General features: G+C 37.9%; 2 protein-coding genes, 1 long non-coding RNA gene and 1 pseudogene across 8 annotated transcripts; 3 read left to right on the forward strand and 1 right to left on the reverse strand.

The window, feature by feature from the left end:
* The first annotated feature begins 21,625 nt into the window (after nt 1-21,625).
* LOC149790801 (uncharacterized) lies at nt 21,626-32,101 on the forward strand. Its single transcript, XM_089973267.1, has 3 exons — nt 21,626-23,677; nt 26,990-27,014; nt 27,848-32,101. Exons 1-3 carry the CDS (start codon nt 21,626-21,628, stop codon nt 29,824-29,826), a joined length of 4,056 nt encoding a protein of 1,351 aa, XP_089829393.1. The 3' UTR covers nt 29,827-32,101.
* Nucleotides 32,102-55,441: 23,340 nt separating this feature from the next.
* On the forward strand, nt 55,442-68,112 carry LOC149790802 (uncharacterized; annotated as a pseudogene).
* LOC149790803 (uncharacterized) lies at nt 68,113-117,199 on the reverse strand. Of its 6 annotated transcripts, none has more exons than XR_016423906.1 (6): nt 113,255-113,379; nt 103,645-103,759; nt 101,614-101,725; nt 91,241-94,384; nt 71,662-71,714; nt 68,113-69,055 (listed from the first exon to the last, which is right to left on the reverse strand). It is a non-coding gene; the product is annotated as an uncharacterized LOC149790803 (long non-coding RNA). The 6 variants fall into 6 exon arrangements; XR_016423908.1 differs by lacking the exon at nt 71,662-71,714 and adding an exon at nt 100,877-101,016; XR_016423907.1 differs by lacking the exons at nt 71,662-71,714; nt 113,255-113,379 and adding an exon at nt 116,860-117,199.
* A 682-nt stretch (nt 117,200-117,881) lies between these two features.
* On the forward strand, nt 117,882-120,054 carry LOC149790804 (uncharacterized). The gene has a single exon (XM_089973269.1). The coding sequence runs from the start codon at nt 117,882-117,884 to the stop codon at nt 119,952-119,954; it is 2,073 nt and encodes a 690-aa protein (XP_089829395.1). The 3' UTR covers nt 119,955-120,054.
* The last annotated feature ends 20,196 nt before the right edge of the window (nt 120,055-140,250 follow it).

Below are 140,250 nucleotides of genomic sequence, written 5' to 3' on the forward strand. Positions count from 1 at the left end.
CTGAACTAAATTTATTTGTATATTTTTTCCATCTTTGAAACTGTGCGTTTTTATGTTAAATAGATCCAATATTTGGATTATAAATACGCACACATCTTCATAATCCACTACTCATATAAATCGCCATATTAAACCATACATCTGTATCGTCAAAACGTGTTCTGTTGTTAATCCGAGATATCCCACCCGGTTATCTTGTTACAAGTTGTGTCAGTCGGTTTTAGTCCCACAGTGAACTTATTATATCATGTATTAGAATCCTTCGTAGTACTTAACAATTTGAATGTAGGAAATGTGTTCTGCAAAGAAGAAGAAAAAAATGATCCCAGACGATCCGTCTTCTGTGAATATTATTACTTCCTGTGCAATTCGTCCGCATTTCACATTTTAATAACTTACAAGATAGTGTCTTAAGAGTATGTGGTGATGCAATTTTTGAATAAATAGAAACAAGTAGAGAAAGAGAAAGGCTGATACAGTTTATGTTTCCGTCATAATCAATAGAATACGTGCTTCTAACATTTTGTGAACAACAGCAATACAAGAAGCCTCTAAGTAGTGAATAGGGATACTAGGGCGACAATGGGAATTAGCATTACAGACCCCCCCATGGAACATATAGCGACATTGGAAATTTAACATGGAGAAAAATCGTGGGAACATATAGCGACAAGGGAAATTAACATGGGAGAAAAATCGTGGGACTGTTGAGCGACAAGGGAAATGAAAATGAGAAAAATCGTGGGACTGTTGAGCGATAAGGAATTTAAACAGGGTGGGACTCGATAGCGTCAAGGGAAATTGAACATGGGGAATAGAGTTTGGGCTTGTCTAGGGACAAGGGGAATTGAACATGGGGAATAGAGTTTGGGCTTGTCTAGGGACAAGGGAATTGAACATGGGATTTTTTTTATTTTTACTTTTTTTTAAAAAAAATTTTAAAATAAAAATTTTTTTAAAAAAAAGGGGTAGGCAATTGAAAGTCATTCTCTTTTCGAGAAATGTGGGTGGCCCTGAAAAGGGCCTTTTGGTTTATGTTAATATTAATATTAACATAGATGGCATCTGTCACATCTTTTTCTTCTTCTTAAACTCCTTCTAACTGCAGGTCCATACACAAGTACCCTCTTGAGACATCCTTGTCTTTCTACGTAAACTCTTCTCATCCATAGAATAGTATCTGTCCTATCAACAACAGTCCATTTGGACCGGACATACATGAGCATGTCCGTCCTAAACATCATTGAAGACACAAGGGTGGACGATTCAACTGTGGTCCACATCGTGAAGCGACGAGAACAGGTGAATCAATGCAGTGAACTGCGCTTATTTATAGGTAGAGGAAGGATTGAAACGGATTGAGTTCATTCACCAATCCGAACACGCGTTACAAAATTCAGTCAGCCCGCATCCAATCCGAAGAGAGCAGTTTGTGACGTCACGTGGTCTATATAGATTCGCTAGCGCCTGTGTGCAGTCAATCTATGCGACAGTGATTCAACATGACGGAAACTCAGAAAACGATCCATTGGGGTGCACCAGCAGGGGAGACCGCCCAAGGGAACCCGGACTTACTTTCAGAAGAGGTAAATTGGGATTTTGTGGATTTTCTTACCTCGAAAGAATTTGTTCCGGAACCTTCGTTACCTTCTTCATTACCGCAAGTGGAGAATTTTAGACAGAGACAGAAAGAAGAATTGGAGAAATTTATACAACGACAAAAGGAAGCGGAACAAGCTTTTCTCCTACAGCAGCAGCAGCAAGAAGAAGAGGTAAGAAAAAAACAACAGCAACAACAGCAAGAAGAAGTAGCAGCAAAGAAACAAGAGAGTGAAAATCAAACGGTCACGGTACTGTTGGACATTTTAGCGGAGTTAAGGAGTCTGAAACAAATGTATCAGACTGCTTTATTACGACCGAAGAGAATACGACCTTCCCGAGCTAAACACGTCAACCCTGTGACTAAGCCTGTCGTACCACCCTTACTGATTTCAACCAAATCATCATCATCATCAACAGTACGCAGTCCAGAAGTAGGCCTTGGCCGTGGCAAAGGCTTAAGGCAGTTAAAGTTGATTGCTTAAACTCACCCCGACACCAAAAAGGGTCCTTTTCAGGGCCACCCACATTTCTCGAAAAGAGATAGCCTTTCAATTTGCCAATAACTCAAAAAAAAACCCCCCCCAAAAAAAACAACAACAACCCATTTTATCCCCATAGTACGTGTCTTTGTATGAGTGCGTGAGTGTACGTTCTTATTTTAAAATCAAAACTCAAAGACACTTACCTTATATAATTAATTTATTCTTTTATCCATAGTTACAATCCAATTCACAATTCACATCAGAACACTTTAAAAAAGTTCAATGACTTCTTCTTTCTCCTTGTTTAGTCTCTGTTTTTTAAATTTCTTCACCGTCACAGGCTTTTCCTCTTCTTCCTCCTCACTTTCTTCCCTTCTTCTTTTCTTCTCGTGTTTCTTTTTCTTCACCTGTCTGCTTTCTTCCTCTGCAGAATCCCTCTCTTCTTCCCAAGAATCCCTCTCTTCTTCTGAAGAATCCCTCTTTTCTTCTGACTCCTCTTGTTTCTTTTTTGGGCAATCTGGATACCAATGTCCTTTTTCTTGACAATAATAACAGGTATCTTGACTTCTGTCTTTTTTAGCCCCTTTTTTTCTTTTTTGACGGTCTGGACACTCTGAAGACCAATGCCCTTTCTTCTGACAGATATAGCAAGTATCTTGACTTTTATCTCGAAAGGAAGGAGAGTAGTCCGTCGGCTGGTCTGAAGAGAATTTTCTAATGACCCCTCGCAAAGCTCTGATGAAACGTTCGATTTGGCTAGTCTCTTCCATCGTTGTGCTCGGCTTGAGATTGAAATGAATAGTGAAAGGACAAGACACACACGCTTTTATATACGCTGGACTGTCATGACTATAAATTAGTCTATGGTGTTTAAACTTGAGTCATTTGACGTTTTGCACTCAAGATGAAACGATCCTATTCATTCGAGAAGAAAGAAGAAGAAGAAAGTAAGAGGCAGAAACGTGATCTATCGCCTCGTACCAGAGCTGAAGTCTTGGCACAAATTCATGCCAGTGATTTTGAAGAGGACATGAGTGAACCAGAATCCGAACCCTCTAAACCAAGTTCACCACCCTTAGTCAACCCTGAAAAATACTATTCCATTCGAGAGACGGAAAAGCGCTCCTCTAGAAAATTTAGAACCACGGCTTACAAATACACGGTGAAGTTTAAAGATTTCAAGGCTGAAGTGCCGTTAGAGAAAGCAGAAGTGTTCATCACTGGGGTGTGGGATTCTTTGCTCACCGCACTCAAGCGACAATGTCAACCCAAAGAAGACGATCGCTTGAGACTTTCCATACAACACGACGGTTTGAAATCCCCTGTTTGGATCGAGTTTAGCACCCCTGCAGAATTGACCGCTTCCAAGGTAATGGACAAAATTCAACACGTACAACAATCTAATGACCAGTTTGACATCAGCGATGGTAAAGCCACACTGGACATGACCCACGTCTCTCCTCCTCAAGGGACCGGACGCAAAAAGATGTTATTGGTGAACGAGCTTCGCAGCATTAAGCGTAGCCTCGTCCAAATTCACAACCCTCAAGACCAGATGTGTTTAGCCCGAGCCATCGTGGTGGGACGAACCTATGCCAACAAGAACGACACGACAGAATGGAAAAGAGCCTGGAAAACTATTCAACGATCCGATCGAGCCAAACAACGAAATGAAGCAGAACTCTTGTTACAACAAGCCGGACTGTCCAAAGACACACCCTGTGGCATTCATGAGATGCAAAATTTGCAAGATGCCCTAGCTCCACGATACGCTTTGAAAGTGCACCCTCAAGAAGTGCGCGGACCTCTGTTGTTTCGAGGCCAAGACTTTAAGGACGGAAAATACATTCATGTCTATTATCACGATGACCATTTCGATACCATTACCAGTATCACTGCATTCCTGGGATACGGTTATTACTGTGAGAAATGTGACCATGGGTATAATAATCGAGAGCAACACAAACATTACGGATTGAAATGCTCAGGATGTTTGGCCTCTCCACCCTGTCTGAGCGAAGGACCAGTGCCTTGTTGAACTTGTCTGTGCACGTTTGTCAGCCCTACCTGTTACCAACAACATCTGAAGACGCAAGGTTCACAGCAAAAATGTGCTTGTCAACTCCTGAGATTGTGCCCTACGTGTGGACAAGGCATATGTACCAATACTGCCAAGGCACACGTATGTCGAGGAAAGAAAAAATGTCACATTTGTCACCACATCGTGGACTTGGAACACCAATGCAACGTGCAAAAATACCAACCTCCACCAGAGAAAGAGGACGGTCACAAGAAGACAGGCAATTTCATCTTTTTCGATTTCGAATGCATGCAAGAGACCGGCATTCACATTCCTAATTTCTGCGTGGCTCATCGAGCGTGCGAGAAGTGCATTCAAGAACCTATCTTCAGTCATTGCCCTCACTGCAGCAAGATTCCTGGAGGGCGTGAAAAAATTTTTCGGGGACCGAACACGTTAGCCGATTTTGCCCAATGGGTCTTAGACCCCATCGACAAAACGTGGAGCCAAGAGGACATCGAACGTTACGGAGATTGTCATCGTCATGCCACGGTGATGTCTCACAATTTCTCCGGATACGATGGACAGTTTCTTCTCAGATACTATACGGAACATGGCACCGAGCGTCCTAAAGTGACTTTGAACGGAGCCAAAATCATTTTCATGCAAGTGGGACAAGTACAGTTTAAAGATTCGATGAGCTATTTGGCCATGCCTTTGAGCCGAATGCCTAAAACGTTTGGAATGACAGAAATGGCTAAAGGGTACTTTCCACACTTTTTCAATACGGAAGCCAATCAACACGCCGTTCTACCCCATTTACCTGAGGCTCACTATTACGACCCCGACAACATGCGTACCGAACAACGAGAAGCTTTCTACGCTTGGTACCAGGCTCACGCCTCCGGCCCTTTCGACTTTCAGGAAGAAATGCTAAAGTATTGTCGTTCCGACGTGGACATTTTACGACGTTGCTGTGGAAAATTTCGAGAACTGTTCATGGAACACGGAGGGGTGGATCCTTGGAAAGAATCTTGCACCATTGCCAAAGCGTGTTCCTTAGTGTATCGACAACGATTCATGCCTGAAAACACTGTGGCTGTCATCAGCCCTCAAACGACCAACTTTGTCAAACGTCAATACTCGGTCAAAGCCCTACGTTGGTTACATTACTTGTGCGACAAGGAAGACAAATGGATTCAGCATGCCTTCAACGGAGGGGGTGAAAAGACCATCGGAACGTATTCGGTCGATGGCTGGGACTTAGAAAACCCCAAGATCGTGTACGAGTTTAACGGCTGCTTATTTCACGGATGTCCCGTCTGTTACCCTGACCGTGGCACTAGAAATCAGTTTTTGCAACGAACCATGGAAGACTTGTACCAGGACACTTGTCAGCGGCGCCTAAAGTTAGAACAGCAAGGATACCAAGTGGTGGAAATGTGGGAACACGAGTACGATCACCGTATGAAAACCGATCCCGAGTTTAAACGCCTCGTGGAAAGTTACCAGTTCATGGACCCGCTGAACCCAAGGGGTAGTTTGTACGGAGGAAGGACCAATGCCACCTGTTTGCTGTACCAAGCCGACGAAGAGAAAGGAGAAGAAATCAAATACTTGGACGTGTGTTCGCTGTATCCCTACGTGTGCAAATATTGTCGCTTTCCTGTAGGGCACCCGCAATTGTTAACGGAACACATCGACCTGAAAAACATTCGACAATACGAAGGCTTGATAAAGTGTAAAGTTTTGCCGCCCACGGACTTGTACCATCCCGTCTTACCTCACCATTGTCAAGGCAAACTGATGTTTCCATTGTGCCGTACTTGTGCCGAAACGTGCAACCAAGACCAACCTTGTCAGCACACCCAGGAAGAACGTGCCTTGACGGGAACCTGGGTCAGCGTAGAATTGTTCAAAGCTCTGGACATGGGATACCAACTGTTAGAAGTGTACGAAATTTGCCACTTTCCCAAGACACAACAATACCACAAGGGTGATCCCAGTCAGAAAGGCATTTTCGCCGACTACGTGGATGCCTTTTTGAAACTGAAACAAGAAGCCAGCGGCTATCCTTCCTGGTGTCACACTCCCGAAGACCAAATACAATTCAAAGAGAAATACTATGAACAAGAAGGCATCTCTTTAGACCACATCGAGAAAAACGAAGGCAGGCGATCGTTTGCCAAAGTGATGTTAAATTGCTTGTGGGGTAAAATGGCACAACGACCGTGTTTACCCAAGACGGAATATTTGACAGAACCTTCCCGCTACTTTCAGATGATTCACGACAAAACCAAATACATGAAACACGTGGACGTCGTTCTTGAGGATTTGATCTTGGTCAATTACGAAGAAGATCTGGACTTTGTACAAGACGACCCTTTTGGAAATGTCATCATTGCGGCTTACGTGACAGCTCATGCTCGCTTACAATTGTACGAAGCTTTAGAACTGTTAGGGGAACGCGTCCTGTACTTTGACACGGACAGTTGCATTTACATCCATCACCCGAGTCAACAGCACCCTGACATCGAAGGAGACCGTTTAGGAGCCTGGACAGACGAGCATCCCGACGACAAGATTCTAAGTTTCGTCAGTGGTGGTCCCAGAAATTACGGCTACGAATACCGTGACCCACAAGGAGAAGTGCACACGACGTGCAAAGTGAAAGGACTGACTCTGAATTATCGTACCAGTCGTGTGGTCAACTTTGGGGTATTGAAAGAAGCCTTGCAATCGGGAGAGGATGAACACTTTAAAGTGACCACCTATCAACCCAACAACATTGTACGTTTACCCACTCATCACATCGTCAGTCGGCCCTTGGAAAAAGTCTATCAAATCGTGTACCAGAAGCGAGTGCGACTTCCCAATCATTTCACCTTACCGTATGGACACGTCGGTATTGGTCTGTATATAAAAAAGGAACCCTAGGCAAGATCGATAGTTCATTGTGACTACCAAGACCGAGCGAACAAGATGAATACTTTCAGAGAAACACAAAACAAGTTGTTTAGAAAGGCACAATTCAAGTGTGAGGCTTCGGAAGTGGAATGCGATTGTGAGCATTGCGATGGGTACGATGCTGTACGTTGTGACCTTAGCGATGCCGTAAAGCATCATGGGAACTTTAGTGTCACTACCCCTATCATGGAAAGGGATGCTGTGCATGTCAAACCTGAGGGAAGCGAAAGTGATGCCGCTCGTCCTCTTGGACATTTTACTGGGTTTCATTTTAAAGGGGAATGTTCACCTTCACGTCTACCCCCCTACGGATGTCATCCAGCCCTGAGCAAACTCCTGTTCATGTCACCCAATCCTCATCTAAACGAACCTGTGAAAGACGAATATTCGTTTCCTGTGCGTTTGTCGGAATACTGCGACTTTGAAAATCGTCTTCAATCGTTCAAAGGAAAATGGCCTAAGTATCCGGGAGGACCGACCCCCGAAGAATTAGCCAGAGCCGGATTTTTCTACTTGGGCGAAGGAGATAAAGTCAGGTGCTTCAGTTGCGGTGTGTCACTTCACCACTGGGAACCGCAAGATTGGGTCTACGTAGAACATGCTCGATGGTCACCGAATTGTCATTACTTACCCTTTTTGGGACCGAGACACTGAAGTAACTTACCATAATCTGTTCATGGATACTTTACACGAGAACATTTGTGCTTTGCTTGTGGAGTTGAGAGAACGCATTTACCGAGAGCTGGTCAAAATACAAGTCAAACGTAAAGAACAGTTGCATCCGTTACGTCACCAGATCTTTAACCACTGGTACCTGAATGGTATAAAAGATCTGATTCGTCAGAAATTGTTTCAGTGGTCAGACCTTGTTCAATACTTCCAAGCCCCCGATGATCCACGTGTTGATCATTTTGGTTACTTCGAGATTCACCTAGTACAACACATTGAGGAAGACAAGGTAAAGGATTACCGACATATTTTACGTGGAATCTACTTAGCGGAAGAGGAAACTTCTAAACGAAGTCTGACGTTTCGGTTACAGTATGCAACATTTAAATTCCCCACTGGAGAACGAAGATGTCTGGCTAGAAAGTACGTGTATTGTTTCCGAAACAAAGAGACTATAAAAACAGGTTGCCATGCCGCGACATTTATCGCATGTAATCCAACAGATTCCGTGGAAGGAACTCAATGACCATATTCAAACCGTGGATCATTACCATCGATTATTACAAGAACTGTATCCATTCAATTTGGGTCGACAAGTGGTGTGTGTCTTAGTGACTTGTTTTCTGGGATTTCGTTTACCAGCCGATTCTTTGTGGACTCTTTACGAACAGTACTTACCACACCCCCATGGACTTAAATGGTCACGAAAAACTGCATTTGCTCAAAGCCTTGCGTTTTCATCTGGATACTTCTCGACCTCTACGGGAGAAAAAGATTCGTCAACTTTTAGCTACCCAAGACGTGTATGACGATGTGTGTGTAGCTTGTGACTTACACCCCCATTGGACAGATGTCCGTGCCTGGAAAGAATGGGATTTTGAGGCTTGGACCCAAAAAGTGGCCCAGTATGCACGAGAGTTGTTCATGGAAAAAAGTTACTTTTCAACCCGTGTTAGTGACGGTGCCAGAAGAACCCGTCACCCGATACGGAACTGTCGTGGACAGGCCTGAAAGACCCTTTCGGGAGGACACTTGTGTGACCTTACCCCCTACTATAGAACTGGTTAGAACATTACCCAAAACATGTTGTTGTACAGACAATTGTGTTTATTCCACGTTAATGGTTATCATGTGCCTTTTATCCTTGTACTTAAGCCTTTGGCTTTTGTGTATTTTTGTCTTTCGTATTCATTTTTTAAAAACATTCAATAAACGTGTTCTAAAAAAGGTATATAAACTCTTGTCTTGTTTGTTTTCGTGTCACAAGTGACATTTCTCACACAATGGCTACCTCTGCTGTCTCTGCTCCCTCTTCCTCTACTGTCAAAGTCATCGACGAACATTTAGATCGTGCCAGTTGGGAGGCTTTGTATCTTCGCCATCCCTTTAACATGCTCATTGCTGGACCTAGCGGTTCAGGCAAAACCGAATTCGTCAAACGTTTGATCGAACATAAACATCATTTGATCGATCGACCACCTCAACGGATCGTGTGGTGTTACAAAGAGTGGCAATCGGCGTACAGCCTCTTGCGAGAAAGTCAAGGCGATTCCATCGTGTTTGTGGAAGGCATTCCTAAAGAAGACGACGGCATCGTCTCTGACTCCCGTCAAACCCATTTGGTCATTTTCGACGACATGTTAGGAGAAGACGAAGAAGAAATTAAACTGTGGTTCACGCGCAAAGGGCATCACAGTAATGCCAGTGTCGTTTACATCACCCAAAATTTGTTTCAACAAAGTAAAGCCCATCGCACCATCAGTCTCAATGCGCATTACGTGGTCTTGTTTAAAAGCCCTCGAGATAAATCGCAAGTGCAAGTCTTAGCCAAACAGTTAGGAACGCCTTGGCTGACTCAGGCGTACGACGATGCCACTCAAACGCCACACGCCTATTTACTCGTCGATTTGAAACCTACCACCCCCGAGGATTTGCGATTTCGTACCCACTTGTTTCACCACTGGTGCCAAGACGGAGGGCCTGTCCTGTACACGTCTCCGTCCTCGACTTAATTTCACTCCACATAAAAAAATCTATAAAAACCTCAGACCCTTTTCGTCTGTCTCACACAATGTGAACATGACGTCTCTTCAGTCGCATCTTCCCGTCAATTTGATTCGTGCTTGGTATGGCATCAGTCGAGAAAAAAATCCACAAATACGAGCTCGTGTCTTAGAAGCTAGTCTCAAAGAAGTCTTACGATGGTTCACGGTGACGGCACGTCAAATACTCCAAGGAATCATTCAGATTCCTCATCAAACCAAACGCTTTTTCGATCGAAACAAAGTCGCTTTGGTCCAACTGGCCGATCCCCGCATCGACACTCAAACCAAAAAACAAATCATTTTGAAACCTGGAGGGAGCGGTACTCTAGGAGGGGTCATCATTCGCTCTCTCTTAAGATGGGATCCTAATGCCCCCAAAGTTATCCCCAAGAAAAAAGTCCAACGAAGCCCCAAGAAGAAAAAGAAAAAGACCAGGTCCCCAAGAAGAAGAAGAACTTCTCCAGTGGCGGGACCCTCCTCTGACCAGACACCACCCCGGAAAAAAAAAGAAAAGAAGCCCCCAGAAAAAGAAACAGAGAAAAAGTCTCCAGAAAAAGAAAAGCCCACAGAAGAAAACTAGTCGCAAGAGAGGTACTTCTTCTTCGGCCAGGACGCAACCTTACACTCGCAAACCACGACCTGCCACGGCAGTGACTGTGTCTCCGGCAGCCTCACGTTCATCCACTTCTCCATTAATGACACCAAGAACTGAAAAGTATTTGGAGACGTTGATCACACCAAGAACTTCTCCGTTAATGACCCCAAAAAGAACTTCCCCAGTGGCAGGACCCTCCAATTTAGTGGCAGTGGCTGCTGCTCACAAAGTACCTTCTCCCAAAATCAAAGTCCAAGAAAGATCGGGCATGTTACAAAGTTTACTGGATTTGTCCAAGCAAGAACTGGCTCGATTTAGTCCGTTGCGTACCCCTCCTTTTTATCTTGCTCCCACCAGTCATGCCTGTCCTCAAACTGATACGACGTAAAGACAATCAGTGGCGACGCGTTCCAGTATAAAAAGGTGTGTGACCAAGTAGGGTATCAGTGTTTTTAGGTGCTCCTGAAGACTCAAAGATGTCACCCTCCAGAAAACCCCAAGGAAAGAAAAGGAAAGGACTACCACCACGTTTAGTCAAACATGGGGACATGTTATCTGTCCTGTCCAAAGCTTCTCCACCTCTACGAAAAAAACTCATTCAATCGGCCTCCAAAGATGTCATCGATACCGTGTGCGAATGTTGTTTGAACATCTTGAAAGGCACGATCCCTTTGTCCAAACACCAGAAACAATGCTTAAGCAAACATCGTCACGTTCTTCGCCAAATGGTTCAAAAGAAAATTCCCATTCGTCAAAAGAAGAAGATGTTGGTCTAACGTGGAGGCATTTTGCCTCTCTTGTTAGGCCCCATACTGAAAGGAGTCTTGGGAACCATGTTGGGAGGACTGGTGGGAGCAAGATAAAAAGGCCCTCTGAAGTCCCAACATCTCAGAATCGACCCCTGACAACCCCATGGAAGGACAAAAACTAGCTTTAGTGCCTTACAAACGATGGATGGAATACCATCGGTGGCAAGAACAACGCACCCCGCATTTACCTCCCAATCCCAATTTGAGCGAGATGTCCCAGTTACAACACGAATTGCAGTCCTTGATGGATCGCCAAGATTTGTCCGAAACAGCAAAATCGCAAAAGTACGGTAAACTCTTGCAACGACTGCAACTCTTTCACCAGAAAGCTTTAGACGAAACAGCTCTACCCACTCTGAAAGATTTTAAGACCTTGATGAAAAGTCCAGCACCATCATCATTACCACCACCACCACTATACCATCCCCAGGGGTCACCAGAGATGCTACCCCACGAAGGCCTGAGGAAGAAGAGATGCGAGAAGTGTTTCAAACACCGTCAGCACCTCCCATTTCGAGTAAGATTGCAGCATCCTTGTTGACCCCGTCCCCCACACCCCAACGAGAAGAAATGAAAGCTTGCGTTAAAAAGATGATATCCACTCCTCCTTCGATAGAAGTGAAAAAGAAAGAAGGGAAACCAGAAGTGAAAAAAGAAAAGAAAACCAAAGCCATTCCATTGCCACCTCCACCACTACCTTCCACTTCTACTCCCGTAGCCCATCGGACACGTAAATCCGTTTCTAAACCACCCTTTCGACCCACCCAAAGTAGCATCACCGAAGAGTGGGTGACTTATTAACACACCAACCAACACAAAAATGGAAAAAGTCTTAGCCAGCATTTACTACGATCCCTCGCATCCTGCAGGTTACGTAGGAGTTCAAAAATTGTATCGTGCTGCCAAAACGCGACTGAAAAGTCTCCGTTTACCTCAAGTGCAACGATGGTTACAAGAACAAGCTACCTACACTTTACACAAACCCATTCGACGCAAGTTTGCCAGAAGTCGCACCCGAGTGGAAGGCATCGATCATCAATGGCAAGCCGATTTAGCCGATGTCTCTCATTTGGCCAGCTACAATCGTGGCTACAAATATTTGTTTTGTGTCATCGACGTCTTTTCCAAATTTGCCTGGGTCGTGCCCTTGACTTCCAAATCGAGCAGCGAGTTAGTGCGAGCCCTGCAACGGGTGTTGAAACAAAGCGGTCGTCACCCTCTTCGATGGCAAACGGACAAAGGCACCGAATTTCTGAACCAAGCTTTCCAAAAAGAATTAAAGAAAGGTGACATTCATTTTTTTACCGCCGAAAATCCCGAAACCAAAGCCAGCATCGTGGAACGTTTTCAACGCACTTTGAAAGAACGCATGTGGAAATATTTTACGCATCACCACACTCTGAAGTACATCGACATCTTACCGCACCTGGTGCAAGCGTACAACCAATCTTACCATCGAAGCATCGGACGTGCCCCGCAAGACGTGACTCCCGAGAACGAAGTACTAGTGTTTGAGCGCCTGTTTGGTACGTCCCCGACGAGGGCTGTCCCCAAGAAAAGTGGAGAATTGGTCGTAGGAGATTGGGTGCGCATTGGCAAAACCAAATGCACTTTCGACAAAGGTTACATACCTAACTGGACGACCGAATTGTTTCGCGTCACTGGACGAGTGCATGGTCGTCATCCTGCCGTCTATAAATTGGAAGACATGAACGGAGAAATGCTCAAAGGAACGTTTTATTTGCCCGAGTTACAACGTGTCACCAAAAAAGAAGACGACGTGTACGACATCGAAAGCATTCTCGAACGCAGAACCCGTAAAGTGGGCAAACGACGTGTCAAAGAAGTCAAAGTACGTTGCAAAGGATATCCACCCAGTTTTGATTCTTGGATCGACGCTTCGCAAGTCATCGACTATAAAAAGAAGTGACCATCATGCCTTTTCACACAGACGCAGCTACGTCGACCACTGCTTCACCTAGTTCTTCTGTGCAAGATTTACAAAAACAACCCTTGTGGGTGTGGTGTGGAGAACGTGTGCCTAAAACGCAAATCGTCTTTTTCTGCCAAATCTTCGTGGTGTATTGTGTCATCGGAGCAGCCATTGCCAATTTGAGTTTGCAACAAGGAGACAAACAATTGTGGACCATTGTATTGAGTAGTTGCATCGGTTACCTGCTTCCCAATCCCTCCCTGAAATTCTCCTCGAACGGGAACCACGGGAACCTTGTGTCCAGTGCCAGTGTCAGTCACCACTCCAATAACAACAACCACAACCAGAACCCCATTTTGAGCGGAGACACGCCTGTGACGTCCAGTAACTCCTCGGACAGCCTCAAAACTCTGGAATTATGAGTCACCAAAACCAATTTTACTTAACCTTACCCAGTGACAGTTCCATGGAGGTGTTTCGCAACAACATGTTGTGCTGTTACTCGGCCAAATTACCTCAGGCCATCCAGTTAGATCACGAAGCCCATTGGGAAGTGGCTTTGGTAGAAATGATTCACCCTACACAAATCCAAAACATCACTGAAAAGCAAAACTTTTTTGAGGTCGAAATCCTGAACGAACAATTACAAAAGACCATGAATGACATCAACGAGTTTTCAGGGATTACAAAACCATCTACCAGCAATCCAGCCTTCAGTATCTACACCTTGAAAATTTCAGCAGGGTTTTATTTTAGTGGCCAACATTTGGTGGACACTGTTGTGGACAGGTTCGAGTTAGCCTTTGGCAGAGCCCTGAACAAAGTAAATAAACGTGTCACCCTGGCCTACCATAAAGTGGCTCGTCGCTTACTGATGAAATTTCAGGATACCCAAATATTGTCCTTCAGGTTCAATGGTAGTTTGTTTGAAATTTTGGGTGGACATGCAGAAATGGTCGCAAACAATTGGAGCCCCAAGATCAACAATAATATGGATTTTTACAGAGCTTTTGGAAAACCGAAGGACTGAATTTGATGTTTGTGTACTCCGATGTGGTGGAGTACAACGTGGTGGGACACACCTCCGTGCCATTACTGCGTGTCATTCCTTTCAAAGTGGATAGTACCACAACCAATGACGAGGAAGGTGGAAACACCTACCACGTCCACCGGGAATTTGTACATCCTCATTATTTGCCCGTCAGCAAGTCGTATTTGGACACGGTCAACAGTGCTATAAAAGGAGATTTGGGACAAAATATTCCATTCACCAAAGGAAAAGTCACGGTGAAACTCCATTTTCGAAAACGGTTCTCTCACGATTCGTAAGTCATGTATCCAGTGTACCGAGGGGTTGCACGACAGCGAGGACACGGGTTAGGAGATATGTTAAAATCGGCCTTTCGTTCGGTGGCCCCGGTGTTAAAACCGATGGTGACACGCGGATTGCACGCCTTGAAAGATGCGGCACTGACGCAAGGCAAAGAATTTCTCCAAAATGTCATCGTCGACAAACAAAACCCTAAAGAAGCCTTCATGAGGGCAGGAAAAAATATCTTACTGCAAACGGGCAAAGACCTTTTGGGCCCACGAGACACACCTATAAATGCCCTGCACGCTACCGAGTCAGGCATTCAGCAAGGACAAGGCAGAAAGAGACGACGAAGAAAACACCCTTTCACCTGACTTCAAGCGAGAAAGATCAAGAAAAGAAGAACCGTTCGAGACTTAGACGTTTTCGATTATTGAGAAAGAGAAAAAAAATGATGCATCGAGAGTCATGCGCTTGTTCCAAGACGGAACTGGATCTGTTTGCCATGCCACCTACCATGATGACCATGCAAGAATCCCAGTGGGTGGAATTTCATCCCGTTTCCTCTTTGACGGATTCCGCTCCCATCGAGTTTGAAATCAAGGGACAACCGGAAGATTACATCGATTTGAATAGCAGTTACTTGTATCTGAAAGTCAAAGTTCTAGATAAGGGAGGAGATACTGTAGTAGACGAGAAAGTAGCTCCCGTCAACAATTTCATGCATTCCTTGTTCAGCTCAGTGGACTTGTACTTGAACAACAAACTGGTCAGTAGCAGCATGGATACTTACCCTTATCGTGCCTACCTGGAAAATCTCTTGACCTACGGAATAGATGCCAAGAACACCCATCTCAATGCTTGTGTGCTATGGGAACCTGACGAAGTGGAGCAATTTGATGAAAAAGATATTGGTGATGACCCCAAATCAAAAACAATCAATGAGGGATTTGTAGAACGAAGAAAGAAAATATTAAATGGAAAGAGTTTAGAACTGATGGATCGTTTGCATTTGGACATGTGGTTGCAAGAAAAGTATTTGCTAAACGGAGTGGATGTCCGCCTGAGACTGAATCGTAGCAGTACCGCTTTCCATTTAATGGCTAATAGTGCTGACGTCAATCCCAAAGCAAAATCGAGTAGGCCAAGCTCTACGTACGACGCGTGGAAGTGTTACCTAAAGTGGGAAACGACATCAGTCAGACGTTGAGCAGAACGACCGCCAAGTATCCCATACGACGGGTGGAAGTGAAAACGTTCACCATTCCCAAGGGACAGCGATCCATGATCGAAGATCATCTGTTCCAAGGACAGTTACCCAAGCGTTTAATCCTTGGTATCGTCAAGAATTCAGCCTTCAACGGAAACTTCACTGAAAATCCTTTCAACTTTCATCACTTCAACGTGTCCAAGATCGAAGTCAGTCGCGATGGCAAGACCTTGTGTACCCGACCTTTGGAACCCGACTTTGAGAATAAGAATTACTTGAGGTCGTACTTGTCCCTGTACGAAGCCACCGGTCAGTTAGGAACCAACACCAGTCACGGCATTACATACGAGGATTATGCAGGAGGCTACGCTTTGTGGGCTTTTGATTTCACTCCAGACCAAGGCAGCGACGAGGGACATTTCCACTCTATAAAATCTGGCCAGATTCGTGTGGAAATTCAGTTTAAAGAGCGAAACCATGATGATAATGTAACGGTGAACGTCATCCTGTATGCAGAATTTGATAATACCATAGACATCAACAGTTTGAGAGAAGTCATTCTAGATTACTAGAAGCCATGGAAGACTGTTATCCCTCTTTACCTAGTGGAGAAAGTTTAGAGATGAAATGTAAGGAAACTGTGCAAGAAGAATCCCAAGACAAAGACGAAGAAGATATCATGATGAAGTCAAGATGGCCAGAACAAGAAGCCCATTTAGTCTGCTGTTTTGCCAAACACTTGGTCGAAAAAATGACTGAATTGATCAAGAAAAATTGCTATGGATGTCAAAACGATCATCCCAGTCAAATTCAACACGATAAATGCCTGATGTTGAGTCAAGAAGAAAAATTGGACGAGTATCTGGACGAAGCTTGGATTCTCATCTCGGACGAAGACGTGTTGCATCAGTGGTATAAAGACTTGCGTGAACATTCTTGTCCACCATTAACCACTCAAGAGATCCATCGTATCGAAGCTCTCCTGAATCAGAGTGAGGAGACGAAACGAAGAAATGGTTATTTGTCAGACATTTTCAAGCAAAAAGTCAGGATCGAACTGATGACTTATTATTACCTGTGAAGAAGAAGAAGAAAAAAGCACACAAAACATGGATACCTGGGAACTTTATTACCTTTTGAACCACAGTTCGTATACGGCTTCTTGGAATCCTGTTGTCTGTGCTAAAGATGAACTCCCTCATCGCAAACCTCAAGACCATCTAGCTTACGTGATCAACACGGACGACAGTCATCTCCCAGGAACCCACTGGGTAGCCGTTTACTTTCCTCAAGAAGGATGTGTGGAATATTTCGATTCGTATGGATTGCCCCCTTTGGAAGACGATATTATTGACTTTATGAGAAGAAATGCTCAGACCACCCGATTCAATAATGTGAAATTACAAGGCACAGATTCCTTGGTGTGTGGACAATATTGTGTGTATTTTCTGCATCATCGCAGTCTGGGCTATTCCTTAGAACATTTAGTGACTCATTTTGATCCTCGTCATTCTTCTAGAAACGATGTGAAAGTAGATCGATGGTTCTGTGACCATTATGCTTATCTTTTGTCTCAAGCTAGGAAACGTAGTGTCCATCAATGGCCTAATGACTTCCAACAGTGGAAATCACAATTTCATTCGCAACGTTGTCAGCCCTGTTTAAAGTAGAGTGTGAATTGAAAAAAATGTTTGTGATTTGAAGAAAAAATGTTTGATGTTATAATGTTGGATTATTGTTAAAAAATGTTAGAGTTGTTGTTGGTTAGTGTTAAGTGATTATTGAATAAAAAATGTTGTGTTTTGAAAAAAAAATGCCTTTGTCTTTTGTTTAGCTATAAGAATGTCTGATTGATGCTCTTTAATTTCTTACTATCCCTCTCATGTCACTCATTGAACGTTGCTGCTCGAAAACGGTGTGGGGGATGTTTTCCTTCACGTCCGCGCTTTGACTTTAAGAACCGGGTTGTTTCCAGTCTAACCATCCATTGTCGACTCATCCTCCTACGAAGATGTGCTCCAAACTAGCTAAGCTAAACGAAGCCTACGTGAATTTGCATAGGGTCAGACACAGTCTGATACCGAAGCCAGAAGAGATAGAGAACGTGAGAATGTTAAAAGTCACTGAAGACCTGATAGAAGAGCTCTTCAGAGAAGAAGTGAACAGGGAGAAAGAAGAATGGACAGAGAAGTACAGACTTCAGAGACAGCAGCAACAGCAGCAACAGCAGCAACAGCAACAACAACAACAACAGCAGCAGCAGCAGCAACCTGAACCTGACAGAGGCTTTGTCGATTGTCGTATCGACACCAAAGAGTTCTTCTTCTCTTTCCGAAGAAGCAGACCTATCGCCAGAAAGTCTATCCTCAGAGGACATCGCATTCTTAGAAACTAAAAGATTGCCATAGCAAACAAAAAAACAAAAAAAAAAATAAACAGCCCTTTTCAGGGCTACCCAATACTCTAGAAAAGAAATAACCATCCATTTGCCAATGTGTGTAGGTAGAGTAGTGTGAATATAAACACTGACTCTTTTTAGTGTGAGGGTATGTGTTTGTGTGTTTGTGTTTGTAAGAGCTAAGGTCTGTTTGTGTGAATAGTAGATTATGGGTTTGTTTATTGTTTCTTAGCGTATGTGGAGAGTATAGTTAGGGTTTTGTAAACACTCACGTACGATTGTGTGGATAGTAGATTATGGATTTTGTTTTAATGGTTTGCGTGTGTAAATAGTAGATTTGGGGTTTGTTTATTGTTGCTTCACTTATGTGGATAGTATATTATATGAAATGAGAAAAGTAGGGGATGTTTTCCTTCACGTCCGCGCGTTGTTTGGTCATGATCTAGGTAAGATCAATTTTATGTCTTAGGGGATGTTTTCCATCACGTCCGCGCTTTCACTATAAGAACCCACAGTATTTGTCGTTCAAACCATTCTACAAAGAATAAAAAAAAGAAGATGGAAGTGTCCCAACTGTTCAATGATTTAAGGCATGTTTATTTTTGGATGGTGGATGGTGAATATGGAGTTGAAATGATTGAAAGAGATTGGAGGTTAAGAACCAGTGTGCACTATGTGAACGAACTAAAATTAGCCAGGGAGATGATAGAAGGATTAATTGAAGAAGAAGTGAAGAGACTGAGAGGGCTAATAAATCCCCCTTATGTCAGAGTGGGAACATTAAAAGAGGCCCTGGAGAAGGTAGAAGAAGTAAGAACCTTTATGGAAGAGATAGAAAAAAGGCCAGAGTGGCCCTTTGTCAAAAGGACTGTTGAAAGATTGAAAAAAGGGGAAGAAAAGATGAGAAAGGTGATAGATGAAGAAGTGGAGAAAATAAAGGACAAGTGGGCAAAAGATAGAAAAGAACAAGAGAATAGAAAGAAAAAAGAAGAATATGAGAGACTGAACAATAACTGGATAAAAATCCAAGAGAAATTCCGAGCCATGGGTCACCCGGACTGGATGCCGGAAACAGAAAAGAAGAAGAAGAAAGGAATGATGGAAAAAATAAGAGGATGGTGGAAGAAGTTAAGGAGTTAGAAGAAGAAGAAGAAGAAGAAAAAAAAACCAAAGGCCCTTTTCAGAGCCACCCACATTTCTCGAAAAGAGAATGACTTTCAATTGCCTACCCCTTTTTAAAAAAAAATTTTATTTTAAAAATTTTTTTAAAAAAAATAAATTAAAAAAAATCCCATGTTCAATTCCCCTTGTCCCTAGACAAGCCCAAACTCTATTCCCCATGTTCAATTCCCCTTGTCCCTAGACAAGCCCAAACTCTATTCCCCATGTTCAATTTCCCTTGACGCTATACAGTCCCACCCTGTTTAAATTCCTTTGTCGCTCAACAGTCCCACGATTTTTCTCCATGTTCATTTCCCTTGTCGCTCAACAGTCCCACGATTTTTCTCCCATGTTAATTTCCCTTGTCGCTATATGTTCCCACGATTTTTCTCCATGTTAAATTTCCATTGTCGCTATATGTTCCGGGGGGGGGGGTCTGTAATGCTAATTCCCATTGTCGCCCTAGTATCCCTATTCACTACTCCGCTAACATGACCAATGCACACTCCCCCCCCCCTCCATGTCTGGAGGTGCGTCATATAAAACAATTGTATACAATATTATCAAAGTCTTTCTTCAGATTAATGACATCTTAGATGTTGCTAAATCTGAAGATTCACAGATAACAACATAGATAACAACACAAATAACAACATGGAAAAGAAAAACAAAACTTGACGGCTAGTTTTCTCATGTCACTATATAACTTTATATACCATGATTTAAATATGTTCATCATCAAACGCATCGGTGGTGTTTTAAAACCTTTCGGGAAATCTGTCTGATTTGGAACAAAATATGTGGATCCTAGAGTGTTTTAAAGCTGTTGGGATGCATAGCTAAATTCGTCAAGGGCCTTAACTCGGTAAAGTGAAGTCAAAAACTAGTATTCATTAAACGCATCGGAAATATTGCTGAGGAGAATTTTAGTAACAAACGTGGTTAAAATGGATAAAAAAAAATGTACACGCTGTTGAGCTCAGAAGTTTTTCAAATGGATACGTCTTTGAAATGGATACGTCTTTGAAATGGATACGTCATTCAAGGGGCATAACTATCGTAAATTATCATCAAATCTGGTCATCATAATAGAAGTCAACTGAGACCGTGTTAAAATTATCTTTCACGGCCAATTTGGTTCCAGGCAAATATAAACGTGGATGCCAGAGTGCTCAGGTCGATGTGGGGTACATATGCTATATCGTCAAAGGCTGATAATTCTGTGAGTAACACTCCAACTCTTGCCATCTTCACGCTCATACTGGGCCATGTTGATTTAAAGCTTCAATACAAATTTGGTTGAACTCAAACAAAAAGTGTAAACGCCGATGTGGTTAAACAACTATAAGGAGACTATTTTGACATGATCAAGGGCCATCACTCTGTAAGTAGTTGTCGAACTTTACTCCAGCATCAAACTCCTCTGAGATCGTGTTTAGGTGAAGCATTATAGCTAATATGATTGAAACCTAATAATAAAAAAGGAAGCAACCAGTTCAAAAGGTTTGGCATAGAAAATTATACGCAAAGATGATAAATTGAAATCACTTGAATATATGTAGGCAGAATGTGCTCATCGTCAAATTCTAAATAGTTCATATTGAGGTGAATCTTTACAGAAAATTTGTTAGCAGTCTAATTATAAATGTAGGGGCTAGAGTGTTAACAAGGCTGCGCTTTAACAGTGCCTATGCCATGTTAACCAAGGACAATAATTCAAGAATATTATGTAGAAGATAATCATCATGGAACTTATAAATATAAACTCTTGTTGAAATTAAGTTTTTTGGGCAAGATAAGAGAGGTGTAGGACTTGGTCAGGGCCGGTTTAACCCAACAGGAGAACTAGGCGGGCGCCAAAAGCGCCGAGAATTTTTTTGGGGGGTGGGTGGGTGGGTGGGTGGGGCGTGCACAAAACAAAGAACATTGTACGGTTATTCAAGTATTATCATTAAACGAACTGTAAATAATGAAATTAATAAATTATCAAGCCGAACGTATATCAATATTAATGAACAGTTTATAATAAGCGATGCTGGGGTGGGGGTGGGGGGTGGGCAAAGATGGAAGGTTCGGAAAGCGCGCCAAATACCCTTGCACCAGATCTGGATATGGTTTTCTAATGCACTATCTATAAGATTCTTAGATAGTAAGTGTCTTCATTCCCCTGTTTTTCAAATTGTTTTCCTATCAGAATATAGAACTTTATCGAATATTGATAAATTTGATTTCCACATACTTTATATATATGCACATTTCTTTATATTAAAAATGTCAATAAAATTTAATACCTACTGAACTTTACACGTGACAGATAAGTTATCTGCAAGTCATATCAGTAGAAGGACAATCACATGGTCGGCTAGATAAACGCTTATAAGTAGGGCAAATCAGTCGAGCCGTCTTTGTACATTCTACCATCATGGCTAGCGGAATAAAGTCCGTCTTCTCTGGCACTCAAAATTTACGTTGTCCGATTTGTCTTGATGTGTTCACAGCCCCAAAGAATTTACCATGTCTCCATACTTATTGTCAACATTGCCTACACAAATACATAGTTAAGAATGTACCCAAGGGTAAAAAAGGTTCTACTTTCAATTGCCCGGAGTGCAGAAAGGAAACATTTCCCCCACTTCCTGATACTCCTGTGGATGAATGGGCAAAACATTATCCATACAACACTGTGCTGTTGTCTGTGTTACCACCGGAGAAAAGGAAATTAGATAAAAGCTGTGATTCCTGTCTGTATGAAGGAAAGTTTCTGCAAGCTACAAATTATTGTACAGTATGTAAGGAAGCTCTTTGTCCTACATGTGAAAACGTGCATAAGAAAAACAAGGCAACCAGAAACCACACATTCGTAAATATACAGGATCTTTTCACAAATCCCGAAATAGCTATTAACTTGTCGGTGAGTGTCACTTGTCCCGAGCATGTTGGTAAAGAATTTGAGTTTTATTGCAAACCCCACAGTAGTATGTGCTGCTCGGAATGTTTTTACAAAAGCCACAGGAGTTGCAGGGAGGTTCTTCAAATAAAGGAACACTCCGAAAGACTACTGAAGGAAAAAGAATCAAACAAAGCCGTAGACCGATTGAAACAACTGAAGTCCCACCTGGATGCATTTAAGAATAAAAATCAAGGATCGTTTGACAAGATCGAAGCAGAAGTGAAGAACATGCCAGATGAAATCGAGGAGCTCAGGAAGAAAATAAACTCTTTACTCGATAATGTAAAAGCCAAGATCACAATGGATAAAAACGCTCTCCTGAAAGAGGAGTCAATGGTCCGACACGATGAAAATCAACAATGTGAATCCACGAGTTCCGCGATTACAAACTCCCTTCATCTTTTGGAAACAGTTTTGGCACATGGCAATCCTCTTCATGTCTTGACCACTCTGCATAAAATTGAAGAACATCTTGCCCATTATGAGTCTACTGTAAAGGAGAAATTTTGTGAAATTAGACACGTTGACGCCAGACTTTGTCTTCATGATAGTCTCTTCGCATTCGTCAAGAATAGCGAGACTAACATCGCTAAAATTGAAATAGCTGAAAAGAGGAACAGTTTAAGACCTTCATTTATGCCTCTTAATATAGAGAAAGCAACAGAGGTAAGACATGATGCATTTCAGACAACAAAGAAAACTGTAGAAGGGCAAAAAATGACAAACAAATCTATTAGCCCTAAGTCTATGAAAGACAGCAAACCTAGACAAGTCGGACAGATTAGTGCAGGCTACCTTGATGGCAAAACTCCTGGGTACTCTGGTATAACTTGTCTTCAAGATAATAAAATCATGCTTGTTGACTATGATAATTCAACGTGTAGACTGTATGACACATCACATCAGCACCTTGCTGACTATAAAATGACTTCAAGACCGAGTGGTGTGTGTGTAGTGGAGGGATCTCAAGTAGCAGTGACCCTTCCTGATGAGAAAAAGATCCAGTTTCTTACTGTAAATAGCTCCATACAACCGAGGAAAACCATCAACACGGGTCTGGGTTGTGATGCCATAGCCGCCATGTCTAGAGATCAGCTGGTTCTATTAGGCAAGAGGAACGGTATTCTATATTGCTGTATTATATCCACTGATGGATCGGAGAAATCCTCTTTTAAAGTTTGTCCTTCAAAATGGTCCTCTGATTTGGCAGTGAATAATCGAAAGTCACGTATTTATATTTCATATTACAATCCTGGTGCAATGTATGCATACGGTGCAGACGGTACACTCATATTCAAGTATACGCACGAGGCACTAGACGGTGCTCATGGGATAGCGGTGGACAAGGAAGACAATGTGTATGTTGTTGGTGAGGTGTCTTACAACATTCATCAGGTGTCTACAAGTGGAGCTCCTCTGCAGGTTTTCTCGGGAATTCCAATATATGCTCATGCTATGTGCTTCGTTTCCAATAGTAACGAATTTCACATAACAGACGGATTCGATATTGTACATTTCAATCTGGTTTAATATTCTTTGTGAGTATTTCCTCATTGTTTGTGAGTATGCACGATGAGCATTAGTGTTGTGCGGTTTTGTGAAGTGCACGTGCTCTCCGAGTAACTTGTGAATATTGCGACACTATGTTGAAATATACAATGAAAGTCCATGGTTGTAAGAGGCATGCTTTTGTTTAAAAGATATTCTAAAGACAATTGAGTTATGATGTGCCGATTCCAGGAAAGTGTGCGTGCGTGTGTGTGTGTGTGTGTGTGTGTGTGTGTGTGTGTGATATAAGGCTTAACACACTTAAAATAATTTTGTCCCTCAAACAAAAAGATATTTCTCTATCTATCTATCATATTTATCTATCTATTTTACTTATAAACAATGTCAAGTTTTATGAATGTCTAGAAAGGGGTTTAGTAGGTATGATAATTAATACTGACAGACAGATGCACGGACAGATGGGCAGATTAAGCTTATTACACTATTCTCGATTTAATAAGGAATGGGAATACTAATATGTAATTTTTATGCGAAGACGATAATATAAATGTGTTTCTCAAAACTTAAATTATTGTGGCTCTCAAACAAACCATGTTTGTTTCGAAAATAAATCTTTATAAATGGAATTAGTACTCAAGGAGTACTTATTTCTGTAATTCGAGCATCTGTTTGCCCTTCGTCCCGTCATAAGTGATTCTGTTTGCCCTTCGCCCTGTCATCTGAGGTAAGTGTACAGCAACGTTTGTGAATCTTATCAATCGTGTTAGTATAGGTCAGCATATATGTGTACGTGTGCTTAATCGTTACTAAACATTTACTGGATTCGTCCGGAGTGTAAGCAAGTTTTGAATTGTTTGTCCTGCAAAGTATCGATCAAGAAAATATAACACCCATTTACACATAACACCCATATACACATCCCCATATACATCGTCATCATATATATATATATATATATATATATATATATATATATATATATATATATGAACATGTTTGAAACTAAAAGCTTTTTGTCAATGGATTCTATTAAAGATAACTGTTTCGTTTTATGTTTTAAAACTTTTCAACCAAAAGCAAACTGAAAACTTCATAACTTTTGGTCGCCACTTAAAAATATACGTGTGTTTAAGTAAATACACTTAGAAAAGAGTAAAAATTGGTAGACATATATTTAGAAAACGGTAAACTCTGTCGCAATCCTTCAGTTCAAAGCAAGAGTGAACATTTCTAACGATCATCTTGCTAAGACAAATTGTTTAGAGACATGCAATTACAGCATTGTAACATAAACAACGTTGGTGTTACACTAATTTAGTTTGGAAAGGATGATCATTTATATTCATTTAGGAGAATAGTTGCAGAGTAGATTAAAATCTAGGGCTGTTTAAATTGTTTAAATTTATCTGTGCCACTATATATATATATATATATATATATATATATATATATATATATATATATATATATATATATATATATATATATATATATATATATATATTGTGTGTGTGTGTTTATTTGTCTACCTATTAATTATATTATAATTTTTTAAAATCCCATAAATTCCTGAATTTCTTCCAAGCTGTTTACGAGGAGATGTAGTTACATACAGATGGACTGACTGACAGATCATCCTATCAAAATATCTCTGAAACTTCATAAAAACGTGCGGATAATAATGGATCAGATACATTGAGACGATATTGCCATAAATATATTTTACTTAGTTCGAGTCATCTTCTAACATTATATATTGCGTGATAATACTTTTTAAAAATGAAATCAGTACTTGTAGATCACATCCATTTTTTTATTTGTGTATACGTTTGCCATCCTCCTCGTGTTATGAGATAAGAGTTGTCAGATGTACCTAAGGTAATCACGTGCATATAAGTCACCAACCATATATATATATATATATATATATATATATATATATATATATATATATATATATATATATATATATATATATATATATATATATATATATATATCACTGACCTTGATCAAATACTGTACATTTACCAGCGGGAATATTTGTCCTCTGTGTCGTCCGCAATAAATCGGTGTTTGAAGTCTTTATCCCAGAAGTATCATAGAAAAAACTTTCAAAATCAATATACACACGTGTGCGCGTCTTGTCCACACAGCTACGTCCAAAAAGTGTTTTTTTTTATTATTATGAATGGATTCTCTGATTAAGGTATTCGCTACTCTCTTAATCCGACCGAAAATGAAGACACACAATTTCCCATGACATTCTATTTTGGGAAACGATGATAACATGTACACTTTTAAAACCAATATTAGTAGATCAAGTAAGAGTGTTGGGGCATTTTAAAATTGATTGTACCACAGCGAAATGAACTATGTCTGTCTCTCTATCTGTCTATCTATGTCTATCTATTTATCTATCTCTTCTCTCTCTCTCTCTCTCTCTCTCTCTCTCTCTCTCTCTCTCTCTCTCTATATATATATATATATATATATATATATATATATATGTGTGTGTGTGTGTGTGTCTGTGTGTGTGTGTGTATGTTATATGTATTAGATGATCAAACAGTTCAATCTATAAGGAATAATCTGAGCGGTACAAAGCTTTTGCTTTTTTTTGCTGTTGTTTTAGGGTTGGACGCCATTTTTCAGCACACAATAGGCTAAACATAGCCAATTTGATTTCAACGATTCAAATTGTGACAGTCCATTACTAGGTGGAGATGCAAAAGCTTTGAGCCAATGTGGGTATGTGAGAAAGTTTGCCAGTAGCTTTTCGTGGGTCTGTGGTTCTTTCCGGGGTATTCCCGGGTTCTTCCTCCACCATTAATACTGGCCGCCATGTATAGCCTATCGTGTGCTGAAAAATGGCGTTAAACCCTAGAACAACAACAACTAGCCCCAGTGCTAGACATCACTATAAACTGCCACAATGCAGACATCGTAGCGATATGACATAACAATTGTTAAAGCTATGTTAAAAATCCAAAATCACATAACATACATCAGTCATGGACGGCGCGAGGTAATACGGCGCCCTGTGCGTAACAGACACTTGGCGCTACCCCTACACCCCACTCCTTGACCGGAAACCTCGTAAGAAATTGATCTAGGTTATGACAGCAAAAAAAGATTTTCATGTGAGGAAAAAAAGTTTTTGTTTCATTTTAGCTCCCTTTTCTGATTTCTTCACCACATTTCTTCTCCGATTTTGCGCTCTTCTTAAAATGGCGACCAGTGAAAGTGCACTGCTCGCACATAGCTTGCGCCCACAGGTGCTCGTATCCTTGTTTACAATTTACCTGTCAATAATGTACTATGTAGTTATTGTATAGTGCATGCATAACAGGTAAATTGTAAGCAAGGATACGAGTTCCTGTGCTTGCGCTGACGCTGATATTAATGACACGTTTATCTTTCAAGCTAAAGACACATACAAACAGACGGACAGAGACAGATATGCATATGAATATACATGCATATAAAGATAAATGCATTTTCACAAACATGCATATATACATACATTTACACATAGGTTGTCGAGAACTGAAAGAAGAATGCATTGTCCTTGACGATTTGTCTTAATTGATTATTCTCTGGGGTTAATTGTATTGATTCTGTTAAAGGTGTGTCTATCAGCGACTAGAGGGTCATAAAGGGGCAAGCTCTTCACCTGTTGCTGCTCGCGGTTATGTAGGCAGTCCTTTCGAAAATATGCAATTTAATGAATACTTATTTCATTTTCTTGTATTGTGATGATGCTTTATGTATCTACCATAATTATGAAGGAGTTTTGTATTTAATTATTAAATTGCTGTTCCTCGTGTGGCCCACGACATTAAGCATTGTGTATCTTTAGGCGCCCTGCCAACCAAGGTTGGACGCCCCTTGGTCTCTTTTGGTTCACTGCCAATCAAATTTGGACGCCCCTGAATATAAATAGAATCGATAAGCATGTATTAGCTGATATTACATAGGGAAAGCAGTGTTGATGTATACACGGTGTGCCTGAAAAGGAAATAAGTACTGTTTTTGCCGTTGGGTTTTGGTAAACTTGTACCCCCTAACTGACTGTATACACGTTACCAGTCACCTAACCGAAGAGGTAACAGCAAAGACCTAAATAACCCATTCTAACCGGGGCTAACAGGTGAGCATTTATAAGGAAAAACTAAGGTGAAGGCAATCTTGTACATTCTACTCTCATGGCTGACGGTGTAATACCCGTATCATCTGACTATCAAGGGTTACGTTGTCCGATATGTTTCAATGTGTATACAGTCCCAAAGACTTTGCCATGCCTACATAGCTACTGTCAACAGTGTCTACACGCATACATCATGGAAAACGTGCCCAAAGGAGAAATGGGTGTCGCTTTCAGTTGCCCTGAATGCAGAAAGGAAACATATCCCCATCTTCCTGATATGCCCGTGGATAAGTGGGCAGAACATTACCCATGCAATGTTGTGTTATTGTGTGCGCTACCACTAGAAAAAAGGAAAGTAGATACGAACTGTGATTCGTGTATATGTGAAGCAAACGTTGTTAGAGCTACAAGTTACTGTACGGTGTGCAGTAAAACTCTTTGCTTGATATGTGGGGAATTACATAGGAAAAATAAGACAACCACTGACCATGATGTTGTCACTATAGAGAACATCTTTACAGATCTCAAACTAGCAGTTAAGATGACAGTGAGTGTCACCTGTTCCGAGCATGATAAGGAATTTGAGTTTTACTGCAAACCTCACAGAAGCATGTGCTGCTCGGAATGTTTCAACAAGAGTCACAGGGACTGCTGGGAGGTTCTCGGCATACATGACCATATTGAAACACCATCGAAGGATAAAAACGAAAGTGTGATTATAGACCGATTGAAGCGACTCAAGTCCTACTTGGATAAATTTATGAACGTGAATGAAGGAACATACAAACAGGCCAAGGCTAAACTTAATAACATGCCTGATGACATAGAAAATATTAGGACGAAATTGAACACATTGCTTGACAATTTAAAAACCAAAATCACTGTGGAGAAAAATGAGCTCCTAAAAGGGAAGTCAATGGTCCGACAAGAGGAAAATAAACAAAGTCAGTCCATAAGTCTCGCTATTACAAACTCCCTTCATTTTCTGGAAACAGTTTTGGAACATGGTAATCCACTTCATGTCTCGACCGCTCTGCATAAAATTGAAGAACAACTTGGCTATTACGAATCTACTGTAAAAGATAAATATGCAGTCAGACGTATCGACGCAAAACTTTGTATCGATGATCGTCTTCTCTCTTTGACACAAAGTAGTGAGATCAACCTCGCTAAAATAGAAATGGTGGAAAAGAAGCACAGTTACACACCATCTAAACCACAGAAGGACTGCAAACTTGAAGGAATTGCAGAGTTTGATGCAGGCTACCCGGATGGCAAGGTACCCTGGTACGCTTGTATAACCTGTCTGCCAGACGGTAATATTATGCTTGGGGATCGTACAAACTGTATGTGTAGACTGTATGACTCATCCTATCAGCATCTTGCTGACCATAAACTGACTTCAGGTCCCTATGACGTGTGTGTAGTGGAGGGATCTCAGGTAGCAGTGACACTTTCGGATGAAAAGAAGATCCAACTTTTGACGGTGGATAGATCCATACAACTAGGGAGGAAAATAAACACGAGTATAATTTGTGGTGGGATAGCCGCCCTGTCTAGAAACCAGTTGTTTGTACTTTGCGGTAGACATAATAATGTTCTGTATTGGTGCATTATATCTATGGATGGATCGGAGAAGTCCAAGACTGAGGTTTGTCCTTCTGATTATCATAATGGTCATTTAGCAGTGAATAAAAGCAGGACACGTATTTACGTCTCATGTTACAGTCCTGTTGCAGTGTTCGCGTACAATATAGACGGCACGCTGCTATTCAGATATGCGTATCCGGCTCTGTTTGGGGCAGCTGGGATAGCGTTGGACAGGGCAGAAAATCTGTATGTTGTTGGAAACGCATCTCACAACATTCATCAGGTGTCTCCAGATGGGGTTCCAATAGTTGTGTTCTCGAATGAAATCCCGAAGTCCCCCTATGCTATCTGCTTTACTGGTAATGCATTTCTCTTGACAGGAGACACTACGAAATTAGTACAGAAATTTAAATTGAAATGCTGACGACGAAAGTAAACGTATAAGTATATCTATATTGTATGTATTACCTTTATTCTATGATTGTAGGTAATACTTTAAGCTAATTTTTCATTTGCACACAAATTATTTAGACAGCTAACTTCTGTCCGTTTTCGGATGTTATAAATACGTTTACTGATTTTTGAGTTCAAGTCTAGCTTTACTGACCAAAAATTAGAATGTTGTGACCCATTTTATTGTGTCATATTTTTATATAAGGTCCTAGTAAACAAAAGTATTCATTTCTACTGTACGTTCAGTCTGTGCAGTTATTTTTAGTTGTGTTCAGATCTAATTTGAGTGGAACCGTTTATTTAAATTATGCATTGGAATTAGAAAGTACTCATTGATTATTTGGACAAAAACACTATTTCAGGATTATTGTGAATTCATTCAAAGACGTTCTATTTTATATCATTGTCATATAGCAAATGTATTGGTACATCAGTTCATTAAAAACTTGGGACATCAGCACATTGAAGATTTGAATCCATTCGGAACACTCTATACTTTTGGACTTGTGATAAAACATTTAGGATTATTTGGGATTTAATTTACAATACTTTACTATTTTAAGTTCCGATTAAGTTTTCGCTTTCTATTCCAGGGATATAAATTATTTGTTGAATTTTACTCAATTTATTGGTTTTGCTTCTGTCTCGTATAGTTTAAGACCATAAAGTCGCATATATATATATATATATATATATATATATATATATATATATATATATATATATCGTGACGAGTTGCGAATATGGTGACAGAAATCAAAATTCACACACATACCCACGCAAATATGTGTGAGCGTGTGTGTGTGTTGGTTTCTCTGTCACCAAATTCGCAACTCTTCACTGTTCGCGAAATAATTTATGAATCTAGCGAAATTTCTGTGAGAACAAACATAAATTAATAACAGTTTAACATAGCAGGTTTTTCTGTCTATAAAAATGGTACAGCTGGGTCATTGCGGGTGTTTATATTTGACAGTAATCATATTGCGTTGTGTAGACTGCTTGGCCCAATTTTATAGTTACAAGTGTGGTTTACTAAGTATTTAATCAACACTTCTCTGTTATTGTTTTTTTAGAGGATCGCCTTAAATAGATAATGGGGTATGCAAATCTCGTAATAGAGAGAGAACGTGATCATTTTTCTAGATGCCCTGATGTCAACAAAACAAAATGGAGTTTCTACATGACAACGTAAAAGGATGTATAAAGCAACTTTGATACTTCGAATTATTTTGATTGTAATATTTCATTACTATTTCGTACTAGAGGGACAGCTGCAGCATGCTGCCACCTTAAAATAGAACCACGCTGATATACGTATTGTTTAATATTAGCCTTTCATCGTGAGTATCATTGCATATATATATTGGATATTACACAGAATTTATTTTAAAAAGTTTCCTTGTTCCTTGTAATTACAAAGTGCTCATTGACATTTTGGACGAAATCACTTTGATTGGATTATTGTGAATTAATTGAAAGAGATTTTGGATTATATCATTGCGATACGTCAAGACTGTTTGGAACATCAGCACATTCAGTATTCGAATTCATTCGGAACATTGTACTATTGGACGTGTGATAGAAATGTTAGCTTTATTTGAAATTCAATTCACAATACTGTAATTTCATCTTACATTTCTAAGTCGTAACTTAGATAAATATTTGTTGAATTTAAAAAAACTTGGGTTTGTTTCTTTCTGTTACTTAGTTTGAGACCACAGATTCGTAACACTGTATACCTTCAGATTAACTTAAGATGGTTGTGAAGTCTAAGCACTTAGAGTGGAACTCAATAAATTTACACTTGCAAATAGCTACTTAGATACAGAGTTCATTGGATGAAGCTAAGTCCGAGACATTAGCCCCCTCCCTGTTCTGTTATTTTTGATTGAAATCATCATCATGATTATCATTGAACTAAATCTGGTTGACGGATTAAACAGTTGGGAGTTTGACGCATCATTCATTCTTCGCCTCGTCATCATTTTCATCACCACCACAACCGTTATCATATTTTAAAGTCGTAAACGTCATAGGTATTTAGTAGCTATAATAATAGTAATATACCTGCTTCACATTGTATATGTGCATGCCCATGGTCTTTCAAATAACGGCAAATCCCGAGAGAGCATGCGAGCTTTCACTGGGGTCTTGGTGGGGGCAAACGTATCAACTAATCCGCAGGGCATTGATAATTTACCAGTAAAGAAAATTTATACAGTAGTGTTTTTTTTACATGGAAAACGTATAAATAACAAATACGATGTTAGCGAGTTTTAATTCTTGCTAAGGTATCTTGGATCAGAAATACATAATGTTATTGTGTCTACTGCTTGTTTTCAAAATTATTACTTTACTTGTGGTACTCTGCTCATATGAATGATCCCCCAAAACAGACACAACAGTCTTTTAATTTTTGGATTGATGGGTAGCCAGTCAGCTATGCTGAACGCTTATTGCATTTCTTTGCCCTTGATCAGCGAGAAGATAATATTAAAAACCGCTTTGTCTTTAATTATGGAAAAAAACGTTTGGTTAAATATATTAGCAACTATCATTGTAATTTAATTATTTATAGACCTTTAACCCTACCACTGGGATCACAGGCACGGGAGCCTATAATGACCACCCACTTGTAGATGGCTACCACAGGACAACACAGTTCCTCACAGTGTTTTAGAATATGTGGTAACAGACGGACGGACGGACGGACTTAACGTATCACAATATACCCAACGCTTTTGAAAATGCACGGGATAATAACACTTTTCTTCGTGAAGACGATGTTGATTAACTATTTTTATGTCTTATAAATATATTTTGCAGGTTTACACTTTCGTTATATGGAGTCAGTACAGGTAGAGATAATATTTCTTTAATACGGGCATATGTTTATACTTCGCATCGTTGTGTGATTTAAGTGTTATCAAATGTAAAGAAGGTAGCAGTATTTTCCTCGACGATCGTTTTAAATCAGCACTTCTGAGTCGCCGTGCTAAGAAGTTATAAAATATTTACCGGATGAACTATTTATCTTATATGTCGTCCAGAACAAAACATAAATGTGAAGTGTTTGTCCCACAAGATACCAAGAAAGAAAATGCAACACAAATATACACATACTCATCTACATGCAACACAGAGCTCTAAGAAAATCTTTGCAAATGGTTGGGTGTGTTTGTTATTGACTCAGAGGTGTCTACATAATATGACTGTTTCTTCCTGTTTTATTTTGTTTGGAAAGAGCACAGTGGAGAATAAGACATACAAACTTGTGCATGTCTCGACGCATCTAGTATTTGTCAATTATGCTTCATTGAAAACGCTGCATGTGAATGATGTTGTTGTAGGGTTTAACGCCATTTTTCAGCACAAGATAGGCCATATATGGCGGCCAGTATAACTGGTGGAGGAAGAACCCTGGAAAACCCAGGAAAGAACCACCGACCCACGAGAAGCTACTGGCAGGCTTTCCCACGTACCCACGCTAGCCGAGCCTTGGACTCGAACATACGCAGACAGAGGTGAGATGGCAGTGATCCGGAACGGTGAGCGCTTTAGACCACTCGGCCACTCGGGGCCCCTCTGCATGTGAATGACAAATCTGTTTTGTGAGTATTGAATACATATGTAGAAATCAAAGGTAAAGCATGTAGGAAAGAATAAATATTAGCAGACGAATATTTGCTGTAGCGTACTAACGGAGAGAGGGACGGGGTGGCTGCCGCGGGCGCCAAGGGTCCTCGGGCGTCAAAATAGCTGATAAAATTAAATTGCAGGAAAATCATTGGCGAGGCCATCATCGTCGAACCGGGCGCCATTTACCCTTAGTACGCCACTGGGCCACATGCAAGATTAACTTAAGCTTAAATACATGTTATTTATTTCTAGACATCTAGTACCGACTGTGTCAGCTATATGTGTTATTGTTTGAATATTTGATTACACCATGAAGTAATAAATGTCCCTGATTACACACACCATTAAGTCTCCATTATCCAGTTTATTTCGATGCTTGTTAACACTCCTTACAAGATCGCAATATAACCGCCATAGTATTTTCCGAAGCCACAAACAAATTAGGGTTGATCCAGTGTAACCTGATTAAATATCGCAAAACAATGTTACAATGAGAGCGCAAATTATTGGTTTTTTTCCACTCCATAACACTGATAACCGTTGAACTCCATGTTTGTATGTCTCGACTCTGTTAAATGCAGGGCTGTCGTTTTCGAAGTTCATAGCAAGTTGATATTTTTTTTAGTTGGTGGGGAGTAGCAATTGCTCTCTCTCCCCATGCAAAGTGGTCGTCGTTGGGGCTTGTTTCTTTGCCGCTGAACTTTTCGTAACATTTTACCTTCACCTTAGTGTAACGGGAGCAATTCTTCACAAAACTGGGATGGGGGTTGGGGTGTAGGCAACTGACAAAATTGGTTCTTTATAGCAAAGTAGGGGAGCCATTAACCTGTAGCGTATTAATGCCCGAGGGGTGGAGGCGTGAGCAGACCGGGCGGTTGGCCCGGGAGCCAGAGGTCTTGGGGCGCCAAAACATTCGGTCATCACTTTGCCATTCGCCTTTCCATCTCAGAAAAATATTATGAAATTTAACTTAAGGTGCAACGTTTAGTTAAACCCGCGTGCGCAGTTTAATCTAACTAATTTTGCTTTTGTTCATCGTTGTTTTTATTCATTTACTGGAAGGAATATGTATCATCGATATAGTCTACACTCAAATCAATATTTTTAAGTGTTGGTCATAGACGGATTCTATGTTTTGGTTGGCTTTGACGGAACGTTTAAGACATACTTGTTTATATCAGGCTGAAGAAATCGGAGTCTTTACCAATCATACACAGAGGCAGCTGACCTAGGCTATCTTGGGCCGGTATCGAACCCGCAACCATTTGATTACGAGTATGGCGCTCTACCAACTGAGTTACAGGTTTCAACGAAGAAAATATAACACCTATACAAATATACAGGCACCAGATCTATACGTACATATTGGAAAAAGGTGCCTTTTAATCAATCAAGTTTACATATATTAACTGTTTTGCCCGTTATTCTTGAAAAAAAAGCCCATTATTCTTTAAGGATCCGGCCGAAAATAAAGAAGCAAAGCTTTAAAACACTTGTCGTCACTTAAACTCGTGCGTGCATATTTACAATACACTCATTTCAAATGCTTGTGGGTGCTCCGTTTGGCCCGTTTACTATAAATTTCAAGGTAACTCACAAGTACATGTTCGTATATTCTTAGTTGGAAATCGGTCATAATGAAATCGTCGTCATCATATTGAATTTGATCAGCGGCATATTTTTTAAATCTGCAAAGAAAAGAACAGGACCAACCAGAAGAAGCAACCCTGTACAATTTAAGAAAAGAGATGTGATTTCAGCCGCTTGACGTATAAATGAGTTGTTCATTGTAACAACTATACCGACTGTAAACAATTCTACTATTGAATCCGAGAATAGGATCCATCACATTTTCAATGTAGTTCATAACTACATTCCTGCATTCTGAAAATGTATTTAGTTAAGCATTACTTGTAAGGTTCCCAGGTAGTTTCGGTGTATCTTCAACAGAGGGACTAGATAAGGTTTATGTGAGACAAGGTTCTAGGACAGTTACCGCCGGTCATTTACCTCCTGTTCATGCCATCTCAACTCTGTCTGCGTGGGTTCGAGTTTTGGATTCGGCTAGTGTGGGTACGTGAGAAAGCTTGCCAGTAGCTTATCGTGGGTCGGTGGTTCTTTCCGGGCTTTTCCCGGGTTCTTAATCCACCATTAATACTGGCCGCCATGTATAGCCTATCGTGTGCTGAAAAATGGCGTTAAACCCTTAAACAACAACAGCAACAATCCCCTGGTCAATATCCCCTCCCCTAAGTCAATCACCCCTTCGTCAGTTGTCTCCCTCCCCCCTTTTTTTTCTTCAGTTAGCCTCTGGACAACTACCACCCATACCATGATTATTCCCCAGTAAAATCAGAAGGATATACACTGAATAAATTAAATCCAGAAGCAAGAATGGTGCATGGGGCGGGCGTATGATATTAATAGCAAAAAGAAGCCTTCATGTGAAAAAGTGGATGAATTATAACGCTGATGTGAGTTGTTCGCCTGCTTGGTGTAATTTGTAAATATGATTAACATAGCAAGATTGATTACTTAAGTGGAGTTCCACACAACTTGCACGTTTACTACCCCGTCATAGTACATTTTTAATATTAGAATTTAAGTTGCACTTTGTCATAATTTCTAAACCAGTTTATACCACATTATAGAATGTCGGATTAATTTGTAATTCCTGTAACAGAACAATTCTGGATGGCAAGGAAACAAATTGTATTTTATGGTTAGGAATATGGAAGTTTGAAAGTAATAATACTTTTGGTTCTCGCTTCAAAATTGTTAATATACTTAATCAACTAAATATTGGTCATATTTGGTACACATCTTCATATATACAAGATGTGGACGAAATTCAGTTTTAAATGCAACTAATGTTTTCTAACAGCTACTGGGGACAGATTCATAAATGTATTTTATCAACAACTAGGCATCTTCTTGTTTATTAATATCGAACGGCTACCCTATGCATACTGTATAGGGGTACACGTTATGCATTGAGTAGGCGGATTAAAGACTTAAAACATCTGGACAATTCGAGACTTTTAGAATTTATCCACATTAAAAGTTAATTAAGGTGATACTACCTGTTGTTTACAGGTGATATATTGTATAGAAGCATATGTTTTTGTTTGATAAAAGCACCTTTCTCACATAAAGGCATCTTCTTGTTATTAATATTGTATGGCGGCCCCATGCCGCTCTTACTTCGAGCTTTACTTGTTTGTTAGGCGTATTGTTTTCCTTTTATACAGGGGAATATCAATGTCCAGGCGGGTAAGCGATTAGGGAGTGATTGACCCGAGCATAAATGACGTGGGGGGGGGGGGGGGTAATTGACGGAGTGATAATTGACCATGGGGTAAATGACATGGGGTACTTGTTCTGCCACCGTGAGACAATAAGACATTGCATGTATAACACATTTATGTTCTTGTTGTTGTTGTAGGGTTTAACGCCATTTTTCAGCACACGATAGGCTATACATGGCGGCCAGTATTAATGGTGGAGGAAGAACCCGGGGAAAACCCCGGAAAGAACAAGCGACCCACGAGAAGCTACTGGCAAGCTTTCTCACATACCCACATTAGCCGAATCCGAGACTCGAACCCACGCAGGCAGAGGTGAGATGGCAGTGATCCGTAACGGAGAGCGCTTTAGACCACTCGGCCACTCAGGGCCCCACACATTTATGCAGAGAACGATTATTTGAATCTTGTTTCTTACAATTTACTTGAAAATTATAAACATTTAAGGAAACTTGTGTTTACATCGTAAATAAGAGAGTTGTCACGTGACATGGTGACTAGAGATTGGAGATGAAGGAGCTATTATTCAAATGGACCAGTCCCTTCTTTAAAGAGTCCCTTCTTTAAAGAGTCCCATTAAGTTACTTTCACAGTTAATTTGCATAAAACTTATTAGGTTTTTCTTTTCAACACAATTGTTCTAAATAGAGTTTATTAAACAGCATATATTAAATTATTATATAATTTCCAATTTTCAGACCAAACTAAGTGCGTTCAGGAAGAAAAATCTGTAAAAGTAGAAACTGCTCATATCAAGAGATTCAAACAGTATATAAGAAATTTCTGAATGCAGAAATTGTAAAGATGATTCTGAGATATAAATTAAAACTAGAAGAAGAGAAACTTGAAGGTCAACTTTAAAATGTGGCGAGCGCAGTTACTAATGTTGGTAACTTGTTGGAAGTTCGAGTTGAAGTCACAAATGTGTACCAGTCAATGACCAATTAGATACACAGTTTGGCCTGTACGAGAAGAAATAGCTGACACTCAGATAAATGGATGTCTTTTAGTCTAAATTTAGTATAACCTGTTTTCATTAACAAGGAAATGTTTCTATTTACAGATCACAGTAGGAAATTAGTCCATGGTAGTAATGCATAAAATTTAACCGGAAATAACTGTGCTCATACTCTGTGTGTGTGTGTGTGTGTGTGTGTGTGTGTGCGATTTGGATATTTATCGTAGCTTTAAAAAAAAATCAGTCATATCACCGCTTATAGTGATGTCTAGCACTGGGGCTCAATGTCGCAGACATGTAGCATCATGTCCCACCCAGTCATATCATACTTACTCCAGGACGACAAACCTCTCAATGCTGAGCGCGCAGCGAGGCAGCTGTTAGTAACATTTTTATTTATCTTTGGTATGACTTGGCCGGGATTCAAACCCCCGACCTTCCGCATCAGAGGCGGACGCTCTAACCACTAAGCCACCGGTTTATTACTGAATCTTTTACTTTCATGGCATTGAGTTTCAAAATCACCCAAAATCCAATGTTCTTTCCAGTATAATTCTTGAGTTGTCTTTTCATTTTTTATTAACTTCCAACATAGTATACCAGTACAGTGGGTGTGCGAATGGGGAGAGTGGCAGTTCTGCCTAACGCCTATTTACCAGTTTGGTAAGTTAGACAGTGTAAACATAATAAAGGTCTTGTCAAAATCGTATCCTCGTTGTATTAAAATAAGCCTCGGTTCAGCCCCTGGCAAATTCTCTTTACGACAGCCTTTAATACTTGGAATGCAAGGTCCAACGTAATAGCTAAAGAAAACCGACCCCCATTACATGTCAGTTTAACAGTGGTAACTCAGTTTATAAAACATTTGACTCGTAACCCATGGGTCACGTGTTCGATACACACCAAGGCCAGCACGGGTTGGCTGCCTTGTTTTGACGCGGCAAAGGTCGTTATTACCCCATTCTTCGGTACGAGATAGCGAATAATGTGTAAAAATTGCCGCTGTAAGCATCCAAACAACCACTTCTGACTTTCACGTAAATAAACTGTGTGTTTTCCTTCTCTTTTTCCAAAATTGTTGAAAAAAAACGTTGTTTTATGTAACCTACATCTTGTTGTAAGTATATGTAGTTTAGAAATGGATTATAGTATCCATCATGTAGATGCGTAAGCATGTATGTATTTATAATTACCAGATGTTTTAAAGATATATGTAGATGCGTAAGCATGTATGTATTTATAATTACCAGATGTTTTAAAGATACATGTAGATGCGTAAGCATGTATGTATTTGTAATTACCAGATGTTTTAAAGATACATGTAGATGCGTAAGCATGTATGTATTTGTAATTACCAGATGTTTTAAAGATATATGTAGATGCGTAAGCATGTATGTATTTATAATTACCAGATGTTTTAAAGATATATGTAGATGCGTAAGCATGTATGTATTTATAATTACCAGATGTTTTAAAGATATATGTAGATGCGTAAGCGTGTATGTATTTATAATTACCAGATGTTTTAAAGATATATGTAGATGCGTAAGCGTGTATGTATTTGTAATTACCAGATGTTTAAAAGATACATGTAGATGCGTAAGCATGTATGTATTTATAATTACCAGATGTTTTAAAGATATATGTAGATGCGTAAACATGTATGTATTTGTAATTACCAGATGTTTAAAAGATACATGTAGATGCGTAAGCATGTATGTATTTGTAATTACCAGATGTGTTAAAGATATATGTAGATGCGTAAGCATGTATGTATTTATAATTACCAGATGTTTTAAAGATATATGTAGATGCGTAAACATGTATGTATTTGTAATTACCAGATGTTTAAAAGATACATGTAGATGCGTAAGCATGTATGTATTTGTAATTACCAGATGTGTTAAAGATATATGTAGATGCGTAAGCATGTATGTATTTATAATTACCAGATGTTTTAAAGATATATGTAGATGCGTAAGCATGTATGTATTTATAATTACCAGATGTTTTAAAGATATATGTAGATGCGTAAGCATGTATGTATTTGTAATTACCAGATGTTTAAAAGATGTATGCTATTTTTATTTGAAAATTTATCATAACCATGGTCAATATTGGAGGATTAAGTTAGAGGAAGCGCACAAAACATCCTCTTAATAGTTGTTGTTGTTCTTGTTATTATTACTATTATTATTATTTGTTCACGAACTCAGAAGAGAAAAAGTAAAAATAAGCCATATGTATTTAAGATAAATGTTTAAGTAGGTGTAAAAGAGCAGAAAAAAATATTAGTTAGCTACACAAAGAAGTATTAAAAAGCTATACAAAGAAGCATTAAATAGCTACACAAAGAAGTATTAAATAACTACACAAAGAACGCCTGTGTACTGAATGAAACAGGATTGTTTAAGGTAAATAAGAATTGAGGATATTCATTACACAATAAAAGTGTACAAAAGGTTGGAGTGGTCTGTAGTTTTAATATCCTAATCATGTTTTCCTTTCATGTGACTTAGATTAGTGAACCGGGCTCGCAGCCACAGCGGTCTACATTCAGACCCTGCCTAGTCCAGGCCAGGTCATTCATCAAGGTATGTCCTTTCGCAAGATACTTGAATTGGTGTGCTGATGTGCAAAAAATAGACAATATGTCCATCTATCGTGTGTGTGTATGGATGTGTTTGCGTTAGATTTTTAACGTAGCCTTTTATTTTCAATCATATCCTATGATGTCTGCAGTCTTGAAGTTTATAATGATGTCTAGCACTGGGAGATCATGCTGCAGACATGTGGCTTTATTTCCCACCCAGTGATATTATCATGACACCTAGGCCGACCAGTCCTAACACTAACCTCTTAATGCTGAGCGCCAGGCAAGGCAGCAGCTAGTGCCATTTTTATGTCTTTGGTATGACTTAGCCGGGGGTTCGATCCCTAACCTCCCGCATCCGAGGCGGACGCTCTAGCCACTCAGGCCACCGGAGCTGTCTTTCATCTCTCGTGTGCATTTGTTTCGTCTTGGGTTTTCGCAAATAAAATAATGACAAAGTTAAAAATTACTGGTGTAGTGTTCAGACGTTGCCTGCAAATAACGATACATGTAAAGTGACTTTCAGGGAACCATCATGCCACTAGCCCACAAACGATGACGTCAAGTCGTTCACTCAGCCATGTTACCAGTTGGATGATAGTATGGAACGTGGATAATGTGTATATGTCAATTCAAGTGTTTAGAAGAACACAATGACTCGCTATTCTAGTCCGTAGACTACTGTCCTACAAATAACCAGAAATAGATATGGCTGGATAGTCATACAACTTTGTAGGTGTGTTGGCCTCTAGGTAGTCATCTGCAAGAAGTGTGGAACCGTTCGTCGTTTTGCTTCCAGTTCTGAGATTGCACTGCGGTAGTGAAAGATCAGATGCATTCAAATTTCAATTGGAATGACATGTTCGGTTCATTTGTGACCAAAAGGATATGTGCAAACATATGCGGAAGAGGCAGCATATATGTGACGGATTGTTCATTATGATCCGTAGTTCAATATTGGTTGGGATAGATTACAGGTGCTATGGAGTGTACCGGATACTGGGGGTTATTGCAAATACTTGTAATTTGATATTGCTTAACAACACTCTTCTGGGACATGACAGAGAATTCAGAGACCTTTACGTTTTAAAAATGTATTTCCGAACAATTTCTTTCCCGTAATTTAGTAACGTTAGTAATATGATAGGCCCCCCCCATGTTATTATCGTAAAAAGATATTGCTAAATTTGGAAATCAACATATGGATATTGTATATCTTAAGATTCAATTAAATAATTGTCGATTTCAAAATCCAATGCACAACAAGGTCAACCACAACTTCTTTGTGCTAAAAGCTACAATCTTAACAAGTAGGAATATTTATTCCATGTTTTTTTTGGTTAAATGATAACCATCTTGGTGCAACTAATACCAACTCCGTATTACCGCCACAATGATGCCTATCAGGGTAAAATATAACAAACGTTCGTTGCTTTTCTTATTGCTGGATTTATCTTGTTCTTCAGCTCTGATAAAACGCACGAGAATAATAGCATTGTCCTTAAAAAAAACACAAAGGAAACGTTTCCGTTGGTGTTAATTTTTCTGTGGCATTTTTGAAGAATTTATCCGACCTATTTACTTAATTCTATTTTTATTTTTCTTTCTCGCTAAAACGAAGCATTAGCAATAAATAAATGCCTTTATTGGTGGTGCGTTAAAATCTTTCAGTGCATTAATGACATTTATCACACTTTAGTTTGCCGTGCGGTAACGGTTTAAGTGCTATGAATTGTAAATTAAAGTCCTAAATGTTAGCCAGTTATTAAACTACACTTTTCTACAGTTGTACATATAACAAATTTAGTTCCCCGCCGTGAAAGCGCTGTATCAAATAGTTTGTAGGCCCAACGTGAAAGTGTTATACAAGATAGTTTGTAGGTCCACCGTGAAAGTTATGTTGTATGCCCACGTATCGTGATAGTGTTATATCAGATAGTTTGTAGGTCCACCGTAAAAGTTATGTTGTAGGCCCACGTATCGTGATAGTGTTATATCAGATAGTTTGTAGGTCCACCGTAAAAGTTATGTTGTAGGCCCACGTATCGTGATAGTGTTATATCAGATAGTTTGTAGGTCCACCGTGAAAGTTATGTTGTAGGCCCACGTATCGTGATAGTGTTATATCAGATAGTTTCTAGGTCCACCGTGAAAGTTATGTTGTAGGCCCACGTATCGTGATAGTGTTATACAAGATAGTTTGTAGGTCCACCGTGAAAGCTATGTTGTAGGCCCACGTATCGTGATAGTGTTATATCAGATAGTTTGTAGGTCCACCGTAAAAGTTATGTTGTAGGCCCACGTATCGTGATAGTGTTATATCAGATGGTTTGTAGGTCCACCGTAAAAGTTATGTTGTAGGCCCACGTATCGTGATAGTGTTATACAAGATAGTTTGTAGGTCCACCGTGAAAGCTATGTTGTAGGCCCACGTATCGTGATAGTGTTATATCAGATAGTTTGTAGGTCCACCGTGAAAGTTATGTTGTAGGCCCACGTATCGTGATAGTGTTATATCAGATAGTTTGTAGGTCCACCGTGAAAGTTATGTTGTAGGCCCACGTATCGTGATAGTGTTATATCAGATAGTTTGTAGGTCCACCGTGAAAGTTATGTTGTAGGCCCACGTATCGTGATAGTGTTATACAAGACAGTTTGTAGGTCCACCGTGAAAGTTATGTTGTAGGCCCACGTATCGTGATAGTGTTATACAAGATAGTTTGTAGGTCCACCGTGAAAGTTATGTTGTAGGCCCACGTATCGTGATAGTGTTATACAAGATAGTTTGTAGGTCCACCGTGAAAGTTATGTTGTAGGCCCACGTATCGTGATAGTCTTATATCAGATAGTTTGTAGGTCTACCGTAAAAGCTATGTTGTAGGCCCACGTGTCGTGATAGTGTTATATCAGATAGTTTGTAGGTCCACCGTGAAAGTTATGTTGTAGGCCCACGTATCGTGATAGTGTTATATCAGATAGTTTGTAGGTCCACCGTGAAAGTTATGTTGTAGGCCCACGTATCGTGATAGTGTTATATCAGATAGTTTGTAGGTCCACCGTAAAAGTTATGTTGTAGGTCCACGTATCGTGATAGTGTTATACAAGATAGTTTGTAGGTCCACCTTGAAAGTTATGTTGTAGGCCCACGTATCGTGATAGTGTTATATCAGATAGTTTGTAGGACCACAGTAAAAGTTATGTTGTAAGCCCACGTATCGTGATAGTGTTATACAAGATAGTTTGTAGGTCCACCGTGAAAGTTATGTTGTAGGCCCACGTATCGTGATAGTGTTATATCAGATAGTTTGTAGGTCCACCGTGAAAGTTATGTTGTAGGCCCACGTATCGTGATAGTGTTATATCAGATAGTTTGTAGGTCCACCGTGAAAGTTATGTTGTAGGCCCACGTATCGTGATAGTGTTATACAAGACAGTTTGTAGGTCCACTGTGAAAGTTATGTTGTAGGCCCACGTATCGTGATAGTGTTATACAAGATAGTTTGTAGGTCCACCGTGAAAGTTATGTTGTAGGCCCACGTATCGTGATAGTCTTATATCAGATAGTTTGTAGGTCTACCGTAAAAGCTATGTTGTAGGCCCACGTGTCGTGATAGTGTTATATCAGATAGTTTGTAGGTCCACCGTGAAAGTTATGTTGTAGGCCCACGTATCGTGATAGTGTTATATCAGATAGTTTGTAGGTCCACCGTGAAAGTTATGTTGTAGGCCCACGTATCGTGATAGTGTTATATCAGATAGTTTGTAGGTCCACCGTAAAAGTTATGTTGTAGGTCCACGTATCGTGATAGTGTTATACAAGATAGTTTGTAGGTCCACCTTGAAAGTTATGTTGTAGGCCCACGTATCGTGATAGTGTTATATCAGATAGTTTGTAGGACCACAGTAAAAGTTATGTTGTAAGCCCACGTATCGTGATAGTGTTATACAAGATAGTTTGTAGGTCCACCGTGAAAGTTATGTTGTAGGCCCACGTATCGTGATAGTGTTATATCAGATAGTTTGTAGGTCCACCGTGAAAGTTATGTTGTAGGCCCACGTGTCGTGATAGTGTTATATCAGATAGTTTGTAGGTCCACCGTGAAAGTTATGTTGTAGGCCCACGTATCGTGATAGTGTTATATCAGATAGTTTGTAGGTCCACCGTAAAAGTTATGTTGTAGGCCCACGTATCGTGATAGTGTTATACAAGATAGTGTGTAGGTCCACCGTGAAAGTTATGTTGTAGGCCCACGTATCGTGATAGTGTTATACAAGATAGTTTGTAGGTCCACCGTGAAAGTTATGTTGTAGGCCCACGTATCGTGATAGTGTTATATCAGATAGTTTGTAGGTCCACCGTGAAAGTTATGTTGTAGGCCCACGTATCGTGATAGTGTTATACAAGATAGTTTGTAGGTCCATCGTGAAAGTTATGTTGTAGGCCCACGTATCGTGATAGTGTTATATCAGATAGTTTGTAGGTCCACCGTGAAAGTTATGTTGTAGGCCCACGTGTCGTGATAGTGTTATATCAGATAGTTTGTAGGTCCACCGTGAAAGTTATGTTGTAGGCCCACGTATCGTGATAGTGTTATATCAGATAGTTTGTAGGTCCACCGTGAAAGTTATGTTGTAGGCCCACGTATCGTGATAGTGTTATATCAGATAGTTTGTAGGTCCACCGTGAAAGTTATGTTGTAGGCCCACGTATCGTGATAGTGTTATATCAGATAGTTTGTAGGTCCACCGTGAAAGTTATGTTGTAGGCGTACGTATCGTGATAGTGTTATATCAGATAGTTTGTAGGTCCACCGTGAAAGTTATGTTGTAGGCGTACGTATCGTGATAGTGTTATACAAGATAGTTTGTAGGTCCACCGTGAAAGTTATGTTGTAGACCCACGTATCGTGATAGTGTTATATCAGATAGTTTGTAGGTCCACCGTAAAAGTTATGTTGTAGGCCCACGTATCGTGATAGTGTTATACAAGATAGTTTGTAGGTCCACCGTGAAAGTTATGTTGTAGGCCCACGTATCGTGATAGTGTTATATCAGATAGTTTGTAGGTCCACCGTGAAAGTTATGTTGTAGGCGTACGTATCGTGATAGTGTTATATCAGATAGTTTCTAGGTCCACCGTGAAAGTTATGTTGTAGGCCCACGTATCGTGATAGTGTTATACAAGATAGTTTGTAGGTCCACCGTGAAAGTTATGTTGTAGGCCCACGTATCGTGATAGTGTTATATCAGATAGTTTGTAGGTCCACCGTAAAAGTTATGTTGTAGGCCCACGTGTCGTGATAGTGTTATACAAGATAGTTTGTAGGTCCACCGTGAAAGTTACGTTGTAGGCCCACGTATCGTGATAGTGTTATATCAGATAGTTTGTAGGTCCACCGTGAAAGTTATGTTGTAGGCCCACGTATCGTGATAGTGTTATATCAGATAGTTTGTAGGTCCACCGTAAAAGTTATGTTGTAGGCCCACGTATCGTGATAGTGTTATACAAGATAGTTTGTAGGTCCACCGTGAAAGTTATGTTGTAGGCCCACGTATCGTGATAGTGTTATACAAGATAGTTTGTAGGTCCACCGTGAAAGTTATGTTGTAGGCCCACGTATCGTGATAGTGTTATATCAGATAGTTTGTAGGTCCACCGTGAAAGTTATGTTGTAGGCCCACGTATCGTGATAGTGTTATATCAGATAGTTTCTAGGTCCACCGAGAAAGTTATGTTGTAGGCCCACGTGTCGTGATAGTGTTATATCAGATAGTTTGTAGGTCCACCGTGAAAGTTATCTTGTAGGCCCACGTATCGTGATAGTGTTATATCAGATAGTTTGTAGGTCCACCGTGAAAGTGATGTTGTAGGCCCACGTATCGTGATAGTGTTATACAAGATAGTTTGTAGGTCCACCGTGAAAGTTATGTTGTAGGCCCACGTATCGTGATAGTGTTATATCAGATAGTTTGTAGGTCCACCGTAAAAGTTATGTTGTAGGCCCATGTATCGTGATAGTGTTATATCAGATAGTTTGTAGGTCCACCGTAAAAGTTATGTTGTAGGCCCACGTATCGTGATAGTGTTATACAAGATAGTTTGTAGGTCCACCGTGAAAGCTATGTTGTAGGCCCACGTATCGTGATAGTGTTATATCAGATAGTTTGTAGGTCCACCGTGAAAGTTATGCTGTAGGCCCACGTATCGTGATAGTGTTATACAAGATAGATTTGTAGGTCCACCGTGAAAGTTATGTTGTAGGCCCACGTATCGTGATAGTGTTATACAAGATAGTTTGTAGGTCCACCGTGAAAGTTATGTTGTAGGCCCACGTATCGTGATAGTGTTATATCAGATAGTTTGTAGGTCCACCGTGAAAGTTATGTTGTAGGCCCACGTATCGTGATAGTGTTATATCAGATAGTTTGTAGGTCCACCGTGAAAGTTATGTTGTAGGCCCACGTATCGTGATAGTGTTATACAAGATAGATTTGTAGGTCCACCGTGAAAGTTATGTTGTAGGCCCACGTATCGTGATAGTGTTATACAAGATAGTTTGTAGGTCCACCGTGAAAGTTATGTTGTAGGCCCACGTATCGTGATAGTGTTATACAAGATAGTTTGTAGGTCCACCGTGAAAGTTATGTTGTAGGCCCACGTATCGTGATAGTGTTATACAAGAGAGTTTGTAGGTCCACCGTGAAAGTTATGTTGTAGGCCCACGTATCGTGATAGTGTTATACAAGATAGTTTGTAGGTCCACCGTTAAAGTTATGTTGTAGGCCCACGTATCGTGATAGTGTTATATCAGATAGTTTGTAGGTCCACCGTTAAAGTTATGTTGTAGGCCCACGTATCGTGATAGTCTTATATCAGATAGTTTGTAGGTCCACCGTGAAAGTTATGTTGTAGGCCCACGTATCGTGATAGTGTTATACAAGATAGATTTGTAGGTCCACCGTGAAAGTTATGTTGTAGGCCCACGTATCGTGATAGTGTTATACAAGATAGTTTGTAGGTCCACCGTGAAAGTTATGTTGTAGGCCCACGTATCGTGATAGTGTTATACAAGATAGTTTGTAGGTCCACCGTGAAAGTTATGTTGTAGGCCCACGTATCGTGATAGTGTTATATCAGATAGTTTGTAGGTCCACCGTGAAAGTTATGTTGTAGGCCCACGTATCGTGATAGTGTTATATCAGATAGTTTGTAGGTCCACCGTGAAAGTTATGTTGTAGGCCCACGTATCGTGATAGTGTTATACAAGATAGATTTGTAGGTCCACCGTGAAAGTTATGTTGTAGGCCCACGTATCGTGATAGTGTTATACAAGATAGTTTGTAGGTCCACCGTGAAAGTTATGTTGTAGGCCCACGTATCGTGATAGTGTTATACAAGATAGTTTGTAGGTCCACCGTGAAAGTTATGTTGTAGGCCCACGTATCGTGATAGTGTTATACAAGATAGTTTGTAGGTCCACCGTGAAAGTTATGTTGTAGGCCCACGTATCGTGATAGTGTTATACAAGATAGTTTGTAGGTCCACCGTTAAAGTTATGTTGTAGGCCCACGTATCGTGATAGTGTTATATCAGATAGTTTGTAGGTCCACCGTAAAAGTTATGTTGTAGGCCCACGTATCGTGATAGTGTTATATCAGATAGTTTGTAGGTCCACCGTTAAAGTTATGTTGTAGGCCCACGTATCGTGATAGTCTTATATCAGATAGTTTGTAGGTCCACCGTGAAAGCTATGTTGTAGGCCCACGTATCGTGATAGTGTTATACAAGATAGTTTGTAGGTCCACCGTAAAAGTTATGTTGTAGGCCCACGTATCGTGATAGTGTTATACAAGATAGTTTGTAGGTCCACCGTGAAAGTTATGTTGTAGGCCCACGTATCGTGATAGTGTTATATCAGATAGTTTGTAGGTCCACCGTGAAAGTTATGTTGTAGGCCCACGTATCGTGATAGTGTTATATCAGATAGTTTGTAGGTCCACCGTAAAAGCGTTATATTAGATAGTACAAGTCTTTGTAGCACAAAACTACTAGAAGACCTGTTCAAAGCAAATGCGTCCCTGGAGAATTCATCACTGACCACCTGTACTTTAGGAGTTTGGCCTAAGGAATATTAATCCCTACAGAGTTCGTTCCCATTTCAGATTTTGAGAACTTACAACACAGCCTCTTAAGAACAGTTAGTGATGCATTTTTAAAAAATGATAGTAATAATTAGAGTTAAACAAAAGCTGATGTAATTTATGTTGTAATATATTATGTGTTAATAAAATTTACTTACTAACAACAATAAAAAAGCAACTATCATGTCTATTGTCCGCCACCTTACTAATGGCTGGAGGACTGAGAACTAGGTGGAGCATAATCATCATAGACAACAACTCAGTAAAATATGGTCAACATATTTCCTCAAAGTGACAACATCTATGGTCTTGCTAAATAGGAAGATAATAGCTAAACGAAAAACAAACGACTGTTAGTTTTCTCGAGACATTAAAATCAAATGTCACTCATCTGTGTTTTGAGTCTTTTCGGGAATTACGTTGAAAAATATGTCGATGCAAGAGTCTTTATAAGCGCTTGAAATGCATGGCAATTATATTCCTTATTATGTTTAAGATATAGTCATATCTAAACATTTGTGTTCTAAATTGGCAACCATGATCTAGAGAAATGTTACAGCAATGGGAGCTCTGCTTGTATATGTAGGTTAAACGAACAAGAGCACTTCTGAAAATGGTATCCACATGCATAACACAAGTTCTGGATTGGCCCCTGATCAGGTGTCTTTGCGTAGACGGTCCCTACCAAAGATGTAAATAAAACAAGAAAAAAGTTATACGTTAGCTTTGGTGACTCGATTTTGTAGATCATCGGACTAGTAATCCAATGGACGCGGGTTCGATATCTCTTAGACCTATCTACGTCGACTACCTCTCTGTGTACCAGAGAGACGCGCTTAGCTTCGATTTCCTCGACATGATATAGTGAATGAGGTGCTATCAACACCATCCAACCAAATACATGATATAGCGAATGAGGTGATACCAACACAATCGAACTTAATACATGATATAACGAATGAGGTGCTATCAACACCATCCAACCTAATACATGATATAGCGAATGAGGTGCTATCAACACCATCCAACCTAATACATGATATAGCGAATGAGGTGCTATCAACACCATCCAACCTAATACATGATATAGCGAATGAGGTGATATCAACACCATCCAACCTAATACATGATATAGCGAATGAGGTGCTATCAACACCATCCAACCAATACATGAGATTCTCTCATTAATAAAGTGTGATGATTTTCTTTGGTGTCGAGACCGTGCATTTGTAAGTATCCGATGTATGTTTTAAAGACATATTTTATCGGAAAATTATCCCTATCATCATCGTTCTACGTTGGCAAGGACATGTGTTTCTGTAAGAAAGTTGTAGATTTCAACTTGTGTTGCAGTAGTTGGAGAATTCTGTAATCAAAAACATTGTAGTATTCTAGACAGGAAGAGCTTTATCAGAAGCTCTCTTTGGCTGGCGTTTGTTAGTCCATCGTGAAAAGTGTTACAAGAGCCAATTTGTTAGTGATGACGTGTGTAAATTAAAAAAAAAAAAAACAGTTATTGGAAAGGTTGTGAACTATGAAGTTTAACGGAAGCTGAAAGTTCCCAAACATATCTGACACCAAAAGATATTATATTACCGTTCGTAAATTTTCGTAAAAGTCCGAAAAAGGGACCTTGAACTTTTCTTAACGATGAAGCATATGTTAAATTAATCATTGGAGGTGGTGACCTTTTCAGGGAGCGAGTTATGATTCTCAGCTTTATAGAATTACATTAGGCAAAGACTCAAGGCTTGCGGGAACAGTTTTCCATTGAACTACATGATGAATGGTTAGTCTTTTTGTTTACAGGTAAGAACAGAATTATGTAATGTATTATAAACATTGTCTTTAGGATAGCAATAAAGAGATTTATATTTTTGGAGACAGCTGGATTCAAGTCTCTTTCGACGCTTTGAAATATTTTTGTTGTGTATATTTCTTAATTATTCAACATGAGTATTTTTATATAGCATGTAAAGGATTGCTACAACTTTAGTAGTAATTTATTTGTGATTGTAATCATCGAATTGGCTATTATAGTTCACTACCAACGTCTTGCTGAATAATAATTAATTCAGAAAGGAAATATTAGTAATGTTACAGAGCATTATATTTTGGTAGCTCAGGTCAAACATTCAGTAAAATACTTTCCTACAAAATTATTGTTGTATTAGTCTGAAAAATTGAATTTTTAAACAATTTAACTATCGTTAATTTATTCGATATTTAATTTTTCAAATTATATTCTCAAAGACAAATTTCAGAATTGTATGAAATTTGTAAGTTTGAAGGAAAATTGTAATTTTATAAGTATTTTTATATCTAACATGTAACACTTATGTATATGTATTTGTATATCCGGAATGTTATATTCTATACCAAATATTCTATATTTAAAAAAAAAAAGAGTTTTCCTTTGGACTTCATTGTGAATAGTTCGCCTTTTCTTTACAGCTCGAACTCAGTACCTTTCGCACCCCAACCACGTAAAATAACATCCTCGTCACCAGGAGTTACACCCCAGTAAAGGAGGCTCGAACTATCTGTCATCTCTCTATCGGTCTGAGAGTGCCCGTCAAAAAATTGGGCACGATGATGAGAACTCTTACCGTCAATGACATCATAATATGCTGAAATTACCAGACAAAATCCTAAAATTTATGAGATAAATATTCTCATTACAATATTATTTATATTATACATTGTAACTATGAAAGCCTTTTGTTGGGAAGGCACCTGAGAGTTGGTTTTAGGACCTCACTGTCGTGCACTTCGGTAAAAAAGAAAAATATACGCCTTATTTGACATAGTCTTTGGAAAACCAAGCCTATAGGTATCCCTAGTGTTTGGACAACAAACCAAGCAATAAGAAAAATATACGCCTTATCTGACACAGTCTTTGGAAAACCAAGCCTATAGGTATCCCTAGTGTTTGGACAACAAACCAAGCAATAAGAAAAATACACGCCTTATTTGACATAGTCTTTGGAATACCAAGCCTATATTTATCCCTAGTGTTTGGACAACAAACCAAGCAATAAGAAAAATATACGTCTTATCTGACACAGTCTTTGGAAAACCAAGCCTATAGGTATCCCTAGTGTTTGGACAACAAACCAAGCAATAAGAAAAATATACGCCTTATCTGACACAGTCTTTGGAAAACCAAGCCTATAGGTATCCCTAGTGTTTGGACAACAAACCAAGCAATAAGAAAAATACACGCCTTATTTGACATAGTCTTTGGAATACCAAGCCTATATTTATCCCTAGTGTTTGGACAACAAACCAAGCAATAAGAAAAATATACGCCTTATCTGACACAGTCTTTGGAAAACCAAGCCTATAGGTATCCCTAGTGTTTGGACAACAAACCAAGCAATAAGAAAAATATACGCCTTATCTGACACAGTCTTTGGAAAACCAAGCCTATAGGTATCCCTAGTGTTTGGACAACAAACCAAGCAATAAAAGAAATATACGCCTTATCTGACACAGTCTTTGGAAAACCAAGCCTATATTTATCCCTAATGTTTGGACAACAAACCAAGCAATAAGAAAAATATACGCCTTATCTGACACAGCCTTTGGAAAACCAAGCCTATAGGTATCCCTAGTGTTTGGACAACAAACCAAGCAATAAGAAAAATATACGCCTTATTTGACACAGTCTTTGGAAAACCAAGCCTATAGTTATCCCAGGGGTTTGGACAATAAACCAAGCAATAAGAAAAATATTTAAAAATCTGAACTTTAGTAAGAGACCTGGAGATATTTTTCTTGACACTGGAGCCACATCGGTTCAGGCTGAAATCAGATGTCTAATAGTGCAGTTGTACTAAACTAATATGTTGGCCATATAATTCAAAACATGGTTTTCCTCGCTTGATGTTATTCATAAATCTCTGATCAATAAAGCAGGTTAAAAGTGAGAAATCACTTGAGCAAGAAACGTTGACGTCATTTAATGTAATATATTTTAAAATAGTCACTGCATGATTAAGATGGTTCTCAACTCCATTTTTCCTTTTGAACTATGGATTGTAGTTAGAAATTATAAATTTGTACCTGTAAAGATTCGACAAACCGTTAGAACCAGACAATTCATTTTGTCAAGAATAATATGTGATAGAAAATTATCTGAAATGAATGGAATATAAGCTTATTCAATTCAAAAACGTTTAAAAAGGTGTCACAACAGAGGATCCATAGTATACGAGAAATAAGCTGGAAGAGCAAAACCCGCCAGTAGTATGAATGATAATGTACTTTCTCGCCTTATTGATAATTTTGTTTGACAGTATTATCAGCAGCTTCCAGTGGTTTTAATGAGTCTGTCAGAGTTCATGATTCTGAAGTCACTGTCATTAGAAGATGAAAGTGTTTAGGTCTCATGAAATTTGCTATAAGAAGCAAACAATGAAGTCTTTGCGGGATCCTGCATTATGTATTTCATGGTTCAACTAGAAAAGTAACTGGACAGTTGAAAACCAATAGTCAATAATAATATTTACTGATGAAACTAAAGTTACTTTGAGCAAAGATTAAAAGTTTGGAGAAAACCCAATAAAGATTGCCAGCCAGAGCGTTGGGTCCGTAGAGTGCATAATTACAATTTAAGAACATTTCGGAGCTATACGAATGAATTAAGATATGATAAGGCAAGATCATAATTCTTTACACATACATTAAAATATAAGTATAAAATAAAAGTATTTTAATCATAAAAGAACACATGTATCTTATGTACAAATATACAGACACATTTAGAGCATCATTGTCCTGCAATGTTAGAATGAAATCATGTAAGACATTTAAAGAGTAATTTCTTCCAGCTATCTTTAATACAAGGATTTAAACAAATGTCATAGTTCCAGCTATTTTAAGATGCAATTCTTACTATTAAATATTCTTGACATTACATAGAAAACATATTTTCTCATTACTTCTTCAAAACTGAATTCGTTATAGTTAACAAACATTTTACATGCACTGTTCCATCTTAGAAGGTTTAATAAAAAACGAGGTCGATTTTTATAGTTTTCTTTTCTTTTCATACACTAACTAAAGTTTTTCCACAGAGGAGAGCAAAACATTGTGCAGCAATAATATTTGAGTAATCCAAGTTTGATGTTCAAAGAATAATGTCTAAATTTACGTAGAAGCATGCTTGCTCGAGTACACATAAATCTGTAATGTCTCATCATGTGACTGACCGGATTTTAAAATATGACCCAAATACGTATAACTGTTGACGTATATAAGAGTATGCCGTTAAGATGGCCTTTGAAAGAAGCTGAATGAAAGGCCATGCGTACCGATTTTTCATAATTATACATATCATTCTCAACTAGGTATTATTCACATATCTTTAATAATTTCCTTAAACCTGCGATATGACTTATCAATGATATATCATCACTAAGACTATATTTGTTTAGAAATGGTGTCAAATGTAATCCTTCGAGACACTGACCCAGTTTATGTATATATTAAATAATAAATGTGAACGAACTAGTGAAATAGTGATGTCTCTAATTCTATTACAGGCCTCTCTAATTCTATTATCGAGGTCTGCAATTTAATTACAGAGATCTACAAACAGACAAAATAGTTTGATCTATAACTGAATTAGAGAGATCGATAATTTATATAAAATTGTAAAGAAATAGAGAGGGGCTATACTGAAATGAATAGATGTACCTATCGAATTTCAAGGAAATAACTGGTTTCGACCTTGCATTGTGCTGGGTCACATTTTTCTCATACCAAAATGAAACACTGGATCTGGAATCCGGTCATAATTAGTACTTCCAGTTCAGTACGAATGTAGTTCTAGTCTATTTTTAGAACATTTTGTCCTCTCTCATTTTGGTGGTGATAGAAGAGTTATATTTATGCATTTTTGGTAGGGATTTAAAGGTAATTGTTTATTCTTGAGAATATGAGCTCACGGTGTGGTGTTCCATGTGTATTTCGGCGACAGTGCACAGTGAGTAATAAGGCTTTGATGATGATCCGGAAGTGAAATCTGTGTTCTGTTTACACGCTGCTCTGTTTAATTGACAGTCCAGCCTCTCAAAAAATGCAGGTCAACCTTTGACAAGAACTTCACTGTAAAATTATCTTTGAAGGTATTCTAGATTAACATATGATTTGTATTGATTGTCACACAGTGGAAAGGTCAGTATTGAGAAACAAATGAAGAGAACATAGTCCGACAATACAAACCCGCTTGTTTGTACCCCACCCCCACCCCAATTTAAATAATGGAAATCTTTAATATGATAAAAAGTGCAACGAGCTTAGTCAATTCATTCATTGATTTATAGTTTCTAAACTGATTGTAGGTAGAGTGGCTCTAACACCGTCATCTTATGCGCCTTTCATGCTTAACGGAAGTTTTCAGTGTAATAGACGGATATGCTCGGATCCATGTCCAGTTTCTGGACAAATCCATTTTCATTAAAGGGGTATATTAAGACTACAAATATTTACAATGTCGAATCAAGCAATGGAAAATAATGACAACTACAAATTTGCATTTCATGTGGATTTAACAAGCGGTTTAATTTCTATGTTCATATATGCAAAGGGATATAATTCCAACCTCTCAACGTTATGTAATTTACGGAATTATCCGGCAGCCGACGAACAGGATGAACTACGTCATTATGTTGTCTGATGGAAATAAACTAGCCTATAGTGTACGCAATATGGCGCCGTGTTAGTATGGAAAGTCCGTTAAAAATGAAATGGTGCAAAAAAATACCAGCATTAGTGCCTTTTGGTCACAATCAGGCTAGAAATTATAAATCAATGATTCAATTGACTTAGTTCTGTGACGTTTTATCACATTAAACATTCTTGTTTTTGAAATTGGTAGGCGGGTACAAACAAACGGGGATGTAGTGTCAGACTAAAATTAATTGTGTTCTATGTCCATCCTGCATAGCGGATATTACCTAGGTAAGGTGCTTTTTACATATTCACAAACACAGCGTCCTAGGTGGATATTTAACTATTGTTTCTAATATAGAAATTTGAGTGACAAATAATTTCTAATACACACGAATTATACATGCACTTTTCTTTGTATTAAAAAGTAAATAAAATTTAATATCGATTGAACTTGCCACGTGGCTATAATCTACCAGGAAGAAATATGTAAATATTAAAGAAGGCCACTCACAAGTGCAACTTGGTAAACATTTACAAAGACGGTAAAGCAAGCAAGCAATCTTGCGTATTGAACAATTATGGCTAGCAGTGCCAAGTCTGTATTTTCTGGCGCTCATGGGCTATGTTGTCCGATTTGTCTGGATGTGTTCACAGCCCCAAAGAATCTGCCATGTCTCCATACCTACTGTCAACATTGCCTCCACAAATACATAGTTAAGAATGTACCTATCGGGAAAGAAGGTGTCACTTTCAGATGTCCGGAATGCAGAAAAGAAACATTTCCTCCACTTCCTGATGTTCCTGTGGATAAGTGGGCAGAACAATATCCATTCAACACTGTGTTGTTGTCTGTGTTACCACCAGAAAAAAGGAAAGTAGAGAAGAGTTGTGATTCGTGTTTATATGAAGGAAATTCAATAAGTGCTAAAAGTTACTGTACAGTATGTAAGGAAGCTCTTTGTCCTGCATGTGAAAACGTGCATAAGAAAAACAAAGCAACCAGAGATCATGCAGTCATAAATATACAGGGCCTTTTCACAGATCCTGAAGTAGCTGTTAACTTGTCAGTGAGTGTAACTTGTCCCGAACATGTTGGTAAAGAGTTTGAGTTTTACTGCAAATCTCATAGTAACATGTGCTGCTCAGAATGTTTTTACAAGAGTCATAGGGGATGCACAGAAGTTCTTCAACTAAAGGACCATTCTGAAAGACTATTGAAAGAAAAAGAATCAAGTAGAGTTGTGGACCGATTGAAACAACTTAAGTCTCACTTAGATCAGTTGAAGAATGAAAATGAAGGATCATTTGAAAAGACCGAAGCTGAACTGAAGAAAATGTCAGATGAAATTGAGGCCTTCAGGAAAAAAATAAACACTTTACTTGACAATGTTAAAGCCAAAATCACCATGGAGACAAATGCTCTCCTGAAAGAGGAGTCAATAGTCCGACATGAAGAAAATCAGCAATGTGAATCCATCAGCTCCGCGATTTCAAACTCCCCTTCATCTTTTGGAAACAGTTTTGGCACATGGCAATCCTCTTCATGCCTTGACTACTCTGCATAAAATTGAGGAACAACTTGTCCATTATGAATCGGCTGTGAAAGAGAAATATTGTGAAGTCAGACATGTTGACGCCAAACTTTGTCTTGATGATCGCCTATTGTCTTTGATCAAAGTTAGTGAGACCAATATCGCGAAAGTTGATATTTCTGAAAAAAAGCATCGTCTTACACCTTCATTTATTCTTGTAGCTATAGAGAAACAAACAAACAGACCAGAGGAAAGAAAGGATACATTGCAAACAACAAAGAAAACTGTAGAAGGGCAAAATATGACAAAAAAAATTATTAGCCCTAAGTCTCTGAAAGACTGCAAACCTAGACAAGTCGGACAGATTAGTGCAGGCTACGTTGATGGCAAAACTCCTGGGTACTCGGGTATAACATGTCTTCCAGATAATAAAATCATGCTTGTTGATTATGATAATTCAACATGTAGACTGTATGACTCATCACATCAGCACCTTGCTGACTATAAAATGACATCAAGACCCAGCGGTGTGTGTGTAGTGGAGGGATCTCAAGTAGCAGTGACCCTTCCTGATGAGAATAAAATCCAGTTTCTGACTGTAAATAGCTCCATACAAAGAGGGAGGAAAATCGACACGAGTCTGCGTTGTGATGGAATAGCCGCCCTGTCTAGAGATCAGCTGGCTGTAATTGGCAAGATGAATGGTATTTTATATTTAGGCACATTATTCATTGATGGATCTGAGGAATACTCCACTGAAGTTTGTCCTTCAAGATCATGTTCAGATTTGGCAGTGAATAATAGAAGGACACGTATTTATGTCTCATATTACATTCCTGGGACAGTGTACGCATACAGTGCAGATGGCAGATTAATATTCCAGTATAAGCACAAGGCACTAGATGGTGCATATGGGGTAGCGGTGGACAGGGAAGACAATCTGTATGTTATAGGTGAGGTCTCTTACAACATACATCAGGTGTCTCCAAGTGGAGTTCCTCTGCAGGTGTTCTCAGGAATCCCAATATATGCTCATGCTATATGCTTCACTTTCAGTGGTGATGAATTTCACATTACAGATGGATTCGATATTGCAAAGTTTCATCTTTGCTAATGATTTTAACTAGCATTTCATTATAGATGTAAGTCATATCTTGGTCTGCAGCACACGTTTTTATTGATTGCTGCCATATCATGTATGTCCATGTGGTTTTGATCAATGTGGATATGTGAGAAAGTTCGCTAGTAGCTTCCCATGGACTGGTGGTTCTTACTAGGGTTTTCCCAGGTTCTTCCTCCACCAATTTTACTGGTTGCCATGTATAATCTATAATGTGCTTTGAAATATCATTAAACCCACAAAAACAATCACATGTACAAATAAACATATTATGGATAAATGTATCATGTATACATAATTTTTGTTTTTGTTAAACACTTGTACTCATTAAATTCCATGTAACTTTCCACTGTATGAAATAACCATCAATATTCAGTTTAAAGGGGCATGCTTTTATTTCAAATATATTTCAAATTATCTTTGTTAAGATATGATGAATTGATTGCAGGAAATTTGATATCTGTAATCCCTTAAAATGGCTTTAAAAAACCTCGTCTCTAAAATAACTACAAACTGTAAGCACAGACCAACATGACAGTGTGGCAATTGCAGTTACGGACGTTGGTCGTTCGTTAGAACTTGGAGTGGAACACCTTAAATATATAGTAGCTAATGGCTAGATACTGTGGCCAGAAGTGATGTGGGTTCCTCCTGATTAACTGTCAGGGAGATAAACAGATGTACTTGTATTTTGCTCATCTTATAACGTAGTTTCATAAGGAGTATTGCATAAAAACATTTTGGTTTACATTACAATGAGGGAAATTTAGTTTACATGGCATTGAGGGAAATTTGGTTTACATGACAATGAGGGAAATTTGGTTTACATGACAATGAGGGAAATTTGGTTTACATGACAATGAGGGACATTTGGTTTACATTATGATGAGGGAAATTTGGTTTACATGACAATGAGGGAAATTTGGTTCATGATTGTAATGCATGTAATTTAACCAGAATTATCTGTGCACACCACTTTATACTGATTATTGAATCTTTTTTCCATGCCAATGAGTTTTACAATCACAGAAATCCTATGTTCTTTGCAATAAATTTAGGAATGATCTTAGTTTATTTCATACTGTATTTGTTGTGTTTTTGTCAGCTTAGCGCACAAGATACTCTGTCTCGCTCCATAAACTGAACAAAAACAGAAAAACCTGGTATCTAAACTCATGTCATATAAACTGCCAACTAACGATTTCATACAAATATACAGCAGTAACATCTCTACTAATGGTTTGGATATGGGAGTGGGATTTGAACTGGCTAAGTCCCCTTTTCCAGAAAACACACCACCACTTGTTCCCTATCTCTCATTGAGATCCTGAAATTTGAATGGCTCTTGTTGGACATTTTTTTCCAGAAATTTTTTAATATAATAATGTTGAATGGGGATAGAAACAGTTGTGACAAAAAAATGAAACCTTTGATATAACTAATTGTTAAATGCACCAGTTGGAGATTTCTGTGGACTCAAGTCTTGATGCGGTAGTCAGCTACCTGGATGCATACTGACACATTTTCATGCAATGATCAATTGATTGCCCCCAGTTAGTGATCCAGGAATGTTATGTGGCTTTCAACAGATCAAAGAAAAGATTTACAGATATCTTTATTGAAGTGTCAGGTTTCACCACTACATTTGTCTAAGTCAGTTGATTCTTACTTGTTTGAGCAGGTTGCAAATTTGTCTTGAATTAATCATGACCTGTGAGTTTCGGATTAATAGGATTTATCAAATGTTACAATAATTTATAACTTTTTATTACAAATCTGCCTTTCATTTAATAATATAACCTGTGAGTTTTGGATTGAAAGAAATTATCAACTGTTACAATAATATATAACTTTTTATTACAAATTTGCTTTGGATTTAATAATGACATGTGAGTTTTGATTTAAAAGAAATTAAAAAATGTTAGAATAATTTATAACTTTTTATTACAAATTTGCCTTTGATTTAATATATATCTGTGTCTTGATTTAAAAGAAATTAAAAGATGTTAAAATAATTTATAACTTTTTGTTGAAAATTTAGGTCCAACATATAATCCTTCAATTTTTATTTTGTCAAAAACCGAACAGATTTTTAGAACACATTTCTTGCAATGTGGTGGGTAACTGTACATATGAACAGATTTTTAGAACACATTTCTTGCAATGTGGTGGGTAACTGTACATATGAACAGATTTTTAGAACACATTTCTTGCAATGTGGTGGGTAACTGTACATATGAACAGATTTTTAGAACACATTTCTTGCAATGTGGTGGATAACTGTACATATGAACAGATTTTTAGAACACATTTCTTGCAATGTGGTGGGTAACTGTACATATGAACAGATTTTTAGAACACATTTCTTGCAATGTGGTGGGTAACTGTACATATAACAGATTTTTAGAACACATTTCTTGCAATGTGGTGGGTAACTGTACATATGAACAGATTTTTAGAACACATTTCTTGCAGTGTGGTGGGTAACTGTACATATAACAGATTTTTAGAACACATTTCTTGCAATGTGGTGGATAACTGTACATATGAACAGATTTTAAGAACACATTTCTTGCAATGTGGTGGATAACTGTACATATGAACAGATTTTTAGAACACATTTCTTGCATTGTGGTGGGTAACTGTACATATGAACAGATTTTTAGAACACATTTCTTGCAATCTGGTAGGTAACTGTACATATGAACAGATTTTTAGAACATTTCTTGCATTGTGGTGTGTAACTGTATATATGAACAGATTTTTAGAACACATTTCTTGCAGTGTGGTGGGTAATTGTACATATGAACAGATTTTTAGAACATTTCTTGCATTGTGGTGGGTAACTGTACATATGAACAGATTTTTAGAACACATTTGCATTGTGGTGTGTAACTGTATATATGAACAGATTTTTAGAACACATTTCTTGCATAGTGGTGGGTAACTACGTATGAACAGATTTTTAGAACATTTCTTGCATTGTGGTGTGTAACTGTATATATGAACAGATTTTTAGAACACATTTCTTGCATTGTAGTGGGTAACTATATATGAACAGATTTTAGAACACATTTCTTGCATTGTGGGTAACTGTACATATGAACAGATTTTTAGACCACATTTCTTGCATTGTGGTGGGTAAGTACATATGAACAGATTTTTAGAACACATTTCTTGCATTGTGGTGGGTAAACTGTACATATGAACAGATTTTTAGAACATATTTCTTGCATTGTGGTGTGTAACTGTACATATTAACAGATTTTTAGAACACATTTCTTGCATTGTGGTGGGTAACTACATATGAAGTGATTTTTATAAAGACATTTCTTGCTTTGGGGGGTGTAATTACATTTGAACAGATTTTTTAAACACATTTCTTGCATTGGGGTGTGTAACTGTACATATGAACATATTTTTAGAACACATTTCTTGCAATGTAGTGGGTAACTGTACATATGAACAGATTTTTAGAACACATTTCTTGCATTGGGGTGTGTAACTGTATAAACAGATTTTTAGAACACATTTCTTGCATTGTGGTGGGTAACTGTACATATAAACAGATTTTTAGAACACATTTCTTGCATTGTGGTGGGTAACTGTACATATGAACAGATTTTTAGAACACATTTCTTGCATTGTGGTGTGTAACTGTATATGAACAGATTTTTAGAACACATTTCTTGCATAGTGGTGGGTAACTACATATGAACATATTTTTTAAACACATTTCTTGCATTGTAGTGGGCAACTATATATGAACAGATTTTTAGAACACATTTCTTGCATTGTGGGTAACTGTACATATGAACTGATTTTTAGAACACATTTCTTGCATTGTGGTGGGTAAGTACATAGAACAGATTTTAGAACACATTTCTTGCACTGTGGTGTGTAACTGTACATATTAACAGATTTTTAGAACACATTTCTTGCATTGTGGTGGGTAACTACATATGAACCAATTTTTATAAAGACATTTCTTGCTTGGGGAGGTGTAATTACATTTGAACAGATTTTTTAAACACATTTCTTGCATTGGGGTGTGTAACTGTACATATGAACATATTTTTAGAACACATTTCTTGCAGTGTAGTGGGTAACTGTGCATATGAACAGATTTTTAGAACACATTTCTTGCATTGGGGTGTGTAACTGTATAAACAGATTTTTTAAACACATTTCTTGCATTGTGGTGGGTAACTGTACATATTAACAGATTTTTAGAACACATTTCTTGCATTGTGGTGGGTAACTACATATGAACCGATTTTTATAAAGACATTTCTTGCTTGGGGAGGTGTAATTACATTTGAACAGATTTTTTAATCTCATTTCTTGCATTGGGGTGTGTAACCATATATGAACAAATTTTTTAAAACACATTTTTTGCATTGTAGTGGGTAACTGTACATATGAACAGATATTTTAAAGACATTTCTTGTATTGTCGGTAACTGTACAATCAGCCCAGCAGCTGCATCCAACAGACTTGAGAAAGTAATATCTTTAAATGAAATATTTTATCCATTGTGATTTTACTTATTAGGGTTTTGTTTTTTTATTTTATTTCCTGGATTCAAAACACGAATTCCATGGCAAGCTTGCTGTCTAGATCTTAACACATTCAACTGTCGCTTAATTTTGGTTTGTAATCTTCGTTCTCCAGTTTCCCTGTTGTGTTTAAAATTGGTTATGGATATCATGCAGGTAAAACTTCCATCATTAAACTGTTTTTGTATTATATTTAATTAATGGTTTCTCCAAAAAATCATTTCCCTATATGCATCTTTTTGTCAAAGAGTGTAACAGATACTGAATGGTTGACAATGAAGCATGTCAGGTAAGTTTGGTCACTGACAATTTGCATGTTTCTTGTTGAAAAGTATTTTTAAAAAGCCAATACCTGAAACATACATTCTGTAATTTAGAGTCAGTTATTGGCATTATTTTAATGGGACCACCTCACAGAGAGAAAAATTTATAGTGTTGACATATTGTTTAATTTGTTAATCCTGCGAGCTAGATAAAGGAAGGGTAAGAGAAAAAGAAGAAAAAAAATCAATAGAAAATGTATGTTTCAGTAATGAATATAAAATTATTTAGATGTTTCAGAATGGGAGAAAAAAATTTCCCATATAAATTCATTTGCTTCATGATGGGAAAAGTAAATGTATTATCACAGCAGAATTAGATGTCATATTTTATGTCAGTGTGTCAGGTATAGTTGGATATCTTCATATATATGCCAGTGAATTAAAGCTATCTTTGAAGAAAAATGTTCTTTGAGAAGAAATACGAGTTACCTCCCTTTTCATTAGGGTCAGAGTTCATTTAGTATTTAACATTTGTCTGTTGGTACATGGGTCACAAAGAATAACCATATATGGCCTTAGATTTGTATTCATTACAATATCAGTCTTCTCACATCAGCAGAATGTCTTCTGATCTCGGCAAGTTGAGCAACTGACTGATCCAGATGTTGTCTTTAAAGAAGCTAAGATCAGTGTATATTTAAGTCAGTGATGATTTAATTTATAAAATTTATTAAAATTAGCAGGATACATTAACTTTGTGTTGAACATCAATTTGGGAGAGAAGAACACGTACATGTCATTTTTGATTTGGTTGTATAGTTCACATAAAACAACCCTGATAATGTAATAGTAATAACAATAATGACAATAGTAATAACGATGACGATAGTACAGTGTGACCCCACTATAGCACACTCCATTATAACACATATTCAGATATAACATGGTCGTGGTGTGGTTCCCAAAATTTTATATGCATGTATTTTAACTGTACATGAAAAAAAAATCTTTCATAAAAGTACGAAAAAAAACTTAAAAAGTTTTATTGTCATTTTGGGATCGAGATCGTGTATGAATAATACAAGATAATCGTGGCAGGGTTCCTGGAATTTTATATGTATTTTTTTTTGTACATGAAAAAATAGTTTTTTTTTCTACTTAAAAGTACGGAATATAATTTGTAAAAAGTTTATTCTGGGATTGAGTAGGGCTTCAACAATGTTGCCAACTGCGATTGTATTTCCTTATTGGCAGCAAAATATAGCATCTGGCTTTTTTTATTATTATTGGTGACATTTTTGGATGTTTAAACTTGTATATAGAACTAGTGGTTTGGAGTGGAGAAATTCAGATGTCCCATGAAAGGAAGCTGCAAACTTGATATAAAATGCACTGAAATTTACCTATTGTTACATAAACAAATTCTTTGTCTATACTGACAAACCATCTTAACAGTGCATTGTTATATTACAATCCGCTTATGTCAACATCTAGCATGAGTATTTTATATTGTGAGATTCAGCTTTTTTTGTTGTTGACATATCTGTTAGCAGAGATCAACCGGACGAGGCATTATCTCGTAATCTGTCTTTTGTCGGATTTTCGGCCACGCATTAGCAATTAATATATTTACATAGACTGACAATTGTATGTGGATGGTAAGTACAATTCCTCTTCTTTTCACTCAGAATTAAATCCTTTAGAAAACTCACATCTTCTGTAGTAATCCCCGTCATCAGACCCGAACAAGACATTTCGTTTGTTGACCCATTGTTAAATTTCTGATGCATGCATGGAAGGCAGCATCACTCCGCTACCACAAATGTAAACAAAAAAAACAAAACATCTTATTTGTTGGTCTATTCAATAGGCAGAGAGGAACAATAACTAGATTTGACCAAACGATGGCCAATTCCATTTTTTTAAAAAATGTACCCAGATGAAATAGTTTGCTGATATTTCAAAGAAAACTGATTACTTTTGAAGCACCAATTGTTATGAAAATGTACTTAGCAGATGAAAAACGAATCAGTCTCAATCATGCAGTACAGTTATTTGATGTTGCCACCACAATAAGAAACTGGCATTATTTTGGTTCTCCAAAGATGTCCTCTAGTGGTGACTTCAATAACGCATGCACCCTTCATCAAAGAAAGCCAATTACAATCTTCAATAAAAACGTTTTTTCAAAGGAAATCAGTACCAAACTTGAATAAAAGCAATGGAATCATTTTTTCAACGTGACTGGCACATGTTTTCTGTGCCATGAAAGTTTCCTTTTTTCATGGAAAAAGTTTATGTTACGAACACTACCAACGGCAACTTAAAATGCAAACTAACCTTTACCGACCTGGGACATACTGAGAAGTAAATGTGCTACATCATTCGTTATGTGATTGTGTGTATCTTCTCCAATGAATTAAGACCTATATGACATGTGACAAAATTATTGAATATTTTAACCCTTTACCTCATAGAGCATAATTACAAAGTGCAGCGTGCTATAAACAGAACACCTGTTACCTATACGACCCCATACGCATAGGCCTGCCTGTGAACTGTTAAGCAATGTAATGTATGTTACGTTTAACAGCAATTTTAACCATTTTACATTTTTGGTACACAGCTATCATACGTGGAAAAATTTAAGAGTAAAGTCCGATTGTTATAGCTGTGTAATTATTTTTCACGGAAGAATTTTTTATGTGCTTTAAAATTTTTAGAGAACTCGTTCACTGTCATGTCAGTGAGGCCACATGACCAACCGTAGCTGCCATTTCCCATACTCGAAATTTACAAGTTTTTTGTCTGCGTCTACATCACTAAGTCATCTGAATTTGATAATTTATAAAAACTAATTGCTGCCTACATCAATATCAGAGCCTTTACCTAAGTTATTGAATCTTTCATGGTTGTGATTCTAATCGTGAAAACTTCGTACATACTTAATGAAATCCACAACCGCCATTTTGGAGAGTTGAGATTACGACCCAGTTACTTTAAATAGCAGATATTGACTAGTGCATAAACAGCGACCACGTGATCTGACATAATTGTCATTCACTGAAATGAAGGAAAGCATCTAATAAGGGGGATTTCCCCGAAGGTGGTGCTACTAAAACCAGCTAAAAATGGCTGATGTTTACAGCAGGCGTCAAAAGGCGCTTTCATGTGAATGGAGTAGAGGTGTCCAAAGACGCTTGCATGAGTTAAAGTGTTAAATGTGTGTGTGTGTGTGTGCATATTTTTGATGGAATTACTTGTATTGTGGATTCAATGTATGTGAAGAGATTCATGGGTGAGTACACAGTGTTGATACTCTTTTCATGGTAAACATTAGACATGTAAACATAAACAGATACATGTATATGTACCAATTCGTGGTTCTCTAAATAGAGTATAATATTATATATGCCTTCTCTGTTTTCACTACAGGTGTATTTCTCATTTAATATGCATCGATTTAAGATGGTAACTGTGCCAATGAAGCACGTATTTTACTGCCCGCATTTATTACATACCCCCCTGTACATTTTTTGGGGTACATGCATCATTTTCTTCAGCTAACTGACCTGCTTATAACAGAGTTCGGTCTAAACATGGTTGGGTTCTGTGGCTCCCAACTACCGTGTTATAGCAGGGTTACACTGAAATGATGATGATAGTAGTAATGGTAATGATATTCTGTGCATGGTATTTGTTCAAATATCAATTTCAATTAACCAGAGTTTCAAGATAGATGTCATGATGGTCATATTTGACATCAGATTAGCACGTTTCCATTTATTATCAACTAGTCATTGTATGGGCTGTTCCATTTAAAAATACATGGGACCCAGGGAAGGCACTTTTAAAGTGGGGTACTCACCCAAAGATGCAATTTAAATTTTTTTAATATTTTAATGCGAACTGCATGAAATCAAAGTACCCTGGCATAAATTTTGAAAAAATTGCCTTCCCTGGGTGCCACGTATGTTTAAATGGAACATTCCTAAGAAAAGGCTTTGAAAAACCCACAATGTCAACACAACCAGCCATCTATGAGAGGCAGAGTTTTTAAATGGCCATTGTGTCAGCCATAACTGAAGTCAGAGCAACAACTTTTTCATTTTTGACCAACTAGACTTCCGAAGAAGTCCTTTAGTAAAATCCCTCATGGTGATATCAATCATTCATGAAAAGAAATAGTGATATCAAAAATATTAAAGTTGGCCACTGTTATATGGAATGTCCAAATGGTATCATTTCATTTATGAGCAACCAAACATCACAAGTCTTCAAGTAAAATCCCCATCTTGATACAATTATCCATTCAGAAGGAGAAGAGATAACAAGATTTTTAAGATGGCCACTGTGGCAGCCAGGCTGGGAATAATGGTACCAAGATTTTTAAGATGGCCACTGTGGCAGCCAAGCTGGGCATAGTGGTAACAAGATTTCTATGATGGCCACTGTGTCAGCCAAGCTGGGCATAGTGGTAACAAGATTTTTTAAGATGGCCACTGTGGCAGCCAAGTTGGGCATAACGGTAACAAGATTTGTAAGATGGCCACTGTGTCAGCCAAGCTGGGCATAGTGGTAACAAGAATTTTAAGATGGCCACTGTGGCAGCCAAGCTGGGCATAGTGGTAAGAAGATTTTTAAGATGGCCACTGTGGCAACCAAGCTAGGCATAGTGGTAACAAGATTTGTAAGATGTCCACTGTGGCAGCCAAGTTGGGCATAGTGGTAACAAGAATTGTAAGATGGCCACTGTGGCAGCCAAGCTAGGCATAGTGGTAAGATGTCCACTGTGGCAGCCAAGCTGGGCATAGTGGTAACAAGAATTGTAAGAATGTCAAAATGATTATGTGTTTTCAACAAAATACATTTTATGATGCCTAGCTGGTACTTAATGGCAACGATTTAGAAAATAGAATTTTTGTTACTTCTTAACAAGATGCACAGCTTATTGTGACTTGTTCAAAATGGAAAGTCATATGAACATTGGCTTTACACCAAAAGACTTCTTATGTGTTATTGGTCCTAAATATAAATGGCTTGAATCTGTACACCCAACATGTCCATTTTAGCAGCTAAATTGAAAATCTTGTATTTGCTGAAGAATATTTTTGGTTTCAACTTGGCAGTTAAAAGGAAGAAATAGTCTTATTGTGAATTCCTGGAAATTCCTTTTGACTCATAGAGCATCTGTCCCTTTGAGGGAACCTGCTTTCACAAGTGTTTTACAATTCATAAACACTGGTTATATAATCGTACACTCTGGAACTTGTTACAAAATAGAATGTTATATGCATTTTTTTATAGAATATTGGAGAATATTTTGATTACCTAAATTTACTGGTATTTATAAGAGTTTAAATGAAACTTACACCATGTATATGATATATCAAATAGTCATTGTATAGTATAGTCTCGAAAGTTATTATTCAAAAGTGGAAATAAATATTCAACAACTGAAATGCAGAATGGAATTTTTATTTGACAATAACATTTAAAATTTGATTTTTATTTCCTAATAAAATTTAAAATTTCATTTTTTTAAATAAGTTTATGTCATTACAATTTCTATGAATGTATGTTCATTAAAATTCCTAACTTTTTTGCTGCATGCTTAATTTGAATTTGAAAAATACATACAGTTGGTGACAGGTTAAAATTGTATCATGTGATGCAGAAAACGAGAAGTTATGAGTTGACAACACCAGAAAGGTAGTACTTAGGTACATATGCACCCTTCTTCTATGAGTTGACTATATTTATAACAAATGTTAAATAATATTTATGTAATTATAAGAATTGAACATAATTTTACACAAATAATAAAGTCATGAAAAATATGTTCTACCGATAGAATCACACAAAACATGTAATCCTCATTATCTATAAGTAAATCATCGACTGTAATTAGGTCCCCATGATAATCCTAAAATCATCGACTGTAACTGGGTCCCTGTGATAATCCTAAAATCGACTGTAATTAGGTCCCCGTGATAATCCTAAAATCGACTGTAATTAGGTCCCCGTGATAATCCTAAAATCGACTGTAATTAGGTCCCCATGATAATCCTAAAATCATCGATTGTAATTAGGTCCCCATGATAATCCTATATTATGAAGGGCTCCACATGCTGATGTGTACTAGGAAAATGTGAGAAATGCCTCTCTAGAATTCCTGATGTTTGTTCTAATCAAATTGTTGTTCTATATATGGTATCACTGTAGTCACCCAGCAGAATTCTCTAGAATTCCTGATGTTTGTTCTAATCAAATTGTTGTTCTATATATGGTATCACTGTAGTCACCCAGCAGAATTCTCTAGAATTCCTGATGTTTGTTCTAATAAAATTGTTGTTCTATATATGGTATTATGGTAGTCAACCAGCAGAAATCCATCATATTCATCTGAAATAATAAACAATTATTTGTAATACCTACTGGAACATTACTTTTCAACAAAATATCAATATGAAATGGATGAAATATTCTTCTCTTATTAAAGGGATAGACACCCCAATCACTAACATATGACCCAGACTTCATACACCAATAACTCTTTGATGAACATTATTAAATATTACATTATGAAGTATACATTTGAACTTTGACCCCAAAATAAACAACCCCATCCCAGGAACCCCCAAAACAATAGCCCTGTCACAGATGGACACTATATCAATAACCAATTTACCAATTTTCTGAATTTCAACCAAGTCTTTTAGAATGATTTACAACTACAAAGAGGTGGACAGACTGGAAGGACAAGCATATGGACAGACTTAAAGGGTAAACAGATGGAACGACTAATGGACAAAAAAATGGACAGACTTGAAGGACAAACAGATGGATAGACATGAAGGACAAATAGATGGACTGACATAAACAGATGGACAGACCTGATGGATGTATAAATGGGCAGACTAAATGACAAACAGATGGAAAGACATGAAGAACAAACAGATGGACAGAACTCAAGAACAAAACAGATGGACAGACTGAAGGACAAACAGATGGACAGAGTGCAGGACAAAGAGATGTATACCTTTTCAAATGCAGCTGGTTAGATCAGCAACATTTTCATTCAGGAGCACTACACATCATTAAAAAACCTCTGGCGGTGAAAACTTGGTCTTGTAAATATCATCCATTTGGAAGAAGTAGCAAGAACAACATTATCAAAATGGCAGTTGTGTAGCCATATTGGATGTCCATGCAGAACCTTCATTTAGGTCAAAGTAGACCTAATAAAAGTCTTGGTGTAAACCGCACCCTCTGTATCACTTTTCATTATTAGGTAGTGATAACAAGATTTTCAATGTGGTTGGCATGGTAACCATACTGAAGGTCTTTTGGTGTAAACCCCACCCTCTGTATCACTTTTCATTATTAGGTAGTGATAACAAGATTTTCAATGTGGTTGGCATGGTAACCATACTAAAGGTCTTCTGGTGTAAACCCCACTCTCTGTATCACTTTTCATTATTAGGTAGTGATAACAAGATTTTCAATGTGGTTGGCATGGTAACCATACTGAAGGTCTTCTGGTGTAAACCCCACTCTCTGTATCACTTTTCATTATTAGGTAGTGATAACAAGATTTTCAATGTGGTTGGCATGGTAACCATACTGAAGGTCTTTTGGTGTAAACCCCACCCTCTGTATCACTTTTCATTATTAGGTAGTGATAACAAGATTTTCAATGTGGTTGGCATGGTAACCATACTGAAGGTCTTTTGGTGTAAACCCCACCCTCTGTATCACTTTTCATTATTAAGTAGTGATAACAAGATTTTCAATGTGGTTGGCATGGTAACCATACTGAAGGTCTTTTGGTGTAAACTCCACCCTCTGTATCACTTTTCATTATTAGGTAGTGATAACAAGATTTTCAATGTGGCTGGCACAGTAACCATACTGAATGCAAGATCAATAACAATTTCATTTTGAACCAATTAGATCTATTCAGGTGAAGTAGTGATAATATGATTTTGCAAGATAGTAGCTGTAGTGGCCATATTGTATGTCTGAGAAGAATGTTTTCATTTAAGATCAACTACGCATCACATGAGGTCATCTAGTGAAAGACCCATGTTAATATGACTTTTGATTTAGGACGAAAAGCAGTGAGAAGATTTTCAAGATGGCTTCCATGCCAGCCATACTGAACATCTGATGCCCACCATTTTCACTTTGGACAAAAAGACATTACAAGAAGCCTTTTAGGGAAAACTCCAACTTGATGTAACCATGCATTCAGGAGGAGTAGCAATAACAAGATTATAAGGATGACTACTGTGGGGGCCATTTTGCATTACTATGCAGCATGATTTTCATTTAGGATGAATGTGTTTGTAAAGTTTCATTGCTATAGTCTAAGTAGTTTAGCAAGGTGGCAATTTTCATTTAAGACAAACTAGGCCTTGGGATGAATGTGTTTGTAAAGTTTTTTGGCAATCTCCAAGTAGTTTTGGAGAAGTTGTCATAACAAACATGTGCTAATGGATGGATATCAGATTCCAGACAACAGCCCATCCCTTAAGCCCTTTTGGTCTATGACCCACAGAGGTAAAAATAAAGTTTAAAAAAATGATATTGACTTTTTAAAATCTGTTATCCTGGAATTCAGTTTAATGCTACAATTGATCCAAACGCTGTAGAACTATTTAACAAGATTTTTAAAAAAATATCACACTGAAACTCAGTTTTAGATACAAACCATTTAACAGTTTGATAAATATGCTTAAAAGTTCAACAAGAATGACTTTATCATGAGATACAATGATCAGCATGATAGTAAATGTTCTGTAATCAATTAAGCTAGGCAGGCTGAAAGGAAGGTAATTGTTGTGTAATTTCCCTTTTGCATCTTCTAGACAAAGCCTTTCTATAAAGTTACAGAGATGCTGCCAGAATTGTATCTAAAGGGGGGGAGCTCCCACTTGTCACTAAAATAACTGGGGAGTAGAAAGAAAATGATGGGGAGGAGGAAACAGCCATGGTTCAATATTTACCTAACATGTCAATATGCGTCTCTCTTTAACTCCTGCTCCACTCCATTAGAGCTCTATTGAAAACAAACTCATTTAAAGATGTTGCCTCTAGTGATATTAATATGTTGATTGTTTCTGAGCTTAATCTATGCCTTAGCTGTGTATGAATATTGTAGAGTTCTGAGATCTTCCCTCCACAGCCTGCTGTCTGATGGGGCATATACATAGCTAACTTGAACAAGTTGGGAAACTGTTCTTTATGGGTGTTATTTACAATTTTCCACAGCCCATAGGTATTGTCTTTTGGATACTTCTGCTCCAAAATAAGATTTTCACTAATACAATCAATGCCAATGTTTCTCTTTTTTAAATCAATGCTTTGCTAACTACTAAGCCAGCTTCTTATCTGCTCCCTAATGCTATATTAGTGTTTTAAATTCATCTATGCTAAAGTGTCCTTTTTAAGAAAGAGATTCTGATTTATTGAATTTATTGTGGACCCTAAAGGGCTATTTAGTTTCCTACCACAAGATCCTGCTGGGCTAAGCTGTTTGAGAAAATAAATGAAAACTGCACTGCACTTTTAAATTGTCTGCATTTTAGTTAGGTCTTGTATTCTGCCATTTCTACATTGCATTTCAAAATACTGCTGAATGAGGAGTTGACCTGCATGCCATATGTATTTGTCGATCCAGCATGTACATCAAATTCGTATTGGCATCATTTTGGAGTTCAAAATCACTCACTGTTATCTTTACTGCCATTGTCACTGTCATCAGCCATTATTTGCAAAACAAAATCATCTGAATTTGAACTCCTTTGGAAATCATCCGTTTTGGTGTTCTAAGGTAGCCTGAAATTTTAACATAAAACTTTCTTGATGCAAGTTTCAAACTATGACAGAATGCTTGTTCCGGGGTCCAACATGCCAATTAAATTTAGTTTCATAACCATTCATGTCAAGCTGAAGAACCCAAAATGTGTAAACAGTTGCCTACCTAAAAAGAGATTGATGTCACAACAAATACGATGCTACCTTGACCAGTATCACAGTTCCAATTGTTTTTCAAAAGATTGAAATGCTAACATTTGGTGATATAAATACACTTGATATCCAACTTTAGCATGCGAGGGACCCTGAGAGGCAGGGAGGTCTAAAGCGTTCACCATTACGGATTACTGCTATCTCACCTCTGTGTGCATGGGTTTGAGTATCAGGCTCGGCCAATGTGGGTACATGAGAAAGCTTGCCAGTAGCTTCTCGTGGGTCAGTGGTTCTTTCCAGGGTTTTCCCATGGCCTTCCTCTGCCATTTATACTGGCCGCCATGTATAGCCTATCCATGGTTTTAAAAAAAACATAAATGTCCAGGTCTTTTCCAGTTTTTTTCTAAGATTAAATTAATTTTTTTTATGGTTAACATAAGACCATTACTGAATGGAATTAAAGAACATTTTGGATTATAAAACATGCATTTTCCAAATCTGAAGATATTTCTCTTTCAAGACTCCAAAACATATATGTCAGAAAAGATGATCATCTACATAACCACATGAAACAAATCTGACTATATTCCTATAAATTGGTATTTAATGTCACTTTACTTTGCTGACCTGCACTATGTTGCTTCGAGGAAACAACATACATAATAAGCATAAATTAGTTTGTTTCCTTTCAAACCTTTAATTCTGAAGAATTCTAGAGCTACATGTGCATGTTGTACAAAGTGAACATTTCCTATCACAGTATGGAAAAAACCCAATAAATGCAAAGTATTAGAATCTTGTAACGAAAAAAGTTTAACCCTGAATTTTATGTTTTCAAATAAAATCTAAAACAAGATTTTTCAACCAACCTACATTCCTTAGAATGATTTGGTTAAAAATTCCATCATTTAAAGACATTTTCAAAAGGGTTGATTGACATTTTGACAAAAGATCTTCGAAATTATATATTGTTGAATAAACAAGATTTTTCTGTAAAATCAACTTGTCTTCTTGTAGTTCAATAACCAGTCCAAAACCTGTATTGATACATGGGCTCTTATCATTTCTTAATATATAATAAAAGGGATGACAATTTCCCATTTCACCTGTATTCTATTTAAGATCTAAAACCAATGTTTCAAGCTACATGTCACCGTGTAATAGTACTGCAGCAAAGTTCAGCTCAGAGATTCAAAATGTTTCTAATCCGGGTTTCCTCCGAATATTCCAACCCAATTTTTCACATCTTGACATTTAGGATGGAGTGTGGGTTCAGAGCAATTACATATAAAAAAATTCGAATCTGCCGCCACCATAAGATAGCTTACCAGTGGGCCTAGCAAATTTAAACTATGTTATGTCGACTTATAGCTGCATGAAATTGATAGGATAATTATTTATTTTATCAAAAATGGTAAGCGTTATAATCATTATGTCTTTAATCCGCTGACAGATTAGACAAAATGTGGCATATATGAAACCTGAACTGGTTCTTGCCATTTGTTTTAATAGTCACATGACTTCACAAATCTCAAACATCAGATGTTCAACAGTCACGTGATATCAACAAAAAACTCCTTTTTAAAGTTGTGCAAAATTTCAATTATGTTACATGAATTATATTATTATTTAATTATGTTAAATGAAAGAACATATAATTCTCAACATATTTATTTCGAGAACAACTACAAGTAACTTGACCTGATTCATCAAGCAGATTAGTTTGGTTCACTGCTTCGTATGCTCCCTGTGTGAGGTAGCACATGATAGAACAAAACTCCGGAAGTTGGTCTCAGAATAAATATCGAGAATTTTGTGCTCTTTCATTTTTGTATTTTTATTACAGTGTACGCCTTTCATTTAATATTTTTTTTCTGCAATATTTTGAAAATGATGGTTGTGAGATTCTGTGTGCTCATGCCACTGGCAATCAAAATCGCTAGTACCAGCTCAAATTTCATCAACTCATTAGTTTTATCGTCTTTCAGCAGATTAAAGACATAACAATTTTAACACTCACAATTTCTGAGAAATTAAATAATTTTCATATCGATTTCATGCAAGTATAACTCGATTTTAACAACGTTTAAGTTTGTTAGCCCATCCTCTAAGCGGATATGCTTTAACGCCACTATGTTGGCCTCCTGTGATGCTAGACTGGTTTTCATACCTTCCATAAAAAAGATACGGATATCGAGCTGTCTGTGAAACAAACAGTCTACTAGACGAATCGAATGCACTGAGCGTTTGGATTGTCTCAACAAATATATTTATGGCAAGCACCCAATTGATCCATACTGTAACCTCGTAATATTATGGTTAGAACTCGATAAATTTAACTCACAATAAGTTCAATTACGACTCAATTACGTAATTGTTTTGGGTATCAAGTTGGAGAGGAAAATTCCTGGGGATTTCCTGACTTTCATCAATATTTGTAAAATTAAAGGACTTTTCACGGTCAGCAAAAATTATCATTTCTCCTGATTTTTTCCCCGATTTCCCGGTATCGTGTGAACCCTGCCTTTCTTGTGCTGAAAAACGCAGTTAAACCCTATAACAACAACAACATCAGCGTGCGTGTCACACAGTGTCACAGAGAACAATATTATATTGTCAAGGAGAGATCCAGCTACTCCAATGCATTTAAAAGAGATAACTCTGTGGAACTAAACAGGGGTAAGAGTTATCCAGTTAAAACATGCATTTTCAATGTGTATGACATTTTTAAAAAATCTTAAAGAATACAACAAATGATCCAGATATGAATGAACATAATTTTACATGTTGCCTTGGGACTCAACTGTTTTTTTTAAATCTAACAGAAGCTACAACTCTCACATAATGCACTAATGTCTGATAATTTTGTTGTTTGTTTTGTTGTTTGTTTCTAGCTGCAATGTTCCCTACACTCCCTGTGGCCACCCCACCCCCAGTTGTTCAGTTCATACAGTTTTGTCTATATCCAACTTTATTTTTTTCAACAATCTGAAATGTAGCTAGTAACAAGTGTACTTAGTCTCGCTTGTCAAAAACAATTGTATGAGGTACCAATCTATGTCTTATATGTCATTGTATTCTTTCACCTGCTATTTTCATATTTGTGCTTTACTAACAAACTAATGAATTGTTTTAATTATGAATCGTGTTTTATTCATATTAGCACTTTATGAACTTCACATGGGTGATATGGGATAAATCACAATATATCCTATTATGTAATAATCAGGTCAAAGGTCAATGTACTGATTAGTATGTACCTCTCCTACGTAAAGGAGGATTCATCTAAAAATAAAGGACTTCATACTTTTTCAGTAGACACAGAACTGTTTCATAGACAGATGGACATGACCCAATCTTATTATAAAGTATAAGCTTTCAACACTTTATACTGACCGCAGATATATGAGGTGACCAAGCAGCAGAGGGGGCGAATCCGACATTTTGTCCAATCGTCATTTGGCTTAATTAATACTTTCTGCAACTCAACGATCTAGTGTCGTCAGCGCCTGGTAAAAAAAAAAACGACGTCGTCGTCGGGGGATCGTCCAATCGTCATTTGGTTTAATTAACACCTTCTGCGCGCCGATCCCCAGCGTCGTCAGCGTCCGGTAAACACATCGACGACCGCGTCGATGTCATCGCCCCCTCTGCTGCTATGATCTTACAAACAGAGTGATCACCAACTCCTCCTCTTGTAGATCAATTAGGTTATTTGACTGATCGGTAAGTCTAAAATTAATTCTTGTTAAAAACCGATTATGGCATCGCATATAGACCGGATTAATTGGACTTTGAACGATTAAAAATCCCGGGGGGGCTGTTGGTGAAAATGAATAAAGGATATACCCCTGCTGAGCCTGATTTGATTGCTTGGTATCCACCTGGTAACTCCCTTCGATAGCATCACACACTAGATTGATCGCTATCACCGATGCGATATTTACGTTGTATGGAGCAATATGCCTACCATCATCTCCGTTATCGTGTCTGAGGATATAAGTTGATGGACTAAGAAAGTCTCTTAATGATTTTCTTAGTTCTGGCGCGTTGTATCCTGGAAGCCTGAAATCGGGTAAATTGGCTTCTGCGATATTATACTCGGTTAGGAATTCTTGTTTATTATCAGCTCCGCTAACGGATATTATCTCGACGATTCGTTTGTTGATATATTCCATGTCTGATATAAGTTGATTTAACACCTCAACGTGTTTTCGTGCTTTTGCTTTCCGTAGCTGTTCTAGTTGCAATCGGTAATTACGATTAATCTCGGCAAACGCATCAATGATATCATTTAAATTAAATATGGACTCGATGAACGATTCAGGAGTTTCCCTATGCGTAAAATGCCATTCAATGGTATTTCTGTCTTGAAATAAAAACCTGCCGTATGGGAGCGCTTTTTTCATAATAGACAAACTATCTCGATAACTGGGATTAATCTCATGATACAATTGCTCATTCGTGTGCAAGTCTGCGGCGATTCCATGAGGTGGATTCTCAGGCCATCCTAGTATGGTTCTTATTGAACTGTTATAGATATCAACCATATACCCCGGTGTGCTTATTTCAATCGTCGACGATAACGTCGGTTCATGAACCTTAATAGCGATTTTTGATTCCTTTCCTGTGATCGATTTTATCCTGCGTTGAAATTCTTTATTGATTTGTTCTATTTGGTATGACCCAGTTGGTATTGTAACCTCCTCCCAGTCTGGGGTCCCATTGGGTTTATTTGTCCGTGCAAAAACCAGCGAGTTATTAGGTTGTTGTCCGTTAAATGCGTCCGCTCGAATATTAGGCCAACTGTGATATATTCGCAATTTTGCCAGCGCTATTTCCTTCACTGGAACCGGCGATGGGAAGTTCACACTGAATTCGGGTTTCGTTGACGTTATCGATATCATATTTGTTTGTACCGGAGTGGTATTCTCCGCGATCCGCTGAAGCAACTGAAACCCTTCGGGGTTCAGCGACATTATTATTATTCGTTGTCTTTAGTGTCTAATTTCAACAACCAGAGCCCATTGAAGTGGTTCCGGCTTCCAGTTGAAAATCCTCGATTTTTGACATCGCGGAGCTGTACAACTGGACCATCGTGGAGAATTCAACATCGGATACGAACAAATTATCAATCGACAACGAGATCAACCCGGATAATTTCGAGTACGCGTCGGATACTATTTGATGTTTTACTGTATACTCGTTGAGTTTTTTCTGAAAACACGATGATATCTTCCTAGTGATTGCGTTGGCGACTCCAGCAACTGTTGTCATTGCGGAGATAGCGATTGGAACAGCGATCGGGGATGTCGTGGTCACCGTGGATAAAATAACACCGGTACCGGCTACTATACCCGACACCGAGTACACGACCGCGTCGATGGCGGTTATTTTTCGGCGGTATTTTTTTATTTTTGCACGGTATTGTTCGGAAAGCGTTTTCAAGTTCGCGGAAAAATTCTTTTGCGGTATCGAATCGATATTGATGTGACGTCGGTGATACCTCCGATTCGATTACCCCGGTGGTCATTTTTATTTTAAAAGAGCTAGTGTTTTTAATTACTTAGATTCGCTACAAATTCCACATACCATGTAATGTTTGCCCCGGCTAGATTTCTATCAACGGCATAAATTGTAAACAGTTCAGTTGCGTTCTTGTCTATAATTGTTGATATTGTATTGTTAAACCCGGATGAACTCGACGATAATATATTAAACTGCATCATTGAAACCAGTGTCAATCGATAAATACCCTTAACAGTTGCGGTAATATTTACTGTATTCTGTGTAGGAGTCCAATCGAATGATCCATGCCGAATTGTGTATACTGCGTTGATGATGTTCTCATGAGGGGTTTTTATTTTTTCGAATTGCTCTGCTACTCTCGGTAGTCCGTCTTTAATCGCTTCAACATCAGTTCTGATTATTTCTATTCTCCGCAAATTCGCGTCTATATTATTCTTGTTCGCTGCAACATTAGTTTTGATTGTTTCTATTTCCCGTGTATTCTCGGTCATACTTTTTTTGTTCGCTGCAACATCAAGTTTGATTGTTCCTATTTCATATGTATGCACGTCTATACCTTTTTTGTTCGCTGCAACATCAGTTTTGATTAATCCTATTCCCCGCCAATACGCGTCTACATTTTTTTTGTTCGCTTCAATATCGGTTTTGATTGTTCCTATTTCCTGTGTATGCGCGTCCACACCCTTTTTGTTCGCTTCAATATCAGTTTTGATTGTTCCTATTTCCTGTGTATGCGCGTCCATATTATTTATGATCGTTGTAACATCAGTTTTGATTGTTTCTATTTTCCGTCCATGCGAGTCTACATTATTTATGATCGTTGCAACATTAGCGCCGATTATTTCTATTTCCCGTTCATGCGCGTCTACACTCCTTTTGTTCGTTGCAACATCAGTTTTGATTGTTTTTATTTCCTGTCCATACGCAGTGATATCATTTATAGTTATTGTGATTTCATCCGGTTTGGCATTTTTGTTACCAAGGAATTTATCAAAGTTGTCATCGATCCTGTTAACATTTTTTCGTAACGAGGTAAATTGGCCCGACAGCGTCGTAAACTCCAAAATAGTATTTTTTATTGTTGCAAGATTCGGTTCGGTCACCGTCGGGGTCCCAAAAAAACTAGCGGTAGTGAGTTGTATATCGGTGACAGATTTTTTCACCTCGGTGGCAGATTTATTCACCCGCGCGTCAAGTTCGGTCACTGATCTATCTAACCTTATAAAACCGTCTTTGACTAATGTTATCGTCGATAGATGTTCACCCGGTTTGAGTCGTCCGTCGCCGGTATACAACGCGATAGCGCCCTCGGCGGCGTCACGCTGTCGTATTAAAACGTCATTCAGCGACACATTACCGGATTTCAATTTACCCTGGCGGTCTTGAAATACAACTATTTCGCCCGGGTCAACACTTGTTAAATTCAACGTATCAGCGATTTCATCCTCGATTAGTTTTTTTATGTCGGCGGCGGCCGTTTCCGTGGATTCTTTCGGCGCCGAAATAGGTCGTCCCCAAATATCAATCATCGTTATTGTAAAAAAAACAGCGTTTCTAATTAACCCGCCGGGCCTCTACGACCCCACTAGTGTATTCGTTTACAACCACATGAGATGGTTTTCGCGATGATGAAATCGCCGCGAGTACGTTCAATACCTCACGACCACATATCGGTGGGTCGCTTAATTGCTGTGTTGGCAGAGTGGAATAAAAAACCCGGGCTGAACACGCCCGGGTTGAACACGCCCGGATACATCGCATGAACTCGTTCGGCGGGGCTAACCCGTATGAATCAAAATAGACGATTGCACGCGGATCAATCGCGTACGCAACCCAATGAGTTCCCGCTCCGGAGGACCCATCGAGGTTAATTATGCCGGTTTCAATATTCCTTGGTGCCGCCGGTAATTGATCCCTCATAAAAACACCTCTGAAGTTTTTTATCGCTAACGCGTTTGCGGCGTCTATTAAATCAAAATTAGACATTGGAGTCATAGACTCTTGAGTTAATAAACGGTTCCCGGTAGTCTTAGACCCTTTCCCGAGTACCATGAATACGGGGTCCCCGGTAGTCTTAGACCCTTTCCGGCTACGGGTCGTTTTTTTTTGTAGCCTTTCCCGGTTGCCTTCTTTAATGCCATCTCCGCTGCGGTACCAACGGCCCCCAACGCCGCCGCCTTAGCCACTGCTGGTGCGGCCGCGGCAATCAACGCTGGAATCGCAGCTAACAGCGGAAATATCCCACCGGTCTTTTCCATGTTTTTAATCGCTGCGGCTGAAAAATCTATTTGAACACCCTTTTTATTCCTCATCGCATCATTGAAATGTTTTATTTGACGCGCCGTCAACGATATTTTATGATTACCACCCGCCATCTGTGACGGCTTCAGCGTTATTGTGGTCCCGCATTGTTTAGCCGACTTTGATCGTAATTTCTTGACCTGACCATCAGTTAACTCTACACTGACGACACTATACGACATTTATTGTAAACGCGTTTGTGCTTTCAATTACATGTTTTCCACTGGCGCATCAACGATTCTCATTCGTCCACCAACGCCTTCTAGCAGCATTGATTTATCGCTGAGAATGACAGCAACCGCTCTGTAATTAACACCACCCGGGGCTATACGAGCTCGGCAGTGTATATCAACGACGGATTGTCTCGTTAAATCAAGATGTTCCAACGAAAAGTAATAAATCGGATACAGGTTTTTAAAATCAAGTTGTGATATTTGCAAACCAGTGTCGACGTTTTGATCACGACCCATGTATGACAGCAATCGATGATACACACGTGCGATATGGTTGTCGCCGTAATTAAGCTGTATATCCTCGGATGGTTCCTGTTGTCCGTTTATTCTCAGCGAAACATCCCTGACTCCTAATTGATCAAATATCATATGGCTGCGTTCTTGACTGCCCAATCGTTTCCTATTCTGTAGCGCTATGAATATATGATGCGGGGCTGAAACACCCTGTTTTGATGCCAGGTGCCATGTAAACGTATCCGCGACGTTATCCTCTTTAGCATCAGTTGTTACCGCTAGCCAACTCAACAACGATTTCCCTCCCTGTTCCATAAATGCTAACAATCGTGCTTCCGTGGTAACTGATGGAGTCAGCGCCGGCATCCACAATGCCATTTTAGTTAAAATGACTTTACCGGCAGCGACGCCAGCAGCACGCCATATTGCATTGTTATCATCGCCCCTTCGCGTCAGCGCGATTGTATGCTTAGCCCCATAGATAACTTTTCTGACATTTCTGCAGAATCCAAATATGTGATGGAGTGGAATCGCGCATGAAAACTGTCGGCGTGGTCTTTGCAACATTATTACTCGTGCTGCGAATCCCATATTGTAATCATTGTTGATACTCTTTATAATATTGAAATTAGCGCCTGGTCTTACTCTGCGGTCTGGGTTATTTGCTTCAGCCTGTGGGTCAACTGCGGTATCTCTTTCCGCCAGCACGTTGATGTACTGAAGATGATCAGCGTTATTAGTGGTGTCCTTTGCAAACATCATAGATGGGCCCGCCGATTTTGTATAATCATCCGAGTATCTCGCTAACCCAATTATCGTCGTTGCAACATCAACCTCGCGTTCTATTGATTCAATTTCTCGCCCGTCAATAAGATATCTGGCGCTCTCAAATAACGCCATGATACCGTTGTTGACGAAGCCAACTCGAACACGATCGTCATCTGCGTACGGTGCATTATCGGCAGCATTTGTCACGAGTTCTCCCTCAATTTCGATAAACGCTTCACACGGCAAAAAATATTTACTGGTATCTTGGACTTGAAGTTCAATTCGCGATCGTAGGTCAGGTTGCGCTGCATAATAAGAATAATATTGATAATCGCGGACAGAATCGTCCCTGCGCACTGGGGCATCCATATCAAACGCGGGATCACCGGTACGCGCAAACATTTTATTATTTATCATGTTGATGTTTTCAATTGCGATTTTTTCGTCGTAGACCACTTCCCGCTATCGCGTTAATGATCGCGTTGGTTGACATATCGGCGGATGACTGAGCCGCCAACGACTCTAATTTTTCTTCCACGGCGTTATTTATTACTTTACTGACATTCGCAGGCATCACTGTCGTTGATGGCATCACCGGTGGTTTTTGTTTTTTTCTCCTCACCAACGACATTAGTTTGTCCCGCGCGGCTGAAAGCGCCTTTCCGGCAACATCTCCAATGGCACTAATACCCTTATCACGAATAACATCAATAGCCTTCATTCCTAATTGTTTGGCTAACGGCGCTACTTTTGGAGCCATTCTTGTAAATAACCCCGCAATGGTGCTACCGAGACCATCTCCATAGTACGCGCGGTAAACAGGCAATCGCGAGTTTACCACGTAGACGAGTACTAGTTTATCATGGTTGTAGTGTATGATCATCCTTATTAAAAACACCAGTTTTCCAATTAATCATCCACTAACTCGTCTATGAGCGTTCGATATGCATTAATGTCCATGATACCGCCTGCAAATAAACGCTTGCAAATATCAGCGGCCTCATTGATTATTTCCGGAGAGTTATTTCCGGCTCGTTTTCCTCCGATTAGTACTTCCAGCCGTGATATATCACTGAAAACACTATTAGGACAGGTAACGCCGTAGGATTCTTTACCAACAGAGTATCCTTTTCCTTTTTTTGGTGTTCTAATCTTAACTTTCTCGAGGAATTTGTCGTAATCGGGATCACCACGATGTGGTAATGCATCTTTATGTTTACTCGCTAAATACACTATTCTTGTCCAGTTCTCCGTCGAGGTTATTTTTTTCTTGTAACCTTCATTGATATACTCATCTCGAAGGCTCTTAGGTGATGTTGTAACAACAAAATCAACTAATTCTTCATCGTCGTCGATGTCTCTAATTTGATCTATTGCGGACTTTTTAAGAACATTACGGGGTATATTCCCCTCTTTCTTTTTTTCTTCCGGTGCTTCTTCTTTTGGTATTTCTTCCGGTATTTCTTCTTCTGGTTCTCTTGCGGTGGCGCCTAGTTCTTCCTCGTCGGCCATTGTAACATAAGGTTCTTGTGGTTCGGTTATAGCGAGTGGTGGTGGCCTCCGTGTTGTAGCAGCCGCTATTTTTGCAGGGAGTGTTTCTAAAGACCTTATTGTTTGTTTTGTCTCTGCCGCTATCTTTTCAAGCGCACCAAGAACGGGTACAGTTGCCGCCGTAACATCCTTAGTCGCTTTGGTTACCGGGGCAAATAACTGTTCACTTCCAACAGCAAAATCAGTTTGCATTTGTTGTCGCGTTTGAAGTTTCTCTCTCACTCTGTCTCGTAACGGTATGAACTTTTTAAGCGCCGCTAGCCGCTCTCTGGCTAGCCGAGTAGTAAGTGATTCGCCTACCATTATTGCAATTGCTCCGCAATTTCTAATTTCTCGCCGAGTGTGCCATCGGAGGCTCCGTCTATAATCCTTCTAATGTTTTTGATCTTACTAGAAATCTCCCGGCGTCGTTCATAAACACGTCCAAGTTTTTTTCGTATTATTTCAACGGCAGTAAATAGTCCAATGAATGCATTTGCGTCATTGTGGTACAGGTTCTCATTAATCGTATGTTGTAATCGTTTTATAAAAAAATACTCGCGGGCCAGGGTAAAACGCCCCCGTTTCGATTGTTCGTTAATAATCTCATAATCGGATAATATTTTTTCGCTGTCGAGACCATCAGATAATTCAATTCCTTGATTTTTTAATTTTGAAATCTCGGCTAATATATTATTGATGTCTTCGATATTCATTATTCTTACAGAACATCTTGTTTTTAAATAAAAAAAAAATTATTTTACAAAATGAACCCCCGTGTATCAACCCCGAGGTGTGTTAACCGTAGAATAATTCATTTTCTTCCGGAACAGACGCGTTCACACTGTCATGGCGACTTCGTCAGCGCCATGGGCGCCGGTGGCCTTGTCACGGTGACTTCGTCACTCGCTAATTTCTGTTATATATGAAAATCGAATTCTGTGCCCAGTCTTTTTTGAGATCGCTGAATTCTGTATTCCTTCTGCAACAAATCGTACTGCGGGCATACAAATATCAAAATATCTACTGGCTTCATTCATCGACTGAAATATTTTTTCTTCGTGCGTTGTTGTATCAAATGACTTTACGGGTTTTGCTTTCTTTGGGTATTTACCAGTTTGGCCTTTTTTGACATTCTGACTTTGCGAGATAGCTTGTAGGTTTATAAGAGAATTATCAGTCTTATTATTATTAATATGATCAATCACAAGCCCATTCTCGATTAATCCGTTAAATGTTTTCAAATACCATCCTATGAACATAATAATTCTTCTTTCCGGCACTAAACATCAAATACCCCTGATTATTTACGGTACCAACCGGCCTCTTCAGTCTGCGGTTTCTAACAATGCCGTCGCGAGATGCCTCGTAACTGACGAGCACAGGATGCGGCTGAAATTCTTGGTCCATTTATATAATAATACTACTTGTCTAATTTATTATTTGGTTTAATTATAAATCTTTCAACATAGTCTTGGGGGGTTTTGATGACAAAGTCAGCGGTGGGGTCAATGACGGCGTTTTTAATTCGTTTGTCATAATAGCGTTTTAGTTCCCTGTATCGCTTTCCGCCACAATTAATACACAACTGCGATTTTCCTCTTACACCAACGTGGCAAACCAAGCACGGGAGGGGGCCAAGAGAACCATTACGAACGCTTTGTAAATGATACCCGCAGAATTCACCTCTACATGATTTATTGCACGGGGTTGTCGACCCAATCATCAACCATTTGCATTTATTCATTATACTATATTCTTTTATTTAAATACTTGTTTTAATTATATGGATGAGTTTGAGAGATTAGCAGCAATTAAACCCTGGAAAAATATTAGGTTTAATCTCGATAGAGTCCTCAAGGACGTACCAAAAGCGTTAATAAACGATAAAACCCTGTTGAGTAAAATACGCGATTGTATCGATGAATTCAAGCGTGATGGTGCATCTCATGGTTGGTCAACATTTAGAATTGATGGCGTTGTTGATGCTACCATGAACGACAACCGCGCAGCAACGATAATATCACAACTTGACGGTAAAAGGTATTTCTTCAGAGTAAAATTTATTGTCCGGGTGGAATCAGGTAATTGGATCATACGTGATAAATTTGAACCAGTTCTCAGCGACAAGAAAACAGTCACTGTTAGCCGCGACTCCAAGCCGGGGTTGTTAACCGGAATTGACAAGCCATACTATGAACGAGCGTATCCTGAAACAGCAGTTGTTTATGGAATATATCCGTTAAATAAGAAACCTGATATCCGAAAACTGAAACCAATGAAACAGTCAACGGGGATAAATTGTGTAGCAGAACGAATAATAGAGCATTTTACAAATGCATGTCGAGGAAACAAATTGACTGATTTACGACGTAGCAAAATCAACCAGTGGGAACTAACCGTAAAAGAGCGTGGAGCAACCATCAGCGACATAGCGAGATTAGAAACATCGCTGAGATTTCCAATAACCGTTACAACGATAACCGTGAAGTATTATACGAATCGAAGTATAAATCAAATGGGGCCCCAATCAAAATTATTGATCATAACGAACACGCATGGACGCCCGCGATCACAATATTTCCACGGGATAGAACAGTAAAGTATATACCCGAAGAATTCTCCAAGGATGGTTTTCTCGCGGAGAGGAAACTATTTGATGCTATTGCCTACTTGTGTAAAAACGACCTTGTATCAGTGTGGTTACTTCGCAGCGCTGAAAACGATGCGGATACCTTTGATCAGTTTGTAAGACCAAACGGTGAATTATATCGCACTGAAGCATTTCACAACAGGATGAAAAAAACCGCCATAGAATTTGAGGAGCATGATGAACAACTGCTAACAAACTGTTTTACGATTCCATCGGTTGTAGCTCATGTTGCAGCAAGGAAAAATGCGTGGAGACCAACGCGCAGGGAATTTCTGCCGGATGTACAATCCAGTTGTTTGGAATACTATCACGGTGGACTATGGAACACTGAATACAACCGCGACGCTATGATCTCGGTTGATATGGTTGCCTGTTATCCAGCGAGTTTTCTCGGGTATGGATCCACCGCTGAGTATTTCAAACGATTTGGACACCCCAGACATGAAATGACTCGTGTTGCTATTAATGGACCACTGCCTAATTTTGATTTAACCGGATTCGCTCGCATAGTATCATTTGAATTCGCGGCAGGACTTCATCGCTGTTGCTATATTTGGATCGGTAGACACATGGCTGAAAAGAAGTGGCTGCCAGTAGCGCTGCTACGGTATATGATTGATTGTAAAATGCTAGTTTCGTTGATTGTCAGTGACGCGATTATATCATACCGGGCGCAGACTGAAGTCTGGTTACCAGAGCCGGAGCGTCTAGATAGCATAATTGACGAATCCAGAAAACACATCGATGCCGACGAGGAATATATCATCGAATGGTCCAGGAGGATATTCAACCAACGAAACCGCGAGGCAAAAGATCTCGGTAGAAGAATAATCGGCAAGTTCACACAAGGTGGAAAAAACCACGACTACAAACGATATTGCTCACGGCTGATTATAGATGACGCAGAATATGATTTCGTAATCAAGGACGCAGTGGCGAAAAATAGATACGTGAACTGCAAAACAGCTTTCTTGTCCAATGGAACAAGGTTGGGTACAGTTGTTACCTACAGCGACGGAGACAGCCCAGCATACCCGCATTTGAGGGCATCTATGCTGGGTTATGCCGCTATCAATTTATTCTCGATGATAAATAGATTTCCCGACACCGCGGTTAGAGTAGCCGTTGATTCATTTTATATTAACGTAAAGTATAAGGAAAACGTAGCCGAGTTTACTAGTCCGGACGAGAGTTGGGGTACATGGAGAATTAAAAATGAAATACGACGCGATTATTCCCCGTCAGCAGATGTCACCGTTGAAAACAATTACCTACGCCGTGATAAATTGTCAGAATGGTCTGATGCACCACCGTGTTCTGATCCAATTTGCAGGCACAAGACGGTTTATTTAAGCGGCTGTGGCAGGTCAGGAAAGACGACTCGGGCAATTGAATTATTTCGAACGCGGGCAAGTATAATCGTGCTTACACCGACCCATAGACTAGCGCGAGAGATAAAACAACGAAATGTTGACGCCGTTACTTATCACAGCTTTTTTCGATACAGCGGCGGTGAGTGGACTTCTGATCGAATGGGGGAAAAATTTATTCCTGAGGTTATCATCTGGGATGAGATATGTACTGTTTCGTTAGATGTTTTACAAATGTTTCTTGAGTGGTTGCTGCGCGCGAATACAGCGGTGATCATGTGTGGCGACCATGGCCAACCACCACCATTTGTCGGCGAGGGTCCACATGATTGGTTGAGCGGGTTCGTGGACTATTATGAAGAAACCGATACTGATTACCGGGCACTTGATGAACAACTGCGCGAGATTAAAAAATTAATCAGATTACAGCCGGATAGAATTCAGTGTGAAATAATCCGCGAGGTGATTCCGGAAACGCCGTTAAATGAATTCTGGGAAACATGGAAACCAAACGATTTAATTGTAGCGAGCAGAAAGATAGTCAGAGACACACTTCAGCGGAGGTTGTTTACGTTGCATAAGGAAAAGTTTCCAACGCGTCCAGTGCCGTTATGTTATAGACCCGCGGATACACGGCGGCAGAACATTGAAGTTGAAATCCCGGCCCCGACAGCGTCAGGGACAAAAAAACAAATTCTCGTGCTGAATGATATCGTGCTCGTTGATATCAGCGTCGTTGAGGACGCGCTACGTGCTGATAAATCCCCGTGGACGCTAGGATACGCAACGACAATACATTCCTCGCAGGGACTAACCATCACGGACACAATTGTTTGGATGGTTGATAATCGCATCGAATGGTCGAATCTAGTCTATCTTGCAGTGTCCCGAGTACGGAGAATAAATCAGCTTCGAAGAATTGTTGTTGACGAAGTCAGTGACGGAGTCACCAACGACAACGACATCATCGATGCAAGCGTCATTGATAGAAAACTCTCGGGTTACCGCCAGCAGGATAAAAAAAACAGCGGCGTTTTGATATTGATGCCGAATTAATAATTGCGTTACGACAACAACAGAATAATCACTGCGCGAGTTGCAATTGTATAATGAGTTGGCGTTATTCGGATAAAGACGCTCGCCAATTTACCGTGGACAGGATCGATAACAGTCTCGGTCATGTCAAAAACAATGTGAGGTTGACTTGTCTTGAGTGCAATAGACGCAACGGCGCTAGTTAAGACCACGCGGGGGTAATTGAGTATTGTCAGGTATCACTTGTAGTTGCTCGCGTGTAAACCCGCGCTGAGGAGCAGTTGAATCCAGTCTATAGATCGGTGGTCTATTAGTTGATCGTGTTATCGTTGATATGTTATGTGTGGTAACACTCCAAATAGGATCAGTAGCTCTTTTTTTACCGCCTTCAAGCTCTCCTGGTTCATATAGATATCTAACAGTGACATCGCCGAGAATCGGCTTGGAAACGCTATTTATTTTTGATTTTCCGGGTATATACTCGTATTTAATCGCGTCGCTGGGCTTCATGTTGATTGCTCGGGTAATCTCGTTATTTAACGCTGCAATTACGCCTGGCAACCTTTTGACCCATTCACGAGATCGTTTTTCTTGGATAAATTCCTTCGCGTACTGATATCCAAATAACCGTTCAGCAAGAGTCCGATTGAATCGTTCAACAATTGCCTGATCACGATGTAGCGCAGTATGACCTCGTCGTATCGCGACGCTATGATGTTTCAGCGTTGACAAAACAGCGCCGCGAAATTCACTACCGGGATCAACTTGTAGTAGATTTGGCCAGCGCAGAGGACCTCTTCGATAAATTCTTTCAAACGCAGCGGCTACTTCAGTCGCTGACTTTGTTTTTAACGGTTCCGCTTGTTTGTATCGACTCGCAACATCAACTACGGTTAGCGCGTATTTGTAACCGTTGTCATGCGGCAAAAATAGTATATCAGCCTGATGAACTTCATTAGGTACGCTGACATCAAAGCGCGAGAAGTTGATTTGTTTAGGCGGTGGTAGATAGATTTGCCATATAGCCTGTTTGGATAACCAATTAGCCGCAGTGGCCTTTGTTACCTTTGCAGCGCTTGCAAGCTTACCAATTGCGGCCTTCCCCTTCCAGTACCCTCTCGGAGAATAATAGATGGATTCCATATTGTTATTAATTACCAGCGCCCATCATTAATTTACCTTTCATAGCCGATTTTACCAACCATGAGGCCAATTTTTCTTTGACGGATTTATCAGGAATAGCATTTAACGCGTGAATTAATTTTACGTCCGCGATATGACGCTGTTGCAGATCGCTACTTTTGTAAGCAACATCATGAGCATGACACGCCTTATCGATAGCATTTATTGGATACTCACCGGGTTTGGGCTGATTTTGATCATCGAGTCTGATATCTAATCGTGTTCCGGGGCCACAGTAGCTATATCCTGGGAGGTGCTTTTCTCCTGGATACTTTGCCCACGGGGTTCCGGGGAGTTTTGATAACCTGGCTGCAATATCACCTCCTCGCTTTTTTTTAAAACATCTCCGGGTCTAATAGAAATAAATCTAAATTTCTTTGTACCGCATTGTACACACTTGCCAGTAAGCGCCGATCTGTTATTTCTTGTTGTAGCGGTTGTCATATCATTTGTGCCAGTACGCACTCTACACTTTACACAATATAGATCCATAATTTATGTATAGAGATATGAATATAATTGATTTTTCGGCGACTAAAACAAGAGAACCAGTTAAGCATGTTGCAGCGTTACCAAACTCGATCCGGATGATTATCATCGGACCATCTGGATCGGGCAAGACGCAATTGTTACTCAATTTAATAATGAGATGGATGAAGTGGGATAAGTTGTATTTGGTTGCTCCTAGCGTAGATGATCAACGATGCTACGAGGTGTTGAAAGATTTCAACGAGAATGCATCAGCGATCGCTGAGAAAAATGTTATTGAGTTTATTACAGATATCAATGATGCACCAGGTATCGATGATATTGATGGCGACGTTAACAATCTAGTCGTGTATGATGATGTTATGTTAGACAATCAAAAAAACCCAGCTAGGATATTTTCCAGAGGCAGGCATAAAAACACTGACGTGATATATGTCACTCAACGATACACTCAGATTCCAAAAGTAATCAGAGACAACTGTAATATTCTTGCTGTATTCAACGGCGTTGATACACACACGCTACGAAATATTTGGCAGACATGGTGCGGCGGTGACATGGACTTTAATGTTTTTAAAAACTTTTTTAGTCATGCTCAGTCGACCCCACATGGATTCGTAACGATAAATTTACATGATCCTCGGACACGATATCGTATCGGACTTGACCAAATATTCGGTTAGTTGTAAATAACCACTTAGCAGCAGAGGGGGCGATGACATCGACGCTGTCGTCGATGTGTTTACCGGACGCTGACGACGCTGGGGATCGGCGCGCAGAAGGTGTTAATTAAACCAAATGACGATTGGACGATCCCCCAACGACGACGTCGTTTTTTTTTACCAGGCGCTGACGACACTAGATCGTTGAGTGCAGAAAGTATTAATTAAGCCAAATGACGATTGGACAAAATGTCGGATTCGCCCCCTCTGCTGCTGACCAACCAACAGTCCTTGCACAAAGATCAGCCAACCCATTCTTTTGTAAAACAAATGGAAAGCTTTCCTACTTTGTATTGGGAATAAAATCCATGCAATAAGCCAATATGTCACTAAATATAGTAGATCACAGCTGCTAAGAGGTTATGTTGGATCTGGGGTGAAATTTGTAGAATAAGATGCAGAAAAATGCTAAGGATAAACAGTAAGTATAGCAAGTCAAATGGCGTTAAAAACAAGAGGAAAGTCACATTAAGTGTGCATTTGAAAAGAAGATGTAGCTTGTACTAAAGTAATCAAACGAGACAAAAACAACATTGAAAAAATGAAAAGAGGAAGTCTGATAAACTTACCTTAGAAACGTATGTATAGGCAGTGCCCCGTAGGTCCAGGGACCTGTACTACAACATCCCTTACAAGCACCAAAACATCAGATGAAGTAGTGTGCATTTCCATCTGAAATAAATGGGTGAATAATTTAGACTTTATAGAATTTAGAATAAATAATTTATATTTCTCCTACACATGAAATTAACAATAATGGGTTTTACGTTAAGTGTAAACTTACCTAAACAAAAACACTACCTGTGAGAAATTATTATATCAACTGTACTTACATTTGACATTTGCATCAGTATTGAGTACTAATATAATATCCCCCCCCCCCATCTCCTTATTTTCAAAGACAAGCACTGAAAAAGTGAATTATGTTGATTTCTTGAAATGGCATATATGGTGTAAGGGAGATAACTGCATGATATACATGAGGTGTATTTGTATTTCTTCCAATATGTTATCCTTGTAATATAAATTAGTTTGTGAAAACATATATTAACTTGTATGTATCTAAATTATTCAAACATAAATTATTGATAATGTGAACACCTAAAAAATTTATGTAGACCTAAGAAGTGATTTAATTTTGTTCTGAAATAATGAGACTGCATCATGCTCTATATATGCTGGCATGTGCAGTGCAGCTTTCCACAAACATGCCAATATGATCCCATGTTATTTTGGATTTTTGCGATGGGACGCACAGTTTGTAGAAAAGTGTGGACTTGAAGGAAGCAATGGGCAATATATGACTAATGGGGTTACCACTCAGAAATGTTTGGCATAATCCAAAGAAATGCCCAAAGAAACATTTGGACAGAAATAAATAGAATTGAAAATCAATAGTGGGATATAAATGATGTTGAACATGAATCTATCGGACTTAAAGAAACTGCTCTTGCCCATTGGCATTCCTGCTACTTTTATGAAGGAGAACGCAAAAGAACTTATCAAAATAAACTGCATGAATAAGTTCAAGGCAAGTGTACGAAAAGCAGCATTTATTGGAAGACAATAAAAAGGAAAATGGGAAGAAATACCATATCTTTAATAAATTACATAAAGTTGCTCCTACCAGAATATCCTATAATAAAGAAATTGATCTACAACAACTAAATCACATTCCTTGAGTCCTGCAGTGTTCCTGGTCTATGGCATGTCTTACATTTGCTTTTTCATACATGATTTCATCTTTCGCAGGTAAAATAATTCATATTTGGCCAATATCATTAATACTGTGCTTATATAATTTAAGGTTATTGCATTTGTATGGGAAAATATGAACAAGTTTTTTCAGATTTATACTTTACTTCCAAAGATTCTCCAGTATTTATCCAAGAAAACGAGTTCATATTTTTCCATACAAACACAGTAACCTTGGTACTATATACTCATTTTTATCTCTACCTAAGGCCTAATTATAAAAATACACAACAAGAAACAAAGTAATTTGGTTTATGCTGTATTAAAAAATAAATAGACAAATGAAGATTCATCAATACACAATAGCAATATTAATACACACATAGCACCACCCATTGACCTTTGAACTTTGTTGCATGCTTGACAGTAGTTTTTAAAAAATGTGAAATTTAGAGTCATATTGTGAATGAATATGCATTGAAACTGGATGGTTTTAGTTTTTTTGTTGAGCCAACTCAATTCTGTTTTTCTGATTATGATGGACTTGATTATTCTGTTAATTTAGTGCAGCAAGGAGAATGGATTTCAGCTGGAAATCTACCCGAAATTCCAGTAAAGTTTTAGTGTGTATCAGATTTTACATGACATGTCATTTGGATTTGCAGAACTAACCATTCTGAGGAAATTCAAGATGCATAAGGTAAATATATTTAGTACCATTCTTACTACCAGCTAAAGAAGACATGTTTATACCCTGTCTATTGCATCTTGCTGTTGGAGGGATCCCCAGCTATGACATGTATCATACAGTGCATATCTTCTGTTGCTAGCCTAACACTGTATCAAAATAGTTACATGGGGAAAATTGCAAAGCAGCTATTGTGCAACACTCCATTTTAGCCAGCAGAAATAATAATTTCTTGTTGTCTTGGTATATTTTTTACCAAAACCTTCAGCTGCATTTTTTTCTCGAATCTAGTATTTTGGTGGACTTGTAAAATGGTACGTCTTTGATAGATACGCGATAGCCCCTGGCCTCAATATGCTTTTCTATGCTATATTTTTATAGACTCTAGAGAGCATTGTCGTAGTTTGAACCATCCTATTTGCAAAATGTTATGAGTATTTCTCCTAAATAACTGTTTCAATGATCAGAACAGTGTTTTTATTACTGCGTCTCACGTTTTGTTGTTGAAACTGGAAGTATCACATGTATTCATGTGCTTGTTTGAAAGTTTCCTTTCTGCTTCAGTCAACTTGTTAACTTTATCATCTATACTTTCAAATGGACAAAACACCTTGTTTAGTTCATTAACAAACAAATCTAATTAAACAAAACCTAAAGCGTCTACTACTATTTAAAAAGTAGTTCCTAATACACTTTATTATATGTTAATTTTTGTCTCCATTAACTTTACACTGTCAGAATCTTGCAGTATTTTACGATAATGAAAACCTTGATATTGGACACATGTGCACGACACATGAGCCTATAAATAGTATAGCTTATTAGAAACTGTTATTATTATTATTATTATTATTATTATTAGTATTAAAGGATGAGCTTGCAACATACTGAAAATAGAAAAAAAAATAGAAAAAAAAAGGAAAAACAGTATTATGTCAGAGAAAAATATAACACTTTTTACCACACTTCTCTTTAATTATAATAAAGAGTATTTTTAGTGTCACTATTATAAAGCAGTATCACTTATGGATTTAAATAAACTTATAATAATAAAATACAATTAATTAACTGAATCATTCAAAATTCCATATAATAATAATGATAAAAAAGTTTCAATATTACAAGATAAAGGGAGATAAATTCTAAAAATGTAAATACTTTCTCTTTTTATTTTCCAAATGTGAGAAAGCAAGTCAACATACAGTTTTAAAAGTACCCTTTCCATCCAAAAGTAAAAATTAAAGCTAGAGATATTGATGAAATTGTTTATCATAATACTTATCTGACATTGTGATGGATGGAATTGCAACATCTTTTCTTCATTCTGTACCTACCATCAATAAGCAATGATTGTAGTTGATTTTACATCAATGAAAAGCTGCACAGATTTCACATAATGTTACTGAATAATACAAACAACATTATGTATGCAGAAAAATATATTTCTTATACAGATACAGATGGTAATTATACAGTACCCAGTAAGTAATTATACAGTACGCAGTAAGTAATTATACAGTACCCAGTAAGTAATTATACAGTACCCAGTAAGTAATTACACAGTACCCAATAAGTAATTATACAGTACCCAGTAAGTAATTATACAGTACACAGTAAGTAATTATACAGTACCCAATAAGTAATTATACAGTACCCAGTAAGCAATTATACAGTACCCAGTAAGTAATTATACAGTACCCAGTAAGTAATAAGTAATTATACAGTACCCAGTAAGTAATTATACAGTACCCAGTAAGTAATTATATTAAGTACCCAGTAAGTAATTATACAGTACCCAGTAAGTACTTATACAGTACCCATCTCTTGTGTAAGAAAGGCCAACATCTAAATACATCATATTTTACAGTATATTACATATGTGATCAATAAATGCAACACTGTGTTGCAGCTTAAAAGCAAATGCAGGTTATCCAGCTCAAAACATCCAGAAAGAACTGGAAATTTGAACTTTAAGTTTTATCATCTGTTCCTGCTATTTCTATTGGAATATTATTAGGTTATATTAAAATTAAATAATTTATCTGGTCTTTAAATACAGTAAGAAGAAAGTAAAAAACCATAATATAAAATCATGTGAACAAGTAGTCACATAGCATGGTTTGTAAGTGATAAGGTGGTAGTGGATCAGAAGGTAAATTACAGGGCATTCCCAAACCACACAATTATATTACCAGACCAATGACCGACCTAATGAATCTCTTCACACAATATTTTCCTAAGATATTCAAATCAAAATGTTACTGATGAGAAGGGAAATTACTCTGCATTACTAAATTATCAGAATAATGTGCCTTTGTACACAATATTTTCACAAGAAATTAAAGTCTAGATGAGGCTGTAAAATCTTTTACAATTTCAGAAATAATGTCCTTGCAAACAAGCAAATTTTCTATTTTTGATACTCAGCATATCTTAGTTGCAAATAAGTAAATTTACTCATTTTGATACTCACCATGACCTAGTTTGATAATTCATTTAAAATCTCTTTCATGAAAATGAGGCAATAAAAAATATATCTTACTAACTGGTAAGTAAAATTACATTTTACCTGACATTTTAGCAGACAATGAGAATACAAATTCAGTCTAAAAATCCTAAAACTAAATTAAAATGAGTATTTCGTGGGGTTTTAGGTGAACATTTAAGGACTTCATCAAACTGGAGGAATTCTGTAAATTTTTAAAATGAAAAAGATTCATGAAATGCACACATTCACAATAATACTAATGATGATGATGATGATGATGATGATGATAATGATGATGATAATCATCCTCTTTACTACTGAATAAAACCTATGAATTGGAAAACATAATAAGCAGGTACAGAGGGGACACAAGATGCTACTCCTATTCCTGGTTCTACTTTTTACTTGAACTTTATTCTGTGTATAGGATTATTGTCCTTTTCCATGAATGTTTTTATTGTCCTATGCCATTCTCAAAGAATTGTATGCATTCTGTTCCCTTCTTTGGCAATAAGCTTCCCTGCAATGTCCTGATCCAATGTGGGACAATGAAGATATTTCAGAATCTCAATCTGAGGATAAAATTGAGAAATTTAGTGCTCACTGGGACTAGATATCTCATACATAATGTCTCCATGTGACACCCAATGACTAATAAAGCTCACTGGGACTAGATATCACATGCATAATGTCTCCATGTGACACCCAATGACTAATAAAGCTCACTGGGACTAGATATCTCATACATAATGTCTCCATGTGACACCCAATGACTAATAAAGCTCACTGGGACTAGATATCTCATACATAATGTTTCCATGTGACACCCAATGACTAATAAAGCTCACAGGGACTAGATATCTCATACATAATGTCTCCATGTGACACCCAAAGACTAATAAAGCTCACTGGGACTAGATATCTCATACATAATGTCTCCATGTGACACCCAATGACTAATAAAGCTCACAGGGACTAGATATCTCATACATAATGTCTCAATGTGACACCCAATGACTAATAAAGCTCACAGGGACTAGATATCTCATACATAATGTCTCCATGTGACACCCAATGACTAATAAAGCTCACTGGGACTAGATATCTCATACATAATGTCTCCATGTGACACCCAAAGACTAATAAAGCTCACTGGGACTAGATATCTCATACATAATGTCTCCATGTGACACCCAATGACTAATAAAGCTCACAGGGACTAGATATCTCATACATAATGTCTCAATGTGACACCCAATGACTAATAAAAACACAAAAAATTGTCAGTGTTGAACTAAAAGCTTAATGGATTATTGTATTCTGCTGCAAAAGAAATGCCAATGCATGTATTACTTTTTAATGTAAATACAATATTTATTCAAGTTTTTTATTTATTATTGTTTCAGATTAAACTTAACTAAATTTATGCTGATGCAAATGCTGATCAGAATACCACACTAAAAGTTTGGGAAAAAAGCAGCATTCTGAATGACTTGTGAATGGAACCAATTAATATGCAAACTTATTAAAAACTAATTCTATTTAAAGAGCTTTTCAAGATGCATTAAGTTCAGTTATATTCATACCTGTCAATTAAGCTCTCATTTAATAGTAAGGAATACTCTCTGGTCATTCAAACCTGTCAATTAAGCTCTCATTTAAAAGTAAGGAATACTCTCTGGCCATTTATACATGTCAATTAAGCTCTAATTTAAAAGTAAGGAATACTCTCTGGCCATTCAAACCGGTCAATTAAACTCTCATTTAAAAGTAAGGAATACTCTCTGGCCATTCAAACCTGTCATTTAAGCTCTCATTTAAAAGTAAGGAATACTCTCTGGCCGTTTATACATGTCAATTAAGCTCTCATTTAAAAGTAAGGAATACTCTCTGGCCATTCAAACCTGTCAATTACGCTCTCATTTAAAAGTAAGGAATACTCTCTGGCCATTTATACATGTCAATTAAGCTCTCATTTAAAAGTAAGGAATACTCTCTGGCCATTCAAACCTGTCATTTAAGCTCTCATTTAAAAGTAAGGAATACTCTCTGGCCGTTTATACATGTCAATTAAGCTCTCATTTAAAAGTAAGGAATACTCTCTGGCCATTCAAACCTGTCATTTAAGCTCTCATTTAAAAGTAAAGAATACTCTCTGGCCATTTATACATGTCAATTAAGCTCTCATTTAAAAGTAAGGAATACTCTCTGGCCATTCAAACCTGTCAATTAAGCTCTCATTTAAAAGTAAGGAATACTCTCTGGCCATTCAAACCGGTCAATTAAACTCTCATTTAAAAGTAAGGAATACTCTCTGGCCATTCAAACCTGTCATTTAAGCTCTAATTTAAAAGTAAGGAATACTCTCTGGCCATTCAAACCGGTCAATTAAACTCTCATTTAAAAGTAAGGAATACTCTCTGGCCATTCAAACCTGTCAATTAAGCTCTCATTTAAAAGTAAGGAATACTCTCTGGCCATTCAAACCGGTCAATTAAACTCTCATTTAAAAGTAAGGAATACTCTCTGGCCATTCAAACCTGTCATTTAAGCTCTCATTTAAAAGTAAGGAATACTCTCTGACCGTTTATACATGTCAATTAAGCTCTCATTTAAAAGTAAGGAATAATCTCTGGCCATTCAAACCTGTCAATTACGCTCTCATTTAAAAGTAAGGAATACTCTCTGGCCATTTATACATGTCAATTAAGCTCTCATTTAAAAGTAAGGAATACTCTCTGGCCATTCCTACCTGTCAATTAAGCTTTCATTTAAAAGTAAGGAATACTCTCTGACCGTTTATACATGTCAATTAAGCTCTCATTTAAAAGTAAGGAATACTCTCTGGCCATTCCTACCTGTCAATTAAGCTCTCATTTAAAAGTAAGGAATACTCTCTGGCCATTTATACATGTCAATTAAGCTCTCATTTAAAAGTAAGGAATACTCTCTGGCCATTCAAACCTGTCATTTAAGCTCTCATTTAAAAGTAAGGAATACTCTCTGGCCATTTATACATGTCAATTAAGCTCTCATTTAAAAGTAAAGATTACTCTCTGGCTATTCAAACCTGTCAATTAAGCTCTCATTTAAAAGTAAGGAATACTCTCTGGCCATTTATGCATGTCAATTAAGCTCTCATTTAAAAGTAAGGAATACTCTCTGGCCATTCCTACCTGTCAATTAAGCTCTCATTTAAAAGTAAGGAATACTCTCTGGCCATTCCTACCTGTCAATTAAGCTCTCATTTAAAAGTAAGGAATACTCTCTGGCCATTCCTACCTGTCAATTAAGCTCTCATTTAAAAGTAAGGAATACTCTCTGGCCATTCCTACCTGTCAATTAAGCTCTCATTTAAAAGTAAGGAATACTCTCTGGCCATTTATACATGTCAATTAAGCTCTCATTTAAAAGTAAGGAATACTCTCTGGCCATTCATACCTGTCAATTAACCTCTCATGTGTCAATTAAGCTCTAATTTAAAAGTAAGGAATACTCTCTGGCCATTCATACCTGTCAATTAAGCTCTCATTTAAAAGTAAGGAATACTCTCTGGCCATTCAAACCTGTCATTTAAGCTCTCATTTAAAAGTAAGGAATACTCTCTGGCCATTTATACATGTCAATTAAGCTCTCATTTAAAAGTAAGGATTACTCTCTGGCTATTCAAACCTGTCAATTAAGCTCTCATTTAAAAGTAAGGAATACTCTCTGGCCATTCCTACCTGTCAATTAAGCTCTCATTTAAAAGTAAGGAATACTCTCTGGCCATTTATACATGTCAATTAAGCTCTCATTTAAAAGTAAGGAATACTCTCTGGCCATTCATACCTGTCAATTAACCTCTCATTTGTCAATTAAGCTCTAATTTAAAAGTAAGGAATACTCTCTGGCCATTCATACCTGTCAATTAAGCTCTCATTTAAAAGTAAGGAATACTCTCTGGCCATTCATACCTGTCAATTAAGCTCTCATTTAAAAGTAAGGAATACTCTCTGGCCATTCAAACCTGTCAATTAAGCTCTCATTTAAAAGTAAGGAATACTCTCTGGCCATTCATACCTGTCAATTAAGCTCTCATTTAAAACAGAAGTAGAAAAGTCCATTTTGGAAGGTTGCCCAGGAAAATTAAAAAATTTGACAGGCGATCAGGTGATTCAAAGTCCTAAATAAAGTGATTAAAGTTGTTACATTAAGTGATTCAAAGTCCTAAATAAAGTGATTAAAGTTGTTACATTAAGCGATTCAAAGTCCAGGTCAAAAACAAGCAATTTTGACGTTATAGTACTGGTCCATAGTTTCTGGTGTCCATGAAGCCAAATAACTAGAAATGCAACTTTAGCAACTGTGTGGGAATGGGTCAGTGGGTAGGGCAAATTCCACTTAAGCATATAAAATTGTATAGTCTATATATCTAAATTAAATACATGTGTATTTTAAACATGAAAGATTATATGTGTTTTATATACCATTACAGACACACATAGAGAAATGTACATTGCATCTGTCTTTGTCAGGTAGAAATTTATGTAAGACATTTCAAGAGTAATTTGTTCCATCTATGTATAACCCAAGAAATTAAACAAATGTAGTTCTACAGATATTTCAAGATACATGTACAGTTCTTATCACTGACAACCCATACTTTCTTAATAACTGTTTATCAATAAGTACCGAGGAGGCAGACAGTAACGTGAATGAAGTGGACTTAAAATCCATGCATACCAATCTGTGTGTATTATACATGATATCATTCTCAAATATGCAGCGCCAACATATCTTTAATAATTTCCTTAAACCTGTGGTAGAAGGACATATCAATGTTAAATTATCAACAAAACTAAAGTAGTTTTTTAAAAAAAGCATTTGGTGTTAAATATAGCTGCATGAGTCACTCACCCAACTTATGATTAAAATCATCTACAGAATAACTTACAAATGTAAATGAACAAATATTATGTGACACCTAAATGCAATGCGTCTCTAATTTATTTAAATTTATTGAAATATTTCATGCAAAGTCATCTAAATTTAATGGTAATTAATTGTTTTTCTCTTCAACAATTATTAACACTACTAAAAATTGCATGAGTACTGGGAAATGTCTTTGGTTTTTTATTTTGAATGTAGCTTTAAAGAATTTGAGTTATATTGCTACAATGGCTGTAGTGTACTGAGCAATGAGAAAAGCCTATAAGAATGTTGTTGTCATTGTTGTTATGGGGTTTAATGCCATTTTTCTGCACAAGATAGGCTATACATGGCGGCCAGTATAAATGGTGGAGGAAGAACCCAGGAAAACCCGGAAAGAACCACAGACTCACGAGAAGCTACCTGCAAGCTTTCTCATGTACCCACATTGGCTGAGCCCAAGACTTGAACCCACGCAGGCAGAGGTGAGATGGCAGTGATTAGTAATGGTGAACACTTTAGACCACTCAGCCACTCGTGGCCCCACTTTAAGAATGCAAAACCTGTTTTAATAAAAAGTAAAAATAACATTTAATAATTTTCTTTATCAATAAATGATGTAAGCTAACATAATAAATACATGTATATGAAATGATTCAAGTATATCCCACAATATTATATCATACAGAGAAACGAAGAAAAACAAGAAGCCCAAGTGGGCCTGCTGTTGCCTTCTTGACTTATGTTACCATTTTAATAAGCAGTCTTATGTAGTAATGTAACAACACATCTTGTGTAAAGGATCTCCCAAATTTGGCATCATGTTGATTTTACCTATTTTACCTCATAAAAGTTCTTGCCAAAGATGAAGGCATAATTAGCAATATGTAACCATGGATAATCTAGCTGTGTTTGCTTCTCGTCCTTCAATGGCCAGGGGTGGTCAACTAATTCAGTGTGAAAATGAAAGATTTAAAATCTGTGGTATTTGCCCCACAGGACTGGCTGAATATTTTGTGATGCATAATCTGCCCATTCCTAAAAAAACCCAAAAACAAACAATAGCAACAAACCAACTCTGATAAAAAATGCCTCTTTTGCACCCCTTCCCCCACTCTCTCAGTCCTGGAACACTGGAACAATATTTAACTATCGATAACCTGGTTGTGCTCACTTCCTCTTGTCATTCAATGGTAGTTCCTGGGGTATTCTTTTCTGTCTTGAGGATGCCACCCCCATGACCTTGAATCTTGTACATGTATTCATGGCATCCTTGAAAAGAAAATCAAGTTATCTGCCACAGCCATGATAACATAAATATTATTGATATTATAACATTTACATATTCAGTCAAAATTGGTGATTATGATTCCCTTTCTCTCTGTGACTTACTGAGTGAATCACTGTCATGTGAACATTTATTTTTTCCTAAGTGATGAACACCTGTAATGAATATGAGCACTGCCAAATTCAACAGCATTAATTTTTGTCCTACATCAAAAGTATCTTATTAAAAACTTAAAACTTTTTATTTATATTTAATTTTTTTGTAAAAAAAAAAAATTCATGAGATTAAAATGAATCTCCTTATCGTCAAGAACATAAAGCATTTCTGGCATCATGCTATCACTGTTAGATCTTCTATTATCACTACTTCACTGTTTTATTCTCCAATCAATCCATGTCAGCCTTAATGTGCTTTTCACAATGTTACTTTCCTCTTATGCCGGTAGCTTCTCGTGGGTCGGTGGTTCTTTCCGGGTTTTTCCGGGTTCTTCCTCCACCATTAATACTGGCTGCCATGTATAGCCTATCATGTGCTGAAAAATGGCGTTAAACCCTACAACAACAACAACAACAACTTTCCTCTTAAAATGAAATAATTTAGCCCTCAAGTTCTCCAGTCTCAATTTAAAATGAAATAATTTAGGTCAGAGTTTTACCCAAATCATACATTTTACTGATAGAACTATATTTCCAACAAAAGTATTTACAAAATTAAAACTTATGCATTAAAAAAAGAATTAACTATTTGGGAAAATGGATATATAAATGGTACAATAAAAACTTCATTTTATGTAGTCTAATTTAAAACAAAAAATTAATAATTATATAATTCATTTTGTGTTATACTGAATTCATTTTGTGTTATCAATTATTGTTTACGATACTGCATGGTTCATCCTAGACTGTGTCTCTGCACTAATGATCCTTATTTTCATCTTTTGCGTAAGGGAGTTCTGTCCATGATGCCAGTATTATACATAAAATCTGCACTAATGATCCTTATTTTCATCTTTTGCGTAAGGGAGTTCTGTCCATGATGCCAGTATTATACATAAAATCTGCACTAATGATCTTTATTTTCATCTTTTGCGTAAGGGAGTTCTGTCAATGATGCCAGTATTATACATAAAATCTGCACTAATGATCCTTATTTTCATCTTTTGCGTAAGGGAGTTCTGTCCATGATGCCAGTATTATACATAAAAAGGACACAAAATAAAAGTAAGAGCATTACATTTGTCTTTAAACCAAATTTAACACATCATAGGCATAGTGCATTGACTCTGCTCATTGCCAATAAATCCAAAGATGATTGCTACATTGATGATTCGTACATTGATGATTGGTACATTGATGATTGCTACACTGATGATTGCTACATTGATGATTGGTACATTGATTTCCAGGTGGTATACAGAGAGGAAAGAATGATGAATGAAATGTCCAGAAAAAGATCCTAGAGAGGAATGGTTACTCAAGAATCCAGATCCTAATATGGAAGTTGCACGTGTTAGGTCAAAGTTTTATTAATTTTATGCAAAAAAAACCCCCACCATTTCCTAGAATTTACAGATATCACTGTTAAGTCCGACTATATCAAAGTTTGCTACAGGTTCTTCGTCAACTGATATATCCATGTCCTGAACAGTGGACGGTTATTTTAACAGGAAAATCAAGTTGTAGCATAGGATACTGTAGTCCAACTATACAACAACATATTCAATAAATCTTTGATGCAAGTGCCTGTGATAATGGTATGTATTTGACATTTTTGGATAAACAGGATACATATATGGGAATTTCAGACACCTGCTTTTTTATTTTAAAAAATGAACCATTTATTGGCATAGTAGGGGCTACCGTGTCCCACCTTTTCCACTTCAGAAATGAACACAATGTCTTACTCTGTGAACATATTCCTAACAGCAATGTGAAAGTCGCTGGTCTGTTCCACTGCATAAATACTGGCCATTCTGAACTACCCTCAAGTCCATGGTTGACAGCAGAATGTCATAATAACTGCAAGAAATCATAAATTACTAGATGATGTTTCAACATTAACTGCGATCACACTAATGAAACTGAATAATTTCAATTTTTTTAAACTACAAAACTGCATTAAATATGAAAAACACAGGCATTTCATTAACTGTTTGAAGCGTGTTCTTGCTTTATTATCAGCAACTGTATACGACTGTCCCTCTCATCTAGTCTGATACTTATAGTCATCTGTCCATAAACTTACCACTTTAGGAAGTATACTCACTATCATTATTCGACTTGTATCGAAAAAAGATGTCACCTGACCCCCACCCCACTCACACTTCCCCTCAGGGTACATCTTACATTGTAAACTTATTTTAGTTGGAAAAACTACCCCAAAGTAACATCGATGAAACAGTGCAGCTTTGTTTATTACTGCTGGCTGCATAGCCACATAGAAAAAAGATTTATAGTTACAAAACTTGTTAATGTAATTCATTATTTATGTCCGATGTCTGTATCTACTACCAAACCCACTTCTAACTGTTGCTTAAGACAAGGAATGGTTGAAATGCGATGAGGTGGTGCATAATGTTATGCCCCTAGTACCATACAATCAGCTGATTTTCGTCTCACCACACTGTATGTAGGCATCACGGTACCAATTGTTTTTCCATATATATTGTTATGGGGTTTAACGCCATTTTTCAGCACACGATAGGCTATATATGACGGCCAGTATTAATGGTGGAGGAAGAACCCGGGAAACCCCGGAAAGAACCACCGACCCACAAGAAGCTACTGGCATGCTTTCTCACATATCTACATTGGCTGAATCTGAGACTCGAACCGGTGCAGACAGAGGTGAGATGGCAGTGATCCGTAACGGCGAACGCTTTAGACCACTCGGCCACTCGGGGCCCCCGTTCAGGAAAAGTAAATAAATAAAAAATATTTGAGTTAATTCAACTTTGCAAAATAATCTTCCAATTTTATATATACAACTACAATTTTGTAGGCTAAAATGTTCGCAGACGATCATTAACTCTAATTATTGCTTTAAATATTTAGACAGAAAAGCAAAAAATTATTCCATTAAATTTATCCACAATATTAAATGTTTATAGACAGACTGATTCAGTGCATAATTAAGCAGAAATCCCCCCAAAAAACCATATTCCAAAACGTGGGGAACAATTTTGATATTTCTGCGTTTAACTAGCAATTTTGAAAGGGAATATTTCTCATCAAACTAATTATTTCATACCCAGAATGTGTACCTATGGGTTCTTAGTGGTTTCCACGTTATAATCTCCAAAGTCGAGCGTAAGATCCAGCAAACACAGAAATATAGTATCATACAAGTTTCACAATGTTCATTTCTTCAGAGGAATATGTAACTATTGCTTTCGCCACAATGGCTCTCCTTGCAGCCTTTCCACCTCTCCTTGTCTCTACCCACCATGAAATTTTAACTCCCATGAAAGCGTTGTCTGTTGTTTTCGCTTAATTTTTACCTCTAATGCGTATGCACACCTGTGACGCGAGCGTTCCAATCATAGTGGGTAGAGTATTGTCCAGATGGAAATGCCCACAAAGAGGTCCCCACTGGGGACAAGAACACAGCCTTTCATACTACTTACTTCAGTCTTAAGTGATTGTAGAAACGACAAAAATATCCCGCAGAGTGTACTCAGACAGGCAAGCCTATGGTAGCGATTTATATATACACAATGCATTAAGATTGTTTTATTATTTGACTTTTCTGTTTGTAAATCTGCGCTGTTATTTTTTATTTGTGCTCGTAACTGTCAGTGCTTTTACAATTTCGCCAGCAGTCTAAAACTCTGCCGAACTGATTACTTTAGTATCGATTGCTAGAGTATAATTTTCTGATCGCATTGAGACTGTCCTGTGTGGACGCAAGCAATTCGGAATAGACACACATAAGTTAATGCAGTCGCATCTACAGTGGTAGATGTTTTCGTAATTCCAGTTACTCCAGGACAAAAAGTTACTGCAGCAGCATGACAGCAAATAACATTTGCAACCAAACACACGCTTTTGTATTTTACGATCAAGGCGGTTCTTTGGCAATTTCATCTGCAACTTTTGTTCGACTTGATTATTTTTTCACCTCTTAATAATGTAATCGCTTATTTTAATTTTTTGTACACGCAATTCTAACCAGTTATTCTTTTTTACTGGCACTATCGTTACAGAATCATAAGAAACGTCTGCCTAGAGAATACTTAAATCTCGACTATTGTGTGTTCTGCTGCTATGGCACCCCTTTCTAATACAACATTACCAGCAGCACCTCCCGTACAAAAAAAACTGCATCCTTGGAGTAGTTTTCACGAAGCAAAATAACTGTGTGTTTGGCTCCAAATGTCACCTTGCGAACATCTCTGCGAAACCCAAAGATATGACTGAGGCGAATTAGGCATGAAAACCTCAGCAAATCATCGATGAGCTGCGATAGACGCTGTGCAAATCCTAGGTTTAAAGTCTGGTTGGGGCTTTCAACACGGCGGTGTGATCAGCGGCCTGCAGCGCAAAAGAATCATGAGTTGTGTACTATGATCTGCATTGTTAGTTACATGTTTTAAGAAACATAATTGTCGGGCCAGCTGTTCTCGTATAGTCATTGCTGTATCTGGCGAGTCCGAGAATCGTTATGGCTCAATCAATGTTGTCCAAAATTGATTTGAATTTCCTTCCCATCGATGGAATAGCGTGCGCGGTTGAACAACGCCATTATACCGTTAACAACTCCCAATTGGGCATTGTCGGGGTAGTTGGCATCGTCAACCTGTACCACTCTTCCTTAAACTTCAAAACTGCCTCACACGGAAGGAAAAACCTAAAGTGTCTTGTACATGCAATTCTGTTTCTAATTTATTGGGGCCTCCCGGCCTCTGGCCGGATATTAATAATACTGGAAATCTATATTTTTTTTTGCTCCACTAACACAGGCATTCCCATGTCAAATGATGGTTCAAATACATCTTTGAACTGTGCCATTGTAAAAACTATACATTATTGATTTTCTTTAATACCACTGCGTGACCGTTTTACTACTAACGTCCAAATCCACTTCCCATTGCCAGGCATGCAATTGGCGAATCTGACTATCGTTGCAGAGCGGCTTCATGAATGATTTTACTAACTGTTGACCACATTGATTCCGTCGATGGTAATGTAACTGGGATTGTCTTTGATGATAGTGCTCGTATTACTACTAATCGTCGTATTCGATCTCGAAGCGACTGAATTGCTGGCGAACCCTGTTGTTTTAGTCGATCCTCCGTAGTACTTTCAACACCATCCACAACTTGCATTGTAATTTGTGAAGCAATGGATGCAGCGGTGATAAGACTTTGAGTGTTTTTCGTGTGCTAGCAAATAATCCACAAAGAACATCACCTAGCCCATTCCGTAATATGTCATGTACACAGTTTTTTTTCCAGATTAGCTACGCGAATGGGTTTCACACGTCCATTTTTGATTGTCTTTGTTATTTTTAAATGTCAGGTCGATTTCTAATGTGTAGTATTGTCAACGTTTCAAACCGCAGATTAACTACGAACCCACCTTGATCTACAAGAGAAAAATGAACATGGATCAGTCGATTCTTATGGCACGGAAGATACACATGGGGCAGAATATCAATATCAAATCACATGTTTCGACGGTCAGAGAAAACCGAGACAGTATTTAACACTGAACAACTACGCCTGTCGTTTCAGACCTGCTTTCATAACTACCGCTGATGGCGTCACAGGTTACATTGACTTGCGTTGGTAATTCTCACATTGTCAGGCGCGGTACGATATCCCACATGCAAAAATGGTTTATCATCTGGAATGTGGTAAGGCCAACCTAAAACTGATCTTTCTGACGACCGTGCAATATCAAACGCATACATCTGAGATTCCTATGGCGATGACAGAACTGAGCATGGGTTCATGGGGCACATATATAAATTTTAGAGTCCTTACCAATCAGCGCTGAACTTTGTCAAATTTCTTCATTAATCGAATCTATGTCGTGCTCGCCAAAGGGAAGCTCATTAATATGCCAGTTCGTGCCAGTGTCTGCTGAAAAGACAAATGGGTTATTTGCGGAAAGTCCACCAAACGGTTGTTATCGGATATTGGGCCAACTGTAATACACTCACAGAGATGCTAGTGCGATCTCAAGTGTGTGTGATTCCTCAGCAGCCACAGGTGCAGAAAGAGTTTAACCATATTCTGGTTTTGTAGATGAAATGGTAATCATCGTGGTCACGCTCTGGGCTGTATTTACAACCGCCTGTTGCAATGAAGCATAGATTGCATGCAAAACATGAAGCGTTTCACCAGTAGATTGTCCCCACGCAAGGACCGATATAACTTCATTAATGACCTCGGGTTCACTGTTGCCCACACTAACTGATTCCACAGGTATTTCCAATCGACCCGCAAGGTCATTAATGTCACACAGTCCACCACCAAGGCCATTTACTTGTTTTGCTGATATTCGTCATTCATTTTTAGTTGTTTGATTAGAAAGTTGTCGTATTTGTTTATTCTTTTTTCCATCGGAACAGATATCATTCTATCAGAGTGGTGTTCTACTTCCATGTTTGCATTTTTGCTTCCATATATATTTGGTTAGACTGTTTACCTTTATGGGTTTCTGCTGACCAAGGCATTTATATTTGTCGCCACTCTTCTAGTTGTTTGCTTATCCACTCTTTTTCTTTTTCTTCTGAGCGAAATTGAGGTATATTTTGTTTCATTAGCCAATCGCTGAATAGATTTTGTGCAGGTGCTGATGCTTGTTCAAGTTCGTCTTCTGTATGTTTAGAAAATAGTTGCGGTATTCATGATGTAATACTTTGCCATACTTCATTCCATCACGATTCGCCTTCTTCAGTTATTTCACTCACAAATGCGTTAAACCTTTGCACAAATTGAGCCCACCTAGTACCAGTACATTTTGCCTTACAGTAACTCCCTGAATACCATTTTAGGCCGTTCCGTATTCATGTGTGCAGAATTTGTCTTTGATGGCTTTCTTAACATGTGCTGTTTCCAGACTGGAGGCATGTTAAGAGCAATACGCAAAGGTATTTTCAGAGAACGTTTGACGAAAAATTTCTTAAAATAATTTTGAGGCCATGTTAGCAGCCCTGACTTGTAGTCAGGTGGCACGTCTGCAATTTTAGAAAGTGCTTTTCTAATGTCTTTGTTAAGTGCCTGGGTACCTTTTACGAGTATACCCTGGGCTTCTCCAAATTCTTCAACGCCTTCGTTGACTTCCTCAATCGCATGGCATATGCTTGATAGTCTCCGCAGTTGCTTTCTTTGCTTTTTAAAAATCTTTGGTACGTATAGCTATCTTACGAATTAGACCAGGTAGTTTTTCTGTAACCGTGAACACTGTCACATCTTGTGAGGTTGCATTTGTTGCTCTTATAATATCTTCGGCAAGTACTACAATTTCTTTAGTGGGTTTAATCAGCGACGCAGATGTTTGCTCAAACCCCTTCGTCAGATATTCTTATGCAGTCTCTCGCGACTGTAATATATGTTTGTAGCCTTCTATCACATTTTGAATTAATGCTTGCTCTACCAAATGGAAAGATTATACAGGAATCATTGAAAATACATGTTCCTATTTTGAACTACTCAGCGATGAAACCATCTCAGATACGTTCAGATTACCTGATATGACCATTGATCCTGGAGGAGAGGCAATAACAGGGTTTGAAGATGGCTACAGAAGCAACCATATTAGCTGTAATATTCCCATCATTGCCAATTAGGACTAACTAGATATTGTAAGACGTCTTTTGGTGAAAACCCCATGTCAATATGAGCACCCATTTAGGACTAACTAGATATTGTAAGACGTATTTTGGTGAAAACCCCATGTCAATATGAGCACCCATTTAGGACTAATTAGAGATTGTAAGACGTATTTTGGTGAAAACCCCATGCCAATATGATCACCCGTTTAGGAGTAACAACAGTAACACGCTTTTCAAGGACACCATGTTGATCATGTTAGATGTCAGATTGGAACCATTTTCATTTTGGTACTTTGCGGAAACCATGAGGAGTAGTCAGGTGAAAACTATGATAAAAGTACTTTCTGCTTAAAAGAAGTAGTGTTACTAGATTTAAAAGATGGCTGTCATGATAGTCATATAGGATCACATTGTGGTATCCTTTTTGTTCTGGAACAACTAGACATCATAATAAGTCTTTTAGTGGAAACCCCGTATTGATATGACTATCAATTCAGGATGAAAAATGACGAGATTTTATCGATGTGTGATGTCGCTGCTATGTATTATTTCTTCAGATGGATGGATGGAGAGATAGAGAGAAAGGCCCAAATTAATGCCCTACATTGATACATAGGGGTGCGCTATACGTATTATGTACTTCTGAGTTAGTGACAAGTGTAAAGTGAAGTTCTTTGCATTTACAAAATGTGCCAGATTTGAGAGTAAATTGATGTGTATTGAATGCTGTCTAGACAGGTCAGGATCAACCGACGCGGTAGCGCACCTTAGTTTTAACAGTAGTCGCGATGTTCCCCAAGGTGCTGAATACTACCATAGGATCAGACCGATTCGGCCACTATGGCGTGCTAATGGGGGGGGGGGACTTAACTCCAATTGTCTTAATAATATATGACTGCTTTATTCAGTAATTTAGGCCACCGGCCATATTACAAAATGCAAGTAAATACAGTGTTAGTCATGGTGTACAGAAATTATATGTGGTGTTTAACATTCGTATATCAATGTATGATATTATTCAGGTGCTACTATCATTCAGGATTCAGACGAAAAGCCGAATTCATATGTAAGAAAGAATTTTCATTCACAATTATTCACATTTTTTTCCAGATGGATCCTGATAATAAACTTCATTAAAGAATTTCTTACGTAACTGCTAGCATGCTGGACAAACAAAAACGAAATGGTAGTCATTTTCTACTTAATACACATTATTTTTCCGGCACAAGTCACAGTGCCTATTATTTGTCTGAATCCGATTTTGCCTACCTGTCTCTAGTTTCAACATGTGCGTGGAGCACCAGAATTTAGCAAGTTCCTAAATATATATGAGTCCACATAATGGGTATTGCTCGGGTTATATTTCAGTTTTATACATACTATAAGTATTATTCACACATTGACAAGAATTGCCTTGGCGCTAAATAACCTGGTTGTGTTAATGTGTCGTCAAACACCAATCAAATCAAGTGTATCGTGTATTCATGTGCAGTGAAACAAACTAGATTTCTACATTTATGTATATTTATTTTCTGCTTCTACTTATAGAATAATGTCAAAATTAAAAGTCATAATGTTTAGGGTTTGCCTGCCAATAGCCATAGCTAATAACGGGATAGTGTGACCTTTAGGGTTTGCCTGCCAATAGCCATAGCTAATAACGGGATAGTGTGACCTTTAGGGTTTGCCTGCCAATAGCCATAGCTAATAACGGGATAGTGTGATCTTTAGGGTTTGCCTGCCAATAGCCATAGCTAATAACGGGATAGTGTGACCTTTAGGGTTTGCCTGCCAATAGCCATAGCTAATAACGGGATAGTGTGACCTTTAGGGTTTGCCTGCCAATAGCCATAGCTAATAACGGGATAGTGTGACCTTTAGGGTTTGCCTGTCAATAGCCATAGCTAATAACGGGATAGTGTGACCTTTAGGGTTTGCCTGCCAATAGCCATAGCTAATAACGGGATACTTGTGACCTTTAGGGTTTGCCTGCCAATAGCCATAGCTAATAACGGGATAGTGTGACCTTTAGGGTTTGCCTGCCAATAGCCATAGCTAATAACGGGATACTTGTGACCTTTAGGGTTTGCCTGCCAATAGCCATAGCTAATAACGGGATAGTGTGACCTTTAGGGTTTGCCTGCCAATAGCCATAGCTAATAACGGGATAGTGTGACCTTTAGGGTTTGCCTGCCAATAGCCATAGCTAATAACGGGATAGTGTGACCTTTAGGGTTTGCCTGCCAATAGCCATAGCTAATAACGGGATACTTGTGACCTTTAGGGTTTGCCTGCCAATAGCCATAGCTAATAACGGGATAGTGTGACCTTTAGGGTTTGCCTGCCAATAGCCATAGCTAATAACGGGATACTTGTGACCTTTAGGGTTTGCCTGCCAATAGCCATAGCTAATAACGGGATAGTGTGACCTTTAGGGTTTGCCTGTTAATAGCCATAGCTAACAACGGGATAGTGTGACCTTCATATCGCTTCTGAGCATATCTTAACATACTCTAGATCTGCTTTAAACATGTATCATCAGTCCTGATACCATTCGGACGATAGACGAAAAAAGATGTAATCCGAGAATGGTTTCATGTTATGAATGACTATATGAGGTAAGTCTCTAGACAACGTCTCTTTGTGCACACCCCACCCCCGACATCTTAATATTGAAAAGGACAGAATGCAGTGAAAATTTGATAAATAAATAAAAACAATATTGATTGCAATGTGTGTTTTTGAGAATGTTTTATATATATATATATATATATATATATTTTTGACGTAGTTTTAACAATTTTTCAGTCCAATCGCTACGATATTTGCAGTGTGAGAGTATATAGTGATCTCTAGCACGGAGGCATCATGCCGCAGACATGTAGCATCATGTCCCACCCAGTCACATTATCCTGCAATCACGCCGACCAGTCATAATACTAACCACCTAAGGCTTAACACTAAGCGAGGTAGCTGCAGGTACATGTTTATATTTCCTTGGTATGACCCGTCGAGGTTGGAACCAGCGTCCTCCCGCATCCGAGGAGGACTGTCTAACCACTAGGCCATCGGAGCAGTCTCTTGATCATGCAACACAGTTTTGATTATAAATGCATTACTTTTGCTGCTGTTTCTAAGATGAAGACATGCTTTCAAAGTAACGTTCTACTCTTCCAGGCTCAAAGACACACACACACACACACACACACACACACACACATTGATCACATAGTCGGTACAATTTGCCTATATTGTGTGTAGTTTAATATTTTTTATATTATAGCAAAATATCACTTTATGTAAATCTAATTGGTCCAAACAAGTCGATGCAGTTATTTTGCAGTATTCTCCTTACTGATTGGCTGTGATCGTGGATGAATTTGTTAACCCCGCCTTCTGGAATGTTTCGTTTTCACTAAAACATTTTGGCGGCCATTGTTCAACTCGGCTACTGAAAGAAAACTGAGGAAAATTACATCGGCAGTTTGAACATGGACTATTTAGCCCCCATAGGGGCTTGTTGTGTCATTTACCTCAATATCATCATAAGAACAATGGCACAAAACTCCAAAACAAGAACAAGAAGAAGTAAAACTAAGAGTATTTCTCATTTGATAGCAAGTGGGGTGTGGATGGGTTGGGGTGGAGGGGGGCGGTATATCTGTAACATAGAATCCACACTATATACAAGCGTGGATTAAATGTTAGCTTACAGAAGTAAATAAACTCACCTCTGTTCAGAGAAGAATGTGGAAATAAACCGGTCTCCAAACTGACAAAAGTTTATCCAACCACTGCATACTTACGTGGTAAATATGTGATACAATTCTGACTCTAAACGAAACGAAATTTGTCTCACATATTCTGTACAGTCTACTGTTTTTTGTTGTTGTTGTGGGGTTTAACGCCATTTTTCAGCACACAGTATTAATGGTGGAGGAATAACCCCGGAAAGAACCACCGACCGACGAGAAGCTACTGGCAAGCTTTCTGACATACCTATATTGGCTGAATATGGACTATTTAAATGTTGTGTCCAAGTCAGTGCCTAACCAATAGAAAAGTTTTAAGCCAATCAGCTAGGATTATACTGAGATCATCATACATAAATCCGTCCAATGTGCGAAGCGGTATATTGCTACAGCTGAGTTCCATTACGTTTGGTCAGAACATATTTGCAAATGTCATTGTTATTTAATTGTTTTTAGACCTTTAACCCCATCAAGAGGATCACGGGCACTTGAGCCTATAACGACAGTCCCTCTTGTAGATGGTCACCACAGGTAAAACATAGCAAAAGAATTTCGTAACTTTCCATACGATGGTATAGAATATTTTGAAACAGACAAACGGATAGACGGAAGTACCTGGCGTATCACAATATACCCAACTCTTTTTAAAATGCGCGGAATAATAACAATTTTCATCGTGAAGATGATGTTGATATAAATATTTTTATGTTTTATTAATATATATCGTGCAGGATAATACTTTTCTTATATGGAATCAGTAACTGGAGATATCACATTTCTTTATCTGTACTTCGCCTGGTCGTGTGAGATATGTGTTATCAAATGTAGAAAGGGTTTTAGTGTTTATCTCGACGATCGTTAAAGTCAACACTTCTGTGTTGCTTAGCTTAGTTGTTATAAAATATGTACCGGGTGGAATAATTATATATTATATCGTCCGGAAGGAAAAACATTTTTGAAATGTTTGTCGTACAGGATATTAAAAATAATGATAATAATAATAAAAAACAACACGAACATACACATACACATTTAAATAAACAACATAGATACACGAATATCTTTGAATATTGGGGTTGTTGTTGTTGTATACACCAAGTTGGCTACACAATCTTACCATTTCCTCCTGTTATATATTGCTTGTAAAGAGTCCAATCGAAAATAATGAATCAAAATTTGTGCTTGTCTCATTTATATTATTAGTCAACTATGATTCAACTCGAACATCAGTACAGACGCTATCATGCGAATGATGAATGTGATGTATGTGTATTGAATACTTATGTGGGAATGATATGTGAAAACATGTCGGAAATAATAAAGATTAGCAGACGAATATTTGCTGTCGCGATTGCTCCGGGCGACGAAGGTATTGGTTCACCAAAAAAGCTGCTTAAAATTAAATTGCATGAAAATCGTTGTCGGGACCACCATCGTCTCCCCGGGTGCTTCAGCTAAAATACGTGTCATACATGTTTATGCATGTACTACCGACTATTTAAGCTGAAGATGTTATTTTGGAGTATTTGTTTACACCAACAAATTATAAGAGTCCCTGATTACCATTAAGTCTCGATTAATCAGCTTATTTAGATGCTTGTTAATCAATATTCTTTACAAAATCTTAATATAACCGCCCTACTATTTTCATACGCCGCCATCGAATTTGGTTTGATCCAGTGTAACAGGATTAAATATCGAGATACAATGTTACAACGAGAGCGCAACGTATTGGATTTTTTCTACTCCAAAACACTAATAATCGTTGAATTCCATGTCTGCGTGCCTAGACTATGTTTGGTGCTGGGTTGTCGTGTTAGGAGTTCATAACAAGTGGTAATGGTGTGGGTGGGAAGTAGCACATTTACTCAAGGGCACCATACCAAGGGAGGGCCGATGGGAGCTTCTTTCTTTGCCGCTTAAATTTGCATAGTATTTCACCTTCACCTTGGTGTAACGTAGGCGATTTTTCACAAAGCTAGGATGGGGGTTGGGGTGTAGGCAAGTGACAAAAACAGGCTCTTTACAGGAAAGTAGGAGAGATACTAAACTCGAGTGTTCATACGGGGTGGGGGCGGACGGTGCGGTCGCCCTCGGTGCTTGAGGTCTTGTAGCTACAAAACAGCCTAGGAACCCATTTAACCTTAGGACGCCACCAAATATTTGGAGAAAAGGTGACAGCTATTGAGGACCACCAGTAAACCGGTCGAAATTTCAAAGCAATCGGGATAAGTGTTTGCAACTCTTCTCACCCCTCAGTAGCTTATGATGTGCTAGATGTAAGCCTTTACAACATGGACAAGTGTATTAGAAAGAAATGGTTGCATTATATTATTTTAGTTTTGAAACGATATTAATACGCATGATTTAAGCAACACTAGAAACGTCATGCATCAAACTGAAGGTATATGTAATACCAAACAGACAGAATTTATAAGTGTAACACAACATCCCCGAAACGTGACAAAAGCGTGGGACCTGTTACGTCAAGACGGTATTTTTATGTAATTTTTCACAGACATATTTTTCTCCTTAATAAACTTCTTAAATGAAATAGGTACATAAGCCGTTTTCGTCACTTCATAGTATTTGTGTCTACACAGTCAGTATGGATTCCTCTGACAGAAATCAAGGGCTATAGGATTAATTATAGAGAATTACAAATATACATTAAACAGAAGAAAATTTATATTCCCGTATATATATATATATATATATATATATATATATATATATATATATATATATATATATATATATATATATATATATGTGTGTGTGTGTGTGTGTGTGTGTGTGTGTGTGTGTGTATAATTTTGCCATATTCCAGGACATTTTATTGAGATTTGTTGTTGTGTTGAACATTTAATACAAATAATTAAATTGCATAAATAAACGCTGACCGTTTAGATGAAATAAAAACTGATAAGAGTTCTTATTGATCAATTGTTGCAATAGTCTATGTGATTTCCAATGCTACTCAATAATAATAATAATAAAAACAACAACACAGATTGGAAACATATGCCGCTTTAAAGAGTGACCTTGAATATTTGTTATATTGCTTGCATACTTATATTAGTAAGCTACCTACCAGCCAATCAATAACAAATATTTCGATATTACATACATTCACATATACATATCTGTTAATCTCTGTATCAATCATGAACAGCGCGAGACGTTACGGCACCCTGTGCGTAGCAAACATTTGGCACCCCCTCCCCCCACTCCGTATCATTAAAATATTTCCTAGCAAAACACCTTGTAACAAATGTAAGTTATGACCGCTAAAGAATTTTTCATATGAAGAAAAAAAAAAAAAATTTTGTTTGCAGTTTAGCTCCAGTTTTAATTTTCGCACCTCTTTTCTTCTCCGATTTTGCACCCCTCTGAAAATGGCACCCTGTGCAAGTGCGCTGCTCGTATGCAGCTGGTACTTATGCTATCAGCGACAGATTTATCTATCAAACAAAATACACACATACACACTGACGGACAGAGACAGATATGCATATGAATATACATGCATACAAACATAAATGCATTTACACAAACAAATATATAACTTCATAGATACATACGTTGTCGAGATCTGAAAGCAGAATGCATTGTCCTCGACGATTTGTCAAAAGTGATTGTTCTCAAGAGACTAATTGTATTGATCTGTAACAGGAGTCTAATCCGGGACTAGCGGGTCTCGCGCCCCGCGGTTATGTAGGCAGTCCTTTTGAAAATATGCATTTTGATTAATACTTATTCCATTCTTCTGTATTGTTTTGTGATGATGTTTTATGTATCCACCACAACATGTGACTATCTTGTTTAAGAACAGTATGCAACTACGTAATACAAATGTTAGTACTATCGTGCAATAATTGTGTGGGATTTTTGTATATAGTTTTTAAATTGTTGTTGCTCATGCGGCCCGCGACGTGAAACATTCTATCTCTTTTGGCTTCCACCCAACAAAGGTTGGACGTCCCTGTATATAAATAAAACATGCCAAGCATGTATTAGCAGATATTACGTAGGCAAGGTAGTTTTGATGTTTACACGGTGTGCCTGAATGAAAATAAGTCCTGTTTTTGCCATTGGATTTCGGTAAAATTGTACCCTTTAACAAACTGTATACACGTTACCAGTCACCTGAATTCGGAAGTAACACGTAAAGACCCAAATAGCCCATGCTAACAGGGGCGACCAGGTGAGCATTTATAATGAAACACTAAGGTGAAGGCAATCTTGTACATTCTACTCTCATGGCTGACGGTGTAATACCCGTATTATCTCACTATCAAGGGTTACGTTGTCCGATATGTTTCAACGTGTATACAGTCCCAAAGACTTTGCCATGCTTCCATAGCTACTGCCAACAGTGTCTACACAAATACATCATGAAAAATGTGCCCAAAGGAGAAATGGGTGTCGCTTTCCATTCACTTTTCTTGTATTAAAAATAGATTTAATTTACTACCGAATGAACCGTATACGAGACTTTAAACGACCAGGAAGTAAAATGTTAGTACGAACAATCACCAGAACGTCTAAGTAAATATCTACAAAGACGGTATATCAAGTAGGCAGTGTTCTGCATTATACTATCATGGCTAACAGTGTAACTCTCATTTCCTGGGACGCTCAAGGGTTACGTTGTCCGATTTGTCTTGATGTTTATACAGCACCAAAGAATTTACCATGCCTCCATACATACTGTCAACATTGTTTACACAAATACGTTGTGAAAAATGTACCTGAGGGGAAACCAGCGGCCAGTTTCTATTGCCCAGAGTGTAGAAAGGAAACCTTTCCTCCACGCCCTGATATTCCTGTAGATATGTGGGCAGACCATTATCCATACAACACTGTGTTGTTGTCTGTGTTACCACCAGAAAAAAGGAAAGTAGATAAGAACTGTGATTCTTGTTTCTGTGCAGGAAACCCTGTGGGAGCTACCAGCTACTGTACAGTATGTAAAGAAGCTCTTTGTCCAACATGTGAAAAGGTGCATAGGAAGAACAAGGCATTGAGAGACCATGCAGTCGTGAATATGCAAGACCTTTTCACAGATCCCGAACTAGCTGTTAACTTCTCGGTGAGTGTCACTTGCCCCGAGCATGATGTTAAAGAGCTCGAGTTTTACTGCAAATCCCACAGTAGCATGTGCTGCTCTGAATGTTTTTACAACGTCCATAGGGACTGCAGTAAAGTTTTTAAACTAAAAGACCATTCTGAAAGACTACTGAAGGAAAAAGAAGCAAATACAGCTGTGGACCGATTAAAAAAACTTAAGTCCCACTTGGATCAATTTAAAAATGAAAATCAAGGATCATTTGAAAAGATTAAAGCTGACGTGAATAACATGCCAGATAAAATCGAGGAGCTCAGGAAGAAAATAAACACTTTACTCGACAATGTAAAAGCCAAAATCACGATAGAGAAAAATGCTTTTCTGAAAGAGGAGTCAATAGTCCGACATGAAGAAAATCAAAAATGTGAATCCATAACTTCCTCCATTACAAACTCCCTACATCTTTTAGAAACAGTTTTGGCACATGGCACTCCTCTTCATATCTTGACCACTCTGCACAAAATTGAAGAACAACTTGTCCATTATAACGCATCTGTCAAGGAGAGATATTGTGAAATTAGACAGGTTGACACTAAGCTCTGTCTTGATGATCGCCTGTTGTCTTTGATGAAAGATAGCGAGACCAATATCGCTAAAATTGACATTGTTGAAAAGAAACACAGTCTTAAATCTTATTATTTGCCTCTCATTACAGAGAAAGCAGTAATGGCAACCGGGTTAAGTCATGATGCATATCAAGCAAAGACGAGTGTGGACGGAAATCAGAACACACAAAAATGTCTCAGCTTTAAACCTTTGAAGAACTGCAAGCCCGTACACGCTGGACAGTTTTATGCAGACTACCCATTTGACAAGACTCCTATGTACAGTGGTATAACTTTTCTACCAGATGATAAAATCATGCTTGTAGATAACCATAATTATGCATGTAGACTGTATGATTCATCATACAAGCACATTGCTGACTATACATTGACTTCAACACCCTTTAGCTTATGTGTTCTGGAAGGATTTAAGGTAGCAGTGACACTTGGTAATGAGAAAAAGATCATACTTTTGACTGTGGATAGCTCCATACAACCGGGGATGATAATTAAGACGAGTCTGAGTTGTAACGGGATAGCCGCCCTGTCTGGAGATCAGCTAGTTGTAAGTGGATGGAGGAACAATGTTATATACTGGTGTATTGTAGCCATGGATGGATCGGAGAAAACATCTGTTAAAGTTTGTTATACACGTTATTGTTCTCATTTGACTGTGAATAACAGTAGGACACGTATTTACGTTTCGTCTTACAGAGAATCGGCCGCAGTGTATGCGTACAGTTTGGACGGGGCTCTAATATTCAGATATGAGCACCAGGCACTGGATGGCGCAAGTGGAGTAGCGACGGACAGGGAAGACAATTTGTATGTTGTAGGCCAGCAGTCTCGCAATATTCATCAGGTTTCTTCAAGTGGAGCTCCTTTACAAGTGTTCTCTAAGGAAATCCTAGAATATCCAGATAGTCTCTCTTTCACTTCCAGAGGCGATGAATTTCTTCTTACAGGATACAACGAACTAGTGTCAAAATTTAAATTGAAATAGTGATGACGAAAATATTTCTCAGCACACTGACATATATACCGCCATATAATTTCACATTATTTGTATTTCCTCATGTGTCTGATTAAATAAGTAAACTTGTTATATGCTCATTTTTTCCCCCGTTAACTTTATATTGTCAGAATCGTTCAATATTCCCCGATACTGAACGCGCGCGACAATACACATATAGCATTCACGTGAATAAAGGAACTACTTTCTATTGTAAACAATGACGCAGACTACAGCACTTTTGATTTGTAAACAAATCATATACACTCGCGTAAGAGGCTCTTTACGTTGTGGTTGTTTAAATTTGTTTCTGAATGAACTAAAACATGTTGACTGCACAACCCCCCCCCCCCCCCCCCGCTGTTTTGGCACATTCCGCGTTGATACAATGTTACGGATTTAGGCTAGCTACATTATATAAAAGACGGAAGATTAGGTCCTTACAAATAACATACAAGTGACAAAGCATATACTGTTTTCTTTAGCTGGTGATAAGAATGGCAAAATAGAATATACTTACAGTTTTACATCCTGAATTTCCTCAAAATGTATTTTCTTAATTCTGCAAATCCGAATTACATGAGCCATGTCATCGGTTTTCAATCTGGATTACACATTTCAAAATTGTGCTGTAATTTCGATGATAAGTGAATTGCATCCTCCTTACTGCACTCAAAATGAAATAAGCATTAAATTCCATAGCGTCTTTTTGATAATTCAAATTGAAAGACTTTATATTTTCCCCACATTATGATTTCAAATATTCAATGACAGAAACAGAAACACATTTGCAGACGTAAAGACGCTTCTCCTGCGCCACATCAATCCGATGTATTTCATTTATAACTTGCACAGATGAATCCAGTTCAAAATCACAAATTTTCGTCGAATCGAAACAAAATACCAAAATATATTCATTCCAGATCAAATGGAACAGTTGTTGCAATGCACATTCATTCATTCACAATATGACTGCAAATTTCAATTTTAACTAGACACGCCATTTTCTTTCGAAAGTTATGTCGAGCGCGCGACTAAGTTCAAATTTATCTGGGCGGAGTTATGTGCCCATTAATAATGATGTCATTGTGTAAAGACAAATCTGCGCTTGTGTATTTAGTTTGGAATACGGCATTCATTCATTTACGTTGTTTCTTATAGTGTATTTTGTTTACATAATTAAACCTTAGGTAGAATAAAAAAATGAGCATATAATAAAAAGGTTACTGCATTTGTATGGGAAAATATGAACTTGTTTTGTCGGAGGGATATACTGTACTCACAAGTTCGTGCAGTATTCCATCCCAAAACTCGTTCATATTTTCCCATATAAATGCAGTAACCTATAAATATTGTAGGATGAATACACATATGATGTTTTATAAAATAGTTTGCTGTGTAGTTCCATGTATTTCGTGAATATTGTTCATAGATTGATAAAATAAACTGCCACGCTCATAAAGGGCATGCTTGTATTTCAAATATGTTTTAAATAAATGGTAATAAAGGTGACGAGTTGATAACTGAAAAGTGCCGTGAGCAAACCCTCGAAAGGATTTCAAAATCATTTTTTCTGTACAATAACCTCAAATTGTAAGCATGGATCAAACCCTGAATGTGTGGCAGACACACAAGGTTGTAAATTGCTACAGCCTTGAGAAGAAAGCATCAAATGTATAATAGAAAATGACGAATTAGATACAAAATTCATTGTATATGAGGCGAAACTTATATGCTATGGAATGGTAATGGGACATGGCTCAGCCTAAACGTTGCATGTTTTCATGACAAAAATCTATTAAAACTTTCTGATTTACAGCACAAAGAGGAACATTTGGTACATAACACCCACTTATATTTATTACTGAATCTTTCTTCATAACAATAAATTCTAAATTCACCTAAATCATATGTTTGTCCCGATACGATTTGGAAGTGATCTCTTAACTACGTTTCTTTCAATGCTGATATTAATGCCTTATACGTAAGACCATTAGTGCCAAATCGTGTCAGTAAAAATATATATTGCGAAGAAGACAAGTTTTGCAGGTTCAGTACACATGAAGAATGGAGACGAACGTTATAGTTTCTTATGAAATTTATGAATAATGCGTGTGATTTGGACTTTTTTAACCTAGCTTTAACAATTTGTCCGTCATATCGCTACGATATCTGCACTGTGGCAGTTTATAGTAATGTCTAGCACTGGGGCATCATGCCGCAGACATGTAGCACGATGTCCCACCCAGTCACATTATCCTGACACCAGGCCGACCAGTCCTAACACTAACATCTTAATGCTGAGCGCCAAGCGAGGCAGCTGTTGGTACCATTTTTTGTATGTCTTTGGTATGACTTTGCCGGGGATCGAACCCACCACCTCCCGCATCCGAGGCGGACGCTCCACCACTAGGCCACCTGAGCGGTTTATGAATAATGCAATACAAATTCTAAAGTATCATATATATAGGTAAGCCATACAGTTTCAACGCTTTTATCATTTATTGCCTCATTTATAACATAATCGTTTCGGGCATAGTATCCCCACCCCCTTTCATCATCTTACACTGGACAGAAACCTGGGGTTCATGGCGAGAAATTCATTCTATATACTAATACAAGATTTTATTTGAGTATAATCTGGTAGAAAATCCAAATAGAAAGATTGTGTCAAAATGGTACGTTCTACACCTTTGAGGGACTTTCTTCATTTCTGAAATAGAGCAACTAGTAAACCTTGACATGTCTTCATCAACTAGTATGTCTCTCCATAATGGCATGTAAACTATGGATGTTGAATAGTATCATAGATCTTTGGAATTGTCTTAATACAGAAAAGATAGCAGAAATCGAAAAAGATATAGAGAAACCAACTTTTAATTTTATATATGAAAATGTATTTTAAAATACCTTTTAAAACATTACCTATCGAAAAGAAGGATTATACATGTGTAAAGAAAAGAGAATATGAAATTGTGCATTTTGGGTGGCTATGAAACAAACGGAAAGAAATGTAAGTTTAGATACAAATGACATCATTATGAAAGTGAAGTTAACAGTATACCAAAACAAAGGTAGCTAAAACTGTGCCTGTCTATCAATTCAGAAATAAGACAGACCATATATGCTGGCACTTAATGCCAGATATGAGTCTACACTACACACATTGCGTGAATACCAATTTACGGTTTGTACATTGATTGTTTAATGCTGTGGATTTTAATTTGATCTCATTCAATGAGTATGTTACAAAAATATTAAATGCAAAGATGACACATTATGTAACGTTGTTCACTGAGAAAAGAAAGCTTAAAACATATCACTAACGGTTTCACTTGACTAATCCAATACATCATGGAGTTAGATAAATTCCCCACTTGATCATGTAGTATACTTAATGTAGTAATACTATTATGTTATGGATATGCAATGATAATATCAAAATTTGTATAATCACTGATAATGTATTGCCAATAACATAACGCGTTGCACACAATACAACATTATTGTAAAATGTTATTTTCTACTAATTTTAAAGATGACACTCTCAAGTGAATGAAGTTATTTGACTTGTAGCGAGCTGATTTGATTTATGAATTTCTGAGCTGAAGTAAAGCAACTGCAATGGCTTGCCTTCACAAATCCACATGACTTTTACAGTATATTTCAACACAACTAGCAACCCTCGTACTCACCTCTTAACAGTTCACAGGGTTCACATGTATGAAGCATCCACCTACTATGAGTATATATTAACGTTTATTTAGACAATATATGAAAATATGTAATTGTAATTTCTTATATTTGACTTCTGACCTGCTCACCCCCAACCAGAAACAAACTCGACCCTGGACCCCTGGAAAAGGAATCAAGAATGACAGCCTTCGGATACAGAATCAAAGAGTCCCACAACATCCAAAACACCTATTAAAGATGCATGGGAATGATAAAGTGTCAATTATCTATTCAAATTATGCCATACAATTACTAGTGTTGGCAATACATTAGACTATACGTTTATTTAAATGGATACATACCAACTATTAAAGTAGAAAATTGGAAAGACAAAGTCATGTCTATCATAAGCTGCTTTGTGTTGATCGTACAGTGTACAGTACCATATAAGAAGATATGTAGAATTATATATATAAGTGATATACAATTTATGTCATCAAACAACTTTAAGTTAAACTTTTGAAATGCCTTCAAAGATCAGGTTATGTAAACAAAAATATTTTCTTGTTTTACGTGATAAAAATGTTAAATGGTAATCAAACCCTTTGCTGCAACAAAATTTCATATGCATACTAGATACAGGATGTCATCCACTACATTCATCAGTTGCACGAAGCAAAAGTTCTTACACGTTCGTTGAAAGAAGGAAGTTAGTTCATGATGGAGATCCAATATAGAAAAGAAGTATGCTGCCTAACCTTCTAACTGTGACAAAGTACAGTCGTTGTACAGGACAACATATTTTTAACTTTTAATACAAATGATTTTCCAATTACAAACTGAAGCACAGGTTTTACCCAATTATTAGACCTCTTTACCTTCTATAATTGACCGACATAATGGCTTCATACTGGTGGAGGCCCTGATCATGCATGAATGAAGAAAAACATTGAGAAGGAGTAAACAAAGATATAACTAATGTAGATTGATTTAATATTAACTATATATCCTGAACTGATGGAACGAACAATATGTTTACAATAAAATTATCAAATATTGTATAAAATAACCACCCTAAGGTATCAAGCTTATATTTTTTAAGAATCTGAATGACCTTCTTTACACTTATTTGGCTTTACACATACAATGAAAAAAGTTAAGGGAAAATATAACACGACTTGTACCAAAATGTGGAGCACATGATAAATACAATGGACTGATGACAAATTATAGGGAGCAAAGTGTCACTTTATCAAACCTGTAAACTCTTGTATTTGTTCCCTTAATACTAATAGTCAGATCCATTATACCCCCCCCCCTTTCCTATGCCGCTTATCCATATATACTGTCAAGGGAAACTAGCGTTGTCACTTCTGACAAAAAAGATGAGATTTACATATTACCTTCTGACCGGTCAAGAAAAAAACACCTATCAGATTTCATCAAAATAATGTCAGTTATTAACATCATACTTCAGCAAAACACCTATCAGATTTCATCAAAATAATGTCAGTTATTAACATCATGCTTCAGCAAAACACCTATCAGATTTCATCAAAATAATGTCAGTTATTAACATCATGCTATCTAAAATATTATTAAAGTGCCCACGAAGAAGAAATAAATTGCCATAACCAGTGGATAGCTGTAGTACCCAGCCACATGTATTGACAATTGGTCTCAGGGTAAAGGCTGACTTTGATGGCGTAAATCTGACTTCAATTTGTTTGCCAACGATCAGATCACTTCAAGTGCAAAAATCACAAGAATGCAGATAGTTTGTCCTTACTACAGCTTTTGATGTATTGCCTCTAAGCATCAAGTGTGAAACTTTCTGCTTTCGAACTATCATCTGAAAATTGAAACTGTTTCAAAACTGTTTTGTCTGTCACAAGCAAATATATACACTTCTTCAAGCCCTGTATTGCGTAACAGTCATCTCAAATAACATTGAACCAGAACTACATTACAAATAATGTTGTTTTGCACTATCTGATGGTGATAAATGTCTCTACCTAATTTGATGATGTTGTCGTTTTGGGCCATACTAAGTGATTCCTGGCTTGACAATACATCACAAAGGTCCTCTTTATCTACACTGCCCATAATGGGCAGAGAAGACATACAATTATCCAGCAGTTAATCTTGGTCAACCTTTCCATCAATACATCTCTGAAGATAAACTTGTGATAGTTGAATGGGCAAGTATCCGTTCTGTTTGTATCCACATATGAGAACCTTGGTCACCTACTTCCAATGTTCTCTCCTCATGGTATCCACAGTTGTTTAGATTGGTATATCAGACCCAACTCTATGTTTAATATAGAAGGTCTCCCAGAATTCAAACACATCATCTCTGAAGACACCTCAGCATCTTCGCTTGTTCGGATACTAGTTGTACCTGTAAATGATATAAGATCAAAGTTGGCATCCAGAAAAATAAAAACAATTCATCATGTCATGACCTCTTTTAACTGTTACTTTCTAAACACTCTCATTCAAAGACACTGTGTCTTCTAGTTCTGATCAGGTATTAAAATGATTATCCCCTGCGTGAAACAATGTTCCGGTGTCAGAACTGTGCTAACATAATCTAATACAAAAGAAGGCATGATGGTATTTTGTGTACAATTTGCATACATGTTGAAGTGCATGACTGGAGATGCTAACGCTTTCAACAGTTTCAAATATTGATCCAGCAACTGGCTGGGACTGACTGGGTGTGACTTTCAGCACTGATTCAAATGAAAACTCTCCATTTGACTTAAGATTTATGTGTGCTCCTACATTCAAAGGACATGTGATCAGAATGTTGTCATTTTGTTCTTAGTCTGAGTCTTTAGAATTTCAATTCAGAAAATGTACAGGTGGTTTGTGAAAGAACTCCTAGTCATGACGTTATGTTTCTGTAGTGTTCTCTTTATCAAGTGGCTCAGTTAGTATCATTATTTGATCTTGAAGAGGGAGACTTGCTGTATTGACTGAATCTTTATTCTCTGCCACCATATACTGTTTCAGCAATTCAAGCATATTTACTGATGATGTGAAAGAACATTTAAAAACATCAATGGAGCCTGATGACAGAGCACGAGCATGTGAAAACACTGTATATTACTTGTTCATTATATAATAATAATGTGCAGTAATATGATACAATTCATGGAAAGTATGAACAGTGCTCTACACATAGCTGAAATTTATTTATTTTTGTTGTTGCGGGGGAGAATTGTAATCATGAAATACTTCAACCGAATGATGAAAATTCCATCCTCCTATTAGAAGCTTCCAGAACACTGGATCCCCACTACAAGAGAACGTCACACATTTTAGGCATGCATGCAGGCTAAGTCTTTTTTGAGGGAGCAGCTTAACTTAGTGGGATATTAGTACAGAGTGGAAGGAGGGAATGTTGCAATAGCACCTGGTAAGTATTCCATCATTAAAAGTAGTTTACCCCTACCATCTTAAAATATATAACAATATAGATAATACCATACCTGATGCTATTGCATAGCACAGTTTGTCAGTTTCGTGGAAGGGCTGATGATCTCACAACAGGCAAATAACAAAAAACACAAGGAAAACGTACCCTTGCATAAGAGGAGGAGACTACTGTGGGATGGAATCAACATGGCTCACTTTGTAAGCGACAATTTGGCAAAGTGAGAAAATACCTTCACTTAGGTGGGCTAACGAGGCGTAAGTATTATGGAAGTACAAAAAGCACGACTGTCACAACATTTTCCAAAGATGAATGAGTCATAAAGGCCTATGAGGCAGCAAAGGTTTGAACCTCATGGGCTTTATTTTCATGACAGACAGGTCCCTAAGGGATTGGTTCGTTCTCATTATAGTTAATTCAATACACCAAGAAATGATAGAAGCTGGAATATCAGTTGAACATATGATTGGAAGGAAAATACCCTTCATATCCTTCCGTCTCTCTTTAAATTCGTAGAGCCCAATCTGGACATAAATTCATATCTTGGTGATCCCAGCATACATATGGCTGAAACTGTCTCATTCGGGAGTTGAGCAACGAAAGGCAGCTTAACTTTGGCTACAAACCCCAACTTGTTGGCAACGGATGGAGACTGACTTATAATTCCCGTAAAAACCTGATTTAGCCCCACTCTATGTAAAGGGCATGAAGCTCACACATTCATCTCCCATATGCTAAAGTGAACAAGAAAACTGTCTTGAGGGTTAGCTTCCCAAGGTTCACCAAAATATTAGGTGGATGGGGTTATTTAGAGACCACGGGGCACGACAGGTTCAATTTAGGCATTAGAGAGCGAGACACTGATCTTTGCAATTCTAAATACCTGATCCACTCTGCTAAATTAGAATCCATCCCGATGGTAGGGCCTTTGAAATTTGACTGATGGAAAGGGCAGCTCAGCAGCCCTTAACGTGTAGAAAACAAGCAGTTTTTCTCTTCAAACAGAAAGAAGAGAATAATGGCCACTGCACAGATAATGGGGCGACAAGAATTGACACGCTATCTACTACGCCAATCGTAAAAGAGTTGACTAGAGGAAACATGTCAGCTGGGGAGTTCAGCGGAGTGAGAAAACGACGAGCTGACAACGCAGTTTTTATGCTCAGCATCTCCAATAGGTACAGGACCATGTTTACTCTAACCAGAGGAACACGGACCAACCATCTGTCTATGAGGACATTCACTGCAGTGTGAAAAAAATTGAGATGATTGAGCTTTGATTTCTTTGAGTTGGGCGACCAAGCCTGTTCACTATGGGCAAACGGCAACACATGTATACATGTATAGTCTGAGGGTTACACCAACCGTCAAAATATTGGAGAATTGGGATACCTAATGATCTTAAATGGGCTGAAACTACTACCGGTACTGAAGCCAGTAACCATCTCTTATAATGGAAAGTATATATAGCCATCGACCATTATGCCTAACAAAGTTTGTGAAAAATGGTTTATCCTGGCGACAAATACAAGCAAAGGAAGATGCATGCTTTGTAGAAGAGGCAGCAAGACCGCAGGTTTGTCCACCATTGTACTTGGAAAAAGGGAAGAGCCTGACAACTTCTTCACTGGGCCTTTTTGGTGCTCACTTCTATGGTCCACCTGCTAAGGTGGATCACTGAATTCGCACTGTTGTTTTCTCTGGGGCCGCACAACTAAGCAATTTTGCCGATAGGCATTACAGCATTCAGGATATTTTCACTTCTTGGATATTTTCGATGAACAATGAGTGGATTCTAGGGACCGGTGTTAATGATCTCTCAAGACCAATATTAATAGAGGGGATGATCCCTCCTAAGAGATTATCTGCCTCCAGGGTGGCAGCCCTCAGAAGGTTCTTACTGTCATCTAGGAAGGTCTTGGAAGTTGCCAGAGCAATATCCCTACAGAGGTGGAAAAGATCCACCGACAAGGCCATGGACAGGGACAACTCATGCCATTGGCGACAGAGATTCCTCCTTCAGTAGGCTGAATGATCTTGCTGAAAAAAATAGGTTACAGTCACTAGTGACCAAGCAGTTTATTCTAAGGATTCCAGTGCTTTCATGGGACGGCGAGCACTGATCCCCGTGGAAATACCCAGTTAAGCTTCAGTCCAAATCCAGAGTTGGTGTGTGTGTTATTTGTCACCTGTCATTAAATGAATTGTAACCTTTTCTATATATCTTTCCTCTAATATAAATCGGATTACTCTCGGGTCTTTGATGTTAAAAAAACACCTAATTTTAACAAAGATCAACATCAAAGTACAGTCTCATATAAGAGCCTGGGTTTGATAAGAAGAGACGTTGTACGTATTATATAGGCGATTCATATGCGTAATATTCGTCAATTAGCAAAAGCTACGGTAAACAGATCAATATGTTTCACATGATCCTGCTGCTGAATGTGAACTTAGTGTAAATTCATGATGTTTAAGTTAATATAGTCAATAAATGGACTTAATGAAATAAAACCTAGTCAAACTTATGAGCAGCTTCCAAGGTCTACATAACATGTAGCTTTATGGTATATTTACATTTTAATACAAATAATTACCGAACTCAAAACAAAACGACCAACAAATTAGTGCATATATTCCACATTTTTAATGTTCATATAGGCTTACCTGATACAACTATAAATAATAAACATGTGTTTGCTCGGAAAACATGTATGCAATTCAAAAGAGAAACATTTGGATGCATCTATGTTTATATTGGGTTACATGTATAATCGCTGATCTCTTTTGTTGCAGTTCATACTAAAATACCTTGTACTATTTCTTGTTTTCAATTGGATCATGGCATTCTATATAAATTCACTTAGTTCTGGCTCCACCTTCGATCGCCTGCTGCAATTAAATAGAACCATAAGCCAAGTTATCCTACAGTACCTGTGAACAAATCAAATTTGGTAGCATTGCCGGGTCTGTGCATGTATATAGTACATTGTGCCAATAGTACACTAAGTATTAATGTGGGAGCATGTGCTGTTTGCAGTTCTCCCCAATTATTATTTTAGTGTTTTAGCTGTCAATTTATAATGTCGACCTATCCACCATCCCGCAGTTGCGGATCTTGCTTGGCATTGATCGGTACCTACGCCACTGATTAATTCAACAAAAAATTCTTAAGCGAAATTTAAATTCTTTGAATACAATAAGAAATATAGCAATAATCTTGGCATTTTCACTTACGACTGTAAAATGATATGTACATACTCACCAATAAATGTAGAGGATTTGACGACGACTTAAATTAAAAAACATCTTCAGGTTGAATGTAAGAAAAGGATTGCTTAAGTCACAAAAACCTTGCGTTTATTTGCAATAAGTATTATATCTATTCACAGTAGTATTGCGTTTATTCGCAATAAGTATTGCGCTTATTCACAATATATTTTTTGAATCATTATTTGTCACTTACGGGAGCAATATTCATTCTATATTTGTCTATTTTGCGTCCTGTATACATACTATTCTCTCTCTCTCTCTCTCTCTCTCTCTCTCTCTCCATCTATCGAAACCAAATGACAGTTATAATGAAAAGACGATAGTGTCGACTTTACTAAAGGTTCTACCACTCGGGTGGCGTAGTGGTTAGAGCGTCCACCTCGCATGCCTGAGGTCGCGGTTCAAACCCAGGCTGAGTCATACTAAAGACTTATAAAAAAATACTAACAGCTGCCTCGCTAGGCGCACAGCATTAAGAGGTTAGTGTTAGGACTGATCGGCCCAGTGTCAGAATATTGTTACTTGGTGGGACATAATGCTACATGACTACATGATGCCCCATTGATATACAATGCCATAAACTGCCACTGAAGAATTGTCAAAGCTACGTTAACAATCTAAATTACACACACACACACACACACACACACACACACACGGTTCTTTTGGCAATGAATATATTAGTCAGTGCGGAAAGGACATTGCTGTAGTAGTAGTAATTGTTGTTGTTGAAGTTTTTCATTTTGTTCATCTGATTCGTTTCATTTTCGATTATGCTGCTACTGTCGATTCAAAAAATAAATAAGCTCTTTAATAATAATAACAATAATAATATCATTATCAACGACTACAACAACAACAACAATAATAATAACATCAACTTACAATATGTACTTGAAATGACGTTATTTGCATATGATTTGTATTCTTTATATATATGAATGAAATCAATGATCATGGCCAGATTTAACTCCCATATCACAACACATTTCCTCAGATAGTGTAATCGTAATGTTCCAGTTGTGTTTTCTATTTGTATAAGTTAAATAAAAATCATACAAATCGTTGTGCTCAAGTTTCCTTTTATTTACTTCTTACTTTATTTATGGTCAGTGGACAGAACATAAATTATATACTTATGCTTATATAAAAGTGCCCTGTCCATTAAATACTAAGTCCACTGTGAGGAAACTTTCGCCAAATGTACCTCCATTGCATACTGGTCCTTACAATTATTAGTTAAAATATTAATGTGAACTTTGATTTTTCAAGATTTTCTGACCGTTAATTTAGAACAGTGCATAAGCTGTTCCAACTCAACTAAAACTGTGCTCATGAAATAACACGTCCAAAATCCTGCTGAGACGAAGTTGCACTTAAAATTTGGTTAAAGTTTTGTGATACATGTTGATGGTAGCTTGTTTTCAAAGTTGTGTAAGGGCAGTGCCTATGTTAAGACGGCTAAGGGCTACAATTCTAAATGTATGCGCACAAATTGTTAATCATCAAATTTGTTCGAGCACGGAGAACTCATGCCATGATATACTTTGTCAAGATCTGAATAGTGTCGAAAATACTTCATCAGATCTGTGGTAGCTCAGGTGGTACAACGCAAGACTCGTAATCGAAAGATCGTGGGTGCGAGATCTTCCCAGGCCAGCCCAGGACGATTTCGTCAATGTAACATTTGGAAAGACACTAAGTTCTCATTTGATCGGCATGATATTGTCAATAATGTATTAAAGTATGGTTGTATTTGTAGAAAAAGGAATAACTGGTCGATCATAACCAGATAAGATTCCTCTATGGCAGGAAATTCATGTTGAGCCCAGTTTTATTTCCGATTTGTTGAAAAACAATGGCAACCGTTTCTGCAAGAAAGTCGCGGTATCAGCTTCTAATGCAGCTGAGTTGCGAGAATATGGTCTTTTATCTGTTTTCAAGTTATCTTTGCATAATTAATTAATGATATAAAATATTATTGAAAATTCTTGGTTCTAAAATTTACTTTATCTTATCAACCCTTGAACGACATAACCCCGAAACATCTGTTTCGGTTAGTATTATTAGTTGCGGTATTATTATGATAATGTTGGTCCTGTTGCTATTGTTTTTGTCATGTTGAAAATGACGCATTGGCTCTTAAAGTTCACCCTATCTATTTAATCCGTGGCAAAACGGTTAAAATTTCATAGTGAAACAAAAAATGAATTACTTTGTAAAAACATGCAAAAATCTTGAGATATATGTCACTAAATTAATTTCTTCAAAAATAGCCTTTTACGTCTATGTTATAAAACGCCCAATACACCATGAATGAGCTCTCACTGAATAGTTTCGTATTTGACACCTCCCTAATTTTTAAGGTAGAAGGCATGAACATAATTATCATAAACGTAGCATTTATAAGTTCACACAAAAACTAGATCTGTAATGTGGTTTAGATTTACTTTGACTTAGGCTTGAAAATAGGCTGGCCTGTTTGGTGGCTGCCTGTCACAGTTAGACTAGCACTGGAGATCAAATGCGTAACTTGGGTTGCAAATGAACAGCCGACTTGGATTACTTATTTACATATGTCTGCTACTGAGGTAAATATCTAAAAATTCGATATGGTTGAGGGGTGACGAAAAGTATGCTAATTTGTTATAGTACTAGTGAACTTTATTCATGCATAAAACACATACAGATTCTTCAGCTGTCTTTGTCACAAGAAAAATATTCAACATAGCTCTTTGCTGTCCAAAATGAATGTAAAACAGAGGGGTTGGTGGCATTGTTGATTCAGTATAAAAGCCACCAGTTGTTTAAGAAATTAACCTGATTTCCGCAGTCAAACTCTCACATGCATGCTTTCAACAAAAATCATTAGTTTGCTCTTTTTTTATCTTCGGTGTAAAGTTATTCTCATTTTTCTGCAATAGATCATTGTCGGATGAAAATTCACCAGATAAACTGTCCCGTGAGACCTGAATACCGTAGCGGATGTTATCCAGGAAAGTCGTATTTTACATATTCACAACTGGGTTTAAGTGAACATCGAGGAATTGTTTGCGAGTAATTACACATACTTTCTAATATAGTTGACACACAACATATGCATGCAATTGTCTTTATAATAAAAATATTATTAAATTTCTTACCGAATGTTACACGTGACCCTAAAAGTTTTAGGATGTAATATGTAAGGACGGGCAATCACCAGGTCGTCAAGGTAACTACGTACAAAGAATGCAATCAAGACAGCAGTGTTGTCCATTCTACTATTATGGCTAGTGGTGTAAAGTCCGTCTTCTCTGACGCTTTACGTTGTCCGATTTGTCTTGATGTGGACACAGCAGTAAAGAATTTGCCATGCCTCCATACCTACTGTCAACATTGCCTACACAAATATGTTGTGAAGCCTTTACCTAATGGGAAAACAGGGGCCACTTTCCTTTGAGCAGAGCGCGAACAGCTAACATTTCCTGCACTTCCTGATATTCCCGTGGATAAGTGGACAGAACGTTTACCATACAATACTGTGTTGTTGTCTGTGTTAGAAAGTAGATAAGGGCTGTGATTCGTGTTTGTATGAAGGAAACTCTATGAAAGCTACATGTTTTTGTACGGTCTGTAAAGAAGTTATCTGTCCTGCATGTGAAAAGGTGCTTAAGGGACCATATAGTCGTAAATATACAGGACATTTTCATAAATCCGGCACCAGTTGTTAAATTATCTGTGTGTGTCACTTGCTTCGAACATGTGGTAAAGAGTTCGAGTTTTACTGCAAATCCCACGTAAGTACGTGCTCCTCAGAATGATTTTACAATAGCCAAAACGCACGGCAGTGAGGTTCTTAAACTAAAGGACCATTCCGAATGACTACTGAAGGAAAAAGAACCAAATATAGTTGTGGACCGATTGAAACAACTTAGATTGGACTTGGATCAATTTTAGAAAGAAAATGAAGTATCGTTTAAAAATATCGTAGCAAATGTGAAGAACATATCAGATGAATTCGCGGAGCTCAGGAAGAAAATAGACACTTTACTTGACAATGTTAAAGTCAAAATAACGATGGAGAAAAATGCTTTTCTAAAAGAGGAATCAATTGTCCGCCATGACAAAAATCACCAGTGTGAATCCATCAGCTCCGAGTGACAAATTCCCTTCAGGTTTTGGAAAAAGTTTTGGCACATGGCAATCGTCTTTATGTCTTGACCACTCTGCATCGAACTGAAGAACAACTTGTCCATTATGAGCCGAATGTAAAGGAGAACTGTTGTGACGTTAGACGTATAGAGGCCAGGCTTTGTATGGACGATCGTTTTCTCTCTTTGATCAAATGTTGTGAGACAACTATCATTACGATTTGACATCGCTGAAAGAAAAGAATGTCACAAACCTTCAGCGTTGCCTGTCACTAAGGAGAATACAATACATATACTCGTAGAAAGAGATACAGTATCGCCAGCAAATAAGAAAACTGTACAAGGACAGAAAAATACACAAAACTCTCCCAGTTATAAGTCACCGAAAGACTGCAAACCTTTACAAGTCTGACAGCTTAATGCAGACTACTCGGATGGCATGATACCTAAGTACTCTGGTATAACATGTCTTCCTATGATACAATCATGCTTGTTGATTATAACAATTCTACAGGTAGACTGTATGACTCATGATATCAGCCTCTTGCTCACTGTAAACTTACTTTACGTCTCTATTGCGTGTGTTTAGTGGAGGGAACTCCAGTTGCAGTGACACTTCCTGGTGAGCATAAGATCCAGTTTCTGATTGTGAATAGATCCATACAACCGGGGAGGATAATAGGTACCAGTGTTAGATGTCATGGAATAGCCATCCTATCTAGAGATCCACTAGTTGAAAGTGGCACTAGGAATGGCTGTCTATTTGTGTATTGTATCCATGAATGGATCTGAGAAATTATATGTTAAAGTTCATCCTTTAAAATGGGCATGTCATTTGGCAGTGAATAGTAAGATGACACATATTTACGTCTCATATTACCAAGATTCGGCTGCCGTGTACGGATACAGTGTAGACGGCACCATGCTATTCAAATCTGAATGGTGCAGGTGGAGTAGCAGTGGACAGGGAAGACAACCTGTATGTCATTGGTCAGCTGTCGCACAACATCCATCAAGTGTTGTGAAGCGGTTCTCCTTTGCAGGTGTTGTCAGTAGAAATCCCAAAATGTGCTGATGCTATGTGCTTCGCTTTCAATGCTGACGAATTTATCCTTACAGACGGAGTCCATATTATATATTTGCATCTAGTTTAATATTCATTTTTGTATTTCCTGATATGTAGGATAAGTTACCATACTATTGATGAATATACTCATTATTTGTATGTTTGTATTCATTGAATTAAATGTAACTTATAAATAGTGTTCAAGGTCCACGATTTTAATGGACATACTTTTGTTTAAAAGATATGTTAAAGACAGTTAAGAAAGATTAACTACTGGATGGTCAGTATGTGTAACCCCTTAAAATGATTTCAAACTCATCTTGCCGTTGAAACAGCAACAAATATAAGCACAGGAAAATCTTAATGTAAGTCGAATGCAGATACTGATGCTGGTAAATTGCCAGAGCTTTGACTGGAACTCATTAAATGTGTAAGTCCAATGGCTGTTTAGATATTATTAAGAGAAGCAGATTCCTCCTGATTTGCTGTTAAGGAGAAACATGATATGTTTCACTCTAAATTTCTAATACCCTTTAACCTACGTTTATTATGATATTTGGTAAAATCATTTTGGTGGCCCCGAGTGGCCGAGTCGTCTAAAGCGCTCTCCTTATGGATCACTGCCATCTGACCTCTGTCTGCGCCGGTTCGAGTCTCGGATTCAGCCAATGTGGGTATGTGAGAAAGCTTGCCAGTAGCTTCTCGTGGGTCGGTGTTGTTTTTTCTGGGGTTTTCCCGGGTTCTTCCTCCACCATTAATACCGTCTGCCATGTATAGCCTATCGTGTGCTGAAAAATGGCGTTATACACAACAACAACAATAACATCATTTTGACGTGCAGCGCTTAGGGAGAAATTTGGTTCATGATAGTGATACATGTAACATATCAATTTTTTATGCTCATTACCGAATCTTTTTTCCGTGACAATAAATCCTAAGTTCTTTGTTTTAAACTTCAGGAGTGATCTCTTCACATTCTTTCAGTTCTGACGTGCTATAAAATGTATTAGTAATGTGTTATGATAGGTTGGTTATTATTTTTGTCAATTTAGCTGTCTCTCTCTCTCTCTCTCTCTCTCTCTCTGTGTGTGTCAACACACACACACACACACACACACACACACACACACACACGAATGTCATATTTTATACCAGCTGTTTATGAACTACAGACCATATATTGCATTAAAAGTAACAGGGGCAATCCATACGTAAGGTTTGAATCGGGACAGGAGTATATATAAGGTGGGGGGGGGGGTGTCTTCTGGTCTTCAACTAGTAGTGATACAATTCTGTAAATTCCTCCTTAGCCCCTGAAAAAAATTGTCGACCTAGGCTGATGATGAACTATCTGAATATTGGACCTTCATGTAAGCCTTTTTTTTTCTTTTTTTGTCTGTTGAGTTCATTATTTTAGTGAAGTGCTGAAGTTTTGTATCAATATCATCGTTGTTAAAAAGCATGCAAATGATTCCGTTAGGCCTCCAAAAATTAACACTAGCGAAAAACATGGCATCCTCCAATCACTTTCGGATGATTATGAATAAAAGCTGGTGCTAAAGGTCAGTAAGGTCAGACGATGGACAGAAGTCATAGGAACTCCTGATATATGACCAGTGGAACTGAACGTTATTTTGCCGTTTTTTGTTTTAATTCAATATAGATACAAAGTTATATTGGTGATTTCAATTATTTTAAAGGGCATATTTCATGTCTTTATAACATCCCAAGAGCATATTAAAGAAGCTGGTTTTGGCTGGTATTGAAACCAGTGCCTTTGATTAGAGATTCGATGCAGATACTGGGCTCCATTTTTACACGTGACCAACAAAACATCATGCGAGTCTTTTCATGAAAACACAATGTCAATCCGCCATTGGTTCAGAAGGTTAATTAAAAACAAACTATTTACTATAGCAATCATATTGGAAATTTGAATGTCACCCTGCAATTGTTTTCTTTTAGAACGAACTTGTCATCACGAGATGTCTTCCTACTGAAACTCAATGTCAATGTTACCCTCAAAATATAAGAACACAAGGCAGCTTACCCTGGTGGGTATCGAACCCACAACCATTTGACTAAGAGTTTAACGCTGTACCAACTGAGATGTCACGTTTCCCTCCAGATGTATCTACTTACCTAAAATGATACAAATTACAAGTCAAGAATCTAAAACTTTAAAATAAGCACAAAAAAGAGCTGACAAAATATGTTTATAATCACGGTACCACAAACGCAACTCCCATTCAAATTATAACAAGTAATGTGCTATATCGACGTGCCACGGGAGGGAGTGGTGTACGTTCGTGGACAACATCCAGTTGGCTGTGCCCACAAGTTTAAATTCCTCCCAATGAAAGTGGAAAAACAATTTTACTTACAAATAATTGGCATTACATATCATAAACAATTGCTTCTAATTAAATCCCTTATTTTCAGATGTTATGATTATCTACATTTTTTGTAACCCCTTGAACATGATTTTATTTCTTTTTTATAATTTGTTTTATCCATATTTGTAAACTGTACAGAATATATTTAGGGTTTGCCCACGTGACCTAATTCTGTTGAATCGTAATCTTACATAGGATCGATAAGTAGATACTGACGTACGTGTTGACAATTATTAATAATAATCTTAATAATAAGACTTAATGAGGCCCTTGGGTCAACTGTTCATTGACTGATGGGTTTTGGGCTGTTTTAGAATAATTCAGTAACTTCGCATTGGTTTGGCAAGGTAGTAAGATCCGTCACGTGGGATATATTGTGAAATAGAGGAAGAGAACTGAACAGTCAGATTCATTCCTATTTTTGAGTGATACTCATTTATTGTGTTCCTGTTTTAAATCTTCGGAGGTGTTTTATGTTGTACTTAGATACTGCTATAGAGGAAAAACATTTTCTGGACTGTTCAGTGGAAATAGAAAATGCTCATTATTTGGATTATAATATTATTATGAAACTGTTGTGAATTATTCAAAGAAGTTCTGGACAACAACATCTTGACAACGTCCCGATTCTTGGCGGACCAGTACATTTTATGTTTTGAAATTCATACGGAACTTTTTTTTTTGATTTAGGCACTTATATAATTTTGCGAATCAATCGAACTATCGATGGAACAACTTAATTTGCTTTCAAAGCAAGACATTATGTCTCTTCAATGTAGATCTCTTATTGTGAGTGGTGGGGGAGAGATAACGCTAAATGTGTTCGGAAATATTTCTGTTAAAGAATAATGCTTGACCTGCCATTCGCTGCGTCGTTGTGTGTGTGTGTGTGTGTGTGTGTGTGTGTGTGTGTGTGTGTGTGTGTGTTACGGGATAAGTAAGACTTTGAAGTAGTTAGATTGTTTTAGACCTTTGTGTAAACTTGAGTCATAATCGTGTTTTATGATACTTTCCATAGTTGTCTTTATCATACTAATCCAGAGTGTTATTTCAATTAAGTCGTTAATTAAATTCTTGATCTAGCATACATAGTTCGACGGAATATAAATAATACATCGCAGCGAATATGGAACTTAACATTAAAAGATTACATACCTGCCTAAATCAAATACGATACACAAGAAGAATTGGTCTGACGTTTCACATACTATATTTCAAATAGTTAATTCATAAAAAATAATTGTTCAAGAGCCATAATCTCTTTTCATACATGAATATGCTATTTTGTCTCCTTTACAGCGAGAGTCCTTCACTTATTACGACTTTTTCTACAGTTGCTGACTCAAATTTTACATTGAAACCAATATTAATAATCATCATAAGTATTTAGGATATTTGTATATCTTTTGTTGTATATGTATAATTTGCATTGTTCGCTAGTTTTCTAATTTATTTATTTATTTATTTATTTATTTATTTATTTATTTATTTATTTGTATTTAACGATATGCTGTGGTTATGGAAATTTATATTTTGTAGCAGACCTTGTCCAAAATCAAGTTCCTTGTGTACCTGACCAAGATCATTGATCTTTTTATTCTGAAAATAATTTATACCTAGCTAATAATTTCTCTATGAGTATGGGTTTAATATTACGATCATTATTAACAGAAGTAAACACATTTATCTTGGTCTGAGTCGAAGACATTCTGTTTTCCACTTTCTTTGTTATAATGTTAGTAACAGACCTTTTAATTATAACAGATGTTTTCGAGTAATCATTTGGAACCTTCTAGAATGAAATGTTCCATTAGGTAATATGATTGCTGTTAGGAAATGCTAATTGTGACTTGAGGTTAGGTAGAGGATTAAATAAACTTGCTACTGGAAACATTATTTTTTTCGTGCTGTAATATATGAGCAGAATCAGCTGTATTATTCTTGTTGCCAGAGTTTCAATTCGGCTGGAATTTATTTACTCAAATTATTTAATTCAGGTTGATCGTCTCTGGAAATAGAAAGTGCTCAGAAATATCATTCTTGGAAAAAAGAATCTTAGATTTATGTTGAAATTTGGAATAAGGATATATATTCCTGGATTATATTGAGATCAAACGAAAGACTGTAGCCACAACACCACGACACGAACAACCATAGGTAAACTAGCACTTCCAGTGTTGGATTTATTTTGGAATACCATTTAAGTATATTCAGAACTTTAATTTTATGATTTGTGTTAGAAAGTATGATTTTTGGAGATTTATATCCCAATAGCGTAAGTTTAAAAAAAATATTTTCACTA

This window comes from Sinohyriopsis cumingii, chromosome 10 (assembly GCF_028554795.1).
Source record: "Sinohyriopsis cumingii isolate HCF-2022 chromosome 10, ASM2855479v2, whole genome shotgun sequence".
NCBI classification, from domain to species: domain Eukaryota; kingdom Metazoa; phylum Mollusca; class Bivalvia; order Unionida; family Unionidae; genus Sinohyriopsis; species Sinohyriopsis cumingii.

Coding starts and splice junctions, on each gene's coding strand:
- LOC149790801 (XM_089973267.1), top strand. CDS start 21,626: ATGGCTAGCGGAATAAAGTCCGTCTTCTCTGGCACTCAAAATTTACGT. Junction 23,678..26,989: donor ATATTGTACATTTCAATCTG/GTTTAATATTCT, acceptor TGTACTATGTAG/TTATTGTATAGTGCATGCAT. Junction 27,015..27,847: donor GTATAGTGCATGCATAACAG/GTAAATTGTAAG, acceptor ACTAAGGTGAAG/GCAATCTTGTACATTCTACT.
- LOC149790804 (XM_089973269.1), top strand. CDS start 117,882: ATGGCTAACAGTGTAACTCTCATTTCCTGGGACGCTCAAGGGTTACGT.